The 121,896-nt window shown below is 47.4% G+C and overlaps 11 protein-coding genes, 1 long non-coding RNA gene and 2 pseudogenes across 14 annotated transcripts; 7 read left to right on the forward strand and 7 right to left on the reverse strand.

Moving 5' to 3' along the window:
* Nucleotides 1-5,683: 5,683 nt before the first annotated feature.
* On the reverse strand, nt 5,684-8,449 carry LOC140222640 (uncharacterized). The gene is made up of 2 exons (XM_072293465.1): nt 7,541-8,449; nt 5,684-7,462 (listed from the first exon to the last, which is right to left on the reverse strand). The coding sequence occupies exons 1-2, from the start codon at nt 8,447-8,449 to the stop codon at nt 5,684-5,686; spliced, it is 2,688 nt and encodes an 895-aa protein (XP_072149566.1).
* Nucleotides 8,450-45,731: 37,282 nt separating this feature from the next.
* Nucleotides 45,732-50,252, forward strand: LOC117852955 (probable allantoate deiminase). The gene is made up of 12 exons (XM_034735275.2): nt 45,732-45,910; nt 46,028-46,113; nt 46,863-46,966; nt 47,041-47,125; nt 47,224-47,340; nt 48,179-48,288; nt 48,371-48,476; nt 48,556-48,642; nt 49,127-49,366; nt 49,468-49,593; nt 49,689-49,853; nt 49,946-50,252. Exons 1-12 carry the CDS (start codon nt 45,814-45,816, stop codon nt 50,123-50,125), a joined length of 1,503 nt encoding a protein of 500 aa, XP_034591166.1. The 5' UTR covers nt 45,732-45,813; the 3' UTR covers nt 50,126-50,252.
* Nucleotides 50,253-56,304: 6,052 nt separating this feature from the next.
* On the forward strand, nt 56,305-58,047 carry LOC117853343 (protein ABERRANT PANICLE ORGANIZATION 1). Its single transcript, XM_034735732.2, has 2 exons — nt 56,305-57,350; nt 57,441-58,047. Exons 1-2 carry the CDS (start codon nt 56,635-56,637, stop codon nt 58,045-58,047), a joined length of 1,323 nt encoding a protein of 440 aa, XP_034591623.1. The 5' UTR covers nt 56,305-56,634.
* A 4,696-nt stretch (nt 58,048-62,743) lies between these two features.
* LOC117853267 (uncharacterized) lies at nt 62,744-64,518 on the forward strand. Its single transcript, XM_034735653.2, has 3 exons — nt 62,744-63,096; nt 63,286-63,945; nt 64,209-64,518. Exons 1-3 carry the CDS (start codon nt 62,859-62,861, stop codon nt 64,238-64,240), a joined length of 930 nt encoding a protein of 309 aa, XP_034591544.1. The 5' UTR covers nt 62,744-62,858; the 3' UTR covers nt 64,241-64,518.
* Nucleotides 64,519-66,184: 1,666 nt separating this feature from the next.
* On the reverse strand, nt 66,185-67,394 carry LOC117853603 (chitin-inducible gibberellin-responsive protein 1-like; annotated as a pseudogene).
* Nucleotides 67,395-67,560: 166 nt separating this feature from the next.
* Nucleotides 67,561-69,947, reverse strand: LOC140222641 (putative cysteine-rich receptor-like protein kinase 16; annotated as a pseudogene).
* Nucleotides 69,948-73,594: 3,647 nt separating this feature from the next.
* Nucleotides 73,595-76,740, forward strand: LOC117852389 (uncharacterized). Of its 2 annotated transcripts, none has more exons than XM_034734465.2 (5): nt 73,595-73,750; nt 74,262-74,306; nt 75,394-75,693; nt 75,802-76,008; nt 76,133-76,740. In XM_034734465.2, the coding sequence occupies exons 3-5, from the start codon at nt 75,436-75,438 to the stop codon at nt 76,493-76,495; spliced, it is 828 nt and encodes a 275-aa protein (XP_034590356.1). In that variant the 5' UTR covers nt 73,595-73,750; nt 74,262-74,306; nt 75,394-75,435; the 3' UTR covers nt 76,496-76,740. The 2 variants fall into 2 exon arrangements, with proteins under 2 accessions (XP_034590356.1, XP_034590355.1); XM_034734464.2 differs by lacking the exon at nt 73,595-73,750 and adding an exon at nt 73,860-74,158.
* Nucleotides 76,741-76,833: 93 nt separating this feature from the next.
* LOC117852388 (ALA-interacting subunit 3) lies at nt 76,834-80,902 on the reverse strand. The gene is made up of 8 exons (XM_034734462.2): nt 80,514-80,902; nt 79,701-79,759; nt 79,515-79,589; nt 79,309-79,425; nt 78,969-79,039; nt 78,448-78,748; nt 77,962-78,251; nt 76,834-77,357 (listed from the first exon to the last, which is right to left on the reverse strand). Exons 1-8 carry the CDS (start codon nt 80,602-80,604, stop codon nt 77,303-77,305), a joined length of 1,059 nt encoding a protein of 352 aa, XP_034590353.1. The 5' UTR covers nt 80,605-80,902; the 3' UTR covers nt 76,834-77,302.
* Nucleotides 80,903-89,395: 8,493 nt separating this feature from the next.
* On the reverse strand, nt 89,396-92,274 carry LOC117851411 (myb family transcription factor IPN2). The gene is made up of 6 exons (XM_034733226.2): nt 91,736-92,274; nt 91,570-91,646; nt 91,438-91,483; nt 90,896-90,956; nt 90,718-90,790; nt 89,396-90,376 (listed from the first exon to the last, which is right to left on the reverse strand). The coding sequence occupies exons 1-6, from the start codon at nt 91,917-91,919 to the stop codon at nt 89,819-89,821; spliced, it is 999 nt and encodes a 332-aa protein (XP_034589117.1). The 5' UTR covers nt 91,920-92,274; the 3' UTR covers nt 89,396-89,818.
* Nucleotides 92,275-96,431: 4,157 nt separating this feature from the next.
* On the forward strand, nt 96,432-100,482 carry LOC117852299 (uncharacterized). Its single transcript, XM_034734326.2, has 4 exons — nt 96,432-97,473; nt 97,572-97,715; nt 99,490-99,675; nt 100,213-100,482. Exons 1-4 carry the CDS (start codon nt 96,511-96,513, stop codon nt 100,291-100,293), a joined length of 1,374 nt encoding a protein of 457 aa, XP_034590217.1. The 5' UTR covers nt 96,432-96,510; the 3' UTR covers nt 100,294-100,482.
* Nucleotides 100,483-100,709: 227 nt separating this feature from the next.
* LOC117852298 (vacuolar-sorting receptor 6) lies at nt 100,710-105,717 on the reverse strand. The gene is made up of 10 exons (XM_034734325.2): nt 104,993-105,717; nt 102,996-103,488; nt 102,592-102,898; nt 102,428-102,497; nt 102,246-102,329; nt 101,879-102,120; nt 101,708-101,771; nt 101,377-101,609; nt 101,187-101,293; nt 100,710-101,101 (listed from the first exon to the last, which is right to left on the reverse strand). The coding sequence occupies exons 1-10, from the start codon at nt 105,285-105,287 to the stop codon at nt 101,095-101,097; spliced, it is 1,902 nt and encodes a 633-aa protein (XP_034590216.1). The 5' UTR covers nt 105,288-105,717; the 3' UTR covers nt 100,710-101,094.
* Nucleotides 105,718-108,709: 2,992 nt separating this feature from the next.
* LOC117852288 (fructose-1,6-bisphosphatase, cytosolic) lies at nt 108,710-110,807 on the forward strand. Its single transcript, XM_034734309.2, has 3 exons — nt 108,710-109,159; nt 109,590-109,986; nt 110,264-110,807. Exons 1-3 carry the CDS (start codon nt 108,758-108,760, stop codon nt 110,662-110,664), a joined length of 1,200 nt encoding a protein of 399 aa, XP_034590200.1. The 5' UTR covers nt 108,710-108,757; the 3' UTR covers nt 110,665-110,807.
* A 308-nt stretch (nt 110,808-111,115) lies between these two features.
* Nucleotides 111,116-116,219, reverse strand: LOC117852287 (receptor-like cytosolic serine/threonine-protein kinase RBK1). Of its 2 annotated transcripts, none has more exons than XM_034734308.2 (9): nt 115,685-116,219; nt 115,427-115,483; nt 113,972-114,664; nt 113,260-113,514; nt 112,466-112,620; nt 112,298-112,377; nt 112,062-112,197; nt 111,715-111,864; nt 111,116-111,641 (listed from the first exon to the last, which is right to left on the reverse strand). In XM_034734308.2, exons 1-9 carry the CDS (start codon nt 115,698-115,700, stop codon nt 111,480-111,482), a joined length of 1,704 nt encoding a protein of 567 aa, XP_034590199.1. In that variant the 5' UTR covers nt 115,701-116,219; the 3' UTR covers nt 111,116-111,479. The 2 variants fall into 2 exon arrangements, with proteins under 2 accessions (XP_034590199.1, XP_034590198.1); XM_034734307.2 differs by having other exon boundaries at nt 115,427-115,486; nt 115,685-116,217.
* Nucleotides 116,220-117,851: 1,632 nt separating this feature from the next.
* Nucleotides 117,852-121,273, forward strand: LOC117853277 (uncharacterized). The gene is made up of 3 exons (XR_004640075.2): nt 117,852-118,664; nt 119,471-119,553; nt 119,643-121,273. It is a non-coding gene; the product is annotated as an uncharacterized lncRNA (long non-coding RNA).
* Nucleotides 121,274-121,896: the final 623 nt, after the last annotated feature.

Here is a 121,896-nt window from a genome sequence, read left to right on the forward strand (position 1 = left end):
TCAAACTCCAACACGGCACCCATCGCTACCTGCGCTCTCACGTCATGTCAGTCGTCGCAACTCACACATGCGCCGATGGGCACGCATCACCACACGCTGCAGAGGCGAGCTCGGAGCTCCTGTGACCCTGATCCATCGCGCCATCCTATCGGCCCCATCCGTCAGGGTCACGGAGGAGCCGCCCGGGCCCAGCCGCCTACTTGTGGTTTGGTTGGTGACTCGCTGGATTCCGGATTCCGCATCGGCGAGCAGAGACTAGCTGCGGCGCCGGCGTTTTCTTTTAACCACCAGATTCCCTGCACCACTCCTTTTTCGCTCTCAACTCCGACGAGCCACTTGCCTCTTCCTTTCTTGTCTTTGTCTCCTGAGGCTGAGTGCGTCGTGCATGGGGCCGCTGCTCATTGGTCGTCACCGCACGAACCGCACGGCCGTATCCTGCGTGCATCCGCGGCTCGGGGTGCGCGGTTCAGAAAGGGGCTTTCTTTTGGGCCCGTGATCCCAGGTAGTTCCGTTGTCCAAACGGAACACCGCAGCCCCTCTCCTTTTCTAGTGGCCGAGAAGGGTACGTTTGGTAGTCCGGACGTAGGTTGGGCCAACCTAGCTAGTGCTTTGCTAGCTTAGTCGGCCTCCCCAACTAGACCCGTGTGATGCAAAGCAAAACGGTCCGCTAGCCTGCACTACGTGGAACGTAAAAAGCTAGCCGTTTCACGCGGTGTAGGCTCATGCAAGCGCGTTTTGCCGCATGCGGAGGGAAGGTACGAGATGAGCTAGCCTTTGGCGCCACAAATTGAGCCGGCTAGGGTTACCTCCCGCCAGTATAAGGTGGTGTCCACCTGGTCGCGTCACCTCCTTCCCCGCAGACGCGCCGCCTCCACTCCTCTCTCCTGTCTCCCTTTCGCACTCAACTCCTCCGCACCTCTCCTCTCATCCCGGCGACTTGGAGGCGACGGCGCGGCCGGTGGCAGGGCGCCTGATCCGTAGTCATCCATGGTCGCCTGTATGGGCAGCCGCAGGTACTTCTTCACCGGCGAGCGCGGGTACATCTTCACCGGCGAGCACCGGGTCTCCGTCAGCAACAAGCGTTGGATCCATGCTTCGTCTTCGTCACCGAGCACATCTGCTACCTCTTCGTCCCTGGCCACTTTAGCAATATCTTCGCCCCTGGCGTGACCTGCTTCTTCCTCTCCACCGAGCAGATCTGCCTCGTCTACTTGCTGTTCGAGTCATCCCTCGGGTCCTCCACCGGCACACGCGTGTTCCTCATCTTCCCCAGGACGGTCGTCTTTATCTTTGCGGAGGTATGGCTTCGATCTACGCTTCTGTTCTAGTTAGGGTTGTGGTTGTTGTTCATTGCAAAGGGGTTGGGTCTCCTACGATGGAGTCTTGCTATTGTTGCTCTATCTTTTATGATCTGTTGGATGGAATCCTATTATATGCGTGAAGGGTTAGGATTCCCGCGGAAGGGATCTGACATTTAGGTTTATTTGTGCATTTAGTGGGGTATCCTCACCGGATCTACATGTGTTCTTGATGAATTGTCATGTTTTTTAATGCGTTCGCTTGTTGTTTACAGTCCATTCATGAACTTATTTACGATTCATGTGGAGTTACCGCGTGGATGTGAAGTTGTTGCCATGAACCTGTCTCTAATGTGGGTCTGTGTTGCTGAGGAGGAGCCTGCCCATGGCTAATATAGTTGTTGTGTGATGTCTATTGAGCCTTTGGGAGGCTACCTTGGGTAGCAGCCATGGCAATGATGCTGTTGTGGGGTTTTTTTTGTTGGATGATGTCAGATTTAGTGACCGGCAGTCCAACAGGGGGTTACCCAGGTGGTAGATTTGTAGGCAGGGGAGATCGCAAGACTAAGAACTCGAATAGTAACCCAGAGACACAAGGTTTGAACAGGTTCGAGCCTCTGGAGAGTAATACCCTACGTCCTGTATTTTGGTGGATTGTATTGCTGGTACGGGATGCGAAGAGTTAAGATGCCCTCGGGAGGCGTCCCTGACCGCCTTATATAGGCTGACGTCTTAGGGTTACAATCGGATAGGATCTAATCATAGTCGATTGTTACATGGAAAGCAATCTAAATTGGTTTACAACAAGTATCCCATGATATCCGAGCAGAATCCGTTCACCCGGCCAGCTGGCTTGTGCTTCACGCGTTTTCATGCCTTGGCCTGCACGGTATGGTCGGGCACACTTGTTAGGGCCGACCAGTATCCTAGTCGATGGGGACCCGTGGGCACCCTTATCCCTCAAGCCCTCAAGCGATGTGGAGTCGAACAGGAACCTGATGGATGCGCAACGGAGCTTGTAATGAACTCGGCTGAAGGTACGATGTTGTCATAGTGATGGAGAGGTTGCGCAGTGCTCAAACGAAAAGGAAGAAAAATTGAAGATTCCACAAGCATATGACCCAATGTGCATGCCTATGCGACTGCCGAGCTCCGAGATATCTGGCATCCTGTAGTTCAAAGGGAAGCACATGGAGGGCGTTGCAACCCCCGAGTGCGAGGACTGACGGGGCCACAGAGGCATGCCGACCTAAAATAGGCGCTTAGCCCCCAAGCGCGAGGACTGGTGGGGCCCAAAGGCACGTCATGGGATGTAACGGAAAACCCGCGAATTCCGTCTATCGCGTGCACCATAACAGGGGACCCGCGGATTTCGTTGCTAGGTTTACATTGTCAACCTCTTCAAAAGCCAAAGGGACGCGGTTCCATTTTCATTTCCTCTCCACTCACACTAAAACGCTGCTGCCGCCAACACCATCGCCACCGCCCCTGAGAGCCCTACGTCACGCCGCCGTATCCATAAACCACATCCATCGCTCCTTCGCCCGAAGGCTGTAGTCACCACCACCATGACACCATTCCCGGCCGTATGCGAACAAGAGGCCCACCTACATTCGATATGCACTGCGAGGATTAGAAACCGAAGAAATGGTGATAGAGTAGGCACCTGATCCATCCACCTACTAGATGAAGTCCGTGATGACTGAGAAACGGATCCAGACCCTCATTGATTGCGGCCTGCTCGGACCCAAGTCCCTCCTAGACTAGAAGGCGACCGCGGGCTAGGAATTCCCCATTGAGGACAAGACCGAAGCTGTCGTCTTTGCGGTGTTCTTTGAGCGGGGATTCGGGATCCCAATGGGGGATTTCTTCTGCGGATTGCTTGAGTACTACAAGATTGAGTTAGTGCATCTGAACCCTAACTCCATACTCGACGTTGCCATGTTTATCCATTTGTGCGAAGCATTTCTCGGAATCCCCCCCATTTCAATCTGTGGAGATATCTGTACCAATTGAAACTGGTGACGGCGAAGGAGAAATCGAGGGTAATCGGCGGCTGTGGATTTTCACTGCAGCCAAAGAGGGTCGCTGAGTATTTTGACCTGCAGCTCAAAGATTCAAACAAGGGATGGCACAAGGAGTGGTTCCTTGTTGCCAACCAGAAGCCCGAGTTGCTGCCTCGCGCCGGGAATGTGCCTGTGACAAGGCCAAAATGGTTGAACCAACCGACCTCCAAGGAGATGGTCTAGGTCAACCAGCTGCTGGAGGAGATTGCCAACCTAAAGAGATGTGGGCTAACAGCAGAAGCTATGAGCATCAATTTCTCCCGAAGGTTAACACAACCGGTCAAGGATAGGGTCCATCTAGCGTACGAATACTCGGGTCCGCTGGATCCAACCTGGGAAGTACAGCGGAAGGTTACCCGGGAAGAGGTCACTGGCCGGGTTTGCAAGTTCTTTGGTGGCATCAACAAGAACAAGCACTGCCCCAAGGCGTACTCCTTGTGAGGTCGGCCAATCTGGTTAGTTCTTGATTTCATCGTTTGGCTTGTTTGCTTCACTTTTGCGTCTATTTCTGCTTAATACTATTTTACTTTTTAGAGCCGAGAATGTGAGTTTTTCTATCCGGCACCACTTACTGGAGGGGCCGAGCAGCAGCATCCCAAGGTTTGCCCGACCACTGAAATCGACCAGCCACTTGCCGCCCTAGATTGGGAGTCGGACTCCTCCTTTGATGACTCCGGCGAGGACGTACCAGTCCAAGGCAGCGGGACGGAGGCTAGGCACACTGCTCCTGTTGGGCAGATGACACGCCAGGCCGTCCACAAGGTGGAGTCCAAGGCGCCAGAGGGGGAGAAGCTGGAGGCAGAGAAGAAGAAGCGTAAGAAGACGAGTGCCACGAAGCTAAAGGCACCCGCTGTGGCAGCAGCATTCCCTGCGGAGACCTCATTCGGGGTGCCAGGTGACGACTCCGAATCGTCCAGCCCAGCTGCCAAGAAGAAGAAGGCCGAGCTCCTTGAGACGACCGCAGCCGACGTGAAGCGGCTCAAGGAAGGCAATATTTGCTAGCGGACACCCAAAGTGGAGCCTTTTGCTAGAAGACACATTCGTTGTTGTCAATTTTGCTAGAAGACACTTTGCACCGGTTGAGGAGAGAGAATCTTTTTTGTTGGACATCCGGTGCCCCTGTTCCCCTGACCCATATTTGGGTCGAGCCAAACAAAGGAAGCGGCGGCCCGGCCCAAACTCCCGTTGTTAAGAACTTTCCCCACCTTCCCTATCTGCACGACAAAGGAGGAGGCGGCGGCGGTGCGGCGTGGGGGCTGCGGCGGCGGCGTGGGTTCGGCGGCGGCTGCGTGGGTTCGGCGGCGCGGGTGTGGGCGTCTACGACCGGATAGGGCAAGCAGAGGACGGATGACGACAGGCTCGGGCGCTGCTTCCACCTCTAGTGCATCTACGCGGTCGCGAGGAGCGCGAGATGCTCAAACACTGTGCCCGTTCTGCAGGACACCGACCGTTGTGAAGCGGACCTCCAGAACCCAAAACAATCCATTGAAGAAGTTCGATACTTGCAGGAATCGAGATTGGGTAAGTTATCTTCATTGATTTGGGGTCCATTCGGGCGGTGTCAAATTCGCAGCTAGGGTTCATCCCAAGCTTCTGTTCTTGGTCCTGAGCAGGGCAGCGACAAGTGTGCCTTCTTCATGTGGAAGCCAATGAGCCCAGAAGATGCTGGGGACGTTGCAGGATTGATGGCAGGCATGAAGGAGGTGGAGACGGCTCTGCTGAACCTGACCAATGTAGTATCTGCTCAGAGGGTGGCTATGAGTAGCATAGCTGGAGAGGAGAGAGTGAATAGGTGGATGAATGTGCCCAATGTGTTTCTAGGAGTTGTCAACTTTATTGCCATGTGCATGTTGTATAAGAATGCATGAACTTTGGTATTATCTATAAAATGAATGGAATGGGCCAGTTATCTGACTTTGCCAAGCTGAATTCATTACATCACCAAGTTGAATTCATTACAATATCAAGTTCAATACATCACCATCATTACATGATCATGGTCATTACAATACCAAGTTAAATTCATCAGGATACCAAGTTCAATACATCACAAGTTATAAAATATAAAAGGTCATCACAAGTCATCACAACAGCAGTACTTGAGGACAGCAGATGTTGCTGTTGGTTCTGCACAAAAGGTCTAGAAATCCAGCAAGTCCCTCTTGCTCCTATAGGAAGGGCTTGGACTGGATGTCAGTTGTGAGATAGCCTGACTCCTAGTCATTATCCTTGGACTGGATGTCACTTGGTGTTTTGCCTGGCTCCTAGTGACCGGAGAATGTGGAACCCTGTATAATGTAACAGCTTATTAATAGTCAGCTAAAAATTTGGAAAAAACAAAGACAAGACATGCTGTGTCAGCTTGATCACATACTGTGTATCTTTTGCAGGAGATGCAAGCTGAGCAGGAGTTGCTTTCCCTTTCTTGTTGGGTTGTTTCCCCTTGGATGTGGCCTTCCTTTTCTGCTTCTTAGATGGATCATCTGTGGTCTCTATAATCTCAACCACTTTTAGCTTGTAAGTTCTCCTCTTCTTTGGTGGTGGAGCTGGTGGTGCATCAGGGTCATTGACAGTTTCATTGCAAGTTTTCTGGAGGTGGCCAATTCCACCACATCTTTTACACCTTCTCTTGCCTTTGCTGCTGGACCCACCTTCTTCAACACCAACCATCCTTCTTTTCTTTGGCCTTCCTGCTGCTCTCTTGTAGATAGGAGGAAGGAGCTTGAAGCCAATATCCACCTTCTCCCACTCTTCTTTGTCTGGCATAGGAGGCACAACAGTTTCATAAGCTGCTTTAAACTTGTCTACATAGTAGTAAGGGTCCACAAAATCCTCCAACTCTACCCTTCTTGTGCCTATGAAAGCAATTGGATGCACACAAGGCAAACCAGTCAGCTGCCATTGCCTACAAGTGCACTCCTTCTTTTCCAGATCAACAATGAACCTCCATGGTACTAGGTCTTTATTCACTCCTCCTACTTCTCCTACCATTGGTCCACTCCTATGTATGGTGTACCTTAGATTCCTGCTTTTGTTGTGGAGTTCCTTCATTACATGAGGCAGAACTTTGCCAGATAACTTTGATGCCAGCTGTGTCCTAGTGCAGAACCTTTCCATGATCAACTGCCTTATCTTGTCCATCAGTTCCACAACAGGTAAGGACTTGTCATTCCTGATCCAGTTGTTGAAGGTCTCAGCTATGTTGTTGGTGACATAGTCACATTTGCTTGTTCTGCTGAACTTTGACCTTGCCCATAACTGTTTATGATTGTCCAACAACCAGGTTATTGCCTTTGGGCAAGCCTTTAGCATCTCATTCCAGTGTCTATCATGTGTTGTTGGCCTATAGCACCTTGATGCAGGCCACAAGTTCCTTTCAAACACTTCACCTCTAAATATCTTCTGGAAATTCTTGAAAAGATGCCTCATGCATTCTCTGTGCTCTACACTATTTGTGAAGACTTTGGTAACTGCCTTATCTATTCCTTTGCCTGCATCAGTAGAAATGACAAGCCCAGGTGGTGAACCAATAGCCTTGTGAAGCATCTTCATGAACCATTCCCAGTTCTCCTTAGTCTCACTACCAAATACACCATAGGCCACAGGGAACATCCAGTTGTGGCCATCAATTCCTACAGCTGCTGCTAACTGGCCCTTCGACTTTGCAGTCAGCACTGTTGAGTCAATTCCTACATAAGGTCTACATCCATTAAGGAAGCAATCAATGCATGGCTTCAGTTCTACAAACATCCTACTAAATCTGTGCTGCTTATTCACAATATCCCATTCAACTGACACAATGCTGCCAGGACTCCTCTTCTCAATCTCTGCTTTCCAAGAGAAGACATGTACAAAACTATCCTCACAGCCACCCATAATCTCATCTAACGCCATTTGCCGACCGTCCCAAGCAACATAGTAGCTAACCTTGATGCAATACTTCTTCTCTAACCTATCCTTCAAAACTTTAGCCCCAAGAGTTGGATCTTCCCTAAGCCAATTTATCACTCTGTCCTTCACCCAGTGGTTGGTAGCCATGCAGTTCTTTTGCACTTTGCTTTTGCTGGCACAGTTATGCTTGTGTGGCAACTTCCTAATCTGCAACAATCAACAAAAAAGAGTCAATAGTTAGTTGTCAACAAAGAATGAATAGGGGTTTAGTGCTACAACACATACCTGCCATGTCCTCCCATCTTGACACTGAGCTGCATAAATCCTCCACCTGCACTTCTTGGCCTTACAATATGCTCTGAACCTCCTTGACTCACTATATGGAACTGCAAGTTCAACTTCATAAAGCACAACATATTGCCTAATACACCTTTTAAAACAATAACCATCTTCAAATGTAACACCAACAGCTATCTTAGGGTTATCTATGTCAGTCACATGCAGCACACTCTCACAGCCCTGCTCATCATCCACAACAAGTGGGTCATCATCTTTTGGGTCAGAGCCAGGGTAGTAATCACAGTCCTCCTCAGCACCATCAACCAACAGATCCTTGTACTTGTTTTTCTCATCATCTACTCCAACATACTCAACTTCATCTGACTCTCCCCAGTCGTCATCAGCATTGCGATCACCATCATCAGGGTTCACATTACCATCAGGAGTGACATTTTCATCAGGGTTCACATTACCATCAGGAATGACATTTTCATGAGGAAGAATCATAGCTATTGGCAAACACATGACTTGACTCTGTTGTGTGGTAACAGCAGATGCATTGGCATGACAAACTTGGGGCTGCACTAATCGAGGTCCAGTGTCAACAACATCTACAGTCAATGGCAGCCTTCTACTCTCCCAATACACCTCAAATGCTTCTAGCAAAGCAGAGTCAGAATCTATTTGCACTGTCTCATCCTTGGTTTTGTCAAAGAAAGTGACTTCCAAGGCTTGATCCTTCCCATGAAATATCTCCTCAGCAAGCATAGCACTAAAATCTATCCAATTAGTGGTATCCTTGTCTACCACACGCATGAAGTTAGTAGTTACATGATAATCATCAAGCCCATCTGGTCTATGCTCTACATAGCTAGGAACTCTAATCGCCACCCTACAGGCGGCCGTCGGATCCATCCTAAATACAAAATAAATACCAGATCGAAACTAAACGAGCTAAAAAATGTAGTCTTTTTAATGCATCCACAGGTAACACATACAAATCGAGCGAGTTAGGGTTCAAGAAAAGGCACTAACCCTTTTGGAATCCATTTGAATTGAAGCACCCTTGGTGGAGAACCCAGGCTCTGCACGTTGTTCCTGATAGGGGACTTCATCTTTCTGGTGCCGTTCTTCCTCAGCCCCTCATGGTGCACGATGAAGCGCCCTTGGTGGAGAACCCACGCACCCGCGCCCGCGTCGCCGAACCCACGCAGCCACCGCCGCTCCCGCGCCACAGCCGTCGCCGAACCCACGCAGCCGCCGCCGCTCCCGCGCCGCAGCCGTCGCCGAACCCACGCAGCCGTCGCCGCTCCCGCGCCGCAGCCGCCGCCGAACCCACACCGCCACTGCCGCCCTCGCGCCGCACCCGCCGCCACCGCCTCCTTTGCCGTGCAGATAGGGAAGGTTGGGAAAGTGCTTAGCAACGGGAGTCTGGGCCGGGCCGCCGCTTCCTTTGTCTGGCTCGACCAAAATATGGGTCAGGGGAACAGGGGCACCGGATGTCCAACAAAAAAGATTCTCTCTCCTCAACCGGTGCAAAGTGTCTTCCAGCAAAATTGACAACAACGAATGTGTCTTCTAGCAAAAGGCTCCACTTTGGGTGTCCGCCAGCAAATGTGCACCACTTTCAGTGTTCGCTAGCAAATTTTGCCCTCAAGGAATGGCTGAAGATGGAGATCCGCGGGGAAAAGTAGAAGGAGCCGATCCTGCCACTGCCAGCACCTCTTCGCCCAAAGTTTCAAGCGAAGAGCACATTGCGAGTATGATCATGGTGTTGTATATTGTTTGAAATTTTTTTTGTACATTGCTTTGCTTTATCTCTGTGTCTCACCATCCGAGCAGGAAGTCGGTGATAGTGGATGAGCTGGGACTGCAGGCGCTGGCGTCAGGACCCATGCAGAAGGTTGGACTCCTGATGCGACCATAGGGGCTGCATCGACGATGTCTATCCAGGCCGGGATCAAGAGTAGCCTAGAGACGGGACATAAGGGGCCTGAACCAAGGTTGCCACCGTGCCAAGATGTCATTGAGGACGCCACTATATCCGTGCATGGGGCCATAGATGCCAATGTCGGGGTGCAGATGGAGAAGGCCTCCAAGGAAACGCCGATCGACGTGGAGGCAATGGGCTATGACGCCGACATCGATGCCCATGAAGATGATTCCACCACCCTGGACTTCTCCGGGACGGCCCTGGCGTAGGATGCTGCCCTCAACAAGAAAGGTCTTGCCATCCTGAAGGAATCTGCGGCCAAGGTCGGAGAGGTGTTATATGTAAGTTGGCCGATCAATCTTACTGTTCACTTCTATCCCTATCTTCCATCCTTGAATTGTTGGAGTCACTTTTATATAGAATCTGGCCGAGCGTGCGCACAAGAGGGCGAGAGCCATCCACTGCACCCAGGAGTATCGCCTTGAGGCTGAGCGCTTGAAGGCCAAGATCAAGAAGGTCAAGGAGGATGCCGCGGAGTAGATCCGACAAAAGGACTGAGAGATCGAGGAGGAAAAGAAGATCCCCATGGAGGTCCAAGACAACCTTAGTGCTTTGCTGATTGGTATGACTTCGTTTCTTATGGAAGATCTACCTTGGGTAGACGAGGCTGATATCTTTTCTTGAGTTCTGTTATTTTACAGATGCCCAGAGGAAAGAGGAGAGGCTCAAGAGAGACCTCAAAGAGTGTGAGGAGACCAATACCCAATTGCAGTGAGACCACGACATCGCCGTGAACCGTGAGTATGCCGTGTCGTAGAAATAGTCTTTAGCATGATCAGGTGGTCATTGTAGGGTTGAAGGTGGAGCTAGAAGACCTAAGGTCGACTGTGGGCTACGGGATGGACATGATCCAGCCCGTGGCCAACCCTGATGAGCCAATGCCACTAGTGGACCGCTTGAAGAGTGCTCCAAGTCGGCTGAAGGCCTTTATGAAGGAAACCACCGTGGAGTGCGCCAAGAACGTCATGGTGGTTCTGAAGATGCACTTCCCCTGGCTGGCTGTGGAGTGCGTCAAAACGAGCATCGCCGTTGATTTTGATGCTAATAACCTCCCAGAGCTGGCCGAGCAATATCAACAAGCCGCGGAGGAAGTAGTTAAAGAACTGGACCTATAAAAAACTATAAAATGTATCAATCTATGCCATGAGTCAAGTAAACTTGTTGATTAACTTATGTGAAAAGAAAGCCTCCACCCCTCCTTAGGTTTATATGACAGGACATCATGTAGCTTAGGCCTGTAGCCGCTAAGCGCCCAGCCTTGCCTGGCTAGCACTCTGCTGAGAGCGGATGTTGAGCTTGTAGAGGGGGCGGCCGCAAGGTTGTCTGGGTTTCATGAGCTAGGATACCATCCACATGAGTTAATCGTACTTGCCGTGAGAGGTGTAGGAGAAGAGGTGAGACCCGGAGGTCGGTGCATAACAGGGGAAGCCCCCGAGCGTGAAGATGAGGGTGTGGTCTGTCGATCAGGTCGGACAGCCCCCGAGTGTGAGTAAGAGCTCGAGTAAGAAAGAAGGTAGTAGATACGCAAATAACCTCGAAGGTTTTATTTATTCAATGTAAAATGTAAAGAGAGTATATAGCTTTTAGGTCCTAAGTGTAGAAGCATCGCAAGTGTTGAATGTTCCATGGATTAGGGACACCTGAGCCATCCGCCCACTGCAGCCGGTAAGTGCCGGGTTGGATGACTTCTTTAACGATGAAGGGCCCCTCCCATGGGGCTGACAGCTTGTGCATGTCCTTTGTGGACTGGATCCGGTGGAGCACTAGGTCGCCGACGTTGAATGAGCGTTCTTGGACATTCTTGTCATGGTAGCATCGAATCTGCTGCTCGTGCCGCGCATGCTGGATGAGGGCTGCCACACGAAGCTCTTACAGGCTATCGATGTCGACCTGCCAACTCTTTTCTGCTTCCCCTACCTCGTAGTATTGAATATGCGGGGCACCAAAGGCTACATTTGTTGGCATTACAGCCTCTGAGCCATAGATGAGGAAGAATGGGGTGTAGCCGGTAGCCCGACTCTTTTGGGTGTGGAGGCCCCAAATGACCTGGGGTAACTCGCGAAGCCATTTGGTGGTGTACTTGGATGTGTCGTCAAAGATGCGAGACTTGAGGGATTGGAGGACCATCCCATTGACACGTTCGACCTGGCAGTTGCATCGTGGGTGAGCTACTAAAGAGTAGTATACATCGATGAGGTTGTCCTAGCAAAAATCCTAGAACTCGGATCTTATGAATTATTTGCCCAGGTCGGTGATGATTCTATTGGGGACCTCGAAGCGGTGTGTGAGCTCTTTGATGAATTGAGCAGCTTTGGCCAATTCTATGCTGGTGACAGCCTTGACTTTGATACACTTGGTGAATTTGTCAACTGCCATGAAGATATGGGTGTATCCGCTCAGAGCGGTCTTGCAAGGGCTAACCATATCCAGCCCCTAGCATGTGAAGGGCCAGGATGGTGGGATGGTGTGCAGGGCCTGCGTTGGGAGATGCTGCTGCTTGGAGAAAAATATGCACCCTTTACACCTCTGGACAAACTCTTTTGCGTCGGCGATAGCAGTTGGCCAGTAGAAGCCAGAGCGGAATGCTTTCCTGATCAAATTGCCCGAGGCGGCATGGTTCCTACACGAGCCCGAGTGGATTTTGTGGAGGAGTTCGAGGCCTTCGTTGTGGAGGATGCACTTCATCAGAATGCCGATAGATGCGGCCTTCCTGTACAACTCCTTACCGATCACAACGTATTTGGTGCTGCGTCGTGTGAGCTTTTTGTGCTTGGCTTTGTCCTCTGGGGACATGTTGTGTGTGATGAATGCGATGAAAGGTGCGTGCTAGTCTTCCTCTGCCTCGATCATCAGGGCGTCGGTGGATGCTGGGTCAGCCTGAGCCTCGTCAGCTTGGTGCAGGTCCAATATCTTGGTAGAGGGTTTTCTCAAGTCCTAGGCAAACACGCCAACCAGGACTTGGGCGCGTTTTGACCCGAGTTTGGATAAGACATCGGCGGCGACGTTGTGTTCCCAATGGACATGATGAAACTCGAGGCCATCGAAGTAAGCCTCGAGTTTGCGGACCTCGGCGCAATAGGCATCCATGGTGTCCTTGGCGCACTCCCAGGATTTGTTGACCTGCTCGATGGCAACCTTAGAGTCGCCAAATGCAAGGATGTGCTTAATGCCGAGCGAGGCGGCGATGCGGAGCCCATGTATGAGGGCCTCGTACTCAGTGCCGTTGTTGGTAGCCTTGTAGTGGATTTGGAGGACGTACTTAAACTGCTCGCCTTTTGGGGATATGAAGAGGACCCCTGCGCCAGCTCCTTCGAGGTTGAGGGCACCATCAAAGTACATTGTCCAGTGCTCCGGCCTCTCTAGGGAGGGTGGCTCTTGGATCTCCGTCCATTCGGCAACGAAGTCGGCTAAGATCTTGGACTTGATCGCATGACGTGGGCAGAAGTCGATGTCTATATTGCCGAGTTCCACAGACCATTTGACGACTCGGCTGTAGACATCCCTGTTCTGCAGAATTTCACCAATTGGGTAGGAGGAGATCACTAGTATCTTGTGCGCTTGGAAGTAATGATGTAGCTTAGGGAGGTGATTAGGATTGTGTAGAGAAATTTTTGGACCATGTGGGCGTGGTCGTGTTCTTTGCGTTCTACAACTAGCACCGTGCTCACAACGTGTGTTGTCACACAGATGTATAGCTACAACGTTTCTTGGTCAGCCGGGGCCGTCAGGACAGGAGGGCTGGATAGGGATGTTTTGAGTTCCTCGAGGGCTTTGCGGGCCTCGTCATCCCACTAGAAGTTGTCTGCCTTCTTGAGCAGATCGAAAAAGAGAAGTCCCTTTTCACCGAGCTTGGGGATGAAATGGCTAAGGGCTGCCATCATGTCTGTGAGCTTCATGACGTCCTTTTTGCCGGCCGGCTGCACCATGTTCCTGATGGCGTCAACTTTCATAGGGTTGGCTTCAATGCCACGTTGGCTGACCATGAAGCCTAGGAGCTTTCCGGATGGGACACCGAAGACGCATTTGCCCGGGTTGAGTTTCCATCGATAAGCCCGAAGGCTATCGAAGGATTGGGCAAGGTCGGTGGTGAAGTTTTCTTCATCTTTGGTCTTGATGACTACATCGTTGACATAGGCCTCTACGTTTTTGCAGAGTTGTTTCACGAGGCAACCTTGGATTGCCTTCTGGTAGGTGGCACCGGTGTTTTTTAACCCAAAGGTCATCGTGTTGTACCAGTAGATGCCATAGGGCGTTATGAACACGGTCTTATCTTGGTCGGCGGGGTTGAGGGTGATCTGGAGATAGCCCGAGTAACAATCGAGGAAACACAACACAATGCAACCGGTCGTGGAGTCCACGACTTTGTCACTGTAGGGAAGGGGTCTTTAGGGCAATGTTTGTTAAGATCAGTGTAGTTGATACACATTCTCCATTCACCGGTTTTCTTTTTTTACAAGGACTGGAATTGCTAACTAGTCGGGGTGTTTACATTCACAGATGAATTCGGCAGCTAAGAGCTTATTAGTTCTACCCTAATAGCCTCCTTGCGATCTTGAGCAAAATGACGAAGCTTCTACTTGACCGGCCTTGCTATCTTGCTCAGCTCCAAGGAGTGCTCAACCAGCTCCCACGGGACACCGGGCATATCGGATGGTTTCCATGCGAATATGTTCAAGTTGTCCTGGAGGAAACTGGTGAGCGCGTCTTCCTATTTGGGGGTGAGGCCAGCCTCGATGAGGGCAGTCTTGGAGGGATCTTCCATGCCGGAGCTGATCTTCTTGACTTGCGGGTAAGGTTGCAGCGCCATGGGCATCGGGTCCGCCTCTGGGATCATCATCTGGTTTTAGTCCACCTTCTTGGACTCGGCAACCATCATGGTGGGGTTGGCCGAGTACTCCAGGGTCTCGACGAGCTACACAGCCTCCGTGTCGCACTTGTAGGACATTTCAACATCATTATAAATGAAGAGGATGCCATTTGGAGCTGGCATCTTGAGGACAAGGTAGGTATGGTTACGAATCGCCATGAACCTCACCAGCATTGGCCTGCCAAAGATGGCATGGTAGGAGATCTTGAACTTGGCAACCTCGAAGGTGAGGTGCTCGGTGCGGTAGTTATTGAGGGTGCCGAACATGACTGGCAAGACGACTCTCCTGATAGGATAGGATTCTTTGCCGGGTACTATACCGTAGAATGGGTCTTCGCAGGGAAGAAGCCACTCGAAGTTGAAGTCCATGCGCTTCAGGGTCTCGGTGAAGATGTTGTTGAGGTCGCTGCCTCCATAGATCAGCACCTTGGAGAGGAGGACTTTGTCTATGGTGCGGCACACCATCAGCGGGTAGGACCCGGGGTCTAGGAGGTGCACCCTGTGATCTTCCCTGGAAAAGGTTATGAGCATCTCCAACCAACACAGATACCGGACTGGTATGATGGAGACGAAGTGAACTTCCGACCTTTGCAATTTGTGCTTGCGGTTGTTGCAGAAAGTTTTAGGGCCGCCAATGATGACCTTCACCTCCCACTCAATGCCCTAGAACTCGCCGTTGTCGTTGTCGGTGCCCTGGTTGGCGTTGGGATTGCGCTGGTCTTGGTGCTCTTCTTTGCTTTGGTTGTCATGTCAGCGGTCGTCGCGGTGGCGGTTGTCTTCCTTGCGGTAGTCATTCTGGTAAGGCCGCTAGTATTCCACTGGGACACAGAGCTCTTTTTTGAGGATCGTACAGTCCCGAAGATTGTGGTGTGCGTCTTTGTGGAAGGGGCATGGGGTGTTCAACGTATCATTGAACTCCTCTTGGAGGAAGGTTGTCTGCCTCGCAGGGTCGGGTTCGGCGGCGAGGACCTTAGGGGCCCTCTTCCGAGGTCGGGAGGACTCCGGGCGGGGCTGGTGCTGGTGGTCTTGATGGGTCGGTGGTTCATAGTCATCATTGTGGCGGTTCTTGCCATCCTAGAATTGGACGTTCTCGGCCTCATCTGTGTCGGCCTCATGTCTTCGACCATTTTGGGAGCAACTTGGAACATGGTACAGAACATTGAGCGGTTCCTGAGGCTGGTGCGGAAGTACCAGATGACATCGCAGTCCTCAATGCCGACCAGCCTGCTGCGGTTTTCAAAGAAGCGGTTGACGTACTCGCGGAGAATTTCGTTCGTCCGCTGGCGAACTTGGCTGAGGTTTTCTGTGTTTCCGGGTTGGTTGTAAATAGTCTGATAGTTCTAGGTGAAAGCTCTTGTGAGCTAACCCTAGGTGTCGATGCAGCCTCGTGGGAGGTTCACGAGCCATAGGAAGGGTGCGCTTCCTATCACCACCATGAAGTAGGCGGCCATCTGGTCGTAGGTGCTGTTCGCAGCCTTGACTATGATGCAGTACGTCTTCAGCCAAATTGTTGGGTCGGAGTGACCATCGTACTTCTCGTTGATGGCTGGCTTGAAGGTGGGTGGCCATTGGATAGCCCTAAGGTGGGGGTGAATGCGGTGAACCCGTCCATGTCCATGTCATCGTCTTCCATGAGGCAGTATTGTATGTTGCGGGCCTCCTGCTCTACGTTGCGGTTGGGTTGGTGGTCGACCCTCGGACCACCGAAGTCGCGGTGGTACTGGACGCGCCATCGGAGCTATGCCTCATCCTGATCCTGGTGACGGTTGTTGAGCTTACCATCGAGGTCGCAACAGTCGCGAAGGTTGTCGTGGAGGTCACGATTAGGTTGCTGTCCAGGCCGACTGCGGCGTTTTCCATCTCCTCATCCGTCATGGTGGCGGTTGTCGTGGTGGTGGTTATCTGGTTGGCGGTCGGCGTCGTCGGGATGGTGGTCATCGCCCTGGCACTGGTCCATCTCCTCCTCTTGAATGTAAATCTGGAGTGCGATGAGAGCCTCCTTGAGCGTGCTGGGGCCTGGGCCTTTTCCTCAATTTGGACGTTAGCAATACGGAGTCGTGCTCGGATCCGCTGCAGTTCCTCTGAATCCAGAAGGTTTTTTAGATCGGCAAAAATAGCCCCCAAGTTGGCTTGGGTGTTGGAGGTATGCCCTAGAGGCAATCATAGAGATGATGATATTCCATTTGTATCCATGATTTGTATGTTGTGTTCATTGAATATCCATTGAAGGCTACTTGAATTGATTTGCAATTATGTGAATTGTATGTGAAACTCTTTACTTGTATGGTTATTCTAAAGTTGTCCATAGTCGGAGTTCATGTGAGGACACACATGAATATTAGACTAGCACATGTATTAGTTGATGACTATGTTTCACAAGTCATGGACATGGAGATGTTGAACTAATAATGTGGACACATGTGGAGACATGTGCTAGGACTGACCCAACACGAGAAGTAGTTCTCTCTTTAAACAACATATACGCTTTGTGTTGACAACAAAAGCTTGCTGGTTACTGCACCAAGTTTTGGTGTCAACAGACTAAATTGTTGTTTCTACTGCTGGCAATGCCGATGGTGTTCTTTATATTTGAAGAGGAGTCAACGTGGCTTTGGATATTGCAATCAGACGTCATTAGCTCTGAAGACAAGTATCAGACTTCTATAATTAGTTTCGGAACATGAAGCATTCATACTCCGAAACTGGGGGGCCTGTGTTGACACCGGATTTTGACCAATCCTATAAATTCAGAGTACGAGATAATCGGAGTCACGTACAACAATAAGAAGCAAGCATGCATGCACATGGGCACGGAGTCCAAATCGGCTTCATTGGATTGATCGGCAAGGAGAGGCAAGGATAATATAAAGGAAAGGCCAGCACGTATGGATAAAAATGATTAGAATATACAACATGGATTCTGGTGCACTTTGCATGCCATGCGTGGGAGGCTTCTAGAATAATTATGCATGCCGATCTGTGCATGTACGGGAGGTTGTACGGGAGTTTGTTTCATAGAATAAAATATTTTAGAGATAGAGTTGGGTTAGTTAGATATAGAGTTTTTTATTAGAAAAGATTGTGTACGTGACTTGCCTTGTGCGTGGTTAGATGCCAATTATGTAACGTCCGCCCTATAAATATAAAGGGACGTGGCCATTGTAAAGAATCATCACACGATCAATATACAACATATTTACCTTACCTTTCGGCTTCACGCCATTGCATTAGGAGTAGGAGTAATGTAGCTTCTCGACGAGTTCCTTCTAGCAAGCTGGGCTGCATCGACCTCGATCTCCGGCGAGCTGCAAGTTCTGTCACCAGGTGTTCTAGGTTTTAACCACTGGGCGCATCGCTGTGGTTTCGTCTAGTTTCATCTACCAGTTATCGAGTATCTTGGATCTTTGACTTACGGCGCATCGCTTCTGTCTCGATCTACGGTATTCAACGGTTATCCCGCCTTGATTAAGCTTGCATCGGCTGATATTTATCTGTTCTATCGTCTTGCCATTTACGACATATTAATTGTTATTAATTCTGTCGGAATAGACGATAGATCTATTTTTAATAGCCTGTTGCATCTTGATCTTGGCTATCCTTCGAGTGTTGTTGGGAGTAAGTTCCGTTGTGATTGGATCCATCAGCTAGTGGGGTTCAGATTAACGTCCCGCTAAATATTTCTAGACTGCAACTACCGGGCGCATCGCTGTGGTTTCACCTAGAGATATTGGTGGTGATGTTAGTTTAGATCTCATCGGCTTGTGGCTCTAGCTATGGCGGGGCAACAACTCAACAACATCCTGTTTTCTATCGGCCCGTCTGGCTGATAGTTATTGTAAATTATATTAAATCGGCCCGATCGGCCGACTCCATCGAACTTCGAGAGAATTATCTCCACCTTGTCAGTTGAATGGTCAAACTGACTGGCACGCGCGCGCACACCATGCGCGCCGATTTGGATTCTGCACTGGAGTTAAGCAGATCTCCCAGGTCCTCGTGTGCTGATGCAGGGTCCATCACCGTCGGGATTTTGCGTCAACACATTTGTCCTTAGACCTGAGACTGTCGCATGTATTCTAGATGTGGATCGACCTACTTAGGGGCTATCAAACGCTACGCCGTAACAGGGTAGTTATAAAGGTAGCTTTCGGGTTTGTCAAGAAGCATGCTATGAGACATGGTCAGTCAAGATGGGATTTGCCCCTCTCTGATTGAGAGTGATATCTCTGGGCCCCTCGAGTGATCGGATCCGAAAATGCATGGCCATGCTACGTACGGTTAAGAGTTAACTTACAAAGGGATTCCGAATCACAGGATCGAGAAAGAGCGGTCGGCTTGAAGCTAGACCAAATATCGTGAGGCAAAGGGAATAGCATGTATATTATGTTGTGATGGTTCGTCTGATATGATCTTCGTGTGCGTATAGGAGTTGGCACGTCTTGCTAGAGGCCGCTACCGACTATTGGGCCGAGTAGGAGTACTCGGGCCATGTCTATACGTATCCGAACCCATAGGGTCACACACTTAAGGGGCTGGAAGCCCAATTCGGATCTGATCCGAGTTGGATTAGGTTTAGGAGTACTAATGGGCCTCGGATCCAGAGGCCCATCAGGAACCTCTATAAATAGAGGGGTGGGGGCACCCTAGGGTTTACACCTTTTGGCGAAACACATCTGCCGCGCCTCCCACGCCCTCGCCTGTTGCAACTCGCGGATCTAGCAGTCCGGCTTGCGACGCTTCCTCCCTGCACGTGTGGATACCTTGGAGGTGTTGCGCCTGCAGCACTTGGACGAGCCATCGACGAGCCGTCGACGAGCCACGACGAGCCGACGACGAGCCGCGGCACCGGAGGCGATCTTGCTGCACGTGGGAGTTGCTGGACGTGACGTGATCGACTACGTACGACTACGTTGATCGACTACGTACGACTACGTGATCGTCTTCACTGCATCGACGCATATCTACATCTTCCGCACCAGTAGTGCGTCGAGTGGTAATCCCGTGATCCTTATATGGCAGTTCTTCCTGGTTATACGCGGTATAAATTTTGATTTATGCTAGTGTAGCCTACCTCGTATCCCAACAGTGGTATCAAGAGCCGTAGCTGCTTAGTTTTGGATTCGGGATGTGTGCATATGGAGATATGCGAGTTTTCTGTTTGATCTATATCCTGGTTTCGTGCCCTTGCTGCAATGGTAGTGTAACGACATACTCCTACCGGTCGGTTTCCGCCATCGGAGTTAAGTGATACTCGTAAATCCAGTTGCAGTGAGCGAAGATCAATATGATTGGTCGAATCGAGATAAAAGGTCATACGCCAGGCGCATTAGATGTGCAATAGTAGATGGGATCTACTGCCGGGGTCGGGATTTTGCCGTTTGCGTATGCTTCGGTAAATTAGCCGTAACTTTTCGGTACGATCTCGGATCGGGGCGATTTTTATACGAAAATTGATCTACAGAAAAAGTTACACATGAATTTCAACCGCTTCGCCGTTTTCGGCGAAATTAGATTTCCCAAATTCGGCTTGGAAGATGGAGTTTCGGGCCTCCGAAGTTTGGAACGTTAGGACGCCTAACTCTGTTTTGCAGGATGTATGCATGTATCTTGTGATCAGTATGGCCCCCTTGTGTATGTGATGCATGTGTGTAACTCATTCGTGACCTGCGTGTCGCGCGTACGGCAACACGGCAGGAGCCATATGTGTTGTCACTTTATTGTATTTAATGGTCTGCGTACCAATCTGTGATGATCCAAGCAACTATGTAATCTTGATTACTAGATTCTTTACTAGCTATTAGGCGTAATAGCATGCTCTAGTTCTTGGAGGACTCATCACCAGGAGGATGGAGCACATGGAACATGGAGATGGAGATCACCATGGTGAACAGGTTCTATGGAGATGGAGATCACCATATGAAAACGGGCCATACTGTGTCACAACTGTGTGAATGCTATTCTGTTTTATGTTTTACTTTTTGCATGCTGTGATGTTAGAAGTAGAACGATCCCTCACAAAGTTTAAGTTAGTATGCCCTCCCAACTAAAACTTGCACCGTCCCATGTCTTGTACAATTAGTGGTGGGTCTATGAAATTAGGGTGCCACTAGTTTTCCTTGACTAGACGGGTTTGTGTCGGACACTTACACGCATAAGGGGTTGGTTTGCTTAACAAGGATATCTTAACGGTTAAGGACCTTGGGGCATAAAGGTTGGGCGCCGAGACATAGAGATGTCACCCAACAACAGGAGTCATATGTGATATGATTAGCAAAAGTTGCTTACCGATCTACCTCATTTGCTAGCGGTGATGCTAAAGCTCACTAGTAGACTTGTTAGTTGTGGATCCTGAATCACTAAGTTTCAATAGAGGGATATTGATTTTAGTGGGAGTAGATTCTGTTAAAATAGTTTAATGTAATTTGCTCTATCATGGATACGTTTGTCTTAGTGTATTTTGCATTACTTTTGTTGTAGATTAAATGGCACCTAGCAACACCACCACATCGTTTGCTTTGCGTTCGGTCCTTGAGAAGGACAAGTTGAATGGAACAAACTACTCGGATTGGATCCGTAACCTGAGAATTGTTCTCAGGGCTGAGAAAAAGGAAGATGTTCTAGACAACCCACTACCAGAAGAACCTGCTGATGATGCACCCGCTGCTGCTAAGAATGCTTACAAGAAAGCATGTGATGCTAACCTCGAAGTAAGCTGCCTTATGCTTGCTTGCATGGAACCCGAGCTGCAGATGCAGTTCGAAACAAACCATGAGGCGCACGATATGATCGTGGCGCTTAGAGACATGTTCCAAACACAGGCCAGGACTGAAAGGTTCAATGTGTCTAAGGCCTTTGTTGAGAGCAAGCTAGCAGAAGGCGCAGCAGTAGGACCACACGTAATCAAGATGGTTGGTTACACTCAACGGTTGGAGAAGCTAGGCTTCCCACTGGGCCAAGAGTTGGCCACTGATTTCATTCTTTCGTCTCTTCCGCCTAGCTATGGGAACTTCATCTCGAACTACCATATGCATGGGACGGAGAAGGGTCTGAATGAGCTGTGTGGCATGCTTAAAACAGCAAAGGCTGACATTAAGAAAAGCGCTAGTACCAGCCATGTGATGGCTGTACAGAACAAGCCTACCTTTAAGAAGAAGGGCAATTCTTGGAAGAAGAAGGGCAAGGCTGGAGTGTCCAAGCCAAACCCAGCGCCCAAGGCTAAAGCTGGACCTGCTCCAGATAAAGAGTGCTTTTACTGTCATGAACTTGGTCACTGGAAGAGAAACTGCAAGCAGTACCTAGCTTCGTTGAAGAACGGCGGAAGTAAGAGTACTTCTACCTCAGGTACGCTTGTTGTTAATGTTATAGACAACATATTTCTCGCTGATACAGTTATTAATTCTTGGGTATTTGATACCGGATCGGTTGCTCATATTTGCAATTCGATGCAGGGAATGATAAGAAGTAGAAGCGTGGAAAGAGGAGAAGTTGATTTCCGCGTGGGCAATAATGCAAGAGTTGCTGCTTTGACCGTCGGGACGATGCAACTCCACCTCCCGTCAGGATTTATTATGGAGTTGAATAATTGTTATTTTGTTCCTAGTTTAAGTCGAAACATTTTGTCTCCTTCATGCTTGATGAAGGATGGTTATTCATTTGTGAGTGAAAAAAATGGTTGTGTGATCTCTAAGAATAATATGTTTATGGCTTTTGCACCCATTGTGAATGGATTATTTGTTTTAAATCTTGATGGTTCACCTGTCTGTAATGTAAGTGCTAAAAGGCCTCGGCCTAATGATTTGAGTCCTACCTACTTGTGGCATTGTCGTTTGGGTCATATAAGTGATAAGCGCATGAAGAAGCTCCATTCTGATGGACTTCTAACTTCGTTTGATTTTGAATCATACGAGACATGTGAGGCTTGCTTGCTAGGCAAGATGACCAAGACGCCTTTCACAGGATTTCCTGAGAGAGCAGTAGACTTGTTGGAACTTGTACATAGTGATGTATGCGGACCAATGAGCACGACGGCTAGAGGAGGATTCCAATACTTCATAACTTTCACTGATGATTTTAGTAGATATGGCTATGTCTACTTGATGAGGCACAAGTCTGAGACCTTTGAAAAGTTCAAGGAATTTCAGAATGAAGTTGAAAATCAGCGTGGCAAGAAAATTAAGGCCTTACGATCTGATCGTGGAGGCGAGTATTTGAGCCACGAGTTTAGCAATCATCTAAAGAGTTGCGGAATTGTTCCACAACTTACGCCGCCTGGAACACCTCAGAGAAATGGTGTGTCCGAGCGACGTAATCGAACTTTGTTAGACATGGTTCGATCAATGATGAGCCAGTCGGACCTACCGTTGTCATTTTGGGGATACGCTCTAGAAACAGCAGCTTTCACACTTAATAGGGTACCATCTAAATCCGTAGTTAAGACACCATATGAGATGTGGACTGGAAAGGTTCCTAGTTTGTCTTTTCTAAAGATTTGGGGATGTGAAGTGTTTGTCAAGCGACTTCAGTCGGATAAGATCACACCCAAGTCGGATAAGTGCATTTTCGTGGGATATCCAAAGGAAACTTTGGGATATTATTTCTACAACCGATCAGAAGGCAAAGTGTTTGTCGCTCGGAACGGGGTTTTCCTAGAGAAAGAGTTTCTCAAAGGAGAAAAGAGTGGAAAGACAGTGCATCTTGAAAAAGTTCAAGATGAGCCAATCGGGCAAGAATCAATGAGTGATGCTAACGTAGCAGAACAAGTTGAGATACCCATGGCAAGAGAAGCATTGCCACAACCACGAAGGTCAGCAAGGCTCCGCGAAATGCGAGAAATATTATTGTTGGACAATGATGAGCCTGCGACATATGCAGAAGCAATGATGGACCCAGACTCCGAAAAATGGCAGAGTGCCATGCAATCCGAAATAGAGTCCATGGGAGACAATCAAGTTTGGAACTTGGTTGACCCGCCTGATGGTGTTAAAGCCATAGAGTGCAAGTGGATCTATAAGAAGAAAAAGGACATGGATGGAAATGTTCACATCTATAAAGCACGACTTGTCGCAAAAGGTTTTCGACAAGTTCAAGGAGTTGACTACGACGAGACCTTCTCGCCCGTAGTGATGCTTAAGTCCATTCGGATTATTCTAGCTATAGCTGCATATTTCGATTATGAGATATGGCAGATGGATGTCAAGACAGCTTTCCTGAATGGAAACCTAGCTGAGGACGTGTATATGATACAGCCCGAGGGTTTTGTCGATCCGAAAAATGCTGGAAAGGTATGCAAGCTTCAGAGATCCATTTATGGATTGAAGCAAGCATCTAGGAGTTGGGACATTCATTTTGATGAAGTGGTCAAAGGGTTTGACTTCACCAAGAACGAAGAAGAGTCTTGTGTTTACAAGAAGGTTAGTGGGAGCTCTGTAGTATTTCTAATCTTATATGTGGATGACATATTACTGATTGGAAATAACATTCCTATGCTTGAGTCCGTAAAAACTTCACTGAAAAATAGTTTTTCGATGAAGGACTTAGGGGAAGCGGCATATATTCTGGGTATTAAGATCTATAGAGATAGATCGAGAAGGCTTATAGGTTTAAGCCAAGATACTTACATTGACAAAGTGTTGAAGCGGTTCAGCATGGAAGAGGCAAAGAAAGGGTTCTTGCCTATGTCACATGGCATACATCTCAGCAAGACTCAGTGTCCTTCGACTGCTGATGAGCGGGATCGCATGAGTAGAGTGCCATATGCCTCGGCTATTGGATCTATCATGTATGCAATGATAAGTACTCGCCCAGATGTTTCATATGCGCTAAGTATGACAAGCAGACACCAATCTGATCCAGGTGAGAGTCACTGGACAGCGGTGAAAAACATTCTTAAGTACTTGAGAAGGACTAAAGATATGTTCCTCGTCTATGGAGGTGAGGAGGAGCTCGTTGTAACAGGTTACACCGATGCTAGTTTCCAAACCGACAGAGATGACTCAAAGTCACAATCAGGATTTGTGTTCATACTAAATGGTGGTGCTGTTAGTTGGAAGAGTTCCAAGCAGGAGACGGTGGCCGATTCTACGACAGAAGCCGAGTACATCGCGGCTTCGGAAGCCGCGAAGGAAGGTGTTTGGATAAGGAATTTCCTCATTGAGCTTGGTGTGTTCCCAAATGCGTCCGGCCCATTGAATCTCTACTGTGATAACAATGGGGCAATTGCGCAAGCAAAGGAGCCAAGGAACCACCAGAAGAACAAACACGTAATGCGGCGATTTCATCTCATTCGAGACTTCGTTAACCGGGGTGAGATCAAGATATGCAAAATACACACGGATCTGAACATTTCTGATCCGTTGACAAAACCACTCCCGCAGGCTAAGCATGATGCGCATGTAAGAGCTATGGGTATTAGGTACCTTCTAGATTGACTCTAGTGCAAGTGGGAGACTGTTGGAGGTATGCCCTAGAGGCAATCATAGAGATGATGATATTCCATTTGTATCCATGATTTGTATGTTGTGTTCATTGAATATCCATTGAACGCTACTTGAATTGATTTGCAATTATGTGAATTGTATGTGAAACTCTTTACTTGTATGGTTATTCTAAAGTTGTCCATAGTCGGAGTTCATGTGAGGACACACATGAATATTAGACTAGCACATGTATTAGTTGATGACTATGTTTCACAAGTCATGGACATGGAGATGTTGAACTAATAATGTGGACACATGTGGAGACATGTGCTAGGACTGACCCAACACGAGAAGTAGTTCTCTCTTTAAACAACATATACGCTTTGTCCTTAGACCTGAGACTGTCGCATGTATTCTAGATGTGGATCGACCTACTTAGGGGCTATCAAACGCTACGCCGTAACAGGGTAGTTATAAAGGTAGCTTTCGGGTTTGTCAAGAAGCATGCTATGAGACATGGTCAGTCAAGATGGGATTTGCCCCTCTCTGATTGAGAGTGATATCTCTGGGCCCCTCGAGTGATCGGATCCGAAAATGCATGGCCATGCTACGTACGGTTAAGAGTTAACCTACAAAGGGATTCCGAATCATAGGATCGAGAAAGAGCGGTCGGCTTGAAGCTAGACCAAATATCGTGAGGCAAAGGGAATAGCATGTATATTATGTTGTGATGGTTCGTCTGATATGATCTTCGTGTGCGTATAGGAGTTGGCACGTCTTGCTAGAGGCCGCTACCGACTATTGGGCCGAGTAGGAGTACTCGGGCCATGTCTATACGTATCCGAACCCATAGGGTCACACACTTAAGGGGCTGGAAGCCCAATTCGGATCTGATCCGAGTTGGATTAGGTTTAGGAGTACTAATGGGCCTCGGATCCAGAGGCCCATCAGGAACCTCTATAAATAGAGGGGTGGGGGCGCCCTATGGTTTACACCTTTTGGCGAAACACATCTGCCGCGCCTCCCGCGCCCTCGCCTGTTGCAACTCGCGGATCTAGCAGTCCGGCTTGCGACGCTTCCTCCCTGCACGTGTGGATACCTTGGAGGTGTTGCGCCTGCAGCACTTGGACGAGCCATCGACGAGCCGCCGACGAGCCACGACGAGCCGACGACGAGCCGCGGCACTGGAGGCGATCTTGCTGCACGTGGGAGTTGCTGGACGTGACGTGATCGACTACGTACGACTACGTTGATCGACTACGTACGACTACGTGATCGTCTTCACTGCATCGACGCATATCTACATCTTCCGCACCAGTAGTGCGTCGAGTGGTAATCCCGTGATCCTTATACGGCAGTTCTTCCTGGTTATACGCGGTATAAATTTTGATTTACGCTAGTGTAGCCTACCTCGTATCCCAACATTGGGGTGTGGCAAAGACGTCGTGACCGTCCTATTCGAGGTCGGCCTGCAGATTGCGGGCACATAAGGGACGCCTGCGTCGACCTCCAACGCCTCCTTGGTCATCATTGTTGCCACCATTAGGTGCCAACGGGATGGGTGGGGCATCGGTCACTGCGGGGGTGGCACGCGGCTGACGGACTAGCTCGGCTCGGTCCTGTTGTGGTGCCTACCGCGGTCTCGATCCCTCTCGTTGCGCCCTTCCTCCAGGGAGGAAGTTTCGCCATCACGAGGAGGTTCGTCGGCGGAAACAGCGAAGACTTCCCGATCTAGTGATGTGGAGCTTCCATCATCGCCCTCACCATAAGGGTTTGGGGTTAGGGCGAAGCTAGGGACCTGGAACTCACCGCAGTTCGGAAACTAGGTGGGTTCGGGTGGGTCATCAAATTGAATCTGGAAAGACTGCCCAAGTTTTTCGAAAAACACGGCAGCCAAGTTCTTTATACCAAAAGGGGTGCGGGGAGAGCCCTGCGCCGATCTTTCAAGGCGTAGTGCTGCCTCGAAGAGGTTGATGCACTCAGTAATGGTGTTGCTGATGCGAACTAGCCCCGTGAATAGATCGGAGGGTGTGGGTGGGCTGGTTGCCATGAGGATGTGTGGGACCCTCTCCGAGAGAGAGAGAGAGAGAGAGAGAGAGAGAGAGAGAGATAGAGAGATCGCTGATCTGCTGGGCAAGCGGCGTGATGATCCTCGGGTGAAGACCTTGCTCCATTGAAGCAGATCTGGCGGATGTCCAGCTAGCAGTGGACGCCGAGTCGGTGAAGGAGGCGATATGGTTGGAGTTCACCAGCATGCTCCCGAAGCGGAGCTGGATCGGATTGGCAAGAAAGTCCTTCATGCTTTCGGGGAAGATGACACTGGGACGGGATGTCATCGAGCTCGCTGGGGAGGATCTCACGATTGCCCCTACCTGGCATGCCAACTGTTGAATTTAGTCACCGGCAGTCCGCCAGGAGGTTACCTTGGTGGTAGATTTGTAGGCGGGGGAGATCGCAAGACCAAGAACTCGAATGGTAACACAGAGACGCAAGGTTTAGATAGGTTTAGGCCTCCAGATAGTAATACCCTATATCCAGTTTTTTGGTGGATTGTATTGCTGGTATGGTATGCAAAGAGTTGAGATGCCCTCAGGAGGCATCCCTGACCGCTTTATATAGGCTGACGACCTAGGGTTACAATCGGATAGGATCTAATCCTAGTCGATTGTTACATGAAAAGCAATCTAAATTAGTTTACAATAAGTATCCCGTGATATCCGGGCAAAATCCATTTGCCCGGCCTCCTGGCTTGTCCTTCACTCATTTTCATGCCTTGGCTGCACGGCATGGTCGGGCGAGCCCACTTATCAGGGCCGACCAGTATCCTGGTCGGTGGGGACCCGTGGGTACCCTTATCCCTTAAATGACGTTGAGGAGGAGCCTCCGGGAGGCTACTTTTTGTAGCAGTCGTGGCATTGATACCTGTTGGTTATGTTTACTTGTATGTTGGCTGTGTTTTGGTTGATGATGTGTTCTGGAGGAACCTCTAGGAGGCTACTTTGGTAGCAGCCAAGGCAATGATCCCTTTGTTGCCATGCTTGTGTATACTGCCACATCGTAGCATGTCTTCAGTTCCATTTCAGTAAACAAGTTCTAAAATTTATTTATTCCCATTCAATGATGTAAATGGACTTGCATGAGTATCGTGCCAGGATGGCTTCTCAAGCTGCGGCTCTTATTGTTGTATGCATTGCATTTCTGTATGGTAGGCTTAGGAGGGGCAGGTCTGATTCAGATGAGGAAGACATTTTTGTTTGGATTCCTAGGGTAGTGGTCAATGCTGAGAGGCAGGCAAACCTAGATAAGATCTATAACTGCATAGAGGTAGAGTCTGTAAGCATGCTAAGGATGCATAAAGCTCCTTTCTTTCAGTTGGTTAACCTGTTTAGGGAGAGGTACCTCCTAGATGACAGCATACACACTAGTGCTGAGAACAGGTTGCCATGTTCCTCCAGATCGTGGGACACAACCAGAGATTTAGTGTGGTCCATCACACCTTTAGAAGATCCATAGAGACTGTCAGTAGGTACTTTGCACAGGTGCTTTATGAAATTGGGGAGCTTAGGGGTCAGATGATCAGAGCCCCTGATGGTGCCACCCATCCTAAAATCCTTGGGAGCCTGAGATGGAACCTATACTTCAAGGTACTTGGGTAGTTTGTATTGTGCGCTAATATTTACATAATACATGGTACACTGATGCATGCATGTTAATTGCCCTAGGACTGCATTGGAGCTATTGATGGCACTCACATTCTTGCTAGAGTGCCATTTAAGATGTAGGCTGCTTTTAGAAGCCGTAAGAGCAGCATAACACAAAATGTGCTTGCTGCTGTTGATTTTGACATGAGGTTCACCTATGTCCTTGCTAGGTGGGAAGGATCAGCTCATGATGCATTGATCCTAGTTGATGTGTTAGAGCGAGATGATGGGCTGAGGGTACCACAAGGTACATAGTCCATCCAGCTTCTTATCTGCACAAGTTTTTTCTTTTCTTCCACTAGGTAGCTCATGTACCCTAAATCCATTCATTTGTAGGCAAATTCTACCTTGCTGATGCTGGCTACGCTTTGCGACCTGACTTCCTTCCTTCGTATCGGGCTATTAGGTACCACATGTCGGAGTTTGAGGGTAGGAGAACCCCTAGCAATGCTTAGGAACTGTTCAACCTAAGGCACTCATCCCTGAGCACAATAGTTGATAGGACATTTGGGGCTCTTAAGGGCAGGTTTCGAATACTAGATAATAAGCCTTACCATCCATACCCCTCACAAGTTAAGGTTGTCATTGCTTGTTGTATTCTGCATAACTGGATCTTAGGGTTTAGCTGGATGAAGTTGTCCCAGGGGAGGATTTCTCCCCACCACCCTCACAATCACAGCCTACACCCACTTATGCATCCATGTCATAGGAAGCTAGGGCTTGGGGGTGTTCAGAGGGATGAGTGGGCATTGGCTATGTGGGAGAACAATAGGTCATCTAGGGTGTAGTGTCTTGTCTGATTTAGTGAAACTGCAAGGAACCCTGGTGTGACAGTTATGTGATGGTAGCTGGAACTTGCTGAGACCTCTACTGTACTAAATTTAATTTGCTTTCTCCCTACATCTAATGTTCTTCAAATGTTGTTTCTATCTACACATTTGCTTTCAATTTTGTTTTCATCACCTTGAGGTTACTTTGTTGTTGCTTTGGGGACACAAAGGGCTGCGATGACCTAACCTATCATGTTCCTGGTACTTAACGGTGTGTGTTGAGATCTCTACTATTGGTTACCTAGGCCAATGGCTAAGGAGGATGTGTTCTTTGGTTCTACTGCTGCTGGGTTTGGTAGTGCTGGTCAACTACTTGCTGGTCAACTACTTGCTGGTCATGGTGCTGTTGCTGCTACCTTTGGCCTGGGTTAGGCTGCTAGTGTTGGTGGTGTGGGTGCTGGTAGTGGTGTTGGTGCTGTTGCTTAGGTCCTTGGTGGTGGTGGTGATCCTACGGGACTGGGGGGTGTTGCTTCTGGTGTTGGCGCTCAGGGACAGGTGCTCGTGCTAGTGGTAGTGCTCAGAGACAGGGTGGTGTTGGTGGTGGTCTTCCTCGTCCTCCTATGAGGTGGACCACTGCCACCTCTGGATTTGTGCTGCGTCGCATGTGTGAGTTGATTGGCACTGGTGTGAAGCATGAGAAGGGCTTCAAGGAGGTGCATGTGAATAAGGTGGCAAAGGCGCTGCAGGACTGGACTAAGGAGCATGTCACCGCCACTCAGGTGTACAACCACCTTGCGTAAGTGATGGCAGAGGTGGGGAAGGGTGTGCAAACTGAGGGACCTTAGTGGTGCTCTTTGGGATGGTGACACCTGTAGCATCACTCTTGAGCAGAAGCACTACCACTGCAAGGTTAGTGCCTATTATGCATTCTATTTTTTCAATAACTGTCCTCATTTTCTATTGCTAAGTTCTAACTCAATTTGTTGTTGGTCTTCTATTTTGCAGGATCATCCCAAGGACGTAGAGCTGCTCAACAAGCCCATTGAGCACTACACTCATATGGAGATCATCTTTGGAGGGGGGCATGGCAACAGGCCGCTGGACCATGGGTTCTAGGGAAGCACTTGGTGTGTTCTCTAGGTTTGGGAACACAACGAGAAGAAGGTGGACAAGTAGCACCTGGTTGATTTGACTTCGACTGAGCAACATGTGGACTAGAAGACGGTCAACAAGCCTGCTGGCTCCACGGAAGGTTCCAAGGCTCCTGCATACTGCGCTAGGAGCAAGAGGGCTGCCATGTCCATGGAGGTCCTTACCTACATTACCGATGTTGTGAACAATGTGGCAGCTGCACTGAGGGAGACTGGGCCTGAGCAGGTGCACCCTGACCTCTACAATATTGTGATGCTAACCCCTAGCTTCTCTGAGGAGGCCCTGATCATTGCTTGTAGCCACCTCCTGGACAACAAGTCCCAGGGCAATGTATTTGTCAAGATGGGGGACAACCACCGCACTTTTAGCCACCTCCTGAACAACAAGTCCCAGAGCAATGCATTTGTCAAGGTGGGGGACAACCACCGCACCCTTTGGCTTAGGACCTGGCTGGGCAAGCACTATACTAGTTATGTGGTAGCTGTTGGTGTCTTCTAGCTCAGGGAAAACAGTTGAGCAAGTCTCCATCCCTAACCACTCCCTTCTTTTGCACAGATCTCTATATACGTAGGTCTGACCTGTTAGGGTGTAGCCTCACTTGCACCAAACCTTTTATGGTGGTTTTTTGTTTCACATGGGGTGGCTAATTACTAATTAAGTTTTATGGCAGCATGGCAAGGTTAAGAACATTGCTACGAACTATTCGCTAAGGAACTGCATGGTAACTAAGTATTGTAATATGATGGATCTAGTACTACTATGTGCCTGTGATGCTTATGATGTGATGCCATGTATGCCTGTTTAGATGATATCCTTTTTACTTTACCTAATTTGTTGCCATGTTGACTTGTTTTTGCTATGCTTTAACTTGCTGTTTCATATGCTATCATGTTCTTGCTGTTCTTGTTGAAGTTGTTGACATGTTTCAGTTACTTTTTTCCTGCTGCTGTTTTCCTATTCTTTGACCTGTGATGATTAGTAATGGGTAGGACAATAATGAAGTGGCACTTCTATTCTAGTTGTTCTTCGTGCTGTTCTTTGTTTGGTGTCTTTAAGCTTTATTGCCTCTGTTATACTCTTTCTTTCTGCTCTTTTCGTGCCAGTTTTGAGTCCACCTGTCTGTATGACATTAGGTGAAGATTTAATTTCTAATCTGAGGTCCAACATACTTCTTTCCATGCTTGTGATGCACTTGTACTGAGGCAATCTCATGTTGGCTGCTTTTTTGTTATGTCTGTTTGTTTGGGATGATAAGCCTAAAAATTTTTTCTCTGACCCAACTAGATGTGGATCTAACCTTGTTGCTTTTTGTGATCGAACTACAGTTGTTTGAATGCAAGTGTTTGAGGCAGGATATCAGATTGGTGAAGCAAATGCTTTCATTATGGTGAGGCTTCTATATTTTTGGTATTTGCTCTTAAGGTTTTACTGTAATTTATGCGAATGATGACAGGCTTGCGAGTACGCTTAGTAGGTTGTATTCCCCAAGCTCGATGTGGATCTTGATTAAGTTTCCTTATGGTGACTTGAGCAACATCCACTCGAGCTTGGCGAGTAGGACCTCTCAATATGGTACAAGCAACCCTCTCTGACGCCTCCATGTAATTCTTAGCAATGATATAAAGGTGGTAGCATGCATGCCGCAAGATGCTGCCTACATACTGAGGCAAATAAGGTATACCTTGCCTTGATTGCCTCACTATTATGAAGCTCCTTGGCGCATGCATCTACACCTGAGCTGAGCCTAAATAAGAACCCACTTGTCTCTTATGTTGCTGCCTTGTTGATTTGCTTTATAGTAGTGTTGTTTCTGTGGATGGGGATGATGATGACGATGCTCACACTGGCTACCAAACGCACCCCTTAGGACCCTAACAGGTGTTAGTTCCTCAAGACCAGAACATACATCAATACAAACCAACACACAGGACGTAGGGTATTACGCAATCTAGCGGTCCGAACCTGTCTAAATCGTGTTCCTTGCGTCACCATTGATTCCTTGATTCTCGACGACCCTTACCGCACAAAAGACCACCTAGGGTACCCCTAGGCGGGTTGCCGGTCTAAAACACCAACAGCTGGCGCGCCAGGTAGGGGAACTCGTCGAGTCTCTAAGCGCGAACTCAATGGCGAAAGTCATCATCAGGCCCGTCTTCTTCATCGAAGCCGGCGCCACCTTCATTTTTGGATCCTGGCTTTGCGTCGCTAAAGGCTCGGGATCGTTCCGGCGCCGGATCGTCGACACTCAGGAGAAGAAACCAGAAGAATTGACCAGGAAAAATCAAGACTTCAAAGTCAACAAGCTCAAGTTCGACTACGCGTCGGATTCGACTTCGCCTCGGACTACTCCAACATCTCGCTCAAGGGTCGGGCTCCGCCGACCCCAGCACTCAGGGTCAGGTGAGGTGGAGCCTCCCTCGAGGTCGGGCGAGGCGGAGCTACCCTTCCACAGGGTTGGGCTCCGTCGATCCCAGGCCTCGGGGTCGGGCGAGGCGGAGCCTCACTCGGGGTCAGGCGAGGCGGAGCTACCCTTCCATAGGGTTGGGCTCCGCCGACCCCAGGCCTCGGGGTCGGGCGAGGCGGAGTCTCGCTCAGGGGTCAGGCTCTCTCGACCCCAGGACTCGAGGTCGGGCGAGGTGGAACTACTCCTCCGAAGGGTCCGGCACTCCCGACCCTAGGACTCGGGGTTAGGCGAGGCGGATTTCCACTCAGGGTCGGGCGAGGAGGAGCTACTCCCTCAAAGGGTCGGGCTCAGCCGACCCCTGGACTCAGGATCGGACTCGCTTCGGATTCGGCCCCAGTCAACATCCAAATCAATCTCGACTTCAAAGCGGTTCCCGCACGGACTCCGCAACGCGACAAGAGTCTACCAAGATTTTCTTGCTCGAACCCGAGTTGAACTCGGGCATGACGAGGACGTTGACTCCAACTCATCCTACTCACCAGAAATACCATTATCTGGTCCAGCCTAAGGGTTGGTAATAACTTCGACACCACAAGGCAGATTCGTCCACTGGCCAGGATTGCGACCATCTTTCCTCGACCGTGACTACGACTCGCGCCTCGTCGCCCATATAGACAACCTTCCATATCAAGAGGGCGTTCCACTTACGTCCAACCATGAAGAAAGCTATACAGAGATTGCTACGTCAAGTTCCGGAAGCTATTACCCGGACAGGGAGATACTGGTTATCACTCAGAATAACAACCCGGGTACTAGCCAGAATAGAACCCCCAGGCGACTAGCAAAAGTCGACAACATCTCTAAAGATGAGTCTACAGCCGACAATGAAACTCCCGAACAGCGCAACCAACGAAGGGCGCGCAATACCACTCGAGTTGAGCGTCGATAATCGATGGCTACAAATATCCCTATTACAAATCTTGAACAGGCTTTCAACGCAGTCTAGGCTCAGGAGCACAATACTCCACTCGCGGCTATCGCTTCAATCAACATTTTGACAACTCCGATGCCTCAAGATAAGGATAACGCAGTCACAGCTCAACTCGTGCAACATGGCAACGGACTAATCGCACAACTCGCAGAGCAAGCTTACAAGCTGCTTGACAAAGAATCACCAATCCCGTCCGTTCCTTGCATTACAGATGGAAGCAGGGGGGCTGCCGATAAAAATGTCGCCCCACGAAACGATGATGCAGTCAACCAACCCCGGCAACACAGCCAAGGCTCAAGCAAGCATAAAGCTCCTACTCAACAGAAGGATGTGGGTGAAGCCAGCTGCACCAACTCGGTTAAAAGTATTCGCCCTACTCGGAAGATCCGCGAGATGTCCAGCATCAGCGATCTACGAGAAATCCCCAACAGTCGGCACGAACAGGAAGTCGACAGCTACAACCACTTTCCTGCTTTCACAAACCGGGTAATGAAAACAAAATTACCCAAAAAGTTCAAACCGACCGGCATTACCAAGTACGATGGCAAGCAAGATCCAGTTCAATGGCTCCGCTGTTACTCGCTAGCCGTCCAAGCAGCCGGAGGCAACAACGACACCAAAGTCATTCATTTCCCCATATGCATGGAACCCGCACCACTGACCTGGCTCGAGTCACTCAAACCCAAGTCCATCGACTCCTGGGCAGACTTGACAAAGGTTTTTACCAACAACTTCGCCAGCTCCATGGCTAGACCAGGCAACAAGATTGACTTACAACAAATTAAGCAGAAAAAGGGTGAGACCCTGCGCGACTATCTACGACGGTTCTTCGAAAAGAAGGCTACCATAGTAGACATCTCCGAAGCAGACGTCATCGAGTGTTTCCAAAACGGACTCTATGATCAACGAACATACCAAGACTTCGGTCGCCGACGGCCAGCCGATGTCAAAGAACTCAAACTCATGGTGCAACAGTGGGCCGATGAAGAAGACAAAGAACGCGAACGGTTCGGTTCCCACCGTAACCGCGGATGCGACAACACCCACAACAATGACATAGATAAAACTCGTCATAACGATGCTCGGAATTCCTATCCAGGTAATCATAATCGCAAAAGGAAGCCCGACAACACTGTTGCTGCCATGACCAGCTCCGGGAAAAAGGGACAGCGTAGAAACGATGATGGACCAACCTTCACGGAGCTACTCAAAAAGCAGTGCCATGGCACCCGACTAGCAAGCACTCCGCATTGAACTGTTACAGCGTGCGCCGAGTCATGCAAGACTTGCCAGCACCACCAACTCCTGAAGAGTACGCCAAAAACAGAGACAAGGGTAAAAACAAAGCCCGCAACAACGAAGATGAAGACGGCGATTTCCAACCAGCCTCCAAAACCGTCAACGTCATTTTTGGTGGCATCCTTGGCACAGCATCCAAGAGAGCCAACAAACTCGTACTCAGGGAGATCATGACCATCGAGCTGACGGACCCCACACCACTAAAGTGGTCGAAAGTTCCAATTTCTTTCAGCAGAAAAGATCAATGGACGAAATTTTCAGAACCCGACCGTTTTCCACTAGTCTTGGATCCAGTCATGGTAGGTTCAAAGTTAACCAAAGTACTCATCGACGGCGGGAGGGGCCTCAACGTTATCTTCGCCAAAACATTAAGGAAATTGTGCCTCGACCTCACGGACATGCTTACTCCAACGGATTCACCTTTCTACGGCATTGTGCCCGGAAACACGGCCATACCATTAGGGCAAGTTGTCCTTCCCATCACCTTCGGAACTAAGGAACATTACCGCACCGAGTATATCAGATTCGAGGTCACCGACTTTGAGACTTCTTATCACGCCATACTCGGACGGCCAGCACTAGCCAAGTTTATGGCCATACCACATTATGTCTACCTGGTACTCAAGATGCCAGGTCCCAAAGGAGAGCTCACGCTACGAGGAGATCTCCAGAGATCCTACGAGTGCGACACCAAAGCCGTGGAAATTGCTGCGACTACTCAATCTCCTAGTCCTATGCAGCAAGTCTTCACAGCTTCAAAGAAACTCCATCCAACTGAACTCGAGATCCCGGAAGACAAGTCGGGCTCCACAAAGGTGAAACCCGCCAACGAGTAAGACTTCAAATCGATTGACCTCCAGACCGGTGATCCTTCCAAGACAGCCCTGATCGGAACGGGGCTGGATCCTAAATAGGAATTCGCGCTCGTCAGTTTCCTTCGGGCTAACCACGATATCTTCTCTTGGAAGCCGGCCGACATGCCAGGTGTGCCCAAGGAACTTATCGAGCATTCCCTCAACGTCGATCCCAAAGCTACTCCAAAACCGCAACGACTACGCCGGTTCGCTCAGGACAGACGCGACGCCATCAAAAAAGAGTTAGCCAAGCTACTCGCGACAGGATTCATCAAAGAAGTCTTCCATCCTGACTGGCTTGCCAATCTTGTGCTCGTTCGTAAGAAAAAACAACGAATGGAGAATGTGTGTCGACTACACCGACCTCAACAAACACTGTCCGAAAGATCCTTTTGGGTTACCCAGGATTGATCAAGTGGTCGACTCCACCGTTGGGTGCGCCTTGCTATGCTTCCTCGATTGCTACTCCGGCTATCATCAGATAAGCCTCAAAGAGGAAGATCAAGCCAAAACAGCGTTCATCACGCCCTCTGAGCTTTCTGCTACAAAACAATGTCCTTCGGACTCAAGAACGCAGGAGCAACCTACCAAAGGGCTATACAGATGTGCTTTGAAAAGCAGCTTCATCGCAATGTCGAAGCTTATGTTGACGACGTCGTCATCAAAACAAGACACCGGGAGGAACTCATTTCCAACTTGGAGGAAACTTTCTCCAGTCTCCGTGCTTTCTGATGGAAACTCAATCCTACTAAATGCGTCTTCGGAGAACCTTCCGGCAAATTAATCGGGTTCATCATTAGCCATCGTGGCATTGAGGCCAACCTGGAGAAGATATCTGCCATCACAAACATGCAGGCACCAACCAGCATTAAGGATGTGCAGAAACTCACAGGTTGCATGGCCGCTCTCAACCGGTTCATCTTGAGACTTGGAGAACGGGGACTACCCTTCTTCAAGCTTCTCAAACGCCAGGACAAGTTCAAATGGACGGAAGAGGCAAATAAAGCTTTCACACAACTCAAAGACTTTCTGTCAAAGCCTCCTACTCACCGCTCCCTCGTCGAACGAAGACTTGCTCCTATACATCTCCGCTACTACTCACGTCGTCAGCACGGCAATAGTAGTCGAACGGTCTGAACCAGGCCATGCTTACAAGGTCCAACGACCTGTCTACTTCGTTAGTGAAGTACTCTCGGACTTCAAAACTCGGTATTCACCGATACAAAAGCTATTATATGCTATTCTGCTCACCTCCCGGAAGCTGCGCCATTACTTCCAAGAGCACAACATCACAGTCATCTCCGACTTCCCACTTGGAGAAATTCTCCATAATAGAGATGCCACGGGTAGAATCTCCAAATGGGCAGTTGAACTCGGAGCTCTTACTTTGAGCTTCAAGCCAAGGACAGCCATCAAGTCTCAGGCTTTAGTCGACTTCTCAGCCTCAACTCGTGCAGAAGTTCTAGCAGGAATTTTCGTACACGAACTACGCAAGCCATCCATACCTGAACAGGTCACACCACCAGTAGTCCCGACTACTGAAGCCTCCTGATAGATCATGATGATAGAAGTCGACTGGAGGACACCCTTCATCGACTACATCAGAGATCACCAGCTACCATCCAACAAAAATAAAGCTGAGCAAATCTCCCGACGAGTAAAGAATTACTTTCTAGTCGGAGACAAGCTCTATAGGAAAGGTGCATCATCTGGAGTACTCATGAAGTGCGTCATCAGAGAAGATGGCCAAGAAATCCTAGAAGAGATTCATAGAGGGATCTGCGGCAATCACGCCTCTTCGAGGACATTAGTTGGCAAGGCTTTCAGAGCAGGGTTCTACTGGCCAATGGCTCTGACCGACGCCAAGCAACTAGTCCAGAAATGCAAAGGTTGTCAATTCTTCACAAAACAGCAACATGTGCCGGCTTACAAGCTAGTCACAATACCTCCAACATGGCCATTTGCCTGCTGGGGGCTCGACATGATTGGCCCATTACCAACTGTGCCAGGAGGATTCAACAGAGTACTCATGGCAATTGACAAGTTCACCAAGTGGATCGAGGTTAAACCAGTCACTTGCCCAAAGGCAAACCAAGTTCTCGACTTCTTGGATGAAATCGTACATCGCTATGGTTTTTCCAACAGGATCATCACAGATCTCGGGTCAAACTTCAACAATCACGACTTCTAGGAATATTGCGAGAACAGCGGCATCGACGTCCGCTATGTCTCGGTTGCTCATCCGCGAGCCAACGGTCAAGTCGAGCGTGCTAATGGCATGATCCTCGATGCTCTGAAGAAACGACTACACGACGTCGGCAACACCAAAGGCGGCCGGTGGCTCAAAGAGTTACCCAATGCCTTGTGGGGCCTGCGCACCCAACCATGCAAGTCTATGGGACTATCACCCTATTTTCTGGTATATGCCTCAGAAGCCATACTACCTGCCAACATCATGTGGCAATCACCATCCGTTGAACAATACGACGAAGAGCTTGCAATAGAAACGCGACGAACGGATATTGACAGTTTGGAAGAAACAAGATGTGTAGCACTAGTGCAATCTACCAGATACCTTGACGGTTTAAGGCGTTATCACGATCGCAACGTCAAGGAAAGATCTTTCAACTCGGGCGATATGACCCTTAAGCGTATCCAAGACACGTCAGGATTGCATACACTCAATTCACCATGGGAAGGTCCTTACATCGTATCAAAGGTTACAGGACCCGGATCTTACAGACTCCAAGAGCTCTTAGGAGAACAGGTGCCATACTCCTGGAATATAGAACACCTTTGTCGCTATTACCCATAGCAGCACTCGAGTACTCACTTCAAGGCAACTACTCGGGACCACCACTCGACTACTGACTTCAAGGGGTGTTAGCTCCAGCGAGCTATCAGTACAACAAGGAAACTTGCCCTGATACAAAAATCTTCATATCAATCTTTATTGAAACAAGAGTACATCAAGTTACATACGAGTACAAGGACTCGGCTTAACAAAGACTACAAGCAACTGCCTACTGGCAGGCTGCATTTAAGCCTCAGGCTTTTACTATATCACAAGGCCACTCAGGTCTGCCTACCGCAGGAAGGGCCCACACGCAAGGAAGCTGCACAAAACGCAGCCGCGCCCAGGTATCCTACCCAAGGCACTGCCAGGTACTCCATCACCGCCATTTCCTGGACAGCGGCGATGTCAAATCCGGCAAGACGCGCCTAGAGGGAACCAAGGCTGCTCTTTTGCTAGCCTTGCGAAGCTCATTTACTCTACAGCCGCACCTCCACTTTCAGAGCGGGACGAAGACTGCGACACTCGTCACCCATCACTCGTTGCGAGTTCCAGCGCGTACTCCGCTGGATCAGTAGCTGCAAGATGAGGCTCGCGACGAACCCTCCTACGAGGATTCTTCTAGCATCGCGGCTATCCCTACGAGCGCAAGAGTCTATGGAGGGAAGGTGGCCTTAATCTACGAGGAATCTTCTAGCACCGGTGCGCTCTTTGATGGCTCTCTACACTCAAACAGAAGCAACCGTAGGCAATCCATTGCTACTCAGGCGCTTGAGTTGGTTCGACCAGCAGATGGCCCTATTTATAGCCGAAAGCCACAACTACCACCGGCCCAAGAGTTACTGTGCACCTGTGATCAATGAGTCTGACAACTCCTGACTCTGCCCATGTGACCGCAGTCATGCTGCAACAGACAAAGGAGCACAGTACACCCGTGCCTCCGCAAAGGACAACAGAGCACAGTACACCCGTACATCAACAAAGCACAGCCGAGTACAGTACACCCGTGTCCCTCTGAAGACGAGTACTCAAACAGCATTATGACTACTTGACACTCGGGACTACTACAAGCCAAGCTTAGCCTATATGACGGGGGCTTCGACTACTCCGTCCCTGGGACCTAAGGTCAGGCGAGGCGAAGTTCCACCCTCGAAGGGTTGGGCGCCTCCGGCCCCAGGACTCGGGGTCGGGCGAGGCGGAGTTCCACCCTCGAAGGATCGAGCGCCCCCGACCCCAGGACTCGGGGTCGGGCGAGGCGGAGCTACTCCCTCAAAGGGTCGGGCACAACAGAGTTGCAATACTTCGGGATTCAACAACATTTTTCGCATGACAACGAACTCCAAAATCCAAAATCTTGATATTCAAAAGTATCAACACACTCGGTACAAGAACAAGGATACACACAAAAAGCTCAAAGTTATTCTAAGGAGACGAACTCCGACATCTTGGCTGCAATGGGCTCCGCCTCCTCAAGGTACTGCGCATAGGCCTCCTCTGTGCAGTTGCGAGCCACGCCATCACCAGCTGCCGCCAAGTCTGCCCTCGGGTAGTAGGACTTCACAACCGCAAGCACCTGTTTGCAAATAGTCTTGCAAATTCCCGCTACTTTACTCGGGGCAGCTCTTAGTCGCTCTACTAGCGATTGCGGTCCTGCGCCTTCCTCCACGGGGGCTATGGCATTCACCAAATCTTCGGCCGCTCCAGACAGCTCTCGGAGTTCGCCCCGAAGTCTTCCCAAGGTCTGGGCATGATCTCTCCATGCCACCATGGCCATGGCGAGCATCACACCATTCTGCATCTTTCGGTCCCGCTAATGCTCGCAAGCAGCTTGTGCTTCAGTGAGCGCGGCCCAAAGATGTTCGGCTTCATCTGCCACTCGGTCATGAGCATTCCTCCAATCAATAACTTGGTTCCTTGCAGCTGCCTCCTGTTTCTTGAGCTCTACAAAGCAAAAGAACTCAGGCCACAGCCAACTACAGTTGGACACACCCAAAGTAGTCCCAATGCTTACATTGATACTTCTTGTTCAAGGATTTATAGCGGCTCTCCAGTTTCTCCTGCAGAACGGCGTCATCCGCGCATTCCACGGCAAAGGATTTCGCCCCGACTTCATGAACCCGAAGCGCTTCTGTCAGACGGGCGCATTCCTGCTCCAGCTGATGGCTTCTTTCCTGAAAAGATCCGAGTATGCTGTGGTGAGTTTCACACCTCACGACTACTCAGGTCATGCAGTAACATCAGCAATATCCACCTGGACGCCCCGGAACACATCCATGGCCCTCTGGAGCTCCAAGTCAGAAGGCGGGCTAAGTACTGGCCTTTGGGTACTCTCCACAAGATGAGGAATCGCACCCAGAGAAGCACCTACAACATTCACCATATCAGCTACCGACTATGATTACAATAACAAATTACAGATACTTACCTGGAGCAGTCGACTGTCTGGATTTCTCAACAACAGCCAGCGCTCCGCCAGAGGATGATGATAGGCCGGCACTCCCCGAGCCTGATGCAGCAGCGGGTTCCTCCACTGGGCGAATCACGTCTTGAAGCATCGACATAGTAGCTCCAAGACGGCCATCGTCAACCTCGGGTATTTCTTCAACAATGAAGTCCTCCAGCGGAATAGATGCTGTAGTCAAAGGTTTGGGCACTATCCCTGTCTCTACAGGAATAGTTTCCTCTGCATCTCTGCACCACAAAAGTGTTACTACATGAGTTCAAGACATTTCAACGTCATTCAAAAAGAAAAAGAAGGCTCACCGGGTTGAACGTGGTGGCAGTCGCACACGCTTTTTCTCGGCGACAGGCAGCCAAGTATTCGGAGCTGCGGGAACAGCCGCCGGCACCGTCTTCTCACCAAGACCTGCAAAATCAAAGTCAAGACCAATAGTACTACTCAATTGAAAACAATCGGAAGAGAACGCTTACCACTGGCGATCACATTGGACAGCAAGGTGCCAGTAGCAAGTACTGGTGACACCTTCTTCGCTACTCCAGCAGGCAGCCCCAGAACCGCCTGGTCGGTAATGGGCGGCATGGCAGCAGGAGGAGTTGGCGCAGTTAACTCGGGGGCTACCACAGTTTCTGTTGATGGTACCCTCTCTGGCACCGTGTCAACAGCCGCATCACCAACTTCAGGGTCGGACGCGGCTATTTCTTCAGAGACAGCCTCATCTACAGCCTTCGCGAACCGAGACAAGATTCACCACATCAATAACGCATTTTAAGCTCCTCAGTAACATACAAGTTATCGACTACATACCTTGGTACCCCGAGACCTTTCAGTGGTTGAAACAGACTTCGCCGCAGCCATCTTGCGGACTACTCTGCGTCTCTTGACAGGAGGAGAAGGCTTGTCCTCCGACTCCTCGACGACGGCTTCCGACTCTTCTTCCGAATGTGCCACGTAGCCGTCAAGAACTCGGGACTTCTAAACAACAAATCGGGAATCCCAAGTCACAGAAGAACAAGTCAGGAGGAAAAACTTACCACTTCTGGCTCATACCAGGATTCATACTGACGAAGGGCTGCAGGGATTACTGGTACTCCCTGATAGTTCCTAAAAAACTTAGCCAGCAGCGCCTCCACGTCATCGTCAGATATGTCCTCCTCAGACATACGCGATGGATCCTTCAGACCTCTGTACTCACTTCCCGGGTGAGCACGTTTTTGAAGTGGCTGGACCCTTCTCTTCAGGAAGCTAGCTGCCACGTTGATCCCAGTCAGACCGAGTGCTTTCAACTCGGTGATCTGCTGCATCTGGAGATCAAGCTCAGGGGTGTCCTTGGGCTCGCTTACCCAGTTTTCCGCATGCTTGGGCACGTGACTAGTCACCACAGGCAAGCGAGGATCATGGCTCCCGATGTAGAACCACCTTTTCTTCCAATCCCCATGGGAGTCCGTCAGATTATACTCAATATATGCATTCAAGTTCCTGAGTTGGAACCCGGCACCTCCAAAGACCTCCGTCCGCTGGGCACTCGGCTGAGGCTTGCAACAGAACAGTTTCCTAAATAGCTCGAGACTTGGAGGTACTCCCAGGAAAACTTCGCACAGATGTACAAATATAGCCATGTGCAGTACTCCATTGGGATTCAAGTGGACGAGCTGAACATTGTAGTACTCGAGAATACCTCTGAAGAAGTCGGAGGTGGGCACGGCCAGTCCCCTTTCCACGAAATGAGCAAGCATCACCATCTCGGCAAGATGTTCCTCAAACTGCCAGGCATTGGGGAACGCGGGGCGCCACTGCACGATTTCCTTCGGCTGAAGGAGCTTGGCATCAACTAGCGCTTGGACTGCTTCCTCCTTCATCACTGAGTGTTGCCAAGTTGCCCCAGGTGGTGGCGGAGCTGTCTGGTTTGTTGGCCCCACCTTCGGCGCCGGCAGCACCAACTCCTTCCCCTTCTTGGATCTGACCTTGCCCATCGCCGAAGCCTTGCCTTGGATCTTCTCGGGTTTCTTGCCCATCTTCTTGGAGCGCATCCGATGGACTCAACCTCAAGTTAAGGAAGAGGCTTCCACTCGGATCTAAGCGGCACTGGCGGTGGCGAAACAGCGAGCGAAGGCATAGAGGAGGAGGAAGAACAGATCTAATGCCCGTGCGGCGTCACAGCAACCGAAAAGGGGCTTTCCAGATTTATCTCCGCCGGCTCCGGTTTCGACGCGTCAGTTGCGCAACGGACAGATTAATCGCATATTAATCGCAATAAACACCCAACGGCTACTGCATTCAACGGATTGCTGACCACTTCAACGACAGGAATCGCCTAAGTGCTCGGGGGCTACGGGTACCGTACCCGTTGGTCAGTTTTTTCTTTTTCAAGATCTCCGAGGGTAAAATGGGCAAAAGCTGGTTTGACCCTAAGCCTGATTCTTCGACTCAACCTAAGGCTCAGGGGCTACTCCATATGGAGTGCGATTGACATCGCACTACCATATAAAAATTACTCGGGACGGAGACAACTCGAAGCTGCAGAAAGAGTACCTTCCAACCACGCGACAGTACTCGAGCACTTCAGTCTACAAAAACTACTCGGGTAGTGCCTGCAGTGCACAATACTATGGCGCACGACTACAAAGTACTCGGGGGCTTGTCGGGACTACTCCCCAGACCCACGAGTAGGCCTTGGACGGCCCACTAAGGGACGTACTCGGACATGATCAGAACAAGGATGGGCGTATCCTACTCAGACTAGTCTTGTATGTTTATGGAAAACTACTCGGGCCGATACCGAGTAGAACTCTGTAATAGTACCCGACTAGGACTCAGACTTGTAACCCTGCCCTCCCGTGTATATAAGGCTGGGCAGGGACCCCCCTCAAACACAATCCTCAGGACCAGAACGTACATCAATACAAACCAACACACAGGACGTAGGGTATTACGTGATCTAGCGGCCCGAACCTGTCTAAATCGTGTTCCTTGTGTCACCATTGATTCCTTGATTCTCGACAACCCTTACCGCACAAAAGACCACCTAGGGTACCCCTAGGCGGGTTGCCGGTCTAAAACACCGACAGCAGGGAGATGTTGCCTGCTGCTAAGGCACATGGTTTTCCTTATGTAGTGTTTGATCCATGTTGGCATTTGTAAGTGACTATTGTCCTCTGTCATGTTCCTGCTCCAATTTGCTTGCAACTGTCATGTAAGAAAGGCCCTAATTATGTTATGTCATATACTAATTACCTTCAGAAGTTGATGTAAATATGCTCCTTTGTAAATCTGGTTCACATTTGTACGGTTGACCTCCCTATTTAGTTGTGAATTAATTCAGTTAAAGTGTACATCATTTCTTCGGTGTGTTTCTGGGTGCCTGAGAGGAGGGGTAACCTTCACCGGGGCCTGCGCGTGGTGAGGGAACATCTCCCCTATGCAGGCTACCAAACGTCATTTTTAGATGGCAGTTTGGGTTAGCTATGGAGGATCCACTAACAGCCCACCCTAACAAACACCCTCCCAGCCCAGCCAGTATCATGGGGTGCAGATTTGCCAATCAACATATCTGCACCCCATGGATCTGGCCTATCTAGCTGAGGTAGCCCAAGCTACAAACATGCTCTAAGTGTTAATACAAGATCAATGAATTGAATCTTTAAAATTTGCAAAATTTACAAGGCATGGTAACGAAGAAGTTGAGATTTGAAGCGAGGGAAATGAGGATATATAAATATAATGATACATCGGGTCATGACTATCCTATAATTCGTCTCTAGTTTGCTACTCAGAACAATCTTCCTGCTGATCACCCGACCGGCCGGCCGGTAAGCAATGTTGGAGTGTTCACAAAGATGCGAAAAACACCTCGAGGTGTAACCAAAATGCGTGCCTTTTCAAGCTCGCGGTAGTTATCCTGTTCAGAATTACCTCAATTTTAGAGGATGGTTTAGTAATTAACATTCTCGACGGGGTGTGTTGTTGTTGCCGGCACGTGGCTCATCTTTAGTTTTTCTAAGTAAATTAAGTTATTTTCTGCAGTTTTTTTTTTTGATTATTTAATTTAGGGCATGTTTGTTTGAGCTGCAGCTTTTGAACTTTTGTGAAGAGCTGTTGTTGGCTTTCTTCTAAAAACCCAACACTAGCTTTTAGAAGATGTGGTTAGCTTTCTGAGCTCAGAAAGTAAAAAAAAATAATCATAAAACTGAGTTTTCCAGCTTTCCATATAAACTCAACTTCTCTAATTTTCAGGAGCTACACGAGAAGATCGCTGTTTGTTTGAACTTCTGATTTTTTCACGCTGAGAAACTGGTGTGAAGTTCAAACAAAGATTTAGACTTTTCTGCTATACTCCGTATATAGCAATAGAAACATATACGTCACATGTTGTTCTAATAAAAAGTGACCTGAGCGGCTGAGCCCCCATGTTTCGTGCCCCAACAGCGCACGCTGAATGCAGGCGACGGCACGAGAGCCAAAGCCCAACCAGCGCGCTTATAAAAGCAGCCAGCTTGCGGCCTCGTCCACACCCGCTGCGGGAAGGGAGGAGCCAGCCAGCCAGCCACCACCCCACAGCGGCCACACATCCTCGGCGGCTCGATGGCTCCTTCCTCCTCCCGCCCCCTGCGCCACAACCTGTACCTCCTCGTCGTCTCCATCTCCGTCCTCCTTGCCTCGGTCCCAGCCTTGGCCGCCGGTGGGTGGTTCATCTCGCCGCTTGCATCAGCCGCGTCCGCCGCGCTTTGTCCGTTTCCTTTCGCGATCTTTCTGGAGCTTGATTTTCCTCACCAGTGGTTTTGCTGTAATTGGTCAGATGGGCTGCCGGAGCTCGGAGGAGATGGCCTGCACAGGGAGATTCTCAGGGACGAGACCGTGATGAGGCTCAAGGAGCTGGGCAAGGTCAGGCCGTCCATCCATTCCTGAATATTCAGTTATCGATCCGCTTTTCCAGCTCAAGATGCGGGGATCTTGTTAGATTGCTTGGGCCGCGTGTTGCTTGCCAAATCGGATGAGATGCAGCTCAGTCGTGTTCTGTTTCGCAGTTGCATGCTCTCATAGTTGCAACTTGCAAGTAGTAAGATTTGTGGGGTCATGTGGAAGAACCATAAAAGAGACTGAAGATTTGGGGTGCTCTGCTGTAGACTGCACCTCTCTCTGCTTTTCTCGGAATCCTAAGATTCTACAGCTCTCACTTTGCAAGAACAGGAATATTAGCTGATAACACCTGCTCCCTCTGTCCCTCAAGAGTCTGGATATTATTTCATCTTTTTTTAGGAATCATCTTGTAATTAATGACTTATGTTCCAGGCCACATCGTGCAGATACTGTTTAGGCTTATCCTTCTTTTTTCCTTTTAGGAAACAATTAGCTGATGGGGTGTAAACACTAAACACTACATTTTTTTTCTTTTTGTTGGATTCTGATATTATCCCTGCTTTGTTTTCTGGGGAAGATAACCTTAGTGCCTCACGCTATAAGTTGCTCCATTTTCACGTTCTTTACCTGAATTTTTAATTAACCGACGCGAGTCATTCCTGGTTTCAAAGATTTGGAACGTTTTCTTCCGAGATTCTCCTTTGGTTACCAGGCCTAACATTTCAGCTGCGCAGCTACAAGTTTCTGATACGGCGTTGATTTGTATGAATCAGATATCTGATGGGGAAGGCTACCTCGAAAGGACGTTCCTGAGTCCGGCTTCTATCAGAGCCACTGCTGTCATCGTCAGTTGGATGAAAGATGCCGGGCTTACGACGTACGTGTGTTTTTTGCTTTCAGTCGTTTTCTCACACTTTGATCTTGACTTACCTATCTCTGTTCAACGTGAAGGTGGGTTGATCAAATGGGGAACATTCATGGTCGGTTTGAGCCGGCTAATTCTACCAAAGAGGCCTTATTGATTGGATCTCATATGGTGAGGCTATTTTCTTTTATTATGTGATTTCATCAGTATTTATTTAAATGGCAATCCAATATTTCAATGACTGATAACTTTTTCCTTTGCAAAAACAGGACACTGTCATTGATGCTGGAATGTATGATGGGTCATTGGGTATTATTTGTGCAATCTCTGCTTTGAAGGTTTTGAAAGTTACTGGGAAACTGCACAGGCTAATTAGACCAGTGGAGGTTAGAGAATTCTCTAGTGTTTCCAGTACAATAGTGTTGTTACTATTGTATCATATCATCAATTAGGCTTATCCTTCTTTGAAGGTGTTTGCTTGCTCCACTACAGCGTGTGAGCCGCTTTATACTATTCTCACTCTCAACAAGTGGCATTATGAGCCACATGCGTCCTGTAGATACGACACTTATCTGCATTGATCCTGTTTTTGTATTTCGTATATTTACTCTTTTAATGTTTCATACAAATATTTCACATTGTTTTCTAGTCACTAGCAGACATAGGGTTAGTACCATCTTTTATTTATATTAAACTTTGAGATGCTTATTGGATAGCTAAGATACTTAGGAAGTTCCTCGATATTGTTTTTTTTTCTCGAACACGCAAGAGAGCTGCGTGTCAATATATTAAGAGGTTCCTTGATATTGTTATAAGACATCAGGCAAAAAAGTAATCAGAAGCTGGGGGAATCCAGTTTGGTAGTATTACTTTAAGCAGTTGCCATACCTCCACTGTTCTTGAAAAGATTCTATGCGCGGCTCATCTTTTGTAACAATCTTGATAATAAAAATGTACAGGGTGTCAGGTGTCATGCATGTTAGTATGCAGAACAGATGCTTAAGCATTGCCTTTAGATCAAGTCCTGCTGTTTTGATGTGAATCAGAGTGTCAATTATTCTTGACTGCCTGACTATAATGCCAAAGTGGCTGCTGTAGTTTCATAAAAAAATGGTTTAAGTGGTATATCAAATTATGAAACAGCATTATTTAGCTTGCATTGTCATCATCTGAAAATATCACCACAACAGAGCCTAGCACTCACTTCTCCTAGTAAATGCTCAGGTCATTGCATTCAGTGACGAGGAGGGTGTTAGATTCCAGACAACTTTTCTGGGAAGCGCTGCTGTAGCTGGTACACTACCTGAATCAATTTTACAAGTATCAGACAAGAGGTTGTCTTTTTTGCGTAACCAATCGAACAGTTTTACGAATGGACTACTGATGCAGTCTATACGTTGTATTCAATTTCCTCAGCGGCACTACAGTACAAGATGTTCTGAAAATGAATTCTTTTGAGGCTACTGCTGCTGCTATCAGTCAAGCCAGGTACAACCCGGAGTCAGTGGAGAGTTATGTTGAGGTATGAAGCATTTGAATGTCTTCCATGTGTTGCCTGGTAAATACAAAATACAGTACTCATAATTTTTTTTTACTTGTAGGTACACATAGAGCAAGGCCCTGTCCTGGAAGCGCTCCGTTATCCTCTTGGTGTTGTAAAAGGAATTGCAGGACAGACGCGATTAAAGGTGCAGCAGAGTTCTCTGATATTCTTGTAAAGTAATGCTGTCAAAGAACTACATCATTCAGAACTAAAATATGACCTAGCTGAATTACATGGTATCCTATCTTGAGGTCAACTTTATTAGCAAATGAATAAAGTAAATACAGCCCATTGCTGAACTATCAGGTAGTCTTTTTCTTAAACGATTGTGTACTATGAGTCTTTTCTTAGCAAATAGTATTAGTAATCAACATGAATCAAGAAGCATCTGGGGGATAACAACAGCAGTCAACATCCATCTCATTAAGTAAATGGATGTCATGAGTAATCTTTGACGCAATAATCACTCAAGGTTCTCTTTGATTAACGTTGACATTCAAACATTCAAGTTGTCAGCGTCAAATGTGATGGCTAATTCCAGCTTCACTTCCAAGTCGCTATATTGAGCCTTCAAATGAAGAAGAACGTAGATACAATGCTTAGTCTTTTTTTCTTTTTGTTTGTATTAGGTCATAGTAGATGGTTCACAAGGGCATGCTGGCACGGTTCCAATGAAATTGCGGCGTGATCCGATGGTTGCAGCTGCAGAGTTGGTTGTGACTCTGGAGCGCCTCTGCAAAGAGCCCAACAAGTTGCTGACCTACGATGAGGAGTGCGGGTGCTTCACGGAGGAGTCCCTCGCCGGGCTGGTGTGCACCGTCGGCGAGCTACTGACGTGGCCCAGCGCCAGCAACGTGATACCGGGGCAGGTAAGCTTGCCGAGCATTACAATTCTGATTTCTCTTTTGGCCGTGCTGATCAACTGGTGCTTCAGCAAACTGAATCTTGGGGGGTTCGTTGCCTGCCGCAGGTGAACTTTACGGTGGACATCCGCGCCATGGACGACAAAGTCAGGGAGACGATCGTGACCAGCTTCTCGAGGCTGGTTCTCCAGAGATGCGACGACAGGCTGGTCGATTGCAGAGTCGAGCATAAGGTGAGCAGAACTACTGAATCTGCATTCATCTTTGCCAGTACGGTGCAGATTTTGTGACAATTAACTGTGGCGATCCTTGTGGGTTCTCCGGGCAGCACTCGGCGCCGGCGACGCCCAGTGACCCGGAGCTGACCGCCCAGCTGAAGCGCGCGGCGCGGTCCACCGTGTTGGCGATGCCGGGCCACGCGGCCGCCGCAGAGACGCCGGTGCTGATGAGCGGCGCGGGGCACGACGCGATGGCCATGGCCAAGCTCACAAAGGTAAGAGCAAAGACGTCAGCACGCGTACTGTGAACGTGAATGTTTATTCGTACAGCGAAGCTGACGCTCCTCCGGGGGGCCTGTGGTCGCAGATCGGGATGCTGTTCGTGCGGTGCCGCGGCGGCGTGAGCCACTCGCCGGAGGAGTCGGTGACGGACGACGACGTGTGGGCCGCGGGGCTCGCGCTGGCCAACTTCGTCGAGCAGGCCGCGGTGTCGTCGGAGCCGCAGCCGCTGGAGGCCGCCGAGCGGAGCGCGGTGGCCGCGTCGTAGATGGCCGGCGATGGTGACGATTCTTTCGGTGGGGGTAGGCGTGTAGCCTGCAACTGTACATAGACTGTTTGTTGTTGCTGTTGCTGTTACATTGCAATTGGGCAGGAATAAAAACACACTTCTCTTCGTTGAGACGTGCACGGGTTTCGTTTCGTCGTGGACCGTAGGATCCGCGCTTCCCAGTGGCCCGGCGCCGGCGGGGGGTTGGGGCCGGTGGTGGCGAGCCGCGTGATGGACAAACCGGCAGGTGTGGTCTGCTGGTGGGTCTCCTCGAGCGTCGGAGCGAGCTGCCGCAGCAGGCGAAAACAGAGAGGGAGACGCGCGGCCTAGTTAGCCGGGATTGATAGATTGATTGGGCCGTGCCTCGCGTTCGCCGCAAAGCTGCAGCAGGCCGCAGGTGCTCTCAGGCCCCGCGTGCCGTGTGCATGGAACAGAAGGGCCGCGGGCCGGGGCCCGGGACCACTCAACACTATCAATGAGGCGGCCCGCGGCCCGGCAGCCTACACGAACGAAGAAGAAAGATATGGTGGTGGGGCCTCTCTCTCTCTCCCTGTGTAATAACTGGCCTTCGTATGACAATTTTTCTATAGCATATTTCAATATTGTCCCACGTAATAAGTACTTCATGTTCAAATTTATGCTCTTTCTGTTTCAAATTATAAATGATCTTAGTTTTTGTTTCAAGTCAAATTTCTCTAACTTTGACTAAGTTAAAAAAAATACCTAAAACATCATACTAGTCACGCTACATTTCTATAAAATATATTTTGATAGTGCATTTAATTTATAGTATAAATGTTAAGATATTTTCTATATAAACTTGATCAAGATTAGATTATTTTTTTGAAACACAGTACCCTATGAGCACCTCCATGAGATTGAGCCAACAGATCTCGAAATTGACGAAGTCAGTGCAGGTACCCTGTTATCGACGGATACGTTGCCTACCACTTAAAGAATAATGCTGGTTAGATCCATAAATAAATTCAAGAAGATACGAGCACTTGTGCCTAGTTGAGGACTTGATCCGGGTTGGGCAAGTTCCACCACAGAAACCATTCCAGCAATACGTGGGTGCTCAATGTTCACCAAGACCTCACAAAATGCTCCTCGCGCGTCGGAGCAAGCCCACATTGTATTAGGAAATTTGAGTTTTAGAACTAGTGAACTGATTAGGGTAATTAGGGGTAAAAATAATGATGGAAATTTCCAATGGACCGAGTTTTGTTTCCGATTCTGCTCACACATAAAACTTGGGAGTACTTCTTGTCGCTTTCACCTCTGCATTTCATTTTTCTCACATAATAGTTGATTTAGAAAATATGTTAAATTTCCGACCGACCGAGTTCGTAATTTGTTTTCGATTATTTTCTTTTTTTTTCCACGCCACTCTACGCTGGGCGTTCTCGCAACATCCACGCCACTACAACTAGAGATTTACCAACACAACCTCTGCTAACCTAAAATTATATTTTAGTGCTCCCCCCTACCACTATTTGCCGCGTAGACACCACTTGCACCACACCACTTGCACCATCATTATCGCTTGCCTCGATGCCTTTTTTCCTTGATGAAACTGTTTCCCATCTCTATTCTCATAAACATTTTTATCATGTCATCATATTAGTTGGTGCGGTAACTCATTTAATTATAATAAAATATCTATGAAAAGAATTTTCATTTGAGAATGGCCTTAAACTATTAATGCTACTAAAATGACACCAATAAAGTCCAGGGCACAAGCTGTCATCCCCAAACAAAGTCCAGGCTATTCATTTCAAAAAAATAAATAAAATCCAGGCTACAGCAGCTGGGAATCAGAGACGGAGAGGTATAGTCGTGGGTTGAAGGATTGCCTGCAGGACTTGCACCATCCACAGGTCCAAATCATAGGGCTGTGTGACCAAAAATGCCCTGCCAAGATTCTCCCTCTTTTGTAGCAAAATTAAAAGGTACGTTCCTTCTTGTCTCCCAGCAGCTCTGCGTGCGTGCATGAAATGCTGCGAGAAAGAAGGCCAAGCAAAAGATATCGGCGTAGACAGGGTGGCAGGGATCCGGATGAGGAAGCACATGTGCGTACGTGAGTGTGTGTCAGCTAGAGATCAGTAGGCATGCAGCAGCTAGCTAGGGCAGCAATACGTACAGCAACCTCATCTTCGTGTAACGTACGTTGCGGTGCTATACTGTCGCAGCTAGCTAGGCTACATCGTACGTATAGTAGGTGCAGCTGCGACGACATGCAGTACCGATGCTTGTACGTCTAAACCAGTGATGAATTGAATGCCATGGTGGCAACACAAATCTGCCCATTCTTTTTCTTTTTCTTTTTCCTGGTAAGAACGGATGAACATACTGAGAATCTAATTAATTAAGGGTGAATGTCCCATTTTTAAGGAGCTAAACTAAAATTAACAATCCATAAACAAAAGTGGTTTTGGCGCTCTCATTCTTCCCGTCGATGAAATCAAAATTTATAATTAATATATATATATATATATATATATATATATATACATATATATATACGCGCGCGCTCCCTCCATTTCGAACTGTTCGACCCGATAAACCGATATGATCACGCCAGCACACTTTGATTAATAATATACCTATATATATTATATTATATTTCTCGTGACTATAAAATCAACACCATAAGAAAAAATCAGATATTAATAGAACATATTATTGAATCGTATGCTATACTCTACAAAACATTAAGCCTTTTGTTTGACAAGGATAGATTAAGGGGTTTTGGTCTGCAAGACATCACCATATTGTGCGATGCACATTGCGAATATTGATTTGATCTCCAGCCCAATGCGAAACACACCGCACATAATAAATTAATTATTCTTGACTGATAGGAGGGATAAGAAATCTATTTTATCCTTCTCCATCTGATCCTCCCCTCTCTTTCATCTTATTTTCCCTATCTGACGCTCTAGAGCTAGACGGGAGCGACTACAAGCTAATCTCGCTGGAGACCTCATATGTTAGCTAGCCTTCATGGAGTGACCGAGCGGGTTGATGCACACCCCAAATCTCGAGACGCCAACCCGGGTGCCTCCCAGTCCTAGAAGGTGACATCGAAGGAAGCCATGACGAGCACGGAGAACCTGTGTTGCGGCATTTGTCGCTCCTTTATGTTGATTGGCTCATGGCGGCTGGCGGCAGCAGCGCGGTTTGTGGTGACCGGTGACGAGGCATAGTCGGCAATGGCGCGGCTCGTGATGGCTAGCGTGGTGCAGCGCTAGCGGGAAAGAAGAGATGATGAAAGATAAGAGGGAGAATATGACAAGTGAGCCTGAGGATAGAAAGATCTTTTTACTCCTCTTCTCAACTGAAAAAATCAATTTATTTGGTACATTGTATTAGGGACCAAATCAGGCTTTCATGGTGTGTTTGAGAATAAATCGAAGCTTGTGATGCGTGCTGTGCAAAACCATATTTTGGGGTGTCCTACCTACTAAAAATCCTAGATTAAGAAACTCAAATATTATGATGCGAGCACTTCTGAAAAGAAAGAAATGGAGAGCTTGATGAATTGACTGTCATTCCTACTCACTCCTCTCCTAGCTGATCACGCACGCCTGACAAGCACGAAACTGTACCCACGCATCCATTCATCCATCCATCGATTTGCTTGCTATCGTGTCAGGTTCAGGCCCGCGAGACCTGGAACGGATGACTGAACTGAATGAACCGTCGTCGTCGCAGGAGTTGTGTGTGAAGTCTTTGATGAGAGCATTGAGCTGCAGAGCAGAGCTGCGGGGCGTGTGGAAGTGGCATTTCAGAAAGGGCTCTTTGGTACTGTGCAAAAATGGAAACGGGGTGTCGGGGGGCAATGCAAGCACCGGGACGCAACGCCGCGACGGGGACGCGAGAGTGGGAATGGCAACAGACAAAACGCATGGCGACATGTCAAGACACAGGCCGGCCGGTTGGCTACTGGCCATGCTGTGTGCCTGTCAACTCCATCCGGGCTTTTTGACACAATGACACACACAGTCACACACCACCTTCTCCACAGACCACATCAGCTAGCTCGAACAGCCTTTTGGAAGGGAAAGGCCCCTAGCTCCTGCATGGGCTAGCCACTACGCTCCTGCTCTCCTGCATGCACACTACAGGCTACAAGTACTAGTCTCGCTGTCCACCGTAGACGCAACCAAATTTTCGCAATTAGCAGAGCATTTGGGCCATCAATGTATAATAAGGTACTTTAGAACACACTTTCCCCTTGTCATTTGGATGATGATATTTGGGATGATTGCGTACAGCCCAACTATCTGAGAAAATGATTGTAATGATGTTTGATAAATAAAAGAGAGAAATGATTATATCGTACTAACGCGATTGAACGTTTATTTATGTTCGATAAGGTACGATGGACTTGTCTAGAAAAATATTTTTCCTATTATGATTTCTTGATTTATGTTTTTTTAACAAATATAGCAGTGAAGGTTATGTTTTAGAAACTTTCAAAAAAAAACCTCTCCCCTTTCTACATGAGGGGGTAATTATAAATGTTTCATGTGGCTTTATAACGGAAAAATCTATTTTCCTAATAAATCCTCTATGTGACAAGTGCAACTGGTAGACATAAATACATAATCGACATCGTGCATTATCAACTTAGCAAATTATGCAGGAAAAGAATGATTTTATATAACTTATGGTGGTATTGATACCATCGCAAAAGGAAGAAATTAATAAACGTAGGTGCTGGATCTCTATCCAACAACTGAAATAATCCATCGCCCGAATAGTTGGGTAATCTCAAGCTATTTGACAATTAACACCCCTTAAACAATTTCTTTTTAATAAATAAAAGACACCTAGGGCATCTTATATCTGATACATATTAAGAAAAACCACCCTAACATTTGCAGATAAGACCCCCATTAAAACTAATTACGATAAAAATCTAACAAGGTCTTTTTCCTGAACCACCACAAGTCCATATCCATGGCTACTCCTTGCTAGTCCCCATCAACATCAATATCGTCACAGGTAGAAAAAAGAAAATTCAGAGAGCTAAACAAGATCAAACCCCAATCGATGGCTTTTGGAGACCCCAGCCCGAAATGGAACCATAACTTCACTTAAGAAATTCCCGCAAAAAAAGAAACTAGCTTCACTTAAGAAACATCTGCAGGGTGTGCCCCAGGCTCATACGTGATTTGCTCCTACTCGATCATCCGTCGATGCAATCTCATACCTAAAAAAAACCGCTACAAACGCTAGACCAATCATCTCTCATCTGCTTGCTCTGTATCATGCCACAGAATCTGATCCACTGCCAAACACGACTGAATCACCAAACATCACACCCATGAACATCAAAAAATCCGACACCATGAATATGAAACCCACTGTCATTCACACACCGCCATGGAGGAAATCACCGGACCAAAATCGATCGATCTATCATCACTACAAACGGGGAGGATGAACTCAAAATTGTTTCCAGCCTAAATTAAATGTATATAGCATGTCTACTAGATGGATATGTCTCCGCTCCTCTTGGCTCTTACCGCCTGCCGAGGAGGAGGATACTAGGATAGGGTATGGTGACCTAGCTAGGTGGTGATGCTCAACTGATATCCTATATTTTGTTGAATTACATGTAAGAAGGTTATCTGTTATTTATCATGTCAAAATAGCACTGCAATGCAATGCATCATGCTTCCAACAGAAACAGCCCAAGGGCTGAGATGGTTCAATTAGCTAGAAAAGGGCCAGCCCAAGGTCCAAACTAAGATTAAGACAGGACGTCAATGATGGATTCTTTAAAAGGGCAGGATGGATTAGAGCAGAATGTTTAGTAGAAGAGAGCTGGATTACTGGATTAGGATTAGAGGGTCATGTCTGCTTGGTAGTAGTATATGGGTTACTGATATTGAGATCATCACAATTCACAAAGATACGCTGAGAAACACCGGCATGCAACTTCATAGTCATAGATAAAATTGAATACGAGACAGGAGACACTGGCTGTAACGTTCTCGCAACCGTTTCTTGGATTTCAGCAACACATGAATGGATTCAAAACCTCCAGAGCAAAATTAATGTTTGCCCACCATCTGTCTCTGCCCTGCTACTGCTGCCAACATCTTGACGATGCCTGTATGTGTACATGTCTGCATAGAATGACAGGACGACAAAAGCTTGCAAGGCCTATGACTGCCTACCCGGCCAAGCTATCACACTTCACCCCAACATTTCTCCGTTTGCAGTTTGCTTAGATTGGGATCTCAAATTCTCGATCATATGCGATTCCGTTCCAAACCAGCTTCCGTGTCCGTTTGGCTGCAAGCTGCAACCTTTGCAGGGCTCACATGAAATCCCTCAGCATATCCTGCTGCATATCAACCTTGCCCTCTCCAGCTACTTCCACTGCTTCACACCTGCAGCAGGCTTGCAGCTACCTCGATCTCCCACGTACTCCGATCCAATCCGATCCGATCACCCAGCAGAAGATTGTGTAGAGCGTAGGGCAGGGCAGCATGATGCAGCAGGCTCCTCACCACCTGCCGCGCCTCCACCCGTCGTCGTCGTCCTCGTCGGAGCCGGAGGAGATGGACCCCCGCGTGTGGCGCCGGCTGCCGCAGCCGCTGGTGGACCGCGTGCTGGCGTGCCTCCCGACGCCGTCCTTCCTCCGCCTCCGCGCAGCCTGCCGCCGCTTCTACGGCCTCCTCTACTCCTCGCCGTTCCTCCACTCCCACCTCCTCCTCTCCCCGCACCTTCCCTTCTTCGCCTTCGCCGTTCCCTCCGCGCCGGGGCACCTCCTCCTCCTCGACCCCACCAGGCGGGCGCCCTCCTGGTCCCGCCTCCCGCTGCCGCTGCCGGCGCCGGGCGCCGGGCAGGCGGCCTTCTCCCCGGCGGCCGCGTCGGCGGGCCTGCTCGCGTTCCTGTCCGACGCGTCCGGCCACAAGACGCTGCTCCTCGCTAACCCCATCACGCGCCTCCTCGCGCCGCTGCCGCTCTGCCCCAACGCGCGCCTCTCCCCCACCGTCGGCCTCGCCGCCGGTCCCACCTCCTTCATCGCCGTCGTGGCCGGGGACGATCTCGTGTCCCCCTTCGCCGTCAAGAACATCTCCGCCGACACCTTCGTCGCCGACGCCGCCTCCGTCCCGCCCTCCGGCTTCTGGGCCCCGAGCTCCCTCCTCCCCCGCCTCTCCTCCCTCGACCCCCGCGCCGGCATGGCCTTCGCCTCCGGAAGGTAAATCCTGAAGCGAGCGCACATGTGCTCACAATTTGTTGAACACAACATGAACTGATTGCATGCAAGTTCTACTGGATGTTGCTGCAGGTTCTACTGCATGAGCTCGTCGCCGTTCGCGGTGCTTGTGTTCGACGTGGCGGCCAACTTCTGGAGCAAGGTGCAGCCGCCGATGAGGAGGTTCCTGCGGTCGCCGGCGCTCGTGGAGCTCGGCGGCGGGAGGGAGCGCGAGGCGAGGGTGGCGCTGGTTGCGGCCGTCGAGAAGAGCCGCCTCAGCGTTCCGCGGAGCGTGCGCGTCTGGACGCTGCGCGGCGGTCATCACGGAGGAGCAGGCGGCAGCGGCGGCGGCGGCGGCGGCGGCGGCGGCGGCGCGTGGACGGAGGTGGCGCGGATGCCGCCCGACGTGCACGCGCAGTTCATGGCGGCCGAGGCCGGGCGCGGGTTCGAGTGCGCCGCGCACGGCGACTTCGTGGTGCTGGCGCCCCGCGCGCCGGCGAGCCCCGTGCTCGTGTTCGATTCGCGCCACGACGAGTGGCGGTGGGCGCCGCCGTGCCCGTACCCGTACGTCGGGGGGATCGGCGCCGGCGCCGGCGGCGTGGGGTTCAGGGTGTTCGCCTACGAGCCCCGCCTGGCGACGCCGGCCATCGGCCTCCTGGACGCCACGGCTCCGGCGGCCTTGCATGGAATGCAGGGCTAGTTTTGTGCTCCTGCGCGCGTATGTGGCCGCATGTTTTGATCAATGGCACCATCATATGCATTTTCTAGATAATTGAAATCATGATGAAGCCTCTGCATCCTCAGATGGACGCCATGGATTTGGGTGTTTCTATCTAGAGAGCATTCTAGTAACTGGTAAGCTTAGTAGCGAGGTGTCACATGCTTTGATATTCCTTGTTAGTGGTAAATCTGTGGTATTGCATGATTTATGTATGAGAATTAGTAATTTTATTATTTGCAACTTGCTTTCTGCATAAGTGTTTGCAATCTAAAATGGACCTTGCAATCGGGTGAAGTCTTGTCTGCAGATTCTGGCTTGGATGGTTTTTTTTTGTCCAATATGAAACTAGCTTGTGGTCTATGTGCCAATTAATCTGCTGGAGCTACACTCCATTCTTATTTTCTGTGTCTTTTCATGAGATCATCTGACGAAGGTTATACATGTTTTCTGATAATGTCGTTCTGATAGATGTGAAGGTTCATTCATAGTATATGCATACTAGGAAGCTATATATGCTAGGCTGTTCTCTTGAGATGCACTTCCCAGCAACATATAGATAGACCAAAGATGATGTGATCTATACATCATCAGGTGCCAATGCCATGACATGTGTGTGCAAGATGCTGAGATTAGTTAAATCACATCTCAGAATTCAGTAACCATGTACTTCTATTTTGTGTTTGATCTAGAATAATTTTGGAGACAAAAACACTTATCTTCTTTCAACCATAAAAAATATTTGCTCTCAGCGTAGATTGTAAATCTTCTGGGAGTGGCTATAAAATTCAAGAACGAAATGTCATAAAGAGACTGGGAATTGATTTGGACAGGTTAATTCTGGCGAGCTAAGTTCAAATCAGATAATTCTTAAGAGTTTTGGTTTGGTTTGGATAGTGTGTATCCATCCATGCTTTGGAACATCCCATGAACTGTCAGGATTTCTCATCTTTTGTATGCTAAATACTCCTTAAATTTTAATATGATCTCTCTGGTTTTCTCTTTGCCAGCAAAAGGCCTGGTGAAAAAACATTTGAAGTTTGAAGCAATTCCAAGTTCCTCTTTATTAGTTTCAGAAATCATGCTGTATCAGAATGTTCAGGACTTCCCCAAAATCATACGATCTCTCTGCTAGCTAGTTCCCCTCACATATAGTTAATTTGTTCTCTAATGAAATCTGAAAATCATTGTATTCCATGTGTCCCAATTAACACACACATCCACCTTAATTATCTTCAAAATCTCTGAAAGCATATGTAACAAAGATCAATATATGGAACTGCATGTGTACAGTGGTACTATTTTTGGCAATGTACAGTAGAACGGAGGAATCTCTTATGGGGAATGCACAAGAGTTAAGTACTGTAGCGTATGCAGGTGGGAACAGTACTTGTTGGCTGGATCACGCAGCCTGCCAATGCCCACGGAAATCCAAATCCCTCTCGGCCGGCCGCCGGCCCGGTTTGCTGCTGCGGCTAGATTCCTTTCCTTCCTGCTTCGGCCGGGCGCGCGCGCAAAAGAGATCAGAGATGGATGGAGCAGTACATACGTGTGCGCAGGGGTCGCCTGCAGCCTGCAGAGGCCTGGCCTGCCTGAGCAAAGACAAGGCAGAGGAGCCCTAGCATGACTAGGAGCCTAGGAGGCTAGCACTGTTGTGTAGCTAGAGTTTTCTTTTCACTTCACTTCAAGTAGACTGTACCTTTCGAAATTTACTAACATGTCAACAGATGTACGAATGCTATGAGGGCTTCTTGCAAACTAGAATTTTTTTAGCTCCTTTTCAAAAAAAAGTAAATATTTTTAGCATGTGAAAATTTTCACAAAATTCCTTCAGCCCATGTCTTTCAAACCAAACACTGAGTGACAGATGCTAAACTGAAAGTGTGAATTGTAGATGCAGTACATTGACTATTGTCTACCCTATATAGAAAAATTGAAGATTGTGCTCCTATTTGAATCCGAGATATGAAGCGCATGGAATTTTTTTTTGCGGTGATTATTGTTCCCAAGTTGAGATCATCATTTGTTCCTGAATCTTTTTTTTAGGAAGAGTAAAATATAAAAGGAGGTCATTAACTTGTTAGAAGATGTCAGTTAGGTTCACGAACTCCTAAAGTGCATTTTTTTTCATAAACTTATTAAGTAGTTCACCACAAGTCCATACTCCTCCGTATAGGCATCTAGTATTGAGATGGTACAGTGACTGGCCATGTTCTCTCTTCCCTCCCATCTTCCTTTCTCTCCTTCTGGCATTTCATCGAACATGTCGACTGCAGTGGCGGCACGTAACTCTTCATCCGTTTCACCCCTGCCTCTCTGCCGCATCCGTCGCCGGCGCTCCGTCCTCCTTCCAACACCATCATCTCCTCAACCGACACAATGGCGGCTCGCTTGCCGACGTCGTCGTTGCCGTCCTCCTCCTGGATCGCTAGAGCCACCTCGCCACAGCAACACCGCACAGCCAGCTGCCCCAACCAGTGCACGCTAACACCGCTTCTTGCCACCGTGTAAATCGGCGGAGAGCACCCTTCACTTGCTGGCCCCACCCGACCGAGACGGTGAGCAGAGCGAGCAGCCGTTGCAGGAGCGGAATGTCTTGAGCGCTGACGGCAACGGATGCGGAGGAGAGGCGGGAGGTGAAGCAGATGAAGAGCTCTGTGTCGCCGCTGTCAACATGTTCGATAAAATGCTAGAAGGAGAGAGAAGATGAGATGGATGAGAGAGAAGATGATGGACCTGTGTTGAACGACTTAACAAGTTTATAGATCCAAAAATGTACTTTCAGAGTTCGTGGACCTAAATGACACCTCCTTACAAATTGATGGACCTCTGGTGCATTTTACTCTTTGAGGAAATTTATTCTTGAATCTTGATACAGTGCAAAAAAAATTTATGCTATGTCGCATACACATTTGATGATTTCTTTCAATCAGACAGTCATTCTTGGATAAGCAAACATAAATGCCAAGACTTCTACATGCTCTGGGTTGACAATTTGTTCATACATGACGGTGTTCGCATACATATTTTAACATATAAGATGCTTGACTTGTGAGTAATTAGTTTGCTAATTTTTGTTCATGATTACCGTTTCTTTACAAACATATTTGGGATGTAAGTGGTTGGATACCCAATGGATATGTAGTTTGGGTTCCACTCCTTTGGATGATTTTTGTTTCACTTATTGTGATTAGATGAACCAAAACTGCCTTGCATAGACTGTTGTAGTTGATTTATGACAAGTTTTGGGTAAAGTTAACAACCCAGAGAAAATGAAACCTGGAGTCCTGAAGACCTATCTATATCCAACAGTTCCCAACTTCCTCCACATAAACAAACAGGTCACGGCTCCGGCTGCGTTTGGCACTGCACGGCTCTAAGAAGAGCTTCTCGGACGGTTTCCGCGAAGCTGTACCACCAAACACCTAAAAGGAAAAGTGCTCCAGGGCTCAAGCTAGGCGAAAGCCACCTAGAAAATGAACTGCACGCACGCAGGGAGCCGAAAAAAGTGTGGCATTGATTGTACCAAAATATCCCTGAAATTGGCCTAATTTTCACAAAAAAATGCCACCCAACCTCCCAACCCACACAGCTCGATGCGGCACAGCAGAAGAAGGGGCCGCCGGCTAGGCACCAGCAGAGGCGGAGCACACGGTGGCGAAGGGCGGCGCCGGAGCCGGTGCGCACAGCCAGGCACCGGCATGGTGGAGATGGGGCGGGACCGCCACGGTGGAGATGGAGTGGTGTGGCGGGGTCGAAGCGAGACGGCGAGGCAGGTCCAGTGGATATGCGGCGCGGCGAGGTCAGAGCGAGACAGCGAGGGTGCGGAGTACGAGGCTAGAGCAGCGTGTGATACTGGAGTAGTGCAGCAGGGCCGGATCAAGCGACATGCGGCGGGGGAGAGGAAAAAGATCAGGAGATGGATGGCGAGACGGAAGAGACGGGAAAGAAAAGGGAAAGAAAAGGGCGGATGATAAGGTTGGAACTTGTGGCAAGGAAAGAAATGCTGGCACTCTGTATGCGTTAAAAAGAAAAAGACCAGAGGCGGATTAATTAACAAGGAAGAAAATGATGTGTTCAAAATAATGGTATGGGATAATCTATACATTCATATTTTTTTTCATTTTTCATATAAAATCACAAATAAATATGTTAATCTATAATTATTATTCATTGACTTTTTATATGAAATCATATTATAAATTGAGAGAGCAAATATAAACTCATATGTACAAGTCAACAGACAAGAGCGTATTGGACAATTGACATGTTTCATCTATTTATGAAAAAGCAGAACCAAATATTTTTAGAATAGCTTCAGCTCTACCAGAGAAATCATAGCCAGAACTATTTTTGCAGAAGCCGCAGCCCTACCAAATCGTAGTATCGACTGAGCCCGTAGTATCGACTGCAACTTAAAGCAGTCGACTGAGCCCGTAGTATCGACTGCAACTTAAAGCAGTCCCAGGGAGCATACTCAAAACACTGTGCGTCACTGTGCATGCATGTACGCATAAACAAGGCACCGATCAGCTAGTTGCCTCTGCTGGAGTGGAACCAAAGCAACGGAAAAGACCGGTACAGCTCATACAAGATCAGAGCTTTCTTTTTCCCTTTTCAATTTCCTGTTTCTTGAATTTCTCTTTGACCACGCAAGCACAGGTGCCAAAACTTCACCTGGAGAAAAGGCCGGGAAGGCGGGAATCCAAGTCCTGAACGAAGGCTGGCCGCACCGAATCAACAGTAGAAAGAACTACTAAACATTTTGGAAATGATGAAGCGCATCCAAATAAATGTTTAAAAAATCATTCTCATGCAGCTTTGCAGCTGGTGAATTCTTGCTGCCTCCCCTTTGCCTGCCCAATCCATACTGTTCGTCTGTTCCCCCATCACTTTCCAGCACCCTATACTATAACACTCCCATGCATCCTCTTCAGGAGCCCACATTTTCTGGCAAACTCCTCATGGGGCTAACCATGCTCAAGAACTGCTTCATTTTCATCCTAGCACTCATCATCTTCGTGCAATATGGTAATAGCAAAATGCTCCACGCTCCACAATTGCACATTGCATTTTGCATACATGTTTGTTGTTTTGGTGAAATGAATTCCCGCATTTCAAACGATCGTTAATTACATGTTGTTCCTGATCACATATGTAGTAGTATTTCACTAGCGAAAGCTGCTTTCTAATTTTCTTTGTCGTCATCATGCATGCTAGCTTCGGCAACAGATTGGGCAGGTGACGCGTCAAGGACAAAGGAGTACTCGTTCCCCAACCTCGTGAATTCGCCGTCGTTGCCACCGTACAAAGACGTCATCGGCGGCGGCGGCCCATCAACTCCAGCAGCCGATGCCGATGCCGTTCCGCCGCCACCTCCCTACTGCGTGTACCCTCCCCCCGCAAAGCCTGCCATGCCAGCCCCGTTGCCGCCGGTGGCGAGCCCGCCCGGCGCGCCCCCGTCACCGTCAGCCGTCTCGCCGTCCATCGCGCCGGGCATCAGCCCACCGCCGATGCCCGGCGCGTCCCCGCCGGCCGGCTCGCCATCCATCGTCGCGCCGGGCAGCAGCGCTCCGCCGCAGCCGCTGTTCATGCCGCCGGTGGCGTTCCCGGCGCCCCCGCCGGGGCAGGCGGTGCGGCGGGGGATGTGGTGCGTGGCGAACCCGAAGGTGGCGAGCGCCGTGGTGCAGACGGCGATGGACTACGCGTGCGGGTCGGGCGCGGACTGCGGCATGGCGGCGCCCGGCGGGCCGTGCTACCTGCCGGACACGCTGACTTCGCACGCGTCCTACGCCTTCAACAGCTACTGGCAGCGCACCAAGGCCACCGGCGGGACCTGCGACTTCGCCGGCACCGCCATGCTCGTCACCAGAGATCCCAGTAAGCCTCACCGAGTCACCGTGCACGTGCACAACTTCACATGCATCGCGGTGTGCGTGTGTACGTTGCGCTGTTGCAAGCCTTTGATATTTTGTTTGGGAAAGTATGGGTGGAGCCTGTGAACTATTTGGGCCCAAGAACAGTGAGGCCCATTCACATGCATATGAATAGTTGATCGTGTTTTTTTTTCCGTTCGCAATTTTTTTTAAATACTTTCAATCGTTTCTGTAGAAATTAATGTGCGCTCTGTTCTGTTTCTGCAGGTTATGAAGGTTGCAAATACGTTTCCATGTGAATGTGCGGGTTTTGTCAGAGACATTTTTTATCTACATCCTTGTTGCAAATACGTTTCCATGTGAATCTACCTGTAATGTCATGTGCATGAACGTTTGCTATGTATTCGTGCTGTTTTGTAAGAAGAAAGGAACTGGATTGATGTAAGACTATTACCAAACGTTTCCTCCGAAGAAGAGTAAATTGCACTCACCATACAACAACTTGTCAGGTGGTGCAAATTGGTTCAACAACTTGTAGAATGCTCAATCTAGTATAATAACTTGATATGTGGGTGCAGATTGGTACAAGAACTTATAAAATGCTCAAATTAGTGCAATAAATTTGCAAATCGGTGCATCCATAGTGCAAATGTTGTAACAATAAACATATTCGCAAATGCTGGACCAGAGGATACTCACATAAGAATAAGTTATTGAGCAATTTGACCATTAATATTTGTGTCGCAAGGGTAACATATTTAGCAAGGATTAAAACATTCGTTTACGAAATTAATGTTATGTCTTTGTATTAATTATTTTTATACAATGATTTATTTTTAATTAGAAATATTTAATTTTATATTCAATATTGATAAGTTCACCCTCAATGTTTTACATTTTGATTATGCATTTTTGTTCAGCTAAAAAAACAATATATTAACATATACTACCAATACCTTGGCGTAAATATTTTTTAAAGCCACATGTACTTGTATAGAAAGTAAAACTAAGCGAAGCTAGAAACATACATGCTTCTCTGCAGTTGTTGAATACATGAGCAGAAGCGCAGAAGAAACTTAAGGTCATAGAATCTCTCTTGTGGACTTTAGTATTTCAGTAATACCAATGGTGTAATTTTAAAATTTTATTCCGTTTTAACTCATGAAAAATAAGTTATGTACACATTTGAGAAGCAACAGACATGTCACAATCACGACTTTTGTTGACAAAAAATAAGAATTATTCATTGGAATAAAATTCACATGCCCATCTACTTTGCTTATTACGTTCTCATTGTAACGTTTGGACTGTAGGTACACCAATTAATTATTGCACTAAATTAAGCATTTTACAAGTTGTTGGACCAATCTACACCCACCTGGCAAGTTATTGTACTAGATTGAGCATTTTGCAAGTTGTTGGATCAATTTGCACTCACCTGACAAGTTGTTGTATGGTAGGTGCAATTAACTCTCCTAAGAATCATATTGGGTATATGTTCCCTTCCTTTTCACACTATGATCAGAAATCCAAAATCCTCCTTTATTACTGGTAAAAAAATGCAAACACGTGTTTGGAACAATGAATTGTGTGTGTTTGGAGTGCACTATGTAGCATTGCAGGAATCAGAAATTTTTTCCTGGAACTAACATTAGGTTTTTTGCAATCTGAAAGGTCCACATTTATTTTAATTCTTTCGCATTTCATACTTTTCGGGTAGACCCTTATTCAAAGCTAGTGATTTAAGATTAGTGAATGTTTCCAGCTAATAAATTTCACATAACTTCAAATAGACAGTACAACTACAAGTTATCTGAAATTACGTTGTGTGGACTATTGACAAAGCATGTCCAAGAAACTCTTGTTTATATTACGTCAACAATGGATAACAATAGCACTATAACTAGGCAAGACCATGTTTTACGAGGCTACGAACATTGAAGAGAGTCCCTAGAATCACAGCAAGATTTATTATGCCAAATCACGTCATTCCTTAGCTCGGAGGAATGGGGCACTAGCAGAGAAGATTTGCATCTGTGAAAGAATGATAATCAGCAAAGCATCCCATGTTCTTAGATTTGTTATATGAAAACTGTATTGTTAGATTTGCCACTAGAAATGCTTCTACGATATTACAAATTTATCAGTATATCTGAATGCAAATGTATAATAGTAATGGCCAAATTAGTATAGTACAGACTAAGAAAAAAAGAGTAAAAATAACAGTAGTACTAGATATATAAGAAATGATATTTTTTTGGCTCTTCTCTGAACTTATTTCTAGTGCCATGCAGAGGCAGATATCAACTTCCTATTCTTCCAACCGAGAAGCAATGCGCCACCCCTCTCCTCCAAGGTGTATTTATCAGAGTAGGACGCAAGAAGCTTTCGCACCACCGAGTTCACACATGAGCTCAGCGGGTGAGGCGTGAAGCCAGCCATGGTCAGCCTTGATTTCCATTTGGCCAGGGGCTCATGCCGCAACACCCTATCCTCTCCTTCACAGGCAATGATGTTCACAATGTCCTTACCCAGCTCTACGTTTATTCTCTCATTGGAGTTTCGTGGCAGGATCGCGTCGATTGGATTAAACATGGCCGAGTAATAGTCCATGGTCTCACTAAACCTTATCAAGAAAGGTGCACTGTTGGTGTTTAACTCATGTTCCACCAATGTGATCACCTCTGGGGACAGCCCTTTAACCATTTAGAGTAACCTGTCCTGTGGGTTGTTAATATCCACACTCTCATATGGAACGCAGTGCAGCTGGAGATTGAAGTTAACAACAAGTGCTTCACTAGGCCTAATCTCAAGCATTTCTTTTGTAACTTCAGTGGCATAGATAGGTAGTGGAGAAAACTCTAGAGGTACTTAGAATTCCTCAGCCATACTTGTCAACATCTTCCCTACAAGTTCAAGACCTTCACCACGAGCGTACTCTGACACTGCATCATCTATTCCAGTGATCCGCACATGTGGTGGATCCCCAGGTCTTGCAGCAGACGCCTTTACCAGTTGTATCCATTGTGTCTCTTGAGCAATCCAAAAATCAATTATGTGGATGTTGTCCTCATTTCTGAGTGCCTTTGCAATCACCCCATTAGCAGCCATATACCCAAACTTGAACAAGAATGGATACATATTGTATAAAATCTCCATAAAGGAGAGAAGTTCACCCGACAGCACACTGCACATGCTGTGAAGGTACATGAGCTGAGATGCGTTTGGACCCAAGTTTCCATCTCTAGCAACCAAACCATCAAGAAGGTAAACACCTAAACGCTGGATTGGTTCCCCAGTAATTGTAACTACTCCACGAGCTTCATGAACAAGCTTATGGAAATCTCCTACCCTCTTCTCAATTAATGCTTCAGCACACCTAGTTAAGAACAACTTCGCAATGATTTGTGTATCCTCCCTCCATTTCTTTTTTCTAAAATAAAGATCCTCCATCATTTCCCTTTGCCGTTTCTCTTGCTGCAGGCCAGTAGACCCCTCTTTTGCCTCCTGAACAATTAACAATGCTTCATCCACCAATTCAAAGTAATGAAAGTGAAATAATTATTGTTACACACAAGCTTCAAAAATTATGCTAGTGGGGAGTGCGCCATGTGGCATGTCACATGTGCCATGAGTAACTTACATGTGTTGCCACTAAAGAACTCAGGTTAGTTTTGATGCGACAGTATGTAATTTCCATTTCATTAAGCATCTCAATTATACGCCATGTAGTTGGTCTTTTCGCTGGATTAGAGTCTATGCACTCTGTGCCTATCTTAGCACATACCCTTACCTGTTCCAACCTTGTATCTCCTAGTAAACTTTTGAAACTGTCACTTCAACTTTTGAGTACCTTGCAATCACAGGTTAAGATTTCTCAAAGACATGGAAATTAAAGTATGTCGTACATATGAACATATTCAGTGTTATGTGCACATAAAGTCAATATAGGTATCAAAGTAGCAAGAAATTGCCCAAATAGTAAAGTGGACGCATTTAATCTAGGTTACCTGGATTCCACATTCTATCAAAATATTCAATATCCTCAAAAGAGAAATAATGAGATTTAACAGGAAAATATTTTATACTTCCAGATAGTAACTTAAGCAACGACCATCAATTTTATGCCTTTTTTCTATTTCTATTTTCCTGATTTATTTACTAGCATTATTCAAGGCAACGGAATAATCCTTCAGTCAGACAAACTAGAACAAAGGAAAACCCCTAAAAAATTGTCTTATTCTTTGAGAAAATAGAGAAAGATATATAATGTTTATTTTGTGGGGCTAGATTATATATATCAATGTCAATTAATTACAGCTATTAAAGTTGAAATGTAATTGCAGGTTTAATTTTAATTGTAAAAAAATGTGTAGCAAACTACAGATTATCAACCTGATAGCCGTAAGGTTTAGGCTCATAGTTGTACTTGTATAGTGCAAACAACCAGATCACGTGGATGTGAATGTATCTGTCAGTTATTTTCTTTTGGAGTACTTTTACACCAAGTAGTTTTTATCAAAGAATAGTCATGAAACTGTCATTCAATCGATCTTACGTAATCAATCTCAGTGTACCCTTTTATCCGGTCAATATCTCTAGGATTATAATACCGAGATTGTATATGTCTAACTTTAATGTGATTACTCTGTTATAGAATTCTGGTGGCAAATATCCCCTACATGGAAAATATTATGGGATGAGCAATTTAAGAGAAAAATGAATGCAACCTAATTTATAACTTGTAGTTGGGAAAAAAATGTTCCAAAGTGCTTAGCTAGCTTATCGTGATCCAAACAGTTTTGAAGTCATAGCATGGGTTTGATTTTCATAAAAACACCTTGAGAGACCAAAATCAGCAATTTTTGGCACCATTTCATAAGTCAGCAATATATTTGAAGGTTTGGTATCTCGATGAACAATATTATTCTAGTGAAGGTAATGCAAACCCTCACAAATTCCCTTGATTATTTTGTAGTGCGTGCTCCACTCAAGTCCTTGAGATGCATCTGCAAAGTGGGGAGCGGATTTTCTTTAGGAAGGGTGTGGTTACAAGGGCAAATGTCAAGCTAAGGGCATTCTGAGCTCGGTTTACTGTCACCAATGAAACAGAATGTCTAAGATTGAAAGAGCACTAGCACCAGAGAAACTAAAGATTCCAACTACAGTTGAGTTTTGGGTGATGGGCCAACTAGAAATTGTGCAGGTGGCTAGAAATTGTGCATGGTGGAGTACCAGGTTGATTAAAACGGGGTCAGAATGCTCCATGTTGCATAGCAGCGCATAGGATGATGATCAAGTAGGTGGCCCTTAAACTGTCCAATGGTGCCAATCCAAATTATTAAACATGGTAAGTTAAGGGACCTATATAATATCGTAATACAAGTTTTAAGGACAAACTGTGCATTTTACTTATTATCATTGTTTGCATGTTGTATGACATAGAAAAATTGACAGGGTACAAAATCCTCATGAGTTATTGGGGTTTTTGGTTTTTCCCATATAAACAAGGCGGAAAGAAACATACCAGTGATGTACTGATTGAGACCTCCGTTTGGTAGAAATTCAAAGTAGAGCAACCTTTGTCTTACATCTGCCATAACCATCTTGCCATGACAGCTCCGCATTTTCCCTTGTGTATCAGCACGGTATCCTAGGAATCGTACTATATTTTGGTGCTTCAACCTCATCAGACAACCAACCTCTTGGTTGAATTCATTCTCATGTATGGGTTTGGGATAACTTCTTCATAGCCACTATCCCATTCTAAAGTATTCCCTGCAGTTACAATGAGGCCTTGTCAGCAAACAAGTTTAGGATCAGGTGGAGCCAAGTTTAAGGGCAGTTGAGAGTCAGCCATACCTTATAGACAACTACAAATCCACCTCTGCCAATTTTTAGACCATCATCGAAATTATTAGTGATGGCTTTTAGAAATAGTATTGGCATATCCGTTGGATTTACATTTGCATCCAGGAGAATGCGCTCCAAGACAAGACTGCCCATGCTAGCTTCCCATTCCATTTGTAATCACTTATAACTGTACCCTTCGAACAAGAGCTAGAATCAATTACTCTAGAAGGTTTATGAGTGTAAAGTGATCAGGGCAGATAAAAAATAGTGAGGGGCGAGCTGGTGAGATCAAATTGAGAAGTAAGGAAGACAAGCAAAACTTTTGAGTGATCGCGTCGTCTCTCGCACGATCACTCCACTAGCGCTGCCGCCGTGGTCTGTTTTCCTCCCTTTCCTCCCTCCCATCACCACCCTTCCCCTCTCCCAAATCCAATATGGTCGCGGTGGCCAGATTCGTGGTTGATTCCGGTTGGATTTGCGTGGTGGCGGCCGGATTTGGCCGACGTAAGCGAAATTTGTGTGGTGGCAGCTGAATTCGACGCCACGCGCTTTGAGCTATGTTTTTGCAGAGCTAGTCTAGTATCTGGATTGTTTGGGTTAATCGTCTAACCAAAACACAAGAAGAGTGAATTGGGTTGTAACAGTTAGAGTAGAAAAAACCAAGATCACGTAGATCCGCTCATTCAGAAGAGAGGGGGGGAACACGTTTACTATCTTGGAAAGAAACGAAATCAAGTTCGGAAACACAACCTCTAGATCCTCCCAAGTCCGGTGGATATTTCAATGGAATCGGGACAAGACCAAACCAGAATGGCTCACACCAGAAATGTGCAAAGCTTCCCCATCAACAACATAATCACGCAACTCCTTAGTGACGGAAACGAGCTGTGGTGGTTGTGACTTTGCGGTGGTGTGTGTGGAAGCATGGGTGTTGTAACTTTGAAGTGGATGCTGAGTGTGCAAGATGACACTGGTCCTCGGATAATATCGGTTGAGCTTCTGACTTTCGACAATTCGACTTACTCCCTTTATTTCAAATTATACAATATTTTGACTTTTCTAGATTCATAAGTGTTTATATGTATCTAGATATACAATATATTTAGATGCATACGAAATTAGAAGAGTCAAAACAACCTATAATTTAGGACGGAGGGAGTGCTAGGTAGGGAGGACACTTCAGCCTTCGGGGAAAGCTGTACTTGGGGCCGTAGCTTCCACGCAACAAGCGTAAAGGAATCGGGCTGTCGATGTGGTGACGAAGACCCGAATTCGGTGAACACGGTCTCGAAGAACGGACGCCACTGCGCGTAGTTGGAATTGACGAACGAGATCCAAAACAACGGGAACATGAGACCGAATGTTTACCATCTGGATCGTGGCAGCCGGAATTGCTGGAGGTGCAGGTGGACGTGGAGGAGGAGGCTAAATTAAAGAACAGCTGCACGCAGGCAGTTTGCAAACGTACACATGCACAGCCTATACATAAACCGACCTTTGCTGGTGCGTGGCGAACCCGACGGTGGCGAGCGCCGTGGTGCAGGGGTGCAGGCGGCGATGGACTGCGCGTGCGGGTCGGGCGCGGACTGCGGCATGGCGGCGCACGCCTCATTCGCCTTCAACACCTACGGGCAGCGCACCAAGGCCGCCGGCGGGACCTGCGACTTCGCCGGCGCCGCCATGCTCGTCACCAGAGATCCCAGTAAGCCTCGCTGCGCATGTTCTCAACTTCGTGCGTTGCGCTGTCGCAAGTATATTTTGTTTGGACGTATGGGCCAAGCCTGTGAGCTATTGGGGCCGAATAACAACAGTGAGGCCGATTTAAGTGGGCCTGAACTGAACTACCAACGGCCCGCGGGCCTCACGGGCCCATTTGAACAGTTGATCGTTTTTTTTTTCGTTCGCAATTTTTTTAAATACTCTTAATCGTTTCTGTAGAAATTTATGTGTGGGCTCTGTTTTGTTTCTGCAGGTTATGAAGGTTGCAAATACGTATCCATGTGAATGATATTTTCGATACATTCTTGTGCAAATAACCACCCTGCTGGCTGCTGTCGACTGCATCATCAATTCATCATTCATCAGTCCATACATGTCATATTGTTTTTATTAGTTGGTCTACCTCTACCTGTTATATCATAGGCATAAACGGTTGTTTTGTATTTCTTCTGTTTTGTAAGAAGAAAGGAACTGGGTTGATGTATGGATGGTAAAATTGCAGAGTATTGAGGAACAATGATTTGAGTGTGTTTGGAATTTGGAGCGCAAAAAACACTGCAGGAATCGGAATTTTTTCCTTGGAAATCGCAATCAACATTAGTTTTTAGCATAGAAAAGGCTGACATTTATTTTTTTTAAAAAAATCATATTTCACATTTTTTAAGTAGGTTCTTATTAAAATGACACTGGCTTAAGACTAGGCGACTAGCTAACGTTTTCAATCGGCAAAACAACTGCAAGCTCAACATTATTTTGGCAAGTGTCATATGCGTTGGAACATGATACTTGTGTGAAATAAGATCAAACACTAAGTAAATATATAAGAAATAGCTATATACGTACTCCTCGCAAAAAATAAAAACAAACTAGCTATATACGTAGTACTAGTATCATTTCCTCTTCATGATGAAGTTTAAAGCATATTATATTTTATACTCGCTATTTCCTCTTCACTGTAGACAGAGGTACACTACTGCAGTTTTCCTATTTCCATAGGGTTTGAATTTCTATGAAAAGGCCTCAAAACGATAGGGGTATACTTTGCCTACGGGTTTGGGTAGGGAGCATTGTTTTGCGATCCTAGTGATCCGTTGCTCTTTTCTTTTTGACATTGACTTTTGTAATATTTTGCTATGGTATTCAATTGGTTATGTTGTATGGAGACTTGTACCATGCTAGGCATTCAGCCGTGTTTGGCAAGAGTCCGGTTTTCTGGAAACGGAGAAGGCGTTTTTCACTAAAAACACCAATTTAGATGATTCTCTTTTAATAAATAAAATAGAAACGTCTCTTCGGTTTCTCATCGCAATAAAAAATAGGAGGGCTTTTCCGATCGAAATGAAGAAGTCATGCCAAATGGCCAATCATCATTTAGCAAGAAAAGTGCACCACATCGGACTAATCTCAATGAAAAGTTTCGTGTGATGTTTTTAAGATAGTCACATAAGCAAGATTGAAATGAAATGGTGTTTGAAATTACCACCCCAATACATAATTTCATGGTGTGGTTTCATACGATCAAAATCGTATTTAATTTCATGACTCATAGAGCGTTGATATTCGTATACAGTTGGTTTCATCCCGGTAAAACTAGTTCTCTCTCTCATCTTTAATTTTATACATGTCAAAAAATCCTACGCGGCATGTTAATTAATGAGAATGAAAGCTCGTGAAATTTCGTATTGGGAGTAGCCTCACAACCCCCAAACAGATATCTGTTACTGATGCTAGACCAGCTGACATGGATCCGATCTGTGTTTGGTCTGTTGCTGACATAGCACACCTATCCCGTGCAATTTGCAAGGAAAGGCTTGTCAATAGAAAAAGAAAAGCTACGAGCTACTCACAGCTTGGCTCGAAGCGGCTCGATTTGAGATCGGCTCGTTTAGAAATCGAGCCGAGCTGGAGGCCCAAGCCCCGAGCTCGCGAGCTTTGACTAGCCAATCTTGAGCTAGGCTCGTTTCACGTTTGTTTCTTTCGCTCCACCAGTAACCGTAACCGGCAGCTCGAAACCCTGGACCCACAAGTCAGCGTGTCACCCACAGAGACCAACGGGCCCCACGTCATTCCCGTCCCCCAGTTCAGCGCTGCCCCCGGATCTCTCCCTTCCTGCTCGTCGTCTCCTCGCTCGCCGCCCGGCCACCTGCGCCCACCGGCGGCTGCCCTTCCACAGATCCCGTGCCCCCCCCTCGGTCGTCGCCGACCAGCCGGTGTTCTGCAATCTGCACGGATCTCAGGTTCGGCTCACTTTTTGTCGAACTTGAGGTTGAGGTCGCGGGCGAGCTCGAGCTCGGCTCGTTGGCTGCCCATTCATCTCAATTCTCACCTAGTGCAACAGGACACGTACCCTCTGTCCGCTTTCTGTCCAAGTCCTAATAAAGTATGCTTAAAATCTGAAGAACCAAAACCGTGGACCATCACCGCCGGTATCCCATCCCAATTCCACAGATTTGAGGTTTCCACACTCGTCATTCCCAGTACTTATACCACCCGAAAATCCAAGCGAAATCCCACCTCCCAGACCTCGAAGCCTGGAGCTCACAGGCGACGGACGCGAAGATTCGATTCCTGCGATTCTTTGGAGCCCTCTTGTGCCGCCGGGTTCTTGAAATCTTAGGCCGCGATTTTTGTTTCCTCCCTTTCCGGTTGGACGGCTGCCGTGGCTGGCGCACCCTTTTGTTGGTTCTTGCCGTGTTCTTGCGCTGCTGATTGCCTGACCGGATCTTGTGTTTCTTCGGTTCCTTGCAGGCATTGTTGGCGACCGGAGGCGCAACCGTCGATCCTTGGATTGAGGTAATGGAGCATTTTGGATTTGTTCCTGGCACTTTCTGGTGGATTATTTCCTTTCAGTATTTGCTTGGTTTTCTTGCAAAATAAAATGAATGTGGATCTAAACCAGGGTAGATTAGAATTTAGATGGCCTGGAGGTGTTAGTAATAATTGAGGAAAGAGATATGTTGCTTGAATTAGTTACAACCGTACAGGGGGGTTGGAGGGTTTCTTGGTAGAGATGGCACATTCATTCTTGCTAACTTCCTGCCTGGTTGCTGTGATCAGTGTTGCTGTGATCAGTGTTGCTGTGCTCAGCATTCACTACTGAATTTGTTTCACTACAATATTTCCAAACAAGGGATGAAATGTACCACGAGTGTTGAACTTCACCGTGCAAGTATGAACATTCATCCTAGATGCCACATCGCTAACTGGTGTGACAGTATGTTTGATTTCCCAGCATGGCTCCTTTTCATTCAACTCGCCATTTGTCATGTTTTCCAGATGTTTCTCTTTTTATAGTGAGATATAGTTCTTGTCATTTCAGCTGGTAGATTTTGTGTCACTGATTTACTTTAGTCTTCAGTAACGTTCATTTTTGTATTATAGCAGATTGCCCCTTTCACTAACTGTTGTGACAATATGTATGATTGCCCAGCATTGCTCCTTTTCATTCAATTCCCCATTTGTCATGTTTTCCAAATGTTTCTCTTTTATAATGAGATATAGTTCTTGTCATTCAGCCGGTAAATCTGTGTCGTTACTTCAGTCTTCAGTAACGCTCATTTTTGTATTATAGCAGATTGCCCCCTTTGACTTAAATTCTGTGTTTTATCTGTTGCAAAGCATTAGTTGAATATGGATAAAATATGTCACGTATTAGTTGGGAGGGCAGGAGGAGCATCTCATTGCAAACTTAATTTCCAAGTGCAAAAGATTTAGCTTATTGTGATGTTGCCTTTCATGCCTATGATATATTATAAGCTCAGGCACTCTATATGTATAGGTAATTTTGTAAATACTGAAAGCATGCCATATTTATAACTCCCATTTTGCTGGTTCTGTAAAAGTGGTTGGTTTGGTCCTAATTTTCACTGTGACTTTGCAGATAGATTGTATATAAAGGCTGCAGCTCAGATCATTATCAAGCATGTCTCTCCTCTCGAAGTTACGCTTGATCACCGTGGATGTGACTGGTACACTGATCGCCTACAAAGGACATCTTGGGGATTACTACTGTATGGCAGCTAAGTCAGCTGGGATGCCATGTCCTGACTATAACCGCATGCATGAGGGCTTCAAGCTTGCATACACTGAGATGGCAAGACAGTATCCATGCTTTGGATTTGCAGCAAAGATGCCAAACATTGAATGGTGGAGGACTTGTGTTAAGAACTCATTTGTTAAGGTAAGACCACTTTCTAAATATGGAGCCTGTCAGGACAAGTGATGTCTCTTTTTCATGTTGAGAGGGCTTAGTGATTCAGTTGCTCTATAATCTGTTTTTTTCCTGCAGGCTGGCTATGATTATGATGAGGAGACATTTGAGAAAATCTTCAGGCGCATTTATTCTGCTTTTGGCTCCTCTGCGCCATACTCTGCATTTCCTGATGCACAGCCCTTCCTGAGGTGGGCGCGGGAGAAGGGACTCACAGTTGGGATTGTCAGCAATGCAGAGTACCGCTACAAAGATGTAATCTTACCAGCTTTAGGGTTGAATCAGGTGCGATAACCCCTAAATTATGTGAGATAGTTACATGCTTCTGTAATAATTGTTCTCTCAGTGTTCATAAATGGAGTGGCCTAACACTCTGAATCTCTGATACATGTCTTGGTCTTGCAACTAGGGCTCGGAATGGGACTTTGGGGTCTTTTCAGGCGTTGTTGGTGTTGAGAAACCAGATCCAAGAATTTACAAGTTAGCGCTCGAGATGGCAGGAAACATTGCGCCAGAAGAAGCACTCCACATAGGTGACAGCATGCGGAAGGACTACATCCCTGCAAGGAGCATTGGGATGCAAGCGCTGCTCCTGGACCGGTTCAAGACCGCTGACGCTGAGAGCTGGAGGCAGTCTGGCACGACGGTGCTACCCGACCTGGTTGCCACTCAGGAGTGGCTCACCAAGAACCAGAATGAGGAGCCGAAGCATGAGACAGTAGCAGCTCAAGTGCTGAACAGAATGTCTGAAAAGCTCAAGATGGGGGCTTAAGCCCAGAGTTCCTTTTCATGCGCTAGTTGTGAACTGAAGATCCTACAGGTGGAAGGAGACAGGTTCTTGACTGCTGGCTAATGTAATTAGCTTGAACTGCTGGGTGTTCTTGTAGCTGCTTCCGGGGCTTATGCTGATTGCTGAATATGACTAGCAAATCAGTGTGTCATGAGTCGAAGATTTCGGGTTCTGTTTTCCATTCTTCACCTGTGTGGATGAATAAAGAAGAGGAAATGGATTTCGAATGTCTCGAGCTTTCTCCATTCTTAACATGCGTAGAAGGGCATTTTGATTCGTGCAGCTTGTACTTCCAATATAAATTAGATAACAACGGAAGATAATATAAAATAATAGCTGATATACAAATCGGTTGACACCATTCGCTCATCACATAGTTATCAATTTGTACATTACTTGGTACCTTTCCATTGAGAATATTACAATCAACCTACATCAAGAAGCTGAATACCACACACGGCTAACATTCGGCAGCCGAATCATGCAGCATTGGAACATCACACGGTATATATAATATTACACAGGGAATCGTTTTGAGCTCTCGTACCACGAAACAAGGCATTAGGGATCAATAGGTATTCTCACCCCTACATGCAGCCCTACGAACAAAGAACCAAAGAAACAAAACAACATAGTCACGTAGATCCCTTTGCAAACAATGTACATGAAGTTCTAGCCTCAAGAGACTCGCTTATGCTCAGCAGCGATTTCTTGTTTTGGGTAATGCATTTCATACAAGTTACATCTATTAGTTGGGCCACTTTCTGCGCTGTGGGGTTCCAAAACATCTTAGCGGCCTGCAGGGTGCCTGTTCCAGGACAAGTAGTTGTGGTCTCCCAGTTTCCTGCAGAAGGCCACAAATTGAATTAGCAACTTACAAAGAAATCCAGCCAGCGTATCAGTGAAAACTAATGCTGGATGCTTTAACAGGCGTAGAGAAGCCCTGCGAAGATCATTCTTATGATAAAAGCCTTAACCGTCCAGGCATACTCAAAACACAACAGGATAAGCAAAATAGCAGTGTGTAGAATCAAAGAAAACCAGCACAGCTCGTTGCCTGGTTCATGGTTCTAGTCCACCAAAATTACAGGAGAAGGTGCTCCTCCAGAAGTATTTTCTACAACAGAACCAAAGTCGTATGGCATGAAATGTACTCATACAATCCAAAGCCTCAGGGCCACGTCAACCTTAATTGGCCTAGGAGATGCTAGGATAGATTGGGCTGCACAAAACATAATCAGAATACCTGCCTACAGGTTTTCTACAACTTTGATAGGCTAAACCCAGATTATTTCACCGCAAGCATCACATTCACAATATGGCTATATATATATATATATATATATATAAGGGGCTCATGGACTAGATCTAGAAGCTTACAATATCCAGCACACAGCTTATCAATTTCCAAGCGATTGCAGCATACATGAGTTAAAAAAGTTACTAACCTTGGTTTTATGAAGTACAGCAAGGTGAATGCGAATGCCAGGAAAATGCAGAGCCCACCAACTATAAGGTATGCAAAGCCAAGAAAATCGTTCTTCCCTCCGAGCCAAGTTGCAGTGGATAGGACCAGCTTTTTCTTGCCACCGAAGCTATATGTATTGTAGTTGTTACTCAACCTCACTGTTATTGTGTCATTCTCCTTGAGGTCAAAGTATATCCTCCCATATAACTTTCTGAAAGTAGGAAGTGCTGCTGTCCTCATCCAAACAATGAGGTCCTCTTGCTCGCTCAACTGTCACATAAAACACAATTGACATGAATAACTCACATGGATATTCCATACCGAGGTAGCTTTACTATATCTAAGTGAAAGAAATCAATCAAAACATACATTATGATGCTGCAGATTTATAGTAGTAAATGAACAAGAGTCCTCCTATGACCAAAATATTCCACAATGTTTTAGTGTCGAACAAGGGTTCACATACCGGGACCGTTGGGTTAAGAGTTGCTCCACCTTTAAGTGCACCATTCTGGAAGTTGCTCGGATAGACATCTTTGCCAAATTTGTGCTCCCTATCACTCTTCCAGGAGATGTCTTTCTTGTCCACCGTCAAGTTATCATTACCACGAGTGAAACTATATGTATCATTAAACAAGCTCCAAGCAATAAGACCACAAGGAACAATTGGTTGTCCATTAGCCGTGGTCTTCTCAGGTTCACAGGCGGATGTCTGGTTAGCTTTACGCTTATCTCTTAGCTGTGCATCATTTCGGCTCTTTACATACCTGAATTGGGAAAACGTTATGCACAATAAATCTCCATTTCAAAGCTATTCTCTTCTTTTTCTTTGGCAGTATGATATTGAAGGTAGCAGTTAATTTGCGATGCATCATGTTTTTCAATTTCAATAGCACCACATAAAATTTCAAAATCAGGAAGTTGAATAGCTGCCAATTTATGCAAAAATCTAAGATTCAATCTGAAAATCTCAAAAGAACATCATACCTCCTATGGTTCTGGTAGAAGTTATCGAGTTCGTAATACACAAATATTGGCTGCTTCATATCCTTCGTAACCTGGAGACAAACAACTAAATAAATTTTTCCAAGAAAATTGTGCTTAAAGATGTATGCTTACAGATGCATGTTTGTTCCACCTTTTTTTTTTAGCAAAATGTTTGTTCCAACTTTATAAACATTTCAAAGATCTATTTAACTGCACTTTTGCTGCTACAACAACAACAACAACAACATAGCCTTTCAGTCCCAAGCAAGAACTTTTGCTCCTACTATGCCCCAATATTTTAAACTGCAAATCAATACCCAGAAAAGTCTAAGGTTATTACCGTTAGATTCCTTATGCATTCTTTGGATATGGTTTCATTCTGGATGTAAGCAAGCTTGTTATCAGTCATGTTGCCTGGCACACACGCCTCATCGTACCGATCAATAATCTCAACAACCTGCAACCAGTGAACACAAATAAACAAATAAAAACACAAACTATCACAAAACTTATTTTAACATAAGGCCAAGACAAAAGGAAGCATACATCTCGTGCAGCTAGCAGCGAAACAACACCGATGGGAACAAAAATGACACCAACGATGAAGAACACCGAGACAACCTACACAACACAAGTCAAACATCGAAACATCTGTGAGCTACTCCAAAATATTTTTTTTTCTTATCCTCCAAAACCTATAGTGTCATAATCTCCACAACGAGAAAAACTTACCCATTTTGGAGTAAGAATTGGCTTACAAGCCGGCAGCTCCTGCTGTGTGAACTTGGAATCTGTACATAAGAATTTAGGAGTAAGAATGGGGTTGCAATCCGCAAATGCAAGTCACATCACAAGCTTAGCATTCTTCTAACAGATTGTACCATTTCTGACCTCATAGTTTCATTGATACCCAGTATCCATAGTTCCATACACATGCAATCTATAGTCTATACTGTCATTCCTGAACTAGTTTGAAGCTTTTTTCTTCTAGATTGAAACTATCCGTATCTTTAAGGAACTAGAACTAATACAACCACGTACCGACCAGATTGACAGGTTTTCTTCTAGATTGAGTAGAATATCACTAACGAACAATACAATCATGTAGCACCTAGATTGACGGTTTCTCTGCTAGATTGAGCTTGCTACAATCACTGAGCAAATTAAACCATCATGAATTGAAGCAACTAGATTGACTGTTCTTCTTTCGCTGAACTGAACTAGCCATAATCACTACGCAAATAAACCTTCATGCGCCAACTATTCTGATGTTTTTTTCTTCTGGATTGAACAAGCTACAATCACTGAGAAGCAAGCTCACACGCTTTCAAATATGGCAGCTAAAAAGGATCGATCGTATTGACGCCAAAGGAGACCACAAGCTAGCAGAATCTCCAAACCCAAAGGGGTCCAAATTAACACCGTACCACTAGCCCCAGGCTATATCCTCGGCGAGAACTCGCCGCCCCTTGCCTTATCCTGACGGAAACGAGGAACCACGAAGACGGCAAGCGTACGCTAAAGAGATTCGGCGCGAGATCTCACACTTGGGCATCCGGGTGTTCCTCCTGGCCGCGCCCGCGGCGGCCGCATCCACGGATCCGCCGTTGCTGGTCCCGGCCGCATGGCTGCTCATCTCGCCTCCCGCCACCGACCCCTCCGCCCTAGCAGCCAACCAAGGGGGGACCCCGCGGAAGCCGCCGCCCGGTCTGGCTGCGCGGACTGGGCGTCGTCCCGGCCGCCGCGAGAGGACGCTCCTCCCCCGCCGGAGCGGGCCGATGAGGGAGGCGAGGAGCTTCCCCGCCGCGATCTAGCTCGATGCTGCCGGCTTGCTTGCTGGCGAAGGTAAAGGGAGCTGGGGGGAGCAGTGGTGATTTGATTCGGAGTTCTGACCAGCAGGGCGACTCGGGAGGAGCCGAGGAGGACGAAAGGGAGGGGCGCTGGGCGAGGTGGTTGGGCTGGGTTGGGTTCGTGTCGAGCCGGCGGCGACAACAGGGGGGCAGCGGGGCCCAACCGCGAACCGTCCAGTGGCGTGCCCTATTCTTCTTCTAGAAGACTACTAGAATGTCATGTTTTTTTTCGGTACTTGGGTTTACTCCATGTGTATTTTCGTACGATTCTCGTGTTAGAAAAATACTCATCGTAATGGGTTGTAAAAGATTGGATATACAATCAGCCTCTGAAATTGAAATTGGAGCACCCTCGTTTGCACGGACTAACGGGCGAGAAAGATATGCCCAGACATGAAGCAACGTAAACACACTAAGTTGACGTACAAACGAACACTAGAAAACACCGAGCACACACGGCAGCGGAAGCATCTTGCTAAAGCCCAACGCCATGGGCACGTCGGGTGCGAAAGCAACCTTCTACTCGAAGTCTTCACCGGCAGCGAAGTTCGGATCTTCCTTTAATCCAACAAAGCAAGGTGAGTGTAAAAGTATTCAACAAGTCCAACCACACCCACGTAGAGGGATAACAAGAATATGCATAAGGTATAACAAGGATCATGGAGGGATTCATTTGCGATAAAGCTAGATTTTACCCCATGCATGGTTTCGTTTTTAAAGGACTCTTCACAAAACATTATTTAATAAACCGAATTAATTGAATGGGGTTGATCCTACACAAGGATCCAAGTTTTAATACTACCGAACCCCCCATCCGCGGTAGCACACGGCATAACTGCTGAACACTTTCTGAAATTTATACTCAAGCTAAGAAACCCATCAATTTCGTAAAAGCTAGTTATGTGCGCAAACCGTAACTCGTTCGATACCGTGGACACGGCTATCCGAATAGATTTTAACTCTGCAGAGGGGTACACTTTACCCACAAGTAGAGTACCGCGACACAAACACCTTAGTATTGGCGCGGATCCTAGCAAAGCCATTACCCACCTTAGCTAAGATCTGATTAACCATTATGGAAGTAACCATGGGGTTAAGGACCTACCAACAAGACCTTAACCGGGACCTAAGCCTACACATGCTTACTCCTTCTCCATGCTCTTCCATTGCTCAACCAGCACACTTATGATTAATAGACTTGCTAGTGAGATTTATGCTAAGCTTTTACCTCATACAAAGGTCGAGTGGTTGCATGGTAGTTTAGGTTAGCAAGATGACACATCAACTCGGTCCTTAAACATGATAAGACGGATACCTCCTAACCTGCTCAACCACTAAGGTACGAGCCCAGCTGATATTTCATATAAGAAACACTCGTCCGTCTCGTCTAACCACTTTCTTTTATCCCTTCCCTAAAATTCATTTATTTTCCTTAAAACACTCAACGCATTTATTCATTGATAAAACACAATGTAACCATGATTGAATTGTAATAAAGTGATTAACAAGATTCTAAGCATTCTAGCGACAATTATCATCCAAACAGAGCATATCATATTTAGAGATAATCCTAAGTCATCAAGGAACAACCATAGCAATCAAGGGGTGGCTATCCAACCAGGTTTCATCTAAGCAATAAAACAATATATGCAATTTATAAAAATGGTCAATAGGTTATATCTGAAAAACTAGGATAAATATGCATGAAAGGGTGAGATTCGACTTGCCGTCTCCAAAGTCTTCTGGAAGCTCCTGCTCGCGATACAGGTCTTCTGGCTCCGGCTTGCGATACCGGCCTCCAAATTGGTTCTCCTCCTCGGTTACTCCATCAGCTATGGCGACGACGACGCAAAAGACAAATAAACGCAAACAAGCGCAAACACAAAATAAAATGAGCTTAAACGGAGAGGAGAATAACTGGAATAGATAGAATATAATTTTAGAGGAATTTAGAAAAAAGAATCAAGTGAATTGAAGTTTTAACGTGGGAGATATGACTATGTAAAAATTAGCTACTAATTACGAAAATAATTTAACATAACTGCACGGAGGCTTCCCAGGTTAAACGAACGGAGGCTTCATGGGTTTCTGTCAGTACGTGAGTGGCTTGGTGGTGTTTTGAGCCCACACGTCAGTAGCGGCCTAGGATTGATTAGTGTTTTGGCCTGAGAAACGAATGTAAGAGAGAGAGAAAGACACGGAGGAGTCTTTAGCGACTCTAAAATTCCCGTTTAGATACTAGTTAGTATAAAACATAGACTAATTATAAAACCAATTGCATAGATGGAGATTAATTTTCGAGACGAATCTACTAAGCCTAATTAGTCCATGATTTGACAATGTGATGCTACAGTAAACATGTGCTAGTGATGGATTAATTAGGCTTAATAGATTCATCTCGTGAATTAGCCTCCATCTGTGTAATTAGTTTTATAATTAGCTCATGTTTAGTCCTCCTAATTAACATTTGAATATTCGATGTGACATGAATTTTAGGAGGTCGTAAAGAACAAACACCTCCTAAGGCTCATCCGCCATGGGAGGCGGCTGAAGCTCACTGAAGTTCGGCCACCGTTTTTTAATCCAAGGGCATAGGGAGAGAGAGGAGTGGATAGGGAAGCTCGGCATAGGCTCACCTCGGGCAGGGGCAGCTTGGAGAGGGAGATCGAGGCAGCGCCCTATTCTTGTGTGGAGGAGCAAATAGCTTGATTTAGGGAGGGAGAAGGTGGGAGGCACAGCTGGGCGGCTCGGCGAGCTCGGGATAGCGTCGGAGAGCAGCTCAGGGTGGCTTTTATAGGCGGCGAGGGCGGAGCTGTGCCAGTGGCTCACCTGCTCGCCATGAATGGCGACGTTGTGGCCGGGCAGCAGATTGCGAGCATCGGCTTGCTGCGGTGGTGGCGCTGGGACGACGCGGCGTTGACGGCGCGTGCGACGAGGTGGTAGCGGCGTGGTTGAGGTGGGGACACGGCAAGGGGCGGCACGATGTGGTGCCGAGTGGCAAGGCGTGAGTGAGCTTGGCGGGTTTTCTGCGAGTGGAGCGAGGAGGGGCGAGCGCGCGTGGTGCACGGTAGCAGCGAGCGGTCGTGGCACTTGAGCAGAGCGAGGGTGAGCGCAGCGAGCGAGGGGGGTCCAGCATGCGAAGCTCCAGCTTTTGCTCGGCTCGTGTCGCGCGCATGAGAGTTATACGGGTTACGTACTGGGCAGTATGCGTGTGAGGAGAGGGAGATGATGTGCATGGCAAGGGGGTTGCGTCTGAGCGAAGCTCATCTTTGTTTTGTGCGTGCACAGGCAGGAAGTATGAGTGAGAGGGATTAGAGGGAAATGATTGATTAATCAGATTGTTGGCTTAGGTAGAATAGAGATAGAAGCAAGTTAACTGGCTGCACTAATGGAAAGGGAGATTAAGGGCCTGTTTTCTTCCACTTGCTAAACTTTAGCACCCGTCACATCGAATGTTTAGATACTAATTAGGAGTATTAAACGTAGACTATTTACAAAACCCATTACATAAGACGAATCTAAACGGTGAGACGAATCTATTAAGCCTAATTAGTCCATGATTTGACAATATGTTGCTACAGTAAATATTTGCTAATGATGGATTAATTAGGCTTAATAGATTCGTCTCGCCGTTTAGATTCCACTTATGTAATTGGTTTTGTAAATAGTCTACGTTTACTACTCCTAATTAGTATCTAAACATTCGATGTGACACGTGCTAAAAATAAGACACGGGAAGAAAACGCCCCCTAAGCTAGGGATAGAGTTTAGATGGGAAAAAAGGAATTGACCCCGAGAGTAGTTTTGCAATGTTTTGAAATTAGATTTTAAAACAGGTTTTAAAATTTTTGAATTTGAGTGATTTTTAGGTTTGAATTTTCAGGCTGTTACAGAGATAGGGTTGGGTATACAAATATACAATATAACAGAGGAGACTTATCCAATATACGAATCATGAGCCTATTTTGTGCTGCTCTCAATTGGTGTATATTATAGGACAAAAGGAGATTCAGTCATGGAAACTAAACTTCTAGAGGCAATATTAATATATTATAAATTTTTCAGATAATATTTTATTATGAAAAGGGGGCAATATTATATTTTTAAATTTACAAAGATGGCACCTGCTACAATACATCTAACTCATGTGTAGATGAAAGCGGCTCCTAACCTAAAAATAGTTTTTTTTCTTATAAGATCCTAAAATAACAAAAATTATAAACAAAACTGCTAGAAACACTTTATGATGGTGAAAATGCAGCTAGAGGCAATGTTTTTTATTAATATAATCAAAACCGGACTACATCATGAAAAGCAGCCTAAGGCTAATCCCACTACATTGTATGTGCCGCGTAGGATTATTTTTTGACATAGCAAATAATTAAGGAAGAGAGAAGAAATCTATTATATCTTTCGAGAAAATACAGCTTTTGGCTTGATGTTGTTCAAGACTGGAGAACTGTGTAGATTCTTTAAACGTATGATTCTAATCCTAACTCATGCAACAATTGTTGAATAATTGGGTTCTTAAGAAATAACATTAACAGGGGCGAATCCAAGTAACACCCGAAGGGGGGCTAAGCTCTTCTTCTCCTTCTTCCGCTACATCTTCTCTCCCTTCCTTTTATTCTCCCCTCATCTTTCTACTCCCCTAGCTCCCTTGCTCCAATGGAAGCTACAACCACTTTTTTGAAACGAACCAGGCAGGAGAGCTGCCGATTATATTAAAAGAAGATGAAGTCCAGACTTGATGAAAACAACAAAAAAAAGAAAAACAATGCAAACACTGATAGGTTGGATTGGGTCATCAACGCATGCTGCACCACGTACTCAGACGCAACTCAACTCTACAACACATCGGCTGGTTGGATTCCTATATCAACACACGCTAAACTTAACTCCTCTCAATACCTCAGCGCCAGAACCGAAGCCTTACCGCAGCCCGTACTACCGTACATATGGTCAAGAAGTGCCGAAACCTCCTAGTGTAACCTAGCGTCGACGTTGAACCGAGAAGCAGACTGCACCGCATCGAGAAGGCCACCACCATGCAGGACCTTCCACCATAGTGCTGGTGTAACATCACTCTCCACCTGACAGGGTAATAGCGCCAAATCCGGACCTCTCGCACTCGCCGCCACGATAACACAACACGTGGGGGGCCTCACCACATCCGCCGTTGGACTATGCCTCTCTCTCGTCGCCTCGAAGAGACACCGTGCGCGGGGGCCTCGCCACGTCTGCCGCAGTACTCCACATCATGGATCCGTTTCTTTTGTCGCTGTCAGAGTGTTGAGCGATATTGCCTCGCTCCCCAAGATCTCCATTGATCAGCCAAGCCGTCGCAGTGTGTCAACCTCGCTTCGTTTCTTCACCCTCACACATAGCCTTCTCCATAGTGTCAGCAAGCTAGAGAAGTCGCTTGCTTCATCTTCCGATGATGTACCACACCGGATAGTCCAGCCAAGCAGAGCAACCTACCACAGTCCGCTGCAAGCTTAGTCGTCCCATGCTGCCGTTGCCGCAAGCGCCGTCCTTCGGCGCAGTTCCACACCACACTGACCGCTGCCAAGCAACATCAGCCACTGCGGTCCGCTGCAAGCAGCTAAATTCGACAATCATGCAACAACCCTTAGCCGCCACTATAACTTTGATCACCTGCACATGGGCTCGGCAACACCCATTCAGTTCACCACATGGCGGAGTTGCTGCCATCAGTTATGGCCTCCCATGACGATGGTTCAGCAATGCCACGAACCAAATTGGGTCTCTAGAGATGACGCCTCCAAGGAGAGTACGACACAATGGCATCATCATCGCTCGTCCAGGATCTGGACAGGATTTTCACCTAGAGAATCCCGTGCAGTAGGGTCGTAATCCAACATGACGCCCCTAACGAGGAAGACGACGTCCTAGGACGCCACCATCATGTCCACCGGCATGAAGGCCGGTGAGGGCTTTCACCTCACTGCACGTACATGGTTTCGCACTCCTGGACCACTGCTACAATAACCCAGCCGAGGTGCCGCCACCGCCGCGCCTCCACTTGCCATGCCGCCGTACCTCCACCTCCATTTCTGTCGCCACCATCCACCGCTACCTACGCGCCGCACCCTCCACCGCCTGCACCTGCCTGCCGCTGTCGCCGCCGCGTGTCCGCTTGCCGTTCCACCGCCACATGGCGTTCCTCCTAGCCGCGTGCACTTCCCGGACGCGCTCCTCCCGGCCGTGGTCCTCTCGGTCGCCGCACGCTCCACCCGGCCACCGCGCTCCTCCCTGCCGTCGCGCTTCTCTCCCAGCCGGCGCTCCTCCGTTGCCCGCGTCGGCTAGGTAGCCTTCATCCGCCGTGCCAGCCGCCACCACTTGGCCTCCACGACTCGCGCCGAGCCGCCTCGCAACTGCCAGCGTCGGCCCTCCGCCCGTCCACCTTTGCGGCCACCCCGCGCCAGCCCGTCGCTGCTGCTCCGCACGGGCATACGCAGCGGCTGCCGAAGATGCGTATCCTCCACTGAGCCGCAGAGCGCCACCTTCCTCACCGAGCCCCCCGTGCGTGCGGCCTATGGCTAGCGCCGTCGGCAGTAGCACCGTGCAGATCCAGCCATGGGGGCGCCGGATCCGGTCAACCGGACCTAGGGGCACTGCCGGCGCATCCATGCCCGGTGCAGCTGCGTCATTGACCAGGGGCGGGCACGGCCACGACCGCGCCCGCGAGCTGCCGACCCCAGTTCCTCGCATCGCCGTCCGCAGCCGCCGTCAGGCCCGCGCCCCTCTGCGCGCGCCGTCCCAGACCTTTGGCTCCTAGATCCGCACTGGCCAATATCGGACGCGGAGAAATGGCCCCGCCGCCGCCGTCCTAGCAGGGACGCGGGCTTCCGAAGCCCCGCTCAGGCGGCGGCGAGGTGTGGGTGAGCGTGGGGAGGGCGGCGGCGGCGACGACGAGCTGGGTGCCACCCGTGTCGCCCCTAGGAGGAGAGCGACGCAGGGGCTTCTATCTCTCCCCGTCCGCCACTGAACACAAAGATACTACGTGTTGGGTGAGTTGTATCATACTTAAATTTATATAGCGTATCAATTTTAGAAATAAAAACGACATAATACTATGCAGCGGGATTATTTAGCCTGATAGTGTCCTCGGTCAAAGTCAGATCACGCTAGGGCGCAGTTGTTGGATTCGGTAGAACTGCACGGATACGTTTGCTGCCATAAAACGTCCTTGGTGGGCCGTGTTTTTGCCCTAAACTGGGTTGGGCTGTTGTGCGGGTCGGAGTTGTGTCTGTCTGTTGCTACACCCTCCCTCCGGTTGCAGCCCAACCCAGAGATGATCTGGCCCAGGGGTTGGTGGCCCAAACGACGAACAGGCCCACACATTGCAAGGTGGGTCCTTAACAACTTCCCACTATCGTGTACGGATCGCCGTTAGATCGGGAGGAACAGTCGCAGAGCGCCGTTGCATACTTTTCCTTCCACAAGGCCGCATCGCGGAAGTCGGCCGGCGGCGCCGCCACGCAGGTAGGTGCACACGGTGCGCCGTGAACTGGCGCCGGATGCGGCGGCGGCGGCGGCGGCGATCGACGATCCGAATCGGCGCGGTGGCCGGTGGGCACGCACGCGCTCTTCTCGATGGCGCGCTTTGTGATAGAGATCACCACCGTCCACCGACGCGCGCGCGGCTGGGCCGGGGGCATGCAAGCGCCCGGCGCCCTTCCTCGCCTCGCCGGTGGACGTGCGTGCATGAGCCCGTGGGCGAAACGGGCTAGTAGCTACGACTAGCTAGCGGAATGCAAACCCCTACTGGTACGAACTCGATCAAGGCTTAATTAGTCTTCTTCCTGTCCTTTTCCTCATGCCTTCGATACCCAAATTTAAACTGTCAGGAACACTGCGCGCTTGTAGCAGAAGGCAGTTCCAGACCTCATTTCGATTGAATATACAATTGGTTGTTCTTTGGATGAATAAAAATAAAAAATACACAAATAGTTTGCCTTTGTTGGTCATGCATGATATACACAAATAGCTTGCCTTTGTTGATCATGCATGATCATGTGCATATACACCTCTACCCATGTCATTTTCACTTTCACCTTCACTTCACATATTTTATCTCTATGTAAGCGTTGTGGATACCCAGATAAAGATAGATACAGACATACAGTCCGAACCTTTTACTGATATAGATGCTTCTTAAACGACCTATTGACACAGATGCAATCCTTTTTCAAAAATTACACCAATGCAAAGTAAGCCTACGCTGGAGTTGTTGGAGTAGCAGAAACAGCAGGCAATCCAAAATCTTAGTGTGGGAGCTAGTATTTTTTTGAACGAAAGTGGGAGCTAATATGAAGTTTATATATTCAGATATAAAGACATTTTTTTGTGGCAGTGTACAAGATACTCTACAGCAGTCTAAATACACATATATAAACAGACAAAAATGTGCACGACAGTAATGATTTGTTCCTTGATCTTAGGATGTCTAGTCATAAACTAAAGAAAATGTGCATAACTAGCTAAATCGTTCACTTCTTAATGCAGAAACAACACTGTTGACACATTATCACATGCATCATACAAAAAAAATCACCGATGTCAAACAACAGTGTTACACAAATCCAATATAATACAGATATATGTGAGTGTGTGTTCGCCACCATGCATTATACATGCAGGAACATGTCAATTAAAGCGCACTGTCACTAGCTTGAACTCAAGCCATGATAAAAATGCTAAACCAAATTACCTAAGCCATCCTCATCAGAGTAGCAGGTAATAATATCCTAATTAGGGCTCAAACAACCATATATATAATGAATTTGTCCTCTTAAGATCTTGTATCTAATAATACTAATTACCGCAAATGCGCTGCACTCAGCTCACGCGTTACTCTAAACCTTCACAACAAAATTGACACAATACTTTTTTTTCCTTTTTTACCCATATATATTGGACAAATTCTTTGCGTGAGCTCCAAACCATTGGACTATATACGAACCCTCTGACTTCCTACAGGTGCTTGTTGTGTGGAGGCGACTTCATCTCGAGCTTGGAGCTCGAACCCTCGAAACCCTTGCTGCCCATGGATTCACCTGACAAGGCACCCTCGTACAGGCTGGTGATCGGGTCCATGACACTGATGCCACCCTCCATCGTTGTTGATGAACCCATCTGGAGCTGGTCGGTGCCGCTCTTAACCTGCTGGTCCTCCTCGCCGGCCCAGATCATCGAGCTCTTGCCACTGGAGCTGCAATGGTTAGGGCCCTTCTTGTCTGCTGACGATGACCCTATGAAGTTCTCACCCAGCGTCAAGAAGCTATCCATTGGCCTCTCCATCTGATGGAGAAGGTGGTCCATGTGGCTACTTCCTCCATAGAAGTGCAGGTCCTGGAGGGAAGAGAAGCCCGTGGAGCTGCCAATGTCAAGGACGGCTTGGTTGCCTAGAGATCTGTACCCCGCGGGCCACGTGGCGTAGTCGCTGGTCCCTAGGGCTTGGTGTGCTTTCTCCAGGATGGACTGCATGTACTTCCCCTGGGCTTCAACCCTCATCTGGAGGTGCTTCTGCACCTGCACGTCATGCATGCAAAGTTCACTACTACTTTTACTTTTGTTGAAAGAAAATGCATGCATATATGCTGAGTTCATGAGTATACCACACAAATATGAGAAGGATATAGAAAAGTTGTGTCAAGTAAACTTCCCAAGAATGTTCCTGAGAAAGCGTCAAGAGATCGGAACATGCCAGCCACAAAAAATGCCGTACCAGGTAACAAGTGTATGTAAACTTCCCAAGAACGTTCATGCATGTATGCAAAGTTCATGAGCAACATGCAAGGGCAGAAGAAAGAAATCAACGTTGTAGTATGAGTAAACTTCCTAAAGCATGTTACTATGTAATCTGTATGTACCTCTAGTTCCCCATGGAGCCTTCTCTGGACTTCCATCTGGATCCTTAGCGCCTCGTTCACGTTCACGCTTCGGCTGAATGATCAACAAACAAGAGAAATAAGCATCAGAAGCTTATAACTGAAGACAGATTGCGTTATTAAGGAGAATTAGCATAATGGTATGAACAAATCAACTCACTCGTTCATCGTTCTTCCCATCACGCCTGAAGAAGAGGCCACATTACGTTGCATCTCCATTGCTGAATGTGTGGTTCATTGGATAGTGTTACTTATTGTAAAAATATTTATATACTAGAATTATGTATCCTTATGAGCTACTGAAAAGTACTGGACAGGTACATGACTCTATATGTAATTTTCGATATCAGGTTTATAACTAATTGTTTGAAAATAATGTGTAAACTAGAAATTATCTACCTTATGAACAACTGAAAGTACTGGTCACATGATATAATATCATATTCGCTGCTAGGTTTGAGCAAATGAATGTACGTAAAATTATACAAAAATCTTGAAATGAAACAGGTTTGAGTGTTTGAGAACATCATATCAGTCTGGTTTAGCTTTGGCAAAAGGATGGAAAAGGCACACAGTAACACAGATAGGCACTACATAGGTAGACAGAGAAGGCAAGGACACAAAATTTATCCTACAAGTTCTCTCTGAAGATAATAAGCATAGTAATCTAAGTACTGTACATCTTATCTTTATAATACTAACCTGTATGATCCCCAAACTCCTTGTGCTGCTTCCCTAGCCTGAATTTCTGAAAGAGAGAAAAACAGCATCACGAATCAGGAGACTTAAAACCTAATTTCAAGCTTGCATGGGATCCAGCAGCTAGGTACGTACTTGCAGGTGACTCTTGAGATGGTAGAGGGTAAGGCCCTTGACTCCCATAACCCTCATGATAGTCTTTGGAGTTGCCTCTACATACGGGAAGGAGAGCAAGAAGCAAATTAAACCAACCAAATACCCATAAAAATTCCCGATAAACTGAAGCATCTACGTTACGTACTGTCCGGGCCTCCGAGCTGGGCGACGGCGTCGACGAAGCGGTCATGGAGCTCGGCGGTCCACCGGAGGCGGGGCTTGGGGTCGGTGGTGAGGACGAGACCGCCGGAGTCACCTTGCACGCACATAGACCGATCATTTGAGCTCCCAGCGCCAGTGTTGGGCTGCTTCTTGGAGGAGGGGAACATTCTATCCTCCCAGCTCCTTGCTGCTTCCCCTCTTAAACGGTTAAACCTTTCTCTCTCTCTCTCTAGATCTCGGGATCCTGTGGCAATCGATCCTCTCTCTTTTCGCTCTGATCAATCTGATCAGCTACAAGGACTGCTGGATGCAGAGATTCAAGAACATGGAATAGGGTTCGCCTCGCACGCAGAACGAGGAGTGCACAGTAGAAGCGCTACTACTGTTACGTTCCTCTCTTCTTCTGATCTTCTTCCTCCTTGATATGCTCTCTTTCTCTCTCCTCTCTCGCTTTCTCTCTCTGCTTTAGACTTTAGTTCGTTGCTTTGTTTCTTTCTCTTTCCCTCTGCGTGTAGTGTGTAGTAGGTCTCATAGCAGAAAGCTCCCCCGGTCGGGTATTATTCTACGCGGGAGAGAAAAGCCACCGCCAAAACTACTCGAAGCCTCGCCAGTAGTCTCCCCGCGTGGCCCCCTCTTGCATAAGATTTGAACAGCTCATTTAACAAGCAATAATTTAACATCGTTCTTTTACTGCTAATTACTATGACGATAGCAAGTACAGGTTGCTGGTTAGAATTATATAGCACTATCTTATCACCTGCTTGCTCTTCTATCTTATCACTGTTTATTTTTCAGAAGATGCAAATTCATCTGAATTTTGTTTTGTTTGGAAAGAAAATTAAAGGAATTTAGTGTATCGTTAGAGTATATTAAGCCGGTGCATCAAGTTAAGGACGAGAGCGTTAAAAGCTCTTCTTGATCAAATCATCAGTGCAATGAATCATCATCATCAATGCATGGAAAAGGGGAGTAAACTGGTCACACCATCATGTCCAAATGATGGCTTCCAGATTGTGATGGAATTTAAAACATGCGCATTTGCATTGAGCCCCGGGACTGGCCAAGTAGACATCACAACATACCCAACAAAATGTAAAGGGACCTAAAGTCACCATATACACATACACATCATAGTGGAGCCATTGATGGCATATGTAGTGCCCGTGTGGGAGACCTGTAGTAGGTAGCAGTCATGCATATTTCCTTTTTGTTTGTGACCCAGCTGCAGGCCCAACTATATCATCTTCAGATACAGCATAGTACACACATGATTGATCCAAGCCTTGTGATAATTTTGATCTTTTTACGATTATAAGGATGACGCGCATCACCACGTACGCGCAGGTATGAGCTCCTGAAAAGTTCGAGCTGCTGCGCCGCCCGAGAGATCGGAGGCTTTTGTCACTATTATCTGTCCATGCATGCACACGTCACTAAAATGTCATAATACTTCCAAAAAATATTTTATATATATATATGCAAGGTAAAAATTGAGTCCAATTAGGATATATAAGAAGGTAGAGAAGATAGGTAGAATACTACTAGTACTAGTATAAAGCTAGCCCTACATCAGCCGTCCCCTACACATTCCGCTACAAAGGGGGGCCGGGGAGGAGGCATGGCATGGCATTTTCTTTACCACACCTAGGGAATATATGCTTCCTTCTTTGACAATTAAGCAAAGATTCCTCTGAAGTATACACCAGATTTTTGTTTGATTTGTAGTAAATATAAAATTACATGTCTACTGTCTTTTGTAAAATTCCATTCTGCCACATGCATGACAACCACTGCATCGCCAAAATAAGGTTCTAATACACGGTTGTAATTACACAAATGCTGATCAAGTCCTCGGATATTTCAAGCCAGACATGCAGGCCCGGATTTTTCAGTTGCAAAAAAAAAAATTGTAAATGCAAGCAGTGGTGTTTGCAGATCGTACGGTGCAATCCGAGTCAGTATGGAACTCTGCTACATCCATAGTACAGATTCGCTACGAAAGTGTTTACGTCCACGTGCAAAAGCGCATGAAACGGAGACGGCGTATGCATGACTAAATATGCCTAGCAAAGTTGTGTTTTACTTTTAGTTCTCTCATCGATCAAGCTCAGAAATCATACTGTCCACTATGGGTGGTAGCTTGCATTTCAAGCACAGCTCTGTGTCGAGATGCTCTTTCAGATAAGATAGGATAAGACACATGTGAAATGTGTTTGCAAGCATAGTAAACCTTATATATAAGAGCTATATGCCTGCAGGCTTTCACTCACGCAAACGAAAACAATTTGTTATATTGATTCTGACCGGTTTTGCAAGTCTATTTTTGGGCTAAATTATTGGATTTTATTCTTTCGATAAGGGAAATTTGATTAATTTCACGGATTGGGCGGGCGGCTCTCGTTTTTCCGACCATTCTAAAATTTTTCTTACAATTAATTACTGATTCTATGTGATGCGCATATAAAATTTATGATTCAGAACAGCCCTATAATTTATTTGTTCCTCCTCGAAGAAACACATGACTACCATGCATGGATAAGTTTATTTTTGGTTTTGAAAAAACATGTATTGGTTTCTTTTTCCCGTGCGTTTAACCCCATGGATGGAGGATCAGACTGAGACGTCCTCTTTTACATGAAATGATTCAGATCACAAAGTTCATCTCATCATCAGCCAACCTTACTAGCCAGGCGAGCATGCATGGCCCATTCGTCTCCTATAGTAATGACTAGTATATTTGCATGTAATCATGGCGCAGCCAAATCTCAGAGATCTGATGTGTGTGTGAACGCACTCGAGCTGTTTGTCAATGTCTCTCTTTGCTAAAGCAATGTCTCTAGCTACTGCCAAATTAGGGCAGGCATGGGGCCTGCTAGCTTGGCGCGCGGCCATATGTTTTACCAAGCAAGCCAATGGATTGAGCAAGCAAAGTTCAGTTCATACGATATGATTCATGCAGAAGCTGGACGTGTACGCGTATGGCAGATGACACACACAGTGCCAGGGTTTGTTCGCCGGCGTTGCTTGCATTGCTTCAGCTTTTCACCCGAGATGTGAGGAAGAGATCATCGGGAAAAGCCGGCCGGCCGTCGGAGTCGGAGAGAAGGCGTTGTGCTTTGCCTTTTCGTCGGAGCACGTCACGCGGTTCGCTTTCAGCGTGGGAGAGAGTCAGGCCTGGCCTCCGGTTCGATCTGCTTGGGGCGACGGCCATGGGATCCGCCACCGCTTTGGGCGACGGCGGCGTGCAGCCCACGGCTGGAATGTCTCGCGCGGACGGCATGGCGGCGGGTGTCGGCGGCGTCTCGGGCTGCGTCCAGACTCCATGCCCGAGCACGTGCGGCCGCCGCGCAAAGCGAGAAGGCAGCAGCTGGCGTCGGCGCGCGGCCTGGTTGCCTCCGGACTGGGCTAGGTCTGCAAGCAGCTTGCTGGGCTGTAGAATTAGCCGCGCCAAACTGGGCCGGAGATATCTGCCTAGCTACAAGTTTGTTACTGAACCTGTCATCTCAAACAATGACGTAGCATCCTCTGGAAATAAAATGATGGCGTAGCATTCTCTCAGAAACTTTTATTGGCGTTGCACAAACTTATTCCTAAAGAAAAATGACTTACTACTAAGAGAAAAATATTAAAAATGTGGTAAGCACAATGTTACCGATAGATGAAATAGCACCCCACACCGAGACAAAAATGCAAAAAAAAAAAAAAAACATAACAAATTTCACTTTTAACTTTGAAACTGCCTTTTATAATACCTTTGTTTTAAGCTCACCTCGACTCATATCCGGTGCAAAAATAATCTACACTCTTAATCGATTCCACATGATTTTTTTTACCAATGTGGTCCAAGTCAATATACTTATATAAAGTATTGCAATCCTTGCAGTTACCAAAATATAGTCACGAATTGAAACCTTTAACATGATCCCACCATGTTTTCCTATTTGCAAAATGTCTTCACACACACATGATAAATAAGCATCCACACGATCGAATGAGTTTGGCTCCGCTTATATTAGCAAAATTGGATATAATCGGTTGATTGATTGCATATTTGCATGCATGGTTGGGTGGTTTTTACATCAAAGCTAAGTAAGAAGTAGGCCTTTATAATGAAATATATTGTGAAATTTACCATTCTAAGATACCACGAGAAACAACAAAAATACAAGTATTCTTTCTTCAACTTTGACTAAATTTGAAGGTTATGTTTTCTCTCATCGATGCACACTAAAATGGTAAGTTTCTCACTGTGACGTGCCTCTTCATCTTTGATGCCTCCCTGCTAGATAGAGAGTCACGACCTCTACCCTAACTTTTTTTCCTTAACTATTAGTCCTCCGCCCATAGCCGGCGATGTGCGGTTGCCTATGTTTAGTTGGGTCTACTTACCTCCCTAAAAACTCTTAAAAGCTCAATAACATCTTCACTCCTAAATTCCTGCCATCATGAGTGTGTTAGAATCTCCACGGACTCAAAAAAGTGTCGTTTCTAGACGATTGAAGTGTACGAAGTGCGCTGCGAAACAATAATCGAGTTTTAGAGCGGCGTACCCTGTGACTTGTAAATTTGCATTCTAGTTTATAAAGTCGAGGCCAAAAATTCCCAACCGTAGATTATGAGCCATTAGAGCGGCGTACCCGATCCAACGGCCGGACAGCCGCAGGCCGCATCTCACCAGCCCACCATTCCTTTCGCCGGACGAGAGTTGAGCGGCCCAACCCTAAGCAGCATCCCCGCGCTAAACCCATCACCGCCACCATGCGAGGGATCGGCGCCGCCGCCGCCGCCGCCGCGAGGCGGCACGCTGTGCTCCCCTCCTCCTACGCCCCCGCCTTCTCCTCCTTCTCCGGCATCGGCGGTGGTGACGGAGGTTTCGGACGCGGGCGCGGGCGCGGCCTGCCGCCCTCCGGCCCGCCGCGCGCTCCCGGTAGGCCCATTTCCGACGACGACGGCGCGGATCCCTTCTCCGCCGCGGCACCCGCCGGCCGCGGCCGCGGGGAGCCCGCGGCTCCCTCCTCCGCCACCATCCCGTCCTTCGCCGCGTCCTCTGGCGTCGGTCGCGGCCGCGGATCGCCGCTGCCCCCGCCGCCGCCACCCGAGGACGCCCCCAAGCAGCCGACCCTCACCAAGCGCTTCGACGACGCTCCTCCGCGCCGCGATCCGGAGCCGCCGAGCCCCGAGGCCTCGTCCTCCTCCGCCCCGCCGCTGCCGCGCGCGCTCCCGTTCACCGGCGCCGGCCGCGGCGTGCCGCGGATGCAGCAGCCGCCGGTGGATAAGCCTCCGGAGGAGAACCGCTTCATCCGGCGCCGCGAGGCGGCGAAGCAGGCGGCCGTCGGGCCTACCTCGGCTCCCGGCCCGCAGCAACCGAAGTTGTCGGGGGAGGACGCTGTGAAGCGCGCATTGGAGCTCCTGGGAGGAGGAGGCGGAGGCCGCGGCGGGGGCCGCGGCGACGAAGATGGCGGAGGGCGCGGTGGCAGGGGTCGCGGCTTCCGTGGTCGCGGCCGTGGCAGGGGTCGCACGCGTGACGACCGCCGGTCTGTTGATCTGGATGACCGGCAAGCGATCTACTTGGGGGACAACGCCGACGGTGAGAAGCTGGAGAAGAAGCTTGGCGAGGACAAGATGAAGATTCTGGAGCAGGCGTTTATGGAGGCGGCAGATAATGCGCTGCCACATCCAATGGAGAATGCGTACCAAGAGGCTTGCCACACAAACAACATGGTGCGTACGGCACTGCAGTGGATTTTGCTGAGTTTTCCAATCTGAATGTGCTTGGGTGGTTCCTGATTGTTCTTGTGGCTGTGGGTATGTGCGTGCAGATTGAGTTTGAACCACAGTACCATGTGAATTTTGCTAATCCTGATATTGATGAGAAACCACCAATGTCATTGGAGGAGATGCTTCAAAAGGTGAAGCCCTTCATAGTTGCGTATGAGGGCATCCAGAACCAGGAAGAATGGGAGGTAATTTCTTAAATTGGCCTTGCAGAGTATTATCTTTCCCCTTGAAAATGTTTGTGCTAGTAGATACTGTTTTTTTTGCCTAGTCAAGTAAGGGTGACGTAGACAATTTATGGTCTTCATCATGCGGTCATATAGCACATCTTCACTGCTGGTACAGGAACACTTTGTAGGGTGATGAAGACAATCCACACCATGATGCTATGTTTCTGCAGTTTTAGTACAAAAACGGGTTTGTGGTTGATAATATGACATGATAGTTACCTGCTTGAAGTTTGACATTGGCTACACCCACATTACTGCCCTCAGTTTACAAATGTATATGATTGTGGTATGTGTCTAGTTATACTTAAGTAACTTGACGACTATCATATTAGCATACATATAGTTATCCAGATTGATTTCATTTCTCTAGATGGTATTAGGAGTTTTCCATTCATATATACTCACATAACTCAAAATTGCTCAAGTGGATACTGCATATTAATTTTATAAGCATACCTGTTTCTAGTGTTAGTGTATGTATCGCTGATACTTCAGATAGGCTGCCATACCCGTATCACATCTGCAGCACTACCCTCTGATGTGGGTCATGACATATGCGTGCCATTAACCCAACATCAGAGGGCAGTACGTCAGTGGGAGTGTGGAGCTGGTTCCATATTGGATATGACAGGATATGGCAAATACACGGCAGCACGTGTATCAGAAGTATCAAGAAATTGCGATCTAAAAAAATTCCTGATACGCCTTACAATGCTCGCTGATACCTTGATCCGACATGCTTCTTGTCCATGAGATGAGTAACAGAGAGATGGAAAATTTGGGAGAGCCTGGAGAGGTGGGCAGGGTCCGAGCAGAGCACAAACCAAGGGTACTAGTACTAGCAGGGGCGGATCCAAGATCACACAATAGGGGGGGGCTCAATTTCCTCCTCTTCTTCCCCCTCCTCTCTTTTCCTTCTTCTTCCTCCTCCTTTTCTTCTTCCTCCTTTTCATCTATGGATAAAATTTATAGGGGGGGCTCCATGGGGGGGGGGGGGGGGGGGGGGGGGGGGGGGGGGGGGGGGGGGAGGGGGGGGGGTCTCCAGCCCCCACGTCGGATCTGCCCCTGAGTACTAGAGATATGAGGGCATGGGCTACCCATTTTGCTAGTCGTTGGTGTGAAATAGTGGCTGGTGGTGAGTGATATATGCCGGTGGCGAAGCCACGTTGGGGGAAGAAGAGGGAGCATCCAAGAAGGGCAAGTGGTTGCGGGAGTTGTGTGCGTAGAGGACCAGAAGAGTGATTAGGGTATCCTTAAATGGTCTGTGTGGGCCAGCAGCCCAGCACATGGAAGCCCATCTCATCTTTTCTCTTCTTTTCATTTCTATTCCTTTTATCTTGTGCTGGACATGATTCAGTGTGAGTTTCAATATTTTAATTGCTGTGGTGTTCATTAGCTGCTTGCTTAGTAGTAGCAACCTTCAATTTTGTATTTTTGTATGTCTAACAGTTACTACTTTAATTATATCTTAGTGATATTTAAGTATATATTTATATATATTCGCCCTATTAGTGTATCCTTGTTTTTGGACAAATGCCGTATCACTGTACCTGCATCCATATTGGCATATCGTGTTATTGTGAAACATAGCCTGGAGTCTTTACAGGATCACATTCACATTCTGTGTCAGATCATTAGATTAATATGCCAACCAGCACATATAAATTAATGGTTGAGTTTTTTAATTACCATTTAACTGTTCTAATATAATCTACTGTTGTGCCACTATCAGGAAGCTGTGAAAGATGTAATGGCTAGAGCACCCCATATGAAAGAGCTCATAGATATGTACAGTGGACCTGATGTTGTTACTGCAAAACAACAAGAAGAGGAGCTGCAAAGAGTTGCAAATACTCTCCCTGAAAACATCCCTTCTTCAGTAAAGCGGTTTACTGACAAAACTCTACTCTCTCTTAAGGTTTGTGTTATCAAAACTTATGCTCTGAACAATATCTGTGGTAGTGGTGTTTCAACTTTATGTGTTTTCATTTTGAGTAATCTCACTCCTGAATCTCATCTGTTGATGAGAGAAGCACAATTCATGTCTAACTTGGCATTATAAGATGTCACCATCTGTAGTAGGTTTCTTTCCAAAATAGAGCTTCCACTTGTTGCCACATCGAACGTGATGTTTAACTACAAGGGGAAAAAATCCTTTGTTTTATTTTTATACATATTTCACAATATCTCAAACATTTCCCCTGTTTGAGTATCATCTGGTCTAGTGGTCTTGTGCACTGGTTATGGAACATATTTCATGTAGCCATGTCATGACATGCTGTCACAGAGATATGCATTCAACAGGTAACACGATAGTAGATGTTCGTTTCTATCTTGAACTGTTGAGGCTTCTTACTGATTGCTACCCACCTTATCTTCTTCCTTCCTAAATAAGATAATCGATATCGTATCGTGATGGGTTTCTTAATTCCTTTACTCTTTCTGTGTGTTGCAGAACAACCCTGGCTGGGGTTTTGACAAGAAATGCCAATTCATGGACAAGTTCACTCGCATTGTTTCAGAGCAATACAAGTAGAAAGGTCTCTTATACTGTTGTAGTAACCATCTCATTTAGCCCACAAGGAGAATTGAAGGTTTTTTTTTTGAGGGAAGATGTGATGGCCATCTTTATGCAATGTTTTTTCTCTTTTGCTGGGATGCTAGTCTGATAAATAAAATTGCTGATACACGTGGTTTTCTTTTGCGGGATTTTCCTCCCTGTCAATTTGGTTCTGCACAAGTGTAAGCATCGCCGCCATTTTATTCGTCATATGAAACTCTGATCCCTTATCTGGGATACTTGGGTGCTAATCAAATCGTTCTTTTGGAAATCAGAAGTTAGTAGTTTTGTTGTACAATGCAATACATTTCTGGGCCTTTTTCACTGGACACACTGCTAGTCTCCATGGAGTGCTCTGTTCTGGGAGCGCCAGCAAGAACACAAGAATCATATGGTGAAACTCACACATACCAGTATACAAGTATCGAATTCTCAGTACGGTTTGTCTACTATACGGTATACATGTATAGCAGCTTGTACATTTCTTCTCTTTTCTAATATCCCGTGTGTAAACGCCTCTTGATCCACAAGAGAGACGAGATGCCTACCTATCTAAACCCCTAGAGCTCTCCTCTGTGCTCGGTACAAACTGTTATCTTCTATTCTATACAAAAGCGAAGCAAAAACCGTGGAAATTGCAGCAAATTATGTTGAATATGATTCGAATGGTGTGCGCCCGGCAGCACCTCCTTTGCCCAGTTGCCCGTCTTGGGAGGAAACCTAGGATTTCACTGCCCAAACTTCTCCATCCAGGCGCTTCAAGCGACCACACCATTTTCAGTGCCTGGAAATGCATCTCGGAATCAGAATTCATGTGTCCGTGAGACTAGTGTTCGTCCTGGACTTTTGTTGGGGGAGTGAAAATTTACCTGGGAGCTTCTGAGTCGTGCTGCCGCAGCGGCTGGTTCTCGTTGTTCTGGCTGTCGAGCGGCATGTACTGGGACATGATGGACATGATCTCCGAGTCCATGTACGACTGCAATCACAAGAATTACCAATGAATCTTCATCTGTACATTTTATATTTCTTGTTGAACTTGTAGAAGACGAGGGGACTCACCCTGAGCCTGTACTTGTAGAAGACGTAGCCGGCGATCCCGACGCCGGCGACGCACGCGACGGCGACGAGGGTGATGAACCAGCCGAGCTTGGACATGCCGTTGGCTACGCAGACGTCCTCGCCCCGGATGTAGAGCTGGTTGCCGCTGCACGTGCACTCGTAGTTGCCCCACGTGTTCTTGCAGTGGCAGTCCGGGCAGGTGCACGCCAGCTTCTCCCTGCACTCGTCCAGGTCTGGAGATGGAGGAGAGGAGCAGAGCAGACATGGATGGATCAGTCAGATACTCTCTCGATCGATCAGCATGGTGAACCAACCAACCAACCAAACCAACCTTCGCATTTGTGGCCGTCGCCGTGGAACCCCGGCGGGCACCGGCACCCGGTGAGCGCGGTCTCCTTCACAATCACCGGCGAGCGAGAGGTTAGCGGCGGCCATTGCCGGAGAAAATTCATGCAGCAGATGGGAGAGGATCGAGGAGGCGCTGGTGTTACTGCGTGCGTACCGAGCAGGCGGAGAAGGTGTGGCTCCCTATCGTCTCCGACCAGCACCCGCCGTTGTTGAGGGCGCACCGGCCCGGCCCGACCGCCTGGCAGTCGGTGTAGCCGTCGCCCTCGTAGCGGACGCCGTTCACCACGGGGCACTCGCAGACGCGGCCCCGGTACGTGTCCCGGCAGGCCGTCACGTTCGTCGCCTCGTCGCGCCAGCACCCGCCGTTCCGCCGCAGGCACTCGTTCGTCTCGATGTCTGCAGCAGATCCAAAGAGCGAGGGGGAAAAAGGTTTCTTCGTCAGATTCGAAAGGAACAGCCATGTTTCTGTCATCTGTCTCGTTGTTCATGTGAACAATTTCAGAAAGAAATCAGAGATGTACCAGGGCTGAGGCAGACGCGGGGCTCCGTGCCCTCCTTGAACCCGGCGCACACCGCCTTGAGCACCGCCGTCCTCTCCAGCTTCCCTGCAAGTTGAAAACTCGTGTTATCTCGCTGCAAACAGCTCTCGAACGATGCGAGTTTTACAACAAAGCTCTGTTATCATGAGGAGTTGAGGACCAACCTCTGTACTGAACGTTGTTGATGACGAGGGTAGGGAGGATGGTCACGTCGCCGCGCGAACCGCTACCGATCTGAAACATTTGCAGCATCATGTTCATGTTATCATGAGTTCTGTCAGATTCAGATTCAGGTTCCGTGCAAGAAAATTGTGGTGTGAGGAAGAACCTGGTCTTCCTGCTCCTTGGACAGGACGGCGTTCTCGGCGTCGGCCTCGGGGTCGCCCATGCACTCCAGCACCTTCTTCAGGTCCAGCCCGAGCGCGGCGACGACGTCCTCGGCGCAGGTCTTGCTGTACTTCTTCTCCTTCATGGAGCACCGGATCTTGTAGTCCATCACGTAGTCCCACCACGCCCACGGCCGGCCGCTCTCGTTCGCCACCCGGTGCACGCACAGCTGCCGCAGGTTCTCCACCACGACGTCCTTCCCGTCGTACCCGGACCCAAAGTCCTGCTCCGGGTCCGGCGCGCAGTACCTGCCACCACCACCGCCGCCGTCGACATATCAGCCACCGCCGCCGCCGGCGCAACCCGATGCAAGCTAGCTCTCGCCGTCGCGGGAGATGCGCGTACCTGCCGTGGTTGATGCACTGGGACTTGCACTGCTGCGTGAGGCGGAACGCCTCGGGGCAGTACCAGGTGATGTAGTGCGGCGTGAAGCGGGCGTAGCCGCCGCGCTCGAGGAGCTGGGCGTGTCCCCGGAACCCGCGGATGAACTCGGCCTGCTCGTCGCACCGGGCGCCGCACTCGTCGTTGCTGTTGGTCCAGAGCTCGTACTCGACGCGCTCGTCGGGGTGGGGCATCGACTCGCGCCAGTCCAGCTTCACCACCACCTCCTCGCCGGCGGCGTCGCCGGCGGCGACCTTCTGCGCCATCTTCTTCAGGGACTCGCCGAACGCGCGGTTCACCAGCGCCGACGGGATGTTGATCTTGTCGATGTACTCCGTGCCGGGGGACGCCTCCGGGCTGTCCATCGTCAGAAGCTGCTCGTCCACGCTGTCGGCGATCAGCACCGCCGCTGCGCCCGCGCGCTGCGCGTTCCACGCCTTGAGCGCGAAGAAGCAATCTGCAAGTCGCGGCGGCCGGAGATGCGTCAGAGCTCAGACAACTGCTGCTGTGAATGGTTGCTTCATCGACGAATCACTGATGCTGTTAACGTGCTTTTCTTTCTACAGGGTGCTATAGTTCTGAATTTTTTTAATAAAAAGTATGCGTTCAAGTGAAGTGATCTATTTGCAATTCCTGATGATTGGTTTCTGAAGCTGCTGTCGTTCGCTTCAAGGGATCACGGCACGCCGACACCAACTGGGATGGTGGAAAGGCCTCGGATCCAGGAAGTTGAGATGGTCGTATCAGATGAGATGTGTGAGCTTCAGAGTTCAGACATCAGAAATGCAATGCTTCAAGGAATCAAGGCAGCTTTTCTTGGTTCAGGGTTGTCAGTTTAGAGACAGGCACTGAAACTCTGAAGCTAAGAAAGGAGCAATCTGATGCCAAATCATCATAAAACAACATATGCCCAAATTTGAATTTTGGAGAAACAAATTGAGATTAAGAAAAGGTATAAGGAAATGAGACAGACGACTCCAATAATGGTTCGGAAGTTGGGATGGTCGTATCAAATGAGGTGTGTGAGCTTCAGACATCAGAAATGCAATGCTTCAAGGGAGCTTTTCTTGGTTCAGACTTCAGAGTCGTCAGTTTAGAGACAGGCACTGAAACTCTGATGTTAAGAAAGGAGCAATCCGATGCCAAATCATCTTAAAACAACCGATGGCCAACTCCGAATTTAACAAAACCAAAGTGATTTTATAAGAAACAAAATGAGATTCAGAACAATCGACAGTATGTGAGACCAAGATGACTCTGATGATGGCTCTGAAGTCTGAACTAGGATTCTGTTCTACGCAGGTGGTGTACCGGTATAAGCAGATTTTCAAATATAGGCAGCAACGAGTTTGTGACAATTCTACTACTATCTAATGTTTTTTTTTTAAAAAAAAGAACTACAACTGTTTAGTGCTTGTGTAGTGGGATTCCATCTATTCAAAACAAACTGAATGGAACAAGAGTATCGGACTGCGTCTCATTCATGTAGCCCCTGCTTGCTGGACTGAATTAGAAAAATCTTATGGTAACACCTTAGTTGGAGATCAATCAGCATCAAATGATTAGAATACACTATCACACTTAGATGGCATGTCTAGCCCTGATACTCACTGACCAACCATTCTAAATCATGATCATATCTAGAACATTGCTTTCCGACAGAAGCCGGGCACCACTGACAATAACTCAACAGCAAAGCAACTACTGATAGCTGACATAAATCATGATATTGACATGAACGAATCAGCGAACAAGCTTTGTTTGTCAAACAGAAAACGTCAGCAGAAACGTGACTTCAAAACATGCCGCTTCTTCAATCTTCATATATCAGAACTGAATTTCGTTAAAAAAATGTTTTTCAGAATTGAACTCGAGATATGTTCAGGACGCCAAAATTTATCGCCTTTTGATCAGGAGGAATTTTTAAGAAAAAACATTGAAAAGGAGTGGTGTGCACATACCTCCACGATCAAGCAGGAGGATGACCGGGCGGCGGGACTTGGACTTGAACTTGGTGTCGAACTCGGCGCAGCCGGTGGCCTTCTTGTCCGGGTAGATGACGACGCCGGTGAGCGTGCCGCCGTAGTCGGGCACGCCGAAGTTGCCGATGGCCGCGTCGTGGTGCCCCCGGATGTGCTCCGGCGCCAGCACCCGCACGCTGCTCTTCTCCACCACGAACCGCCCCCGCACAGCCACGATCAGCAACAGTAGCTGCGCCGCCACGACGCCGGCGAGCCACGGCGCGCGCCTCGCCATTATTGCCGGGCGCGGGATCAATCAATCAATCAACCGCCACCGGCCAATCCCCCTCCTCTCCCCGGCAACGATCGAGAGGAGGGACGAAGAAGAAGAGGAGGAGGAGGAAGAAGAAGCAGACTTGAAGCAAGGAATTGTGGGCAATGAGTCGAGTTTGGTGGGCAACAAGCGGGGTTAGGTGGTTGTGAGCGAGAGGGTGAGAGAAATATGTGTGTATATATATTTGCAAGTTTGCAAGTGATCGTTGCAAGCGCGCATGAGAGGAAGACGAAGAGAAGACTTGGAGTTGGGAGGGGGGAGATGACGGAGGAGGGGGAGGTTGCTTGGATCGTAGAGAAGGGTGTTTGGTCCGGGAGGCATTGGTGTCAACATGTGACGTACAAGAGAAGGTGACAGGGAGAGGAAGGTGCTTGCGAGAGGGAGCAGCCAACTGCTAGCAGGTGTGAGGCTAAACAGAGAGAGGCCACTTCAGAGTAGGAGAGTGAAAGTGACAATTTTTGGAAGAGATCAAATGGAATCAGGTGTGGGAGAATAATCTCAAAAGGAGGGAGAGGGAGAAGATCAGAGAGGAGGCTGTGGCTTGGAGTCTCTTGGACACTTTTGGCCCTGATATTTTTCACCTTTTGTTTTGAGACCAATCCTGATTTTTACCGTACCCCTGAAATCTTTGTTTCTGGTCAGTTTTTTTTTCTTCCAATTTTTGTTATGCATGCAGTTTTAGATGATTTTAGTGGCTGAAAGTGCAAACTCGAATACAATTTTTTGGTTTTTTTAATAATGCAATAGCATACTCCATCCGCTACATCACAAAGATGTACAAAATACATCACTTATTACAAGTTGCACTCTATGATTTTTGGTTAATTTTTTAAAAGCATACTTATTTCTTTTTTTTTACAAATTTAAATTTCTACCAATCTGCAAAGTTCATTGTTTTGACATGGGACGCTTGACCTTTTCAACGAAGAATAACCTACACGTAGGGGCGGTGGCTACAAATAACCTGCTGTGACATGCTCAAGACTTTGTTGCAATGTTATGACGTTACACATCGCCTAAATGTGGATCATCTATATTCCAAGACATTTTTAGACGTGACATTAGCGCTTGTATATTCTATAACCAAAATTAACAGCACGGTGGGGTACATCGATCCTGCGACATCACGCAAGCAACAAACAGTTCAGTCGTTGCGTTCCCGCTGCAAGCGTTCTAAACACACACACACACACACACACACACGTTGCTTGCATTGAGAATTTTCAGACAGGCTGTAGTACCACTGCCCGGCAGCGTGCCATTCAAGGGAAAAGACCTCCAAAACTGAACGAATCCTTTCTTTTTCCGAAAGACAAAACTAAATGATTTCTGAACTGACAAACTGGATGGGAATTTTGTAACAGGGAGATAATTTGAGGGGTCGGTTAAGTCTTTGGTCAGTCAGTCGTCGGACTTCTCGTGTGGTGCAGAGAGCACGGCAGGGGCTGCAAGTCTTGGCCGACCGCGTGTCCGGCCGGTTTGAGCAGTCGTGAGTTTGAGTCGGTCTCGGTGGACCTGGGAAGGGGTCGACGGCTAGACGTGCTCCTTGGGCCATGTCAACCTCTCCCGGGTGACAGGCCGGCGGCTCTGGAACGTTTTGGCGGAGCTGAAACGATGGACAAGTGTGCAGTGATGCCCATCTGCACTGTACAGTAGCAACGAGCAGTTAGAAGGCTAGTGCCTCTCAGGCAATGGCACTGTCCGAGCAATTTGACCATTCGAAACATTGTACTGTACTTAGCCAAAGAGGTGGGCAGCTTCAAAATCTTCACTCCCTCCATTTAAAAACGTAGATTGTTTTAGATTCATCTGTCATTAACAAATGACGTCCTCTGTCATTAACAAATATCTTGGTAAAGTTGGAGTTAGCCAATCGTCAATATATATATATTCAAAAGAAAAAGGTGATAGCGTTGTTGATATCACGTGCAACAAACTAGTATCCACGGGGCCATTCTTAATCGCGATTTTTGGCCAAGGGAATCACGACTCACAGGAACATCCTTGCATGTACTATGTCTTTTTTTTAAAAAAAACTTTACATCAAAATTACACACCTCAACTATTATGGAAAATTTCCGTTTTTACGTACCAATGAAAATTATGGTACGATTCGAGTCTCCAAGTGAATAGGATGTGTGACTACCGGTACACATACTGGAATTGTAACAAATGAACCTATTTTATCTGAGTAAGTATCCAGTAAAAGAAGTGCAACTCAAAGTATTCCTTACACATGCTTATATATTTTGATGCTCCAAGACAAGAATTGTATATGCTGCTACTTTGGACAAATTCGCTATGTTTTGACAGAAATATTATAACATGTCTACATTAATAGTAGTTTATTTAAGCACTCTATTTTTAGAAGAAATAAATAACTGCACTCATAATTCTTTATACAGGAAATTCAACTATCTCGAGCACAATGATATATTAGTTGAAATGCCAGCCTTATGCTATTGTAGTAACTAAAAGTGTAACATAAAACCCATAATCTATATTCTGAATAAAGTTGGTCCAGTACATAAGTACAAGTGCTAGGTTTCCATGTATCATAAGGAGGTAAACTTTTCTTCTAAATGGCAGTAGATAATAAAGATGAAATGGGGAAGAAAAAACCTAGATGGATAAAGTTATGATAGATGTGCTGTAACACAAGATGGCATAGTTCAAGTTAAATTTCAATTAAAACATGTTGCAACACATATGGAAGTGAACCCTACCCATTCTCCCATATGGTTGGATTTGATGGTGCCAAAGGCCACCTTATTGGCAGTATACAACATGGCTACAACAACAACGAGTATGTAGGGTGTGTTTGGTTTTCGCCTAAGCACGCCTTGCCAAACTGCGCTAACTGTGGGCTCACCATTTTTTTCTAAGCGATTCCTCCACCCGTGTTTACGTCCAGTGTCGGTGTGAAATATAACTAGGTGCGGGCGTGGACTCCTGAGCATGCCAATCTTTGGTGTCAATCTAAACGCTCGGCTGTGCGCAGTCAACGACCAAATAATTGGTCAGGTTTTCATTGGAAGCGATCCAAACATGCCCGTAGTCTATTCTTTTTAACAAAACAAAGAAAACTATAATCCTTAAAGGCAGCCATAACTTAAGATTTTTTGTTCTTAGTACCTGATGCCGGGACCTGACTGTTAAAATGTATACTTCATTAGACGGGTTACAACATCAATTGGTATATGTAAGGGATAACTAAATTATGTTCCGGAATTGCCACTGCATTTAATATTAAATCCTTAGTTTCAAAAGAAATTAGAAATTTTAAATTCTAGAACTTTATGGCAATCACAGTTTCATATCCTTCTCATTGGATATGTGGTGATACAAGATTATTGGATGCAACCTTTTCCACTCCTAAGCTAGCTAGGCCTTCGCCGATCAACACGAGCCATCCAACCGTGGGCTGAACTATGCCGTTATCGTCGTCTCTCTCCTCCTTCCTCGTCCTCCGCCACCACCCGCCGCGCTCGCTCCCGCCAACTTCAAATCGCCCGCCGCTGCACCTCCGCCTCCTCCTCCCTCCGTTCGCACGGCGCCGCGCCTTCGTCTGCCAGCCGCTCGCCGCGGCGGCCACGGACGACATGGCTGCTGCGGCCGCGGCGGCGTCGCCCCCCACGCTGCTCGAGCACATGGGCCAGGCCGGCGCGGCCGCGGACCTCACCGTCCTCGTGGCCCACATCCAGAGCGCGTGCAAGCGCATCGCTTCCCTCGTGGCGTCCCCCGGCAACGCCGAGCTGTCGAGGGCGAAGGCGGCCGGCGGAGGGGGCGTGGCGGCCGACCGGGACGCGCCCAAGCCGCTCGACGAATTGTCGGTGCGTGCTGGCTTCGCATGTTCTTGAGTTGAGTTGGTAGTCTCGTTCTCGCATTTGACTGCATGATTTTCACGCGACATGAACAAAAAGGTGTTACATTGTTGCGAATTGTGATCGATCTAAATGCTTGATATGGCAGTATGGTACATAACAGCATATCCATCTGAAGTTGCTTGAAGTTCCTAGATCAACTAACTAGTTCGTTCCTGAAATTTTATTAACTTTGACATCATAATTTTAGGATATTAAAGGGTAAAGACTGGGATACCTGAATCATTGCTGAATTCACTTGTATAGAGTTTCGGTTGCGAAATCACATATGCAGAGTGTTTCCATTACTCTACATACCACAAGAACTAGCTTTGAATATTCTACTACCATGTCTCTTGCACTCATGGCAAAATTATGTTAATTCTTTGCTTGAATTCAGAATGATATCATCTTGTCATCGCTCAAAAGTTCTGGAAAGGTTGCAGTCCTCGCGTCTGAAGAAAATGATCTGCCTATTTGGATATCCGATGATGGTCCATATGTTGTTGTTACCGATCCGCTTGATGGTTCTCGCAACATTGAGGTCTCCATACCTACTGGAACAATATTTGGAATATATAACAGGCTAGTGGAGCTCGATCATCTCCCTTTGGAGGAGAGAGCTCAGCTCAATTCGCTGCAAAGTGGAACTCGCCTTGTTGCTGCTGGGTATGTCCTGTATTCGTCTGCCACCATCTTGTGTATCAGCTTTGGTGCAGGTACCCATGCCTTCACATTGGATTGGTCGACTGGAGAATTCATTCTTACACATCCTTCCCTCCAGATACCACCTAGAGGTAACCAAGTGTAGCAGTCTTCAGTAATTTGCTGCTTTCCAAATTCTTCGCTGAACATTGAGCAGTTGTTGTTCATTATTACAAGTTTTACCAAAATTACTTTCTGAACTCTCAACATGAGTAGTTTGTGAAGATGTCACTGAAAAGCTTTCTGTGGCTCAAATACTAAACTGAACTTTATAAGGTTTGCAACAGTGCATAAAAACCCATTCCCAACCTGCATCTTTTAGAAGGTTCTTTTATCTTTGCTCAAAATTATAGTTGCATATAATGCCAGGACAAATATATTCAGTGAATGATGCACGGTATTTTGATTGGCCTGAGGGCCTAAGGAAGTACATTGACACAATCAGACAAGGCAAAGGACAGCACCCAAAGAAGTACTCAGCTCGCTATGTTTGCTCACTGGTTGCTGATTTCCACCGGACGCTCATATATGGTGGAGTTGCTATGAACCCAAGGGATCATCTGCGGTTGGTTTATGAGGCGAATCCTCTCAGTTTCCTTGCTGAACAGGCTGGTGGTAGAGGGTCCGATGGCAAGAACAGAATCCTCTTGATTCAGCCCATCAAGCTGCACCAGAGGTTGCCATTGTTCTTGGGGAGCATGGAGGACATGCTTGAGTTGGAAAGCTACGGAGATGTCCAGCAGAAGGTTAATCCTGGATATGAAGTTTAACAATATGTAAAAATACTCAGATTTTCTGGTGTTCTAGCAATACAGTAAGCTAAAAGTAAAACACTTACAGCAATCCTGTCTTTGCATGACCAGAATTTGTTATACTTCGCTGTGAATGTAAGTATTATGAATTTTTTTAGGCAGATTGCACAACCCTACACCCTATTTGATTACAGGATGCCTGTTTGTGAATATTAGATAGCTTCCAAATAGCAAAGCACTTAAGAGCTTTGTAGTAGCAGTCGTGCTTTGCAAATGCTGAATATAAGCAGCGGAGTGAAGTCACAAAAATACTGCACCTTGCAGTTGCAGATTAAGGAATGCTGGTGGTTTCAACATTCATGGCCAAAGGGCCGGTAAAATACGTGCTTTTGAAAATCTTTGCAACTCCTTGGCCCATGATGAGCATATTTGAGTCATATATGTAAGCTCTGAAACTAGAAACACGCAATTCTGCATGACTCGTGATGGTTAATACCAGGAAACGTTACACTTACATATGAGAAATCCTGCAAATGATCAGAGCACAAGGATTCTTCCGATCATCATTTCAGGAATAGTAGCACACTGGTCGCTAGTGGCTGCATCACCTGACATTACGATCCTGGTGATAAAGATCACAGGGCTGCAATATGGCTAAAACTCTGGGCAAAATTACAGCATAGATCAGCAACCAAGGAGTGAATGATAACTGATCCCTCACATCAATCCATACAATCTTAAAAACCTACGTGGAAAGCGGGAGGATCACAGTGTAGCTAGATAGTGAATGATGTACAAAATTACGGTGAATCTGTCCAAACTCAATTCAAAGTTCACTGCTCCAAGGCAAGTTGCTTGTGCCGGTTGAGATCGTTGAGGTAGCTTGAGCGTGTGTAATCTTCTGAATCACATGAGTCAAACATCAGGGGCTTTACGATTTTAGGCCTTCTGACCAGCTCAAGTGACTCCCGGTCTCCCTTCAAGAAACAGACCACCTGCAGGCAACAAATCAGGGGTCAATTTACTCATTTTGCACTTCAGTTGGCAGATAAAGATCCACTCACTCACCGATTTCATACTAGGCCGTGAGGTTGAGCTGTGGTGAATGCACAAGGATGCCACTGCTAGGATGTACACCATCTCTTCAGGGTCATATTCGTTGCCGAGGGAAGGATCCACCAGCTCTTTGATGTTGTTTGCATCAAGCAACGGTTTTGCCTTCACAGACAATGAACAATTTGTGAATTCCATGGGGTTCAGAAGCATGTAATTATGCTACTTCATGTTTTCTGTTCATTTCATTCTATCCGAACTCCTAAATTATCTATTTATTTTTTTGACAATGTCAAAGAATGAAATTTGATGAACTGGTTTCAATATATAAAGTATATGGTAGTAGTTTGCTAAATGTGTACCCATATCACTAGGCTCTGTCTGGAGGAATCCACTGCTTTCCGCCCTGTAACTAGCTCAAGAAGTAGAACTCCATATGCAAACACATCTGTCTTCTCATTTATGATCCCATGCATGAAGTATTCTGGGGCCATATACCTAAAAGACAGCACAAAATCAAAGTTGAAACAACAGTTACAACACTATTTTCAGTCTTCTGGATAATAAGAAAGCATGATCAAGAGCCAAAGAGGCTCACCCGAATGTGCCTTCAATGGGATATACAACAAGATGAGTCAATTGGTCAGGAAGCCACTTGGCAAGCCCAAAATCTGATATCTGCAAAAGAAAAGAGCAAAACTGTAACTCTTGACATCCCTAGGTTTTATAAGGAACGTGATAGTGTAATCTAGCAGTAGAAACGTACCTGAGGTTGGTAGTCTTCAGTTAAAAGGATATTAGAAGCCTTGATGTCTCTGTGAATTATGCGGCGATGGCATCCTTCATGTAGGTACAGCAATCCTTCAGCAATTCCAAGTGCAATGTTGAACCTGACTTTCCACTTCAGGGGTTCCTTTGTACCTGATCAGCTAAAGTCCATTTTAGCGCTAGACTAAGGGCATCTCAGTACAGTCTAACAGACAATGGACTTTTTTATATTAAAAAGGTGAGATGCTTGAGATCTCAGACCATGCTTGAAATGTAGGGGACTTAAGAAAGTGAGTGTAAGATATATAAAACAGCATGCATAAATGGAAACATGAACTTCTAAAAACTCGACCTGCGGGGGGTAAGACAGCCCCTGGGTTTTTTACTAAGGAGAAGACCTTCTCACGCAGGCCGAGAAAACCTAGGAGGGCCCAAACCAACCACAGCTATGACCTGGGCCGGGCCTTGACCTGTGCTTTGGTTATGGTGACAGACGAGGGGATTTTTTTAGCCTCAGCCTGAAATTCGCTCCCACGGGGAGTCAAACCCAGAACCTGAGGAGTGCTACTGAGGCCATCTAACCAATTCAGCTAGAGACCCTTTCAGATATTATTTGAACGATTATGCTGTACTGGCATAAAAGTTAAAGATCTGCTCTCATAAAATTCTTAATGTGAAGTGTACCTCGCCTTTTAAAAATGTTTGCATAAAATGTGCCCCCATATCACATAAAATCTCTTAGCTATTTCATTCATTAGCTAACAAAAGTGTTACTCTTAGATAGGAATATACCATGCAGAACAGAAGCCAGGCTTCCATGAGGTGAGAACTGCAAAACCAAGTGCAAGCCCCCTTCCACGCTGAACCCCAAGAGCTGTGCTGCGTTTGGGTGGTTAACATGGGCTATTATTCCAAGCTCAGATAAGAAGTCGCTAACTCGGTCCTCTTTGTTACCGCCTTTTGTTAATCTCTTCACTGCCACAAATTGTCCATCAGCAAGCTGTCCTTTGTATACCTCAGCATGCCCTCCCTTGCCGATCAATTTTTCTAGTAAAGTCAGGCATAAAACAAACTCAGTTGATACTCAGGGCAGCTAAGATGATAAATTCCAGCCAAAAACTGTATTTGCATTACACAAAAAAATTGAAGTTATCACCTTAAAAGATGGAAATAAGAAACAGAGCTCAAGGAATTACATTTCCATACTGTATTGTCAATTGTCATGATGAAAAAGCTAGCTTAGATTAACAGGTGATCTTAAACTTTTCCAGCTAAAGAGCATGTGCATGCTAAAAGGACAGTAATAGGTCATCATCATTAACCTAAAGAACCATTCATGATTAGGACCTCAGACCCTCACGTAATATCATTTCTCAGTGAAATCATAGCATTGCAACTGTAAAAGGTACATCCCACCTCACGAGTTTTGCAATGATAGTAGCAGAACCTAATCATTAAATCACTCACAGCAACAATGAAGTAAGTGTGCATGACTGCATGTTACCTGAACTAAATCTGTCAGTTGCAGTACAAAGCTCTTCGTAGTCAAAGCTTCGCCATGATGGTCTCCACTTCCCAATCTCAGGAAGGATCTCAGGAGCAATGGCACTGCAGTCCATTTGGTTCTTACCACTCCGCATTCTCTCCAGATACCCTCTAAGCCCTCTGCTCTTGGATCTCTGAGGGAATGTCACTGCTCTACCCATGGACTTCTTTCTTCTAAGTATTAGCCCGCTGATCAGGTTCCTCCACTGCACATTATGGTTTGATTCTGCTGACTGCTCCACCGAGGCGCTGTCATCAGAGTCCACACTACCAGACACTGAGATATCTAGCACGGCACGGGGAGAGCTCCGATCAGCACACTCACTGTTGTCGTCACTACTGCTCTTGGTTCCAATTCTGGGCATTTCTTCGGAGCTCCCACAGTTGTCATCATTACTGCTCTTGGATCCAATTTCAGGCACTTCATCGGGGCACTCACCGTTGATGCTCTTGGAGTCCATTTCTGGCATTGGTTTACAAGCACCATCAGATTCAGCACACTGGATGTTGCTGTCATTGCCATGCCTATCATTCTGATCTTCACTCGATACGGTGGCTTCGATTACGGACCCACCGCTACCACATTCCTCCGTGGTTGTTCCTTCGGAGTCTCTCTTAGTGTTCTCTTGATCCTCTCCTGCAGAGGTATGGGCTATAACAAACAAGTTTGTGAGTACGCCATGACACTGATTTTGCATTTATGAAAAAATCAGCTACCTAACTACAATCAAGAACGGGACAAAGTGCAAAGCAAGTCACAGCAAGAAACAAAAACACAATGATAGACAGATTGTCTGGCTTGCCATGAAAGGCACGTGCTGCCAGATGCGAGTACGTGAGGCGTTCGATTGCAGAAGTTTTTTCCCCCCTTCAACAGAAAACATATATGAAGTACCCCAAAAATTGACATCCGCACCACCCCTTTGCCTCCTTCCAAAACTGATGTTTTGTTCCTCTCTACCACAGCCACAGGCTCTGAAACGTGAAGGGGGCGCACAAATAAAACAGCAAAAGTGTCCATTTCAGAGGCTTTGGTAGAGTTGGAAATTCGGCAGAATTTGACCATCTACGAGTCCTCCATGGAAACGAGAGACCGCACGCCCTGGTATGTATTTTACTGTTTCGAATTAGACCAGAATCTCAAACCTGACACCAACCAACTCTCTTCCGAAAAAAAAAATCAAAATAACTGTTCAAACTTGAAAGTTGCGTCATCAAACTCCAAGAACCCATAAATCAAATCCAGCATTAAAACGAGAAACTGCTGATTTGCTTCTTGGAGCAAACCCAACATAAATAAACATTTCCATACAATAAAACAAAAAGGTAAAATCGAGAAAGAAGAGATTCAGCAGAGCTTGCAAGCCACAGAAATGGGGGAAAGAAAGGCCATCAAGGATGGAGCGCAGCTCACCTTCCTTATCTGAAGAACCGGGAAGATCCTTGAGCAGCCGCTCGTCCTCCCCTGCCTCTGCTGGTCCACGCAAGAAAAACTCCATCAGTTTCACCATCGCCGGCGACACTTCTCGCAATATCGTTCCCTCCCCCACACCGAAATCGACAGACGAATGTATAGAGAGAGAGAAAGAGAATAAAAAGGAGCAAGCTTTTTATCGGCGCTGCAGAATCTCCCAGAGAGAGGGAGAGAGGATGGGAGAGAGACGAAGAATACCTTCCGTGGTAGCCATATTAACCTCCTCCTCCTTCCTCCCGGCACCAACAACTTCGCTTTCAAGGGCAATCAAGCTCGTCGAGGACAGCTCCTCCCGGCGCCGTCTCGCATTGAAACAACAACACTATACCAACTTGAGCCGGAAACGAGCGCGCAAGCGAGATGGGAGGGAGACAGGGGTACTTGGAGCTCGCACGGCACCCAAGAAAAATGGAGGATGGGGGCAGGCGCAACGAAATTAATACGTGGTGAGAGAGAGGGAGGGGATTGAGGGGACGGTGCGGCGAGCCCAGAGAGGTGGCGGGTTCTTTTGAAAACCGCAGGTCCGCAGCTTGCTGTGCTGCTGTGCTTTGCTTTGCGCTGCAGGCTTGCGGCTATTCCTCCCTTCTCTCAAAAGAAGAGAACATATAGGCAGCAGGTCTAGAGAGAGAGAGAGAGGAAGAGGAGAGAGAGGGACTGGGCAATGGGCACTGATGTCTGGTGGTAGTCCCACAACCTTTTGTAGTGACCTCTCTAGACCTGCAGTGGACCTACTACACGAGGCAAGAGGGGAGAGAGAAATATTTGCAAAACCTTGTGATGGAATGGGTTCTTGTGGAGAAGAAGAGAATGGGGGAGATTTGAGAGTTGGTGGTGGAAAAAGCTCGGATTTTGATATGTCCTTTGTGCTCTTGTGCCTTGTGCCTGCTCCTCTCAGTAAATCTTGGAGCTTGTTGGACTGGGGAAAAAAATATACTCTTCAAGGTGAAAGATTAGATGTTGATGCCTGCCTTTGTGCAATTAGGAATGGGGATATATCCATGTTGGATACAGTAGACAGTAGTTGGCGGGTTATTTATCTTCCCTTTCCAACTGCAGCCCTTTCTTTTGGATTTTCTCCTCCTCTTTTGCAAATAGGGGCTTGGAGTATTGGGTATTTGCGAGTGCTAGTGGTACCACCTCCTAAAAGAAGGCTAGAGCTAATAAGCGTTGGGGCACATGCATTGAAATGAGCAGTGTAGAATGCGGTGGCCTTGCTGTGGTACCAGAAGGCATGTCTGGTCTACAAATTTTATGGATCATGCTTTGCTTCAAAATGTTGCGGCATTTAAGGTTGGGTTGAAAAGGCTGCCTTCCTTTTTTCCCGAAAAGATAAGTAGTAATGCCACATCGGCACTTATTAAAGCTCAAGGACAAGCCGACTAGCTGAGGATAAATGAATTCTGAATGAGTAGTATATGATGCTGAAAACATATTCCCACAACACAAACTGGTTTATCCTCAAAACTAGGCGCTCTTGTAGCTGAGGATAAACTGAACTCCAACAAATAATACACCTTTTCTTCAATTTGGTGACCGCAAGAAAGCCATTTTGTGTCAACATTGTCCTCAACATGAACCTAGCCACAAAATTTGTTGCAAAATCTTCTATAAACATATATAGGAACATCTTAAATACATATTGAAGAAAAAATTGCATGTACCATAATTTGTTGCGTACTTGTCCGTCAAATTTGGTGGATGTTCCGCTACCGATCCAAAAAAAAAAAAACCCAATTCGGTCAACTAAAAATGTTTCACCATGATATTGCGCTCAAGACAAAAAGGGAAGTGTTCCAATAAACAAAAGTAGTGCTTCTCTAGTTGAGTTTGCGGATGGTCTGTTCATGAAAGAAAAATCCATTTCAATGGAAAAAATGTTCTAGCTTTAGAAGAATTCTTCAATGTTGAATAAAAATGTTGTGCAAACGAATCTACACGTCAATGTACATCCGATGGTACTCAATTATACAATTACACCATTACATGATATTATAGTAAGTACACGCCATTTTAATCTAGTCACAATTTTAGAAAAAGATGCTACTTCCATGGTGAAAAACACGGGGAATAAACTTTAGCAGTGTCACATTGGATGTTCGGATGCTAATTAGAAGGACTAAACATGAACTAATTATAAAACTAATTGCAGTAACCATTTGCTAACGATGGATTAATTAGGCTTAATAGATTCGTCTCGCGAATTAGACTCCATCTGTATAATTAGTTTTATAATTAATCTATATTTAATACTCCTAATTAGTATATAAACATCCGATGCAATAGGTGCTAAAAACTATTTAGTAGTAAACTCTCAACAGGTGCTAAAACTCTTTAGTAGTAAACTCTTTAGTAGGGTATCCAAACGGGGCTTGTTATCGAGGAACCACCCAGTTTTCCCATTCTCAAAGTGTCAACCTCAAAGGTTCACGCACGGACACGCAGCGGCCAAGTGGCCAGCGCTAGTGCTGTATGGGCTCCTGCTGATTGTCTATGGAGAAGTCCAAATCCCCGCACCCCAAAGCACATGGAAATTGGAAGTTTGGAACGGCCGGCCGCATTCACTCCCATCGCCCATCCCCAACGACACGTTGGAGAGATCACCAGACACGAAGCCGCGCGCGTATCCTGCGCCGCAAGGACGACGGCGTGTGTCCGAGCCCCAACCCAGAGCGGCATCAATCCGTATCCACATAGGATACGCGATCAGAGCAGAAGAATCATCCATGCGTCCCTGCCCTGCGCAGGGCGCCAACGTTAAGCTCGCGGATCCATTCACTTCGCTTCTTCACTTCCCCCAATTGCCACAGCACACCTCATTTATTACCGCGCCGTTGGTCAGCCAGTGAGTGCCCTGGTTTCCAAGTTTGAATCGCTGGCCACGAATGCCTAGCCTCCCTGCTCGCGTGCCGTTGCTCATGCGAAAATTCGATCTCGACACTCTTGACAGCAGTCGCGGACCGCACGTATTTACGTGGCTGGGATGCGAGGGTTCCGCGAGAGAAATCCAGTGCACAATTTCACTTGACAATATCAAAACTGAGAAATTTGGTAACTGTGCCCGTTGTTCCTCCCACCAAGACCAGCGTCCAGGCGTCCGCTGGCCTTTCCTCTCCAATAGTGCCGTCAAATGCTGCAGCGAATGTGGATTCTTCACCAATTTGATAGATATGCATCAATGGTAAGCATGATTCCTCTCTTTTTTAGTTGCTTGTTCTACAGATCTGAGCGAGAGAGCCACAGCGAAAAAACGGAAGCTAGATACGAGTTTTCAGGTGCTGGTATTTGTTCTGCAAGTATTTTTACGGATCTGAGCGAGAATAGGTCCTGCTACTCGAAGCTGCAGTTTAGGCTGTAGCTGTCCATTCAAATATCAGAAGTCTTTCTTCACTATATTGTAGTATGTTGTTTAAGTGCTAGATTTCAAGCACGTAAGAGATGGGAATGGGTGCGACACTTTTTGAGGGAGAATTCCTGACAGTACTATCTTGTTTCTTCTGATGTTTCTAGTGACACTTCTATACATCACCGTATTATGGAGTTGACAGTAGCAGAGTAGCTTAGTTTCACATACTTGTGTATTGGCGCTTGCTTGTCCTATACTATTGTCCTATCTGCATTACATAGGCGTGAAATGAGCCTAAATGTTTATTTGTTGGACCAATGTATGTATCTATTGATATAATTTATAATTTCACGACTTATTTGAATTTACAGTGCATTCTATCAAACAGGCCACAAAATAGCATATGTTGATCAAGTTTATGTTTGATCACCATGATCTATGGGTCTATTCAAGAGCTATTAATTTGTAGCTGTACAAGTCGTCATCTGTGTTGTTATCTTTGTGTGACATGGCAGATACATATTAGACAGCAGCCATCTGAACAGTGTACGTGCTCTTAGCAGTAGTGTTATGCCATTAGGCCTCCTCCAATGGTATCATGTCTGCTAGCTCATATGATTAAAATACAATATGTTGTCTAGGTGGAAGAGGGAGAAAGAAAGGAGAGAGAAGAGCTATCCCTTGATCAAGTCTTATGCACATATTCCAAGACTATGTGGGGCTGGTACGTGTGTCCATTTATATTTTGAGCTATGCGTTAAGAGTTAGATCATTGAACAATTTATCTCTTATGCTATTTTTTATTGCTTTAAGTTATTGGTTGACTCCAACCGTTGGGGGAAGTCTTCCCGTGGTGACAGTGAAGTGCATCTACTTCTGCTATGCTGTACAACTGCATGTTCCTCCACTATTCATCATTTCCCCGCCCGGTGTAGCGTCGGTGTAGCTGAAAAGGACCGGCCGGGCTTCGTCGGAACCCGGCGCGGAAGCACTCGCGGACACGGAGCTAGGCGACGGCGCGACGCCACCGCCCACCAGTGCTGCCGCGGCTTGTTTAAGGTGCCACGTGCGCAGCGAACGCGACAGGAGACGACACTAAATATGATTCGGAAGTGCGCCACTGTCGTGACGCTGCAGTGCTGCACTGAGGCAAGATGGATGATGGATTAGGCAACAACGGCAACCGTGCCATTGCCTGAACTCAAAAACTCTGACGCGTGATCCGGGATTTGCTTTGGAGAGTTGCTCCGCTGCAAGTGTGCGTGGTGCAGCTGCGTGGCACGCGACGACGACCCTCGTACTCCAAACATGTCGCCTCTTCGGGAAAAGACGGGAGCAGCAGGTGCACCCAACCCTCTCCCGTTCATCCCGTTGCGACTTGCGAGAGAGCACACTGCACACTCACTCCATCGCTCGTCAGCCCGGCCGGACCCAACCAACCGAACTGGCAAGAATCTCCCACTCCACCTGCGTCGTCCATCCATACCTCTCGCCGTCTCGCGAATCCGCCCGCGTGCCATTCTCAGGTCACTCACCTGTGCCGCCCGCGCCTGTCGTGTTGTCATGCCATTCAATTCTCGAACACCGTGTGCGAACGGCGGATAAATACGGCGCCAGCTCGGCACACGCGTGTTGCGGTGCGTACGGTAGCCGTGGCGGGACCCGTACGCGAGAAGAAGCAATAGCCCGACGCCAACATGCATCTCTTCGGACGCGCTGTCAGGTTGGACGGCGCCATAAAGCCCTTGAACGAGCTCTGGGTCCCCCGTCTGTCTGCTGGCGACGGCCGACGGCGCCAGTACTGTACACTAGAGGAATGGCAAACCCATGCATGAGACGGATCACCAAAGGGAGGAAAGAAAAAAGTGGCTCGCCGCCGGCCACGATGGATATCCAAGTGGAGTGGCTGTCACCGTCGGGCGACGAGGCCGCCGGTCAAACGCCGCCGAGCACGCACTGGAGCCGAGCAGCCGTTGGGCTAGACTTTTCGGCAGTGGATAATGGTTCGGTAGGTTCCCGTCACGCTCCCGTGCTCCACTGCTTGGACGCCCAGACTTTGACCTGACGTGCGTAGCATTTTAAAATTTCTACTAGCGTGCTGTCTTCGCTCGGGGAGTTGAGGTCACCGTGCTGTTGTTGCTACGTGCTCGATGGACTGGTTGGAGTGGTGCCAGTCGCGGGCAAGCTGACTTCACGGGGTTGGATGGAGCACGGCGCGCGGCGAGTGAGTGGCACTGCAGCGGAGGAACAAACAGTGACGCCCCTGCCTTGTTTTGTGAGGAGCTGCAGGCGGCAGGCCACCTAAAGCGCTGCGCGCGCGAGAGAAGATTGAGCAGGTGAACGACTCCATATGCAGATACAGTATTACAGTAACACAGGAATTTACACAAATCATGAGATCATTTTCTCGGGCCTTCGGAAATCCGACGAGGATGTAGGTGAAGGAATCGACTTCCCCCCGAAGATTTTTCTTTCAAAGAAAAAAAAATCTCGCGTGCTCGTGCTGGGCGGCTGGGCGCCTAACCGTTTCCCCCCCCCCCCCCCCCCCCCCCCCCCCCCCCCCCTACTACCTGTTTGTCAACCGAATAACTGCTGCCGTGACGCGTCCATGTGTCTCCCGCCGCGATCACCGGAGCGCGATTGGCGTCGCGCTCCGCCGCTCCGGGCCGGAGGAAACGTGGGCGTCCTCGTCGCCGGTCGTCGGCCTGGTCATCAGGCCGGCAGCGGCAGGCTTGCGTGCGGCAGCAACAGCGCACGCGCGCGCACATGCGGCTGCACGCGAGCAGGGGGGGTGGGGGGTGGCGCCGCGCGTGAGACCGACCGGAACCTACCCACTTTTGCTCCCGGCCCGGTCGGCCGGCCACGCGAGGCGTCGCGATAGTGGCCGTGATCTGAGGAAGGAGCGCAGCGGCGGCGCGGCGGCGGCGTATCCTCGTGCCGCGCCGCGCGTGTCACGGTGCTATGGCCGGCCGGAGTTTGCGTGACGTAACTACTAGTCTAGTTAGTGGGCTTGGATTTGTTAGCGTTTGTGGGCGTATAGTCAACCAGGGCCTTTTTGCACACCGCC

Source organism: Setaria viridis, chromosome 4 (genome assembly GCF_005286985.2).
Source record: "Setaria viridis chromosome 4, Setaria_viridis_v4.0, whole genome shotgun sequence".
NCBI lineage: Eukaryota > Viridiplantae > Streptophyta > Magnoliopsida > Poales > Poaceae > Setaria > Setaria viridis.

Excerpts from the sequence above, each read along its gene's own strand:
- LOC117852388 (XM_034734462.2), bottom strand. The coding sequence starts at position 80,604 with ATGAGCAGCCATGCGGCCGGGACCAGCAACGGCGGATCCGTGGATGCG. Across the intron at positions 79,590-79,700 it reads CAATTCTTACTCCAAAATGG|GTTGTCTCGGTGTTCTTCAT; the intron begins GTAAGTTTTTCT and ends TGTGTTGTGTAG. Across the intron at positions 78,749-78,968 it reads TTCTACCAGAACCATAGGAG|GTATGTAAAGAGCCGAAATG; the intron begins GTATGATGTTCT and ends TTCCCAATTCAG.
- LOC117852955 (XM_034735275.2), top strand. The coding sequence starts at position 45,814 with ATGGCTCCTTCCTCCTCCCGCCCCCTGCGCCACAACCTGTACCTCCTC. Across the intron at positions 47,126-47,223 it reads TATTGATTGGATCTCATATG|GACACTGTCATTGATGCTGG; the intron begins GTGAGGCTATTT and ends TTGCAAAAACAG. Across the intron at positions 49,594-49,688 it reads ATTGCAGAGTCGAGCATAAG|CACTCGGCGCCGGCGACGCC; the intron begins GTGAGCAGAACT and ends TTCTCCGGGCAG.
- LOC117852389 (XM_034734465.2), top strand. The coding sequence starts at position 75,436 with ATGTCTCTCCTCTCGAAGTTACGCTTGATCACCGTGGATGTGACTGGT. Across the intron at positions 75,694-75,801 it reads TTAAGAACTCATTTGTTAAG|GCTGGCTATGATTATGATGA; the intron begins GTAAGACCACTT and ends TTTTTCCTGCAG. Across the intron at positions 76,009-76,132 it reads CAGCTTTAGGGTTGAATCAG|GGCTCGGAATGGGACTTTGG; the intron begins GTGCGATAACCC and ends TCTTGCAACTAG.
- LOC117851411 (XM_034733226.2), bottom strand. The coding sequence starts at position 91,919 with ATGTTCCCCTCCTCCAAGAAGCAGCCCAACACTGGCGCTGGGAGCTCA. Across the intron at positions 91,484-91,569 it reads ATCTCAAGAGTCACCTGCAA|AAATTCAGGCTAGGGAAGCA; the intron begins GTACGTACCTAG and ends TCTCTCTTTCAG. Across the intron at positions 90,957-91,437 it reads GGAGTTTGGGGATCATACAG|CAATGGAGATGCAACGTAAT; the intron begins GTTAGTATTATA and ends CCACACATTCAG.
- LOC117852288 (XM_034734309.2), top strand. The coding sequence starts at position 108,758 with ATGCCGTTATCGTCGTCTCTCTCCTCCTTCCTCGTCCTCCGCCACCAC. Across the intron at positions 109,160-109,589 it reads AGCCGCTCGACGAATTGTCG|AATGATATCATCTTGTCATC; the intron begins GTGCGTGCTGGC and ends GCTTGAATTCAG. Across the intron at positions 109,987-110,263 it reads CCTCCAGATACCACCTAGAG|GACAAATATATTCAGTGAAT; the intron begins GTAACCAAGTGT and ends ATATAATGCCAG.
- LOC117853267 (XM_034735653.2), top strand. The coding sequence starts at position 62,859 with ATGTTTAAAAAATCATTCTCATGCAGCTTTGCAGCTGGTGAATTCTTG. Across the intron at positions 63,097-63,285 it reads CATCATCTTCGTGCAATATG|CTTCGGCAACAGATTGGGCA; the intron begins GTAATAGCAAAA and ends CATGCATGCTAG. Across the intron at positions 63,946-64,208 it reads GCTCGTCACCAGAGATCCCA|GTTATGAAGGTTGCAAATAC; the intron begins GTAAGCCTCACC and ends CTGTTTCTGCAG.
- LOC117852299 (XM_034734326.2), top strand. The coding sequence starts at position 96,511 with ATGCGAGGGATCGGCGCCGCCGCCGCCGCCGCCGCGAGGCGGCACGCT. Across the intron at positions 97,474-97,571 it reads CTTGCCACACAAACAACATG|ATTGAGTTTGAACCACAGTA; the intron begins GTGCGTACGGCA and ends ATGTGCGTGCAG. Across the intron at positions 99,676-100,212 it reads AAACTCTACTCTCTCTTAAG|AACAACCCTGGCTGGGGTTT; the intron begins GTTTGTGTTATC and ends TGTGTGTTGCAG.
- LOC117852287 (XM_034734307.2), bottom strand. Across the intron at positions 114,665-115,426 it reads CGGTTCTTCAGATAAGGAAG|CCCATACCTCTGCAGGAGAG; the intron begins GTGAGCTGCGCT and ends TGTTTGTTATAG. Across the intron at positions 112,198-112,297 it reads CCCATTGAAGGCACATTCGG|GTATATGGCCCCAGAATACT; the intron begins GTGAGCCTCTTT and ends GCTGTCTTTTAG.
- LOC140222640 (XM_072293465.1), bottom strand. The coding sequence starts at position 8,449 with ATGGATCCGACGGCCGCCTGTAGGGTGGCGATTAGAGTTCCTAGCTAT. Across the intron at positions 7,463-7,540 it reads AAGATGGGAGGACATGGCAG|ATTAGGAAGTTGCCACACAA; the intron begins GTATGTGTTGTA and ends TGATTGTTGCAG.
- LOC117853343 (XM_034735732.2), top strand. The coding sequence starts at position 56,635 with ATGATGCAGCAGGCTCCTCACCACCTGCCGCGCCTCCACCCGTCGTCG. Across the intron at positions 57,351-57,440 it reads ATGGCCTTCGCCTCCGGAAG|GTTCTACTGCATGAGCTCGT; the intron begins GTAAATCCTGAA and ends ATGTTGCTGCAG.
- LOC117852298 (XM_034734325.2), bottom strand. The coding sequence starts at position 105,287 with ATGGCGAGGCGCGCGCCGTGGCTCGCCGGCGTCGTGGCGGCGCAGCTA. Across the intron at positions 102,899-102,995 it reads CAGTGCATCAACCACGGCAG|GTACTGCGCGCCGGACCCGG; the intron begins GTACGCGCATCT and ends TGGTGGTGGCAG. Across the intron at positions 102,330-102,427 it reads CAACAACGTTCAGTACAGAG|GGAAGCTGGAGAGGACGGCG; the intron begins GTTGGTCCTCAA and ends TTCAACTTGCAG.